This window comes from Silurus meridionalis, chromosome 18 (genome assembly GCF_014805685.1).
Source record: "Silurus meridionalis isolate SWU-2019-XX chromosome 18, ASM1480568v1, whole genome shotgun sequence".
Classification (NCBI taxonomy): Eukaryota; Metazoa; Chordata; class Actinopteri; order Siluriformes; family Siluridae; genus Silurus; species Silurus meridionalis.
The window spans coordinates 17535060-17674904 of NC_060901.1; the positions used below are offsets into that span (position 1 = coordinate 17535060).

Sequence of the window (139845 nt, forward strand, 5' to 3'; positions counted from 1 at the left end):
TGTGCTTTAATAATGTAGGGGACTCAGAAATGAAGAGTCTCGCTGCTGTACTGGAAAATGCTCAATGTAAACTGGAGAGACTGTGGTAAGATCATCTCACTGACAGTCACATGACCAGTTTCACTAGGCAATGCAGATGACTTTTAAAGATTGGAAGAAATAAATGCATTGATTGATTTACAGGCATAACTCAGACCACATGCAATAAAGTCTGTATTTCAGATATCAAAATTGAGGTTGACACATTTGCTAGGGCTCATTGTTCTTGTTTTCTTCAAATATCCTGAATTACAAACAGGTGATATGAAGTTAGAGTGATTAAGACGAAATAAAATTTAGTTTTTTAATGTCTGCTCACAAAATAAGTTTTCTTTATTAGTTCTTTATTAGTTGGGATTACTTTTTGCCTTATAATGCATGTATATTTTAGCGATGTAATGGTACGTAAAACTCACCTCGATTTACCCTGGTCAGTTTTGCTTGTCTTTTTTTATTAACGTCATTTATTACCGTATTTTTCGGACTATAAGCCGCTACTTTTTTCCCACTCTTTGAACCCCGCGGCTTAAACAATGAAGTGGTTAATTTATAGATTTTTCCTGGGTTTTTCCCGGTTTCACAAGCTTCAAGCCAAAAAACTAAGCCCCATAACTTTAGACCAATGAAACTGCCGAACGGGTTCAGGTGAACCAATTAAACTCTTTATATTAAATCAGGTGCGCTCCCACTGAATCGGGCCGCACCACATCATAAATATGGATGAGGTTCCTCTGACATTTGACCTGCCGCTCACTCGGACTGTCAACAGGAAATGCGAATCATTCGTCAAGCTGAAAACAACCAGGCATGAAAAAACGCACTTCACCTGTGTTTTGAGCTGTACGGCATCGGGAGAAAAGCTTCACCAATGGTGATTTTTAAAACCATGATGATGCCAAAAGAAAAACTCTCGAGATAAATTGTTCTGAAAGGAAGGAGGAAGACATGAACAATGACTTTCTTGGTAGGCTACTGTTTAGATACAAGCCGTGTAACAGGCACTGTCTTTCATTAAAGCCTGTGTAAAGTTCATTAGTTTTAATGTAGACACCTGCGGCTCATAGACAGGTGCGGCGTATTTATGTTAAAAAAAAAAAATCTTTGTAAAATATATTGGGTGCGGCTTATATTCGGGTGCGATTAATAGTCCGGAAATTAGGGTACAATTTGGTAATTGTTTGAATGTCTTGCTTATGCTGAAATCAGCACAGTGCATTTCAATTACCCATCAGTACCTGCACTTGTATCCACTGTCTCCTCAATTCTGACTGAACTAATTTTATATAAATAAATAAATATTTTGTGTTTGGAAGGTTCTTTGGTTTTTTTTATATTACAAGTTTGTTTAATTTCATTTGTTTATTCATATTCATTCAATTACTTGAAATTGCAGTTCTTCTCAGTTGCTATGGAGCGTTTCTTAAATTAGAAATAAAATTCTCAAAACTACTTGTTCAACCTCCACATCATGTAGTCACTTGTGCATATCCTAAAAGCCTTACTTGTTAAAAAATGTTAATCCTGTATGGTTGCTTGCAATCAAATGAATTAATTTATGCTGTTAAAATTTACAGATGTCATCCACAAGAAATTCAGCCTTGTGTATTTTCAATCATTGTAATCCAAACCATAGTTTATATCAGGAAATACTAAAACTGTATTGTCATACTGGTGTGACTAAACATTTTGTGTGTGAACAGTAAGATGGCAATAAGATGTTAATTAAAAAATACTTATTTTTGAAAGATGAATCAAAGATTTTGAGAAAAGTTGAGAAAAGTGTTTTGCCAAAAATCCAATGTTCTTTATAAGTGTAAGTTTGTCCCTGATTAGTGACTGTGAAAAGGAAAAACTCCCTGAGATAGCATAAGGAAGAAACCTTGAGAGGAACCAGACTTAAGAGGGAACCCATCTTCATCTGGGTTGCAGCGAATATCCATTGATTACAAATAAATACTATGTTGCAGGGTACAGTGATGTTGATCAGAAGCAAATTGTAGTCCTGAATCAGTGTGACAGACTGTCATTGTTGAGATCCACCCAATTCACGAGGCTAGCCACAAAATAGTTTGCAAGAAGTGTTTGTATTAGATATGACATTTTGTATTAGATAAAACAAGAAACGTTTGCTCATAAAATCTCTTGAATGTAGTTTTTTCAGTATAATTGATATAATCATCACATAACAGAGTCCAATGGCCCACCGTTCACCAAACAAGGCTTTATTCTTGGAGCTCGCAGACCATTGATAAAGATGAAGACGACAAACTGCTGACACAAGAGATTTGCAAACCTCCCAGCAAATTGTGCCTCCAACAAGAGTTCCAATTCTATCCTTTCCTGATTAATCCTGGGCTCCACACTAGGGCACGTTGCAAAGACGCTATCCCCAAAAACAACCTTCACCAGACAAAATAAGCTGCACAAGTGCATCAGAAAACATCCCCCATGCTCTGTTTTTCCTTGACCTTTATCCCTGAGGAGCAGTTTTCTAGAGAGCCCTATGGAATTTGGAGAAGGTACCAAATTGAAAACTCTAGTAACATCACTAGGGCTGTTGCAATACCATAAAGCACTTTCCTTCCACCTCACGTAATACCTGTTCTGTCAATCTTTGAAAGGATGCTGTGACATTTTGCAGGGTGAACGGTAAACAAAGAAATTCATATACAAACGTGGACAAAATTGTTGGTACCCTTCGGTCAATGAAAGAAAAACTCTAATCTGACAAATGTAATAATAAATAAAAATTATATGAATGTTAACCAATGAAAGTCAGACATTGCTTTTTAACCATGCTTCAATGAAATTATTTTAAAAAATGAACTCATGGAACAGGCCTAGACAAAAATGATGGTACCCCTAACTTAATATTTTGTTGCACAACCTTTTGAGGCAATCACTGAAATCAGACGATTCCTGTAACTGTCAATGAGACTTCTGCACCTCTCAGCGGGTATTTTGGCCCACTCCTCATGAGCAAACTGCTCCAGTTGTTTCTGGTTTGAAGGGTGTCTTTTCCAGACGGCATGTTTCAGCTCCTTCCAAAGATGCTCAATAGGATTAAGGTCAGGGCTCATAGAAGGCCACTTTAGAATAGTCCAATGTTTTCCTCTTAGCCATTCTTGGGTGTTTTTAGCTGTGTGATTTGGGTCATTGTCCTGTTGCAAGACCCATGACCTGCAACTGAGAAAAAGCTTTCTGACACTGGCCAGCACATTTCTCTCTAGAATCCCTTGATAGTCTTCAGATTTCATTGTACCCTGCACAGATTCAAGACACCCTGTGCCAGATGCAGCAAAGCAGCTCCAGAACATAACAAAGCCTCCTCCATGTTTCACAGTAGGGACAGTGCTCTTTTCTTGAGATGCTTCATTTTTCCGTCTGTGAACATAGAGCTGATGTGCCTTGGCAAAAAGTTCCATTTTGTCTCATCTGTCCATAGGACATTTTCCCAGAAGCTTTGTGGCTTGTCAACATGTAGTTTGGCATATTCAAGTTTAGCTTTTTTATGATTTGTTTTCAACAATGGTGTCCTCCTTGGTCGTCTCCCATGTAGTCCACTTTGGCTTAAACAACAACGGGTGTGATCTGACACTGATGTTACTTAAACATGGAGTTCACCTTGGATCTCTTTAGAAGTCTTTCTGGGCTTTTTTTTTTACCATTTGGATTATCCGTCTCTTTGATTTGTCATCAAGTTTCCTCTTGTGGCCACGTCTAGGGAGGTTGGCTACAGTCCCATGGATCTTAAATCTCTGAATAATATGTGCAACTGTAGTCACAGGAACATCTAGTTGCTTGGAGATGGTCTTATAGCCTTTACCTTTATCATGCTTGTCTATAATTTTCTTTCTAATCTCCTGAGACAACCCTTTCCTTCACTTTCTCTGGTCCATGTTGAGTGTGGTACACACCATATCACCAGACAACACAGTGACTACCTGGAGCCATTTATATATAGGCCCACTGACTGATTACAAGATTGTAGACACCTGTGATGCTAATTAGTGGACACACCTTGAATGAACATGTCCCTTTGGTCACATTATTTTTAGTCTTTTCTAGGGGTACCATCATTTTTCTCTAGACCTGTTCCATGAGTTTATTTTTTTTAATAATTCCGTTGAAGCATGGTTGAAAAGCAATGTCTGACTTTCATAGAATTTTTATTTATTATTACTTTTGTCAGATTAAAGTTTTTTCTGTGACCATTGAGTTTTTCTTTCATTGACAGAAGGGTACCAACAATTCTGTCAACGTGTGTAAATAAATTGTTGAAAGTTGTATCTGATATTTATTTTGTAAATTTGTATTGCGATAAAACTAGTTGATAATAAACAAGGTTGAACAACCAAAAAAGTATTAAAAAACAACCAAAACAATCAGCTACAGCTTTTTTTTTTTTTTCTTGGAACATCAAGTTGTTAGAAATTTAAGTTCAGAGAATATGGTAAAAATGGTAATGGTAAATATGGTAAATAAAAAAATAAACAAGAAAATCCTTTTACATGGTTGGAACTATTAACTAAGACATTATACACTGCATCTATAGAATTTATTACACTGTTAATTTTGTTTAAGTACAACAGATTTCAAATAAGTTCCTGAAAGGGAACTTATTTGAAATCTGTTGTACTTAAACAAAATCCCAGTTTAGGCTGTATAGGCCTCCCAGTTTAGGCTGTATAAATAAATTTATTGCAGTTAATTGCAATAACTTTATTTATACAGCCTAAACTGGGAGGAACCAAATGTATCTCAAATGTTGGTAAGGAAGGTTTTACTAGTGAACATTCCAGAGAGATTATTGACAGTGTGAAATATATTTTAATAATTTTATACATATAACATTAATGTTGTGCTTATTCTTTTATTTTTCCTAAACAAGTGTAATTTACAGACCAATGTCATATGTCTTCTGTGCAAGTTTTTTATCCATATGTGTCATGATTTATACTTCCAGTCATGCACAGCCACAGTTAATTATGAAATTAATGGTGTCTAATTAAAAGAGGCCTTAATACCTACTCTTTTGATAGAATATTGTTTGTATTGCTTTAAAATACACTTGTGTAGTACTGTTTAAGTGAAACTGCTCAAAATATGTATATCTTAATATGTTGATGACTTACTGTGATATGATATTTCAAATGTTCTCTCTGTGAAAAAAATGTGCAACGAAAATTAAATAAATTTTAATTCTCACAAATTAGTGCATATTTACCACAAAAAGTACTTTTAAAATATTAAATAAATGTAAGAATCATTTTTAATCATTTGATGTATGTGATAAAATTTTTGAGCCTTTTTGTTACATGTTTTATGGAGTACAAATCGACCTCAAGAGGTAGGAAAGGCTTTTCACATTGAAAGGACAAATTTAATTGAACTAAATGGGCCAATTATGGTCCTATTGCACTGAGGTCCAGGTTAGAAAACCTTAGAAAAATGTCAAATAATAATAAGATAATACTAATGAATTTTCAGCAAGGAGTTTCAATTTGTGAGTCATTTCTCTAAAAGATCCAGTTCAAAGAGTCAATTCATTCCAATTGATACATAACGTAATAAATCCAGCCTCCTAAAGTGAAAGTATTTATGGCTTGCCTTCCACATTTTGTCGGTCAGATGGAAAAGGAGAAACATTGACTTTTGACCAAAGGTGAGATGTTATAAGAAATTTTATATAAGCAGAATGTGAATATATTGTATATAAAATAAGTAAACTGTAACTGTAAAACTGTTTGATTTTATACAGGTTGTGCAACAACTTTTACACCTTCTGAATGTTTGTGGAATATTTTGTAATTAATGACAATCAAATGTAATGTTGAAAAATAAGATGCTAATAACAAAATTGTAGCCAATTTATATATCTATCAATGAAATGTCAGTGTAACTTACAATATACTGTAAGTATTCAAACTTTCCCTATAAAAGCATTAAAGGAGGTTGTATGTGAGAGGATGCAATGGAAACACGTTTACTTTTATTCTGTTTGGTGCAGTTTATCTATTGAAAAATATTGCAAAATGTAAAGTTCATCACATTAAATAGTGTAGGCATTTTATAGAAGTAATGCATAATATGAAAAATATATTTATATATTTTTTTGCTTGGTATAACTAGAGTAAAGTTATATCTAATTGTTTTGTTTGTGAAATAAAAAAAAATGTTTTTTAGGGCCCGAGCACCGAGGAGCAGGCCAGAATGGCCTGCACCAGAGGTGCGAAGCCCTATTGTTTTCCTTAGAATTTATTATTTATTTATTTTTTTTACACACATTGGCCACATGGGGTCCCTTAACATGCTCGAAAACTCTTGAAATTTGGCACAAACGTCAGAGTCCTTTGTCACTAGAGCCGGACAAAGGCTGGAATACGGGCGTGGCAGGGGGGCTCTGTAGCGCCCCCTGTAATTCAAAAACAAACATTCGTGCACAGATCGGGCAATTATGTACGCACATGTACGAGAGTTGGTATGCATATAGATCTCATCGAGCCGAACAACTTTCGCCCTCTAAACTATGAGCTACGCCCAACAGGAAGTCAGCCATTTTGGTTTGTTTTATAAGTGCATGCGGTGAACTTTTAAATACTCCTCCTAGGGAATTCATGCGATTGACATCAAACGTGGTGAACATAATGCCGAGACATTGGACTTGCTAAATTGCGAAGGGATTTTTGATATCTCGAATGGTGCTGCCATGGCGAGGCGACAAATTTATGGCGAATTCGGAGAACAGGAAGTGTTTAATATTTAAAGCAAAAAATGTCTTATTCAGATGACACGCGGTGTGTATGTTCGGCCAAGGATTCCGATCGCATCGATGTGCTTATTGTGAATCTCGGACATAGCGCCACCAACAGGCAACAGGAAGTGTGTCAGTCACAAACGGTGGATTTTTTGACCATTGCATGTGGTGAACTTTTAAATACTCCTCCTAGGATATTCATGCGATTGCCACCAAACGTAATTAACATGATGCCGAGACATTGTAGATGATAAATTGCAAAGTGATTTTTGATATCTCGAACGCTGTTCTCATGGCAACACGTCAAACTTACATTTTATTTCAGGCATATTTAAGGCTTTTGGCATGTTTAGATTAACTTGAAATTTGACACATACATCACATTTATCGGCTGTTAAGTGTGGACAAAAAGTTCAGACAAAGGTGTGTCTTTTTAGTGGCTCACTAGTGCCCCCGTTTGTCTAAAATGTGGGGTTTCTTTTACCTACAGTCCCCAAATGAGTTAGTAACAACATAAAATAGTCCACTGATATTTACCCACTTGATGCAATTGCCCACTGTGCATTGTTTTCTGGGGGGCACCGTATAGCGATACACAAATGTGCGAGGGCCCGCCATCGCTGCTTGTTTATTAGGGCCCGAGCACCGAGGAGCAGGCCAGAATGGCCTGCACCAGAGGTGCGAAGCCCTATTGTTTTCCTTCGAATTTATTTTTAGGGCCCGAGCACCGAGGAGCAGGCCAGAATGGCCTGCACCAGAGGTGCGAAGCCCTATTGTTTTCCTTAGAATTTATTATTAGGGCCCGAGCACCGAGGAGCAGGCCAGAATGGCCTGCACCAGAGGTGCGAAGCCCTATTGTTTTCCTTAGAATTTATTATTAATTTTCTTTTTTTTTTTTTACACACATTGGTCATTAGAGGTCCCTTAACATACTCGAAAACTCTTGAAATTTTGCACACGTCAGAGTCCTTTGTCACTAGGGCCGTACAAAGGCTGGTATACAGGCGTGGCAGGGGGGCTCTGTAGCGCCCCCTGTAATTAAAAAACAAACATTCGTGCACAGATCGGGCAATTATGTTCGCACATGTACGAGAGTTGGTACGCATATAGACCTCATCGACCGAACAACTTTCGCCTCTAAACTATGAGCTCGCCCAACAGGAAGTCAGCCATTTTGGTTTGTTTTATAAGTGTATGCGGTGAACTTTTAAATACTCCTCCTAGGGATTTTATGCGATTGACATCAAACGTGGCGAACATGATGCCGAGACATTGGACTTGCTAAATTGCGAAGGGATTTTTGATATCTCGAACGCTGCTGCCATGGCGAGGAGACAAATTTATGGCGAATTCGGAGAACAGGAAGTGTTTAATATCTAAAGCAAAAAATGTTTAATTCGGACGACACGCGGTGTGTATGTTCGGCCAAGGATTCCGATCGCATCGATTTGCCTATTGTGAATCTTGGACATAGCGCCACCAACAGGCGCCAGGAAGTGTGTCAGTCACAAAAGGTGGATTTTTTGACAGTTGCATGTGGTGAACTTTTAAATACTCCTTCCAGGATATTTATGCGATTGACACCAAACATGGTCAACATGATGCTGAGACATTGTAGATAATAAATTGTGAAGGGATTTTTGATATCTCGAACACCGTTCCCATGGCAACGCGTCAAACTTTACTTTCATTTCAGCCATATTTAAGCCTTTGGCATGCACTTTGTGTGCCTTAACATGCTCGAAAACACCGGAGATTTGGCACAGACGTCAAAATCGTTTGCCATTAGGACCGGTCAAAGGCTGGAACATAGGCGTGGCAATAGGGCTCTGTAGCGCCCCCTGTAATGTAAAAACAAATATTGGTGCACAGATCAGGCAAACATGTACGCACATGAACGAGAGTTGGTAGGCATATAGATCTCATCGACCCGAACAACTTTCACAATCAAACCTATTAGCTCCGCCCAACAGGAAATCGGCCATTTTGGATGGTTTCAAAAGTGCATGTGGTGAACTTTTAAATACTCCTCCTAGGGAATTCATGCGATTGACATCAGAAGTGGTGAACATGATGCCGAGACATTGCACTTGCTAAATTGTGAAGAGATTTTTGATATTTCGAACGGTGCTGCCATGGCGAGGCGACAAATTTATGGCGAATTCAGAGAAACAGGAAGTGTCTAATATCTAAAGCAAAAAATGTCTTATTCGGATGACACGCAGTGTATATGTTCGGCCAAGGATTCCGATCGCATCGATGTGCCTATTGTGAATCTTGGACATAGCGCCACCAACAGGCGCCAGGAAGTGTGTCAGTCACAAAAGGTGGATTTTTTGACAGTTGCATGTGGTGAACTTTTAAATACTCCTCCTAGGATATTCATGCGATTGCCACCAAACGTAATCAACATGATGGCAAAACATTGTAGATGATAATTTGCAAAGTGATTTTTGTTATCTCGAACGCTGTTCTCATGGCAACGCGTCAAACTTACATTTTATTTCAGGCATATTTAAGGCTTTTGGCGTGCTTAGATTAACTTGAAATTTAACACATACATCACATTTGTCGGCTGTTAAGTGTGTCCAAAAATTGTCGGACAAGGGTGTGTCTCTTAAGTGGCCCACTAGCGCCCCCGTTTGTCTAAAATGTGAGGTTTCTTTCACTTACAGTCCCCAAATGGGTCAGTAACAACATAAAATAGTCCACTGATATTTACCCACTTGATGCACTTGCACACCGTGCATTGTTTTCTGGGGGGCACCGTATAGCGATACACAAATGTGCGAGGGCCCGCCATCGCTGCTTGCAGCTATATTTATTTTTATTTTTATTTTTACACACATTGGTCATTAGAGGTCCCTTAACATACTCGAAAACTCTTGAAATTTGGCAGACACGTCAGAGTCCTTTGTCACTAGAGCCGGACAAAGGCTGGTATACAGGCGTGGCAGGGGGGCTCTGTAGCGCCCCCTGTAATTAAAAAACAAACATTCGTGCACAGATCGGGCAATTATATTCGCACATGTACGAGAGTCGGTACGCATATAGATCTCATCGACCCGAACAACTTTCGCCCTCTAAACTATGAGCTACGCCCAACAGGAAGTCAGCCATTTTGGTTTGTTTTATAAGTGCATGCGGTGAACTTTTAAATACTCCTCCTAGGAAATTCATGCGATTGACACCAAACATGGCGAACATGATGCCAAGACATTGGACTTGCTAAATTGCCAAGGGATTTTTGATATCTCGAACGGTGCTGCCATGGCGAGGCAACAAATTTATGGCGAATTCGGAGAACAGGAAGTGTTTAATATCTAAAGCAAAAAATGTGTTATTCGGACGACAAGCGGTGTGTATGTTCGGCCAAGGATTCCGATCGCATCGATGTGCCTATTGTGAATCTCGGACATAGCGCCACCAACAGGCGCCAGGAAGTGTGTCAGTCACAAAAGGTGGATTTTTTGACAGTTGCATGTGGTGAACTTTTAAATACTCCTTCCAGGATATTTATGCGATTGACACCAAACGTGGTCAACATGATGCCGAGACATTGTAAATGATAAATTGCGAAGAGATTTTTGATATCTCGAACACCGTTCCCATGGCAATGCGTCAAACTTTACTTTTATTTCAGGCATATTTAAGCATTTGGCATGCACTTTGTGTGCCTCAACATGCTCGAAAACACCGGAAATTTGGCACATACGTCAAAGTCGTCTGCCACTAGGACCGGTCGAAGGCTGGAACATAGGCGTGGCAAAAGGGCTCTGTAGCGCCCCCTGTAATGCAAAAACAAATATTGGTGCACAGATCGGGCAAACATGTACGCACATGTACGAGAGTTGGTAGGCATATAGATCTCATCGACCCAAACAACTTTCACAAACAAACTTATTAGCTCCGCCCAACAGGAAGTCGGCCATTTTGGATGGTTTCAAAAGTGCATGTGGTGAACTTTTAACTACTCCTCCTAGGGAATTCATGCGATTGACATCAGAACTGGTGAAAATGATGCCGAGACATTGCACTTGCTAAATTGTGAAGGGATTTTTGATCTCTCGAACGGTGCTGCCATTGCGAGGTGACAAATTTATGGCGAATTCAGAGAAACAGGAAGTGTCAAATATCTAAAGCAAAAAAAATTCTAATTGTATGACACGCGGTTTATATGTTCGGCCAAGGATTCCGATCGCATCGATGTGCCTATTGTGAATCTTGGACATAGCGCCACCAACAGGCGCCAGGAAGTGTGTCAGTCACAAAAGGTGGATTTTTTTAGAGTTGCATGTGGTGAACTTTTAAATACTCTTCCTAGGATATTTATGCGATTGACACCAAATGTAATCAACATGATGCCGAGACATTGTAGATGATAAATTGCAAAGTGATTTTTGATATCTCGAACGCTGTTCCCATGGCAACACATCAAACTTTTCTTTTATTTTAGGCATATTTAAGGCTTTTGGCGTGCTTAGATTAACTTGAAATTTGACACAAACATCACATTTGACAAGTCACATACATCACAAGTGTGGACAAAAAGGTCGGACAACGGTGTGTCTCTTAAGTGGCTCACTAGTGCCCCCGTTTGTCTAAAATGTGGGGTTTCTTTTACCTACAGTCCTCAAATGGGTCAGTAAAAACATAAAATAGTCCACTGATATTTACCCACTTGATGCACTTGCACACCGTGCATTGTTTTCTGGGAGGCACTGTATAGCGATTCACAAATGTGCGAGGGCCCGCCTGCAAAAAAGGTTTTTATTTGATGTGTAAATAAAGACCTTTTAGCTTCCTCTATTTAAATTCTCATGAATGAAAAGGGGCATGTTTTGGGAAACATTCTGTGTAAATATTCTCCACCTGCAATGCATTTCTTCAATAGCTAATTAATAATTCCATAATTTTATTTCTCAAGTTATTTAAGTGTGCAGAAGTGACAAAAGAACTACAACCCGAATTCCGGAAATAATGGGACGTCTTTTTAAATTTGAATAAAATGAAAACTAAAAGACTTTCATATTACATGAGCCATTTTTTTATTCACAATAGAACATAATTCAATTCAATTCAATTCAATTCATTTTTATTTGTATAGCACTTTTAACAATGAACATTGTCTCAAAGCAGCTTTACACAGATAATGTGGTGATTAAATGTAAATATGTTCTTTGTAAGTAAGTTTGTCCTTGATGAGCAACTGTGGCAAGGAAAAACTCCCCGAGATGGCATAAGGAAGAAACCTTGAGAGGAACCAGACTCAAGAGGGAACCCATCCTCATCTGGGTTGCACCAAATGTCCATTTGAAGCAGATATACAAAGTTGCGGGGTACAGTGATGACGATCAGAAGCAAACTGCACTCCCGAGTCAGTGCAGCAGACCGCCGACACCAACTACAGTCCAATCCATCCTCAAAAGCACCTGTTCTACTTCGGAATTACATGGAACCACCCAAGGTGTTGATGAGATACTGTCCCAAGCTGCACAGAAGTGTGAAGATCCACGGATGGGAGAGGGACAGGAACAGTGGTCACTGGAACCTCAGGAGCATGTTTAACTCGACCGAGAGAGAGAGAGAGAGAGAGAGAGAGAGAGAGAGAGAGAGAGAGAAGGATATGGATTATTAAGTGTCCCTATTGGTGTATGAAAGTTAATGTCACTGTGCAGTTTGGACTCCGGCAGGACTCGCTATGGCAGCATAACTAAAAGGGAGAACCAGAAGGTAACACAGACATGAGGGATCTCTGGGATAAGAGACGACCCACCACAACACCGTCAACAAACCAGAGTGAACGTGTGAATGTGAGGGGACGACAGCATACAAATATACCAGTTCACCAAACACTCTATATCCATGTTCCCTCCAGATCTGAGCCTTTACCTAAGAAAAATCTACTGATAAAAGGCTTGACTAAATAAATAAGTTTTCAACCTCGACTTGAACACTGAGACTGTGTCCGAGTCCCGAACACTGGTTGGAAGGCTGTTCCATAACTGTGGGGCTTTATAAGAGAAAGATCTGCCCCCTGCTGTTGTCTTCATTATTTGAGGAACCAACAGATAGCCAGCACCTTTTGATCTAAGTAGGCGTGGAGGGTCATACTGGTACAGAAGTTCACTCAGATACTGCAGTGCGAGGCCGTTAAGTGCTTTATACGTCAGTAGTAATATTTTATAATCAATGCGAGATTTGATTGGGAGCCATTGTAGACTGATTAAAACAGGGGTGATGTGGTCGTATTTCCTAGATCTAGTGAGGACCCTTGCTGCTGCATTCTGGACTAACTGAAGCTTATTTATGCACTTACTCGCACACCCAGACAGTAAAGCGTTACAGTAGTCTAATCTAGAAGAAACAAAAGCATGAACTAGTTTTTCTGCATCCTGTAACGATATCATATTTCTAATTTTAGCAATATTTCTAAGGTGAAAGAAGGCGATCCTGGTGATATTATTCACGTGAGAGTCAAAGGAAAGACTCGGGTCAATAATCACACCAAGGTCTTTGACAGCCGTACATGCTGAAACAGAAACACCATCTAGAGATGCTACGTAATCGGAAAGTTTACTTCTAGCTGTATGTGGTCCTAGTAAAAGTACTTCCGTCTTATCTGAGTTGAGCAGAAGAAAGTTATTAAGCATCCACTGTCTAATGTCCTTTACACACTTCTCAACACTGTTTAGCTGATCTTGCTCATCTGGCTTTGCTGAAATATACAGCTGTGTGTCATCAGCATAGCAATGGAAGCGAATCCCATGTTTATGAATAATTTCACCAAGAGGCAGCATATATAAAGAGAAAAGCAGTGGGCCTAAGACAGATCCTTGAGGAACACCAAACTTTACCTCATAGAGTGTGGAGAACTCAACATTTACATCCACAAACTGATAGCGATCAGTCAAATAAGACCTGAGCCAAGAGAGCTGTTCCCTTTATTCCTACAACGTTCTCAAGTCTAGCAAGCAGTATAGTGTGATCAATGGTGTCAAAAGCTGCACTAAGGTCGAGCAAAACAAGTAAGGAGACAAAACCCTGATCGGAGGCCAATAACAGGTCATTTACCACCTTAACTAGCGCCGTCTCTGTGCTATGATGAGGCCGAAATCCTGACTGATACATTTCAAAAATGTTATTCATAAGTAGGTGTGAGCATAACTGCTGTGCTACAACCTTTTCTAAAATTTTGGATATAAAGGGGAGATTTGATATCGGTCTGTAGTTGGACAACTGACATGGGTCAAGGTCAGGTTTCTTAATAAGGGGGTGGATAACTGCCAGTTTGAAGGATTTAGGTACATAACCAGTGCTAATGGAAGAGTTAATTATTTTTAAAACAGGTTTAATTACCTCTGGAGCTATCTGTTTAAAGAAACTTGTAGGCAAGGGATCGAGAATGCAGGTTGATGATTTTGGTGAGGAGATTAATGAAATTAAGTCAGTCATTCTCATGAATAGGAGTGGAGCTTTGTAGTTGATTGTCCGTTATACTTACACTGCTGTCTACAGGGTTACTTGTAAAATAATTTGGATTTATATTAACCGTCTGGATTTCTTGCCTGGTGTTTTCAATTTTACTATTAAAATAGTTTATGAAATCATTACTACCTAATGATGGTGTGCATGTTAGTGCAGTGCTTTTATTCCCTGTTAATTTTCCTACCGTGCTGAATAAAAATCTAGGATTATGCTTGTTATTTTCTATGAGGGTGGAGAAATATGCTGATCTAGCAGCACTAAGAGATTTTCTATAATTTAAGAGGCTCTCCTTCCATGCTATTTGAAATACTGTTAATTTTGTTTGACGCCATTTATGTTCTAATTTTAAGATCTAGTTTTAAGGTGCGCGTATGATCATTATACCACTGTGCTAATTTTTTCTCCCTGATCATTTTGGTCTTAAGGGGAGCTACATCATCTAGAGTGTAACATAACGTTGTTTCTAGATGCTCAGTGGCCCAGTCGAGCTCTGCGGGGTCTGACGGAGATCTATCTAATATTGTAATTTCGGGAAGATTATTAATAAAACGCGCTGCTGTAGCTGACGTGAAAGTACGCTTAACACTGTAGCGTGGTGAGATAGAAATGCAATGACTTAGGCAAATTTTAAACGAGATTAGATAATGGTCTGAAATAGCTTCAGGCTGTGGAGTTATGACTAAGTTTTTTATGTTTAATCTAAATGTTAACAACAAATCGAGAGTGTGTCCACCACTATGAGTGGGTCCTATAACATTCTGATTAATTCCAACTGAATCTAGAATGGACACAACTGCTGCTCTTAAGGAGTCTTCCTGATTATCAAAATGAATATTAAAGTCACCAACAATTAATCCTTTGTCTAAAGAAGTAGCTACATTTGTAATGAAATCTGCAAATTATATCAGAAAATCAGTGTAGGGCCCTGGGGTCTATAAATAATAATTAGTGGAATTAACTGACTTGACCTGCTTTCGGACACTGAATATTTTATGTTGGTGTAAAGAACTTCAAATGTTTTACATTTTTGTTTTGTCTTTTGTGTGACGTTTAGATTATTATTATAAATAGCTGCTACTCCACCTCCTCTGCCATTTAGACGGGGTTGGTGTATGTAACTATACCCAGGAGGACTCGCCTCATTTAATGCTACATATTCATTCGATTTAATCCATGTTTCTGTCAAACACATTATATTAAACTCCTGGTCGGTAATAATTTCGTTTATAGTCAGTGCTTTTGGCGTGAGAGATCTAATATTCAACAATCCTATCTTTAGATCAGAGGTACTGGCTGTGCGTTCAGTCCTATTTAATTTAATGTTAATCAGGTTACTTAAACAGACTTTCTGATAATTCCTATATTTATATCCTATAACATAGAGAACATAAATGTATAAACTGAGACATTTTACACTTTTATGCACAAAATAAGCTCATTTCAAATTTGATGCCTGCTACAGGTATCAAAAAGTGGGAACTGGGGCATTTTTAACATTGTGTAGCATCTCCTCTTCTTTTTAAAACAGTTTAAAGATGTCTGGGCATTTAGGTTATGAGTTGGTCCCATTCTTGCCTGATATCGGTTTCTGCTGCTGAAGACGTTATGCTATTCTTTGGCGTATTTTTCATTTAGTGATGTGCCCAATGCTCTCTGTAGGTGAAAGAGCTACACTGCAATCAGGCCAATTCAGCACCCGGAGTCTTCTACTATCAAGCCATGCTGTTGTAATAGCTGCAGTATGTGGTTTTGCATCGTCCTGCTGAAATACACAAGGCTTTCCCTGTTATAGGCATCATCTATACAGGAGCATATGTTGCTCTAAAAGCTTTATATACGTTTTAGTATTTATAGCGCCTTCCAAAACATGCAGGCTGCCTATACCATATGCACTTATGCACCCCCATACCATCAGAGATGCTGGCTTTGGAAGTGAATGCTGAGCGGTCCGAACGCTGGAAGATCCCCCTCTTCTTTAGCCTGGAGGACACACGTCCGTGATTTCCAACAAGAATGTAAAATTTTTACTTGTCTGACCACAGAACACTTTTCTAATTTCAAACTGTCCATTATAAATTAGCCTTTTTATGCCTCTGCCAATCTTCTGTCTCTCTAAGACATCCTTTTTATAGCTAATCATGTTATAGACGTAATGTCAATTAACTTGATTAGTTGCTAGACGTTCTTCCAGCTGAATATTTAAATAAATTCTAAAATTTAATCCCTTTGTTGCCCCTGAGGCAACTTTTTTGAGACCTGTAGCAGACATCAAATTTTTTCGTTCTTTTGGTTCCATGTGATTTTAATGTCTTTTAGTTTTTATTTTATTCGAATAAAAAAAAAAACTCCCAGCATTTCTGGAATTCGGGTTGTACTAATGAACAATGCATCACCAGACTTTGCCGTGTTGCTAAGTGAGATTGTTAAACTGCACATTTGCTCCTGTGATTTATAGTAATCTGACTCCTCTTTGTACATAGTTTACTAATATTCAAAGATGGCGACAACAGATCTGGACACAGATAATGGTTTCCCACCCACAAAAAAAAACGCTAATCAACAATGTATTGTTGGAACATTGTAAGTGGGGAGACCAGAGGACTCATAATGTGATGATGTGATGGCATCAACAATCCACCTGCTCAGAGTCTAATGCTGCTAATTAACATGGAGGCCTCTCTTGGGAGGGCCGTAGCAGACGAGCAGCTGATCGGTCTTCCTCCCAGGACTCATCCTAAAGATATAGGGGTCCAGTGCATGCACTGGACAGAGCTGGTTAATTTTTTCCTGGTCTGGGGCCTGGAACAGAGAAGGATAGAATGCCTGTAATCTTACTGGTCGTGCGACGACCGAGGGCACCTTGGGGATGTAACCCGTACGTGGGTACAGGACGACACTAGCCATACCTGGGGTAAATTCCAGGAAGGAGGGGGCTACAGAAAGGGCTTGCAAGTCCCCTATTCTCTTGATATAGTAGATGCCTTGGCTAGAGGCTTGAAGGGGGCCTCAGATAGAGCCCCCAAAACGATGGCTAGGTCCCACCCAGGAACTCTAGGTCGTACCGGGGGACTTAACCTCTAGGTGGCCCATTGAAAATGCATTACCATAGCGTCTCTGCTCAAAAATAGCCCAGCCAAGGGGGTGTGATAAGCTGAAATGACGGACGAGTAAACTTTTAGGGCGGATGGAAATCCAGCACTGAACCAACCTGGCAGTGGACTGGATCAAGCTGGTGGTGCTCAAACCATGAGCAGAACAGACGACACCTGGAGGCCTAGTGGTGGGAACTCTGTGGTGGAGAATTGTCTCTCCACAGATGTGGTAGTGGCCACAGCCTCCACAGCTCCGGACAGAGGTAAAAAGATTTGGCACCCCGAGCTGGGAAAGGAGATCCCTCTACCAGGTCCGGGAATCATGTTTTGCTCGGCCACCTTGAAGCTACCAGGAGGAGACAGACTCGGTCCCGGTCAACTCTCTCCAGATCTCCTGGAAGCAGCGTGACGGGGATAGGCATACAGACGCAGCCTCGGACATTCCTGAGCCATGGTGTCCAGTAAGGGAGAACCAGAGGGGACAGTGTGACATTTCTAAAAACGTGAACAGGTCCACCTGGGCTTTTCCGAATTTCTTCCAAACCTCTCGCTATTCCCTGGGTCACAACCCCTGCCTCAACAGGGTGTCTGCTGTCTCATTCACCCGGCCTGGATGAGCCGCATCCACACATTTTGTGAAGGTTTGGGGTGAGAGGGCAAGGCCAAACGGAAAAACACGTTATTGGTAAGCTTCGGCCCCAAAAGCAAACCTCAGGAACTTCCTGTGAGAAGGTAGGATGGATACATGAAAGTACGCATACTTTAAAACTTCCATGGTAAACCAGTCCTCAGATATGATTTGACGCACGACCTGCTTGAGGGTCAGAATCTTGAACCTGAGTCTCATGGGAGAGCGGTTCAGCTGAAGTAGATCTAAGATCGTACGCAACACTCTGTCCTATTTGTGAACTATGAAATAGGGGGAGACCCAAACTGAATCGAGTAGCCTCGCTCTACAGTGTGCAGGACCCACTGAGACACATCTGAAAGAGCTTTCCAACCTGCCAGAAAGTGCCTTAGGAGTATCAGTCTTTTGAGACTGACCTTTGGTGTGCCCAGAGCCGGGGCAGTGAACTTAAACGGCTCTAGGAGCCTCGAGGGAGGCGGCAAAATCTCCTGGACCACTATGATGCCAGGTGGAGACCAAGGAGAGAGCTCGCTGGAGCTGTCCATGCCCTGAACCACTGAGGGTGGCAGGGTTAATGGACCCATGTGAGCGGTGTAGGAGGTACCGGAATGTCGCTGCCTGTTTCTTATTCTCCTGAAACCTTTTGACCACCGAGCTTACAGAGTCGCTGAAGAGGCCAGAAGAGGTTAGCAGGGCATCCAGCAGTACTGCCCTGTACTGCCCTCTATCAGACATCTCAGACAGAGTGAGCCACAGGTGCCTTTCTGTGGACACCAGGGCAACCATAGACCGACCAATGGCCCTAGCGGTCTCTTTAGTGGTTCTGAGAGCCAGATCCACCGTATGGCGAAGCTCATCAAAAGGACTGCTCGGGGCACCTCCCACATCCAACTCATGCAGCAGTTTAGCCTGATGTGCCTGCAACACCGCCATGGTGTGCAGAGACGCAGCAGCTTGACCTGCCAAAGCATAGGCTTTACACATGTGCGCTGATGTATTGTGTAGGGGCTTTGTGGGTAGTGTTGGGGTTTTAAGAAAAGAGGCAATCCTGGGAGAGAGATAGGTGGCAAGCATCTCTTCAACCCATGGCATCGCCTCATAACCCTGTTCTTTCCGCCACGTAATGTGGGAATAGACAGTGGAACTGGGGGTAAAGGGGTGGGCCAAAAAAGGCTTAACCCATGACCTGGACACCTCGGTGTGCAGGTTGGGAAAGAAAGGAAGACTCCAATGTGGAGGTTGTGACGCGAGAGTCAGAAAGTGCTTATCTAATTTAATAGATGGCTTTCTGCTCATGAGCCGGCCAAGTTGAAACGAGCTTGGCAACAGCACGTGTCACAACCTCCGTCTGTGACTTCCATATCGCAGAGAGAAAACACAGGGCTAAAGACTAATAAGTGTTCTTGCCACATAAAGTGCATCATTTGCAACCTGGTGCAAACAGTGCAAGACCGACAGTGCAAAGACAACAAGACAATATAAGCAAAAATAGACAAAACACAAAATAGCGCGCCAGTAAAACTGCTGTATATTACACAGTGCGGTGTGTAAAAGAGAACCGAGTATGGGAGTGACCATTATCAACGTTCAGAGACAAGTTTCTCTCTCCAAACCAGGTTGTTAAGTCCAGTCAAGTCAAGTCAAGTTTATTTCTATAGCGCTTTTCACAACAGACATTGTCTCAAAGCAGCTTTACAGAAATCATCAGGGTGAATGGTGTGTATTTATCCCTAATGAGCAAGCCGTGGTGACTGTGGAAAGGAAAAACTCCCTTAGATGTAATGAGGAAGAAACCTTGAGAGGAACCAGACTCAAAAGAGGAACCCATCCTCATTAACCATTGCACCTCCTCTGTATGCTGATTTATCTTGAGGATGTGATTCGAGCTGTGCATTGCTACACAGTCGTAAGTCAGCAGAGTGAACAGCAGTGGACTGAGCACACAGAACTGAGGGGATCAGTGCTCAGTGTGGTGGTGCTGGAGATGCTGTTTCCGATCCAGACTGACTGAGCTCTCCCAGCCAGGAAGTCCAGGATCCAGTTACAGAGGGAGGTGTTCAGGCCCAGTAGGTTCAGCTTCTCAATCAGGTGTTGAGGGATGATTGTGTTTAATGCTGAGCTGAAGTCTATGAACAGCATTCACACATATGAGTCCTTGTTGTCCAGGTGGGTGAGGGCTAGATAAAGGGTCATGGAGATGGCATTATCCATGAAGCGGTTTGGACGAACTGCATGGGGTCCAGTGAAGGTGGAAGCTGGGTCTTGATGTCCCTCAAGACAAGACTTTCGAAGCAGTTCATCAAAAGTGGTGTGAGTGAACTGGGACAATAGTCATTGAGGCAGGAGACAGTAGACTTCTTCGGCACGGGAATGATGGTTGTAGTCTTGAGGCAAGTATGAACAACGGTGCTGCTCAGGGAGATGTTGAAGATGTCGGTGAAGACATCCACTAGTTGTTTTGCACATTCCCTGAGCACTCTTCCAGGAATGTTGTCTGGTCCAGCAGACTTTAATGGGTTTACTCTGCATAGAGTTTTCCTTAATTCAGCTGAGGTTAGACAGAGCAACTGTTCACATGGAAAAAGGGGTGGTCTTCCTCGCCGCCATGTTGTTCTGCATCTCGAACCGTCATTCAGCACATCTGGGAGGGAGGCATCATGGTCACAAGCAGGTGAAGTTCTCTTGTAGTTCGTGATCACCTGGATGCCCTGCCACATTCGCAAGGTGTCTTCACTGTCCTGCAAGTGTTTATGGATTCTCTTGGCGTGTGTGCGCTTCACCTCTCTGATGGCACAGGACATTTTGGCCCTCGCTGTCTTTAAGGCCGTCTTGTCCCCTGCTCTGAAGGCGGAGTCTTTTGATTTTAGCAGTGCACACACCTTAGCGGTCAGCTTCTGGTTGGAGCGTGTGGTGATGGTCTTGGAAATGGTCACGTCATCAATGCACTTGCCGATGTAGCTGGTCACTGTTGACGTGTACTCCTCCAAGTTGATGAAATCGCCGTTGGTTGCAGCTTCCCTAATCATGTCCCAGTCAGTGCATTCAAAGCAGTCCTTTGAAGCACTGTGCACAGAGCACAGTGATCACAGTCGGCTCCATTGAGAATCAACTTAGCATGTTTCACTACCAAGCAAGCGACACAAGCTGTGCGTATCCCCCGTAATATAGTGGGAGCCATCTTGACATATTATTATGTTCAATCCGGTTCCGGTTGCCACAGGATGGCTGCACTGGTGAGAGCTCCTGGCAAACTTTACAGCTTTTTGTGCCTTTTTTTTCCCTATAAGTCTTTTTGTAAATATCTCTTTATCCATCATTCAATACGTTCAACAAACACTTTTAGACATCACATTATCTTTAAAAACTGACTTTGTGAATTAATCACATGTAAACTGGTGCAGCAACAGCTATGCTGGCGAGGACATGCTTCTTTGTTTACGCTGGCGCCAGCTTCACTCTATGTGTTTTTTTGTAGCTTCCTGGTCGTGATGTCACTCCACCGGTGACGCCGTGCATCCAATTTGACTGATTATACAAATTATTTCAAAGCGTTGACAACATGGTCGCATTGCGATGTAGCTCGAGTTCCTGAAAGGGAAATGATTCAAACAAATAGAAATAACTTCAGTACTATTAATGAAAACAGTCATTACATAAACATGTTCAGTTCTGTTAATTGAAAGTAAATTGAGTCCTGATTAATTTAACAATATCTTTGTTAGATTTTTATCATGCCCAAACGAAACTTAATTCGTGGAGAGGTTTTCCATACGATCTGCGATACCCGTAGGCCTTTCTGATCAGGGAAGAATCACACCGCACACAGCAAATGCTTCCTCTTCAGTTTATTGCAGGCGGCAGAACGTTTATATACACATACAAAGAAAAGAAACCTGACCTAGTTGTTTCCTGTTTAGACAAGAGGATATACTAGCTGGCGATGTGTGAGTCCAGATAAGGACTCCCTGTTTACCTTACAGACTAACATCGTAAATATTCTATAGACACTGAGCAGACAAAGGAATGTGTGTGAAACAGTGTGAAAACCATCCTAACACTAACAATGGCCACTTTAAATCATTTATGATTTAGCATCACACACCAAAACATAGGATGGTCATCCTGGGAACAGAATCGGTGACACAAACTGCAAATGAAAAGATAAAGACAAACAAAAACATAGAGATTCCATTTCATTCTTTCCCTACATGCATATAATCCTTCATCATCACCACTCCAATCGAGGCCTTTATGGCCTGTCTTACCATCATCATCAAACATGGCAACATACAAAGTATAATTCCAACAATCAATAAAAGAATCATTCCTAAAACAAAATAGTGTTCAACACTGTAAACAAACTCTTAATCTTCTCAAAAAAACTTTGTTCAGCAGATGTTTCACGTTCTCCAAGACATCATGAGACATTTATTTCTCAGTGCTTGTTCAGTATGTCTATTAGCAGTATTATAAGGTATACAGGTACAATCTCTTCTCTGAATAATGTGTTCAAAGAGAATAAGGAAAATCTAGTTACAACTATGCACATATTGTTTAGAATTTAGACCTAGAGCAGGTATCAGGGTAAGCTAAACAAAACAGTTAAGTGAGTCAGATCTTCACCCCGGAGGTGGCCCCCTTTCTACTATAAAGAAAGGATCTTTCCGTGGGCTCTCAACTGTTTCAGCCCTGAATACTCACTTAGGCAGGCTTCTTAGGCCAACAGACCAATTAGTGCACAGATTAAGTGGGTGCTGTTTTGATCCTGCTTGCATGTATCCACTGTGGCTGATGATCAGTCAGAACTCCAGTTCTGGTTACAGCTAGAACATTCGCTGGACCCAGATACTTCGGCTCACCGACCTTGGTAGGCTTCAGACTTCGTATCAGGACCTGCTGATTAGGCACAAAAGGGTGTGTTGGCTTATCTGTGGGCAGAGGAAGAGTTAGTGAGACATCAGCACTGATAGAATTTAATTTCTCAACCAGGGCAGAAACGTAGTCGTCCACCATCACTTCCAGGTTACCTAAGGAAGAAATGCCAGTGCGTCCCCTGACCCATGGGGTCGGGAAAGGCCGGCCCATTAAAATTTCAAAAGGTGACAGTTTGGTAGTTGAAGATGGGGTCATTCTCATTTCTGTGAGCACTGCCGGGAGAACAACAGTCCAATTTTGGCCTGTTTCAATGCAGGCTTTAGTAATACGTTCCTTAATGGTTCTGTTTGTTCTCTCTACCACTCCAGCTGACTGTGGGTGATAGGGAATATTAAAATGCCAGTCAATTGCTAAGCTTTTAGCCAAAAGTTGTGTTACCTTCAAAGCAAAAGGTGTGCCGTTATCACTTTCAATCACACTAGGAATACCAAACCTAGAGATGATCTCTTTTGTTAATATTTTGACAACCGTTTTAGCATTCTCTGTCGCACATGCAAATGCTTCTGGCCACTTACTGAATCTGTCAACTATAACCAACAGATATCTCAAATTTCCTACAGCTGGCATATGTGTAAAATCTATCTGTAGGTGTTGGAAAGGGGCTTCAGGAAAAGTAAGCGCAGTATGTTGTACAGGTCGATGTCGTTAGTTTTGGCACAAGTCAAACATGAATCCAACACTAGCTTGGTTGTTTTAGCTACATCAGCAATACAGTATAATGCATTTATAGCCTGTATGACTTTAGCTATGCTAATGTGTGACATCCCATGGTAATGCTTCACCAACACTATTAAGGCTAGTTTGGGAAGAGCAATTTTGCCATCTACATCTCTAATGATACCAGCAGAATCTGATTTACATTGTTTAGAAGCCCAATACTCAATGTCCTCCTCAGTAGGCTGACTTTGAAGTATTTTTAGGTCAATGTCTGGTATATTGGAGATATGTGACATCATCGAGATCTCAGGATTTGTATGTACTGTGTCCAAATCTACTGGTTGTTTTGCTGCTTCCTTAGCTACTTTATCCGCTAACGTATTTCCCTGAATTTCCTCTGAATCACCTACGGCATGTCCTTTAACCTTCACTATGGCCACTTTGGCAGGGAGTTGAACAGCTTTTAAAAGGTCACCTATGAGATTAAAATGTGCTATGGGCTTTCCATCAGCTGTTTTAAAGTCTCTTTGCTTCCATGTTTCGGCAAAATCATGCACAACACCATAAGCATACTTAGAATCAGTGTATATAGTCACTACTTTACCTTCAGACAACTGACATGCTCTTGTGAGTGCGACCAACTCTGCAGCTTGTGCAGATGTGTATGGTAATGATTTAGCTTCAACTATTACATCAGGTAATCTTACAACCGCATATCCACATAAATACACACCATCAGAAGGTTTTGAACATGAACCATCTACATATAGACAATCCCCCTCTTCCAGGGCCGTATCTAAAAGATCGGGCCTACAAGAGGTCTCTTGTTCAATGTGTTTAAGGCAATCATGTGTGTCGTCAAAACCATCTAAGTCAATATCGTCTAGCAGATCACGCAGAGCTACTACAGCTGAATGCGGCTGGGAAGAAGGCTTAATAGTTAAGTTTTCCGTTGCCAAGAGCGTGGTCTCATAACCAGATCTACGTTGTGCTGTCATATGTTGTGTGTTGAGGTTGTGTAAAATAGCTGTTACCTGATGTGAGGTGTACAGTATCAAAGGATGTGACAGCACCGTTTTCTCAGCATCCCGGACCATCAGAGCCGCAGCAGCCACTGCACGCAAGCACGAGGGCAACCCTTGTGCTATGTTGTCTAAAGATTTGGAAAGATATGCAACAGGGCGATATCTGTCACCGTGTTCCTGGGCTAGGATCCCCGCAGCCGTACCACCACGTTCGTGCACATATAGATGAAAAGGCTTAGCATAATTCGGAAGACCTAGAGCTGGAGCAGACTGTATAGCCTTCTTGAGGGCAGCAAAACTGTCAGTCATTTCATGAGTCCACAGAATGAGATGTGATGGAGGAGCTTTGTGATCAATAGCACTACGCAAAACTTTATCATGCTGTGCGCAGTCAGGGATCCATGCTCGGCAGTAGTTCACCAGTCCCAAGAAGCTCTGCATCTGTTTCACAGTCTGAGGTCTTGAAAACCTAGTCACAAGCTGCACTCGGTCCTGCGATATCTTACGTTGGCCTTCTGAGATCACATGGCCCAGATATGAGACCTTTCTCTTCACCCACTGTAGTTTCTGGTGTGAAGCTTTAAATCCAGCCTGAGCGAGGACATTGCAGACAATCACTGATGCCTTGTGGCAGTCCTGCTCAGTCAGTCCTGTGACAAGGATGTCATCTGCGTATTGAAGAATGCAGGTTGTTTCTGGAAGGTGTATATCAGCCAAAGTTCTGTGCACTACAGCGGAGAATACGGCTGGCGAGTCAACAAAACCCTGAGGAAGACGGGTCCAGGTGAATTGACGTCCCCTATAGGTAAATGCGAAAAGTGGCTGCGTCTCTGAGGCCAAAGGGACACTGAAAAAAGCAGAACAAAGATCAATCACAGTAAAAAATCTGTGAGTCGCTGGTATAGAGTTAACAACGGTAGCTACATCGGGCACCAAAGGAGCTAACGGAATAACTAATTTATTAATCTCACGTAAATCCTGTGTTAGCCTCCAGCATTTTTTATCTGCCTTCAAGACGGGATTAATCGGTGTGTTATACGGTGAATGTGTCTCGATCAAAACACCTTGTGACAATAAATTGTCAATAACTGGAGCAATGCCAACATTCTTCTCTTTCGACAACGGATATTGTTTAACAAAAATCGGATGGTGTGTTTTCATGAGTGCATGATACGGTTTTACCTGGATCAAACCTGCCTCATCTTTGTGAGAGGCCCATAATTTAGGGTTAACTTCACCTAAATTCGGTTCATCAGGCAGGACCTCTGTACTACCTTGGAAAAAATCTTCTGGATGTGGCTGTGGCTCAGTTGAGAGCATAAGGACAGAAGGAAAAGACAGTGAGACATTGCTTTCAAAAAACAGAATCTCCATTCCCATTTTATGCATCATATCTCTTCCTAAAAGGTTTAAAGCTGAGTTTGGAATTATTGTAAAGCTATGATAAAAATTAGTACCAGTCGGTGTCACTACAGGCAAAAGGTGAGTTACAGGACATGAAATTGGAACCCCATCTATTCCCACGGAGCAGATACTTTTTCCTGAAATGGGACCAGAATATTCACCCCCAGCAATTGAAGAACAGGTAGCGCCAGTATCAACAAGAAAACAATAGTCTTTATTGTCTATGCGCAACGTGACATTAGGCAAGGTCGAAGGGTGATTACTGTAGGATAAAGTTATCATCGAAAAATCATGGGGTTCATCGCTCCGTAGGCTGCCCTATGCAGAAGTCCACTGGGTAGGATATTGCTGCTGTGTGGGCCTCTGCACGACTGCATGCTGGTCTGTATTCTCTACTCGCTGAGTGGGTACGCCCCTTCTCTCATCTTCCATTCTCTGTCTACAAGTTTTAACCCAATGACCAGACTTCCCACAATAATTGCACCTCCTCTTTTTCCTAAAACCTCCTCCTTGAGTTTTGTACTGTGGCTGGGATGCACCACTTCCTGTTGCAGCAAAGAACATAGTGGGTTCAGACTTAACTAAACCAGAAGCAGACTGAAAACCTCCAGCGGCATCTAAATCTCTAATTCGAGCACAGAACTGATCTACCGACTTCTCGAGCAATCTGTCTGTCGTGATGCGAATCAGTTGAGCCTGAGAAGCTTTCATGTTATTCAAACAAGTATTTATAAACAACACATTGTGTGTATCATCAGTTGGCAGTTTAGAATCATTCTCCCATGCTGCTTTAAAACGCACCACAAAGGCAGACGGCGTTTCCTTAAAACCTTGCTTAGTGTTAGCTGCATGTGAAATGTCACGCTTGGATGCTATTCTGTTATCCAGAAAATCCTTTAGCTCATTATACATTTGCATTACATTGGCATCGTTTTCCCAAAAAATCTGGTGACGGTTCGCGGCCGTGCCCTCGCCTGTAATGGCATCATTAACTCGCGCGAGGGTCGGACATGATCAACTCCTCTGTCTCCCAAAGTACGCAAAAGAATAGTTCTAAAATCAGGGCCCGTTAACTGTGCGTACCGAGTGTGGCTTTTCAAGATCTGTACATATTTTGTGGGGTTAGTTGGAATAGGAAGACTCCTACATATAGCATCAATATCACTAGCTTTCGCTGGTTTAACATGAATTTCATTTCGCTCTCGTACAAATGCAAAAGCGGGCTGTAAAGACGCAGCAACAGGCAGCGCAGGATAAAGACCAGGGCTAGTAGACGGTGTCGAATTGTATGGCGGAGGCGATTGTTTCTTATTCAAAGAGCATTTAGAAGCATTGACTCTTTCTGGACCTTTGTCCCAGTACTTCTTCATATTTACCCATTTATCATAGGACTCACGCATATAAGTGTAGTCCCAATTCGGATCGCCCCATCCACCGTTCACCATGGAATACGCGTTTTCCATATCGCGGGTCTTAAATGACCCATGTCTAGGAAAATCATCTACCTGCGACATACATTCACTCCATCCTGCCAAATTATCTAAATAAGGATTAGTCCAGTAACCGGCACTATTCCTATACATCCAATCTTTGGGATTTTCTTCCGGCAATGGGCGAGAAACGTTATGACCCATCTTCTTAACACAGAACAAAGAACAGACACACAACACTTAATACACAGACAATACACACAACACTAGGCACCAGGGGGATCGCAGTCTTCAAACAAAAAAAATAATCCAATCTCTCCAATTGAATCACAAATTTTGTTAGGTAGGAGAAAAAAATAGACTATAAAGCCAAAACAAGATTGAAGTCTTTTGAAAAATTTTAAAGTCTTTTCAAAATGTCCGTTTTTCTTTAGTTCCTTTTCTATTTTTCTCACTTTTTATTTATTTATTTATTTATTTTCTTCTTAAAAACAATTCATTTTCATTCATCTATTTTTTCCGGGCATATAAATTATCGTGGATTCTTTTGGATACTTCAGACAATATCGCCTATATTAGACAGACCGTAAAAAACGTCTTCTAATCTTGCATCTTACATCTAAGGTGAGGAAACCAATGTCGCGACGAAATCATCCCACCAAAGGAAATTATCATTAAACAATTAATGCATAACCAAGACACGAAAACATATGCAGCCCTATTGGCTGGCATACGGGACAATCCCCGCCAACAAGGAAGTACATTAAACTCACCTTGATGCGTGATTTCCCTTTTTGGATATTGCTGAAAGTATCTCGCTTCTGACACCAAAACTGTTAGATTTTTATCATGCCCAAACGAAACTTAATTCGTGGAGAGGTTTTCCATACGATCTGCGATACCCGTAGGCCTTTCTGATCAGGGAAGAATCACACCGCACACAGCAAATGCTTCCTCTTCAGTTTATTGCAGGCGGCAGAACGTTTATATACACATACAAAGAAAAGAAACCTGACCTAGTTGTTTCCTGTTTAGACAAGAGGATATACTAGCTGGTGATGTGTGAGTCCAGATAAGGACTCCCTGTTTATCTTACAGACTAACATCGTAAATATTCTATAGACACTGAGCAGACAAAGGAATGTGTGTGAAACAGTGTGAAAACCATCCTAACACTAACAATCTTTAAAAAAATAAAAGGTGTATATGAATTACTGAAAGACTGTCTATAATGTTGTGCAGTGAGCTCCAGGAAGAAAGTTTAGAATCGCCATCACCCAGCTGTATCTCCATGAAAAGTGAACAATCTATGAATATCCTCGACAGGTTTAAAAAATATTCCTCTCAACAAAGGTGTTAATGTCATTGCTAAAGTTAAGCAGAAAACTATAATGTATTATTTGTATTTATATTGCTTAATATGGCCTTGTTCCTTACGCACAGAGATTTATCCAGATTCTCAGTATCGGTCGGGCCCTTTCGGTTTTGTGGCACCCACTTCCAGGTTTGCAGTGTGCACTTCCTGTTCGGCAGCCATCTTGCTGTTTTTCCCTGTGTCACCCATTATTTAGAGGCAGAAATACTTCTGACTTCCCTGCATTGTCCTGTTTGCCTGTGTTCAGACCCTGGACTGTTTATTGGACTGTTTTTGCCTCTGCCCTATTGCTCTGTCGGCCGGCTCTGTCCCTGGAACAGTTTTTTTTAACTGTGTTTTCTCTGCTAGCTTCCTTTAAAGAACTTTATTGTATTCTGTCTGCATCCTGCATTTTGGTCGTTCCACTCACCGTCTTTGACAGAATCTTTTGATGATATTATATACTGTAGAGCAGTGGTCCCCAACCTTTTTTGCACCACGGACCGGATTAATGTCAGACAATATTTTCACGGGCGGGGGATTACCGGCCGGAGCAGCCCCTTCAAGAAGGTTGCGGATGTAGGTAAGACATGTGACTGAGGCAAGCATCATGACATGAATCAAGAGTGAGTCATAGACAGATGTGGTGGAGAGAATCCAGTAAATTTCCAAAATAAAACATCATTCAGAACCAGATAATAAATAAAACGGAAATAATGTAAGTTATGTATTCTTTCTGTGCGACCCGGTACCAATTGATCCACGGACCGGTGCCGGTCCGCGCACTGGGGGTTGGGGACCACTGCTATAGAGGATTAGATATTCAAAGACTACAAATCTATATTGAACATTATTCTGACACGATTGTTTTCTACTGATTGGTGAACCTTTGCCCTTCTTGTTTGTATACCAAATCATGTTATTGACCAGTTGCCTATTAACAGTGTTGTGCTAGTTACTAAAAAATAGTAACTAGTTACAGTTATTAGTTACTTAATTCAAAAAGTAACTTAGTTACTTTGTTGATTACTTACACCAAAAAGTAATGCGTTACTGTTGAAAGGAACTTTTTAGAACCTTCTTTAATGTTCCCAGTAATGACCTTTTATGTGTTATGGTCTATACAAACACAAAACTGACTTAAACACAAAGTAATTTTTAAACACTATTTTATTTAAGTCAGACCAGCACAAACTGAATATATCACAAGGATTTCTGAAATAAATAACAAAACAAGCTGAATAATATATTCAGAATCAAAAACTAAAGTGGCTTCTGCTGTTGTGTTGAGCTCTTAAAAATGTTCCTTTCACAGCTGAAGTATGAAAACTATCAACAATGTAGAACAGCACACCGGGTTAGCTTCCAGCTTCTTCGAGGCATGGAATTTCTGGAGGTGACAGATTGGAGTTGCTGTTTATTGCAGTAGATACGTCCAGTGTTGGGGGTAACGCATTACAAGTAACGTGCGTTACGTAATAATATTACTTTTCTGGAGTAACGAGTAAAGTAGCGCGTTACTTTATAAATTTACACATTTAATATCCGAGTTACTTTTTTTAAAAAAAAAATGCGAGTTACTTTTCAGTTAAATTATTTTGCATAAAAAAAATAAATGAACTGAATTAAAATGAACGTAGTCACGTAGAATCGCGCACTCATATGTGCGAACCGCGGGAACAGAAGCTGGTCAGAAGCGGAGATGGCAAACCAGAGAATTACATTACTGTGATGGAAATATTCTTATTATTTTGAAATAGTCGAGGAAAAGGAGAAAGGAATAATGGTTAAGTGTAGATTATGTGTTGGTGAAAAGCACTTGTCAACTGCAAAAATACCACTTCAAAAAAAAAAAAAAAAAACCATCTACATGCAAAGCACAGCACTACAAATAGAGAGATAGAGAGCAAATTCACAGCTCGTTTGCTCTTTGTGGGAAGATAAACTGCCACGGTCACTGATAATAGCGCGAACTTTGTAAAAGCGTTCAGAATGTTTCAAGCTGATGATGAAGCAGAGAATGATGTAGACGAGGACAAGGTCATATTTACGGAATTACACGATGTTTTACGAGATGACAGCGAAAGGTATGTTCTCCCTCCACATCACCGGTGTGCAGCCCACACCCTTATCCTCATAAACACGAACAATAGTTACATTACTGATGGCGAAATCAGATTGCAAAGCAGTGTACAGAAGTGCGACTGGAAAGTGTTCAGCCTTGTGGTCAAAATGTAGTCGATCATCTTATTGTTCTCTAAGAAGGTATAAAGCATTTTAAATGTTTAAGAAATGTCTTTTGCCCTAATATAACTTATTTCTTAATGGCAATTATCTATATTACACCTGTTACACCTGTAAGGCGTGAAAGAGATACAAGTAATATAACGCATTACTTTCCATTAAAAGTAACTAAGTAACGTAATTACTTAATTTTTGGGGGAGTAACTCAATATTGTAATGCATTACTTTTAAAAGTAATGTTGCCCAACACTGGATACGACCTTCGAATCAGAAAGACAGCTTACATTTGACTAAAAAGATTTTGTCTTATACTCAACTAAAGTGAAACAATGAGCATATTCCCACTTTGAGAAACCCATCTTGCTCTCGCCTCGACTCGCCATTACTGCCGCACAGACCTGAATAAACGGAGACGCCCACAGTGCGTCTTCTTCATGTATACAGTGGTTCATCTACCAATCCTGCAATGCGTCGCTTCTGTAAACAGGTTAGACTGTAGTCTACAATTCAGCCCAAATTCATTCATTTAAAAAAAGTAACGCACAAACGCACCATACGGTAACGGTAACGGAGTTACTTTATTTTTAAAAGTAACACGTTACAGTATTAGTTACAGTAATACTGTACTATTAATTAGTTGGAAAATGTTCTCCAGCTGTTTATTTTTAGAAAAATTTTTTTTTCACATTTACATTTTCTAAGTTCAAACATTTGATATGTATTCTATGTTCTATTTTAAACACAATATGGGGTTAATGGGATTTGCACATGATTGCATTCTGTTTTTAATAACATTTTATACAGTCTCCAATTTTTATTTTATTTTTAATTAGGATTAAATAATGTCATTTATTTGCTTAGACTATGTATATTTTTTTAACAATAACAAAAATCAGCAGTTTACATAACCCATGGCTGGAACCCATCCGGTTCCGCTTGCCACAGGATGGCTGCGCTGGTGAGAGCTCCGGGCAAACTTTACAGCTTTTTGTGCCATTTTATTTTTCTTATGGGTCGTTTTGTAAATATTTCTCTATCCATCATTTAACACGATCGACAAACACTTTTAGACATCAGATCATCTTTAAAAATGGACTTTGTGAATAACATGCAAACTCACGTGGCAACTGCTTTGCTGGCGAGGACATGCTTCTTGGTTTACACTTGCGCCAAAGAATGGAAATAAAGAGTAAGAAGCGCAAGAGAAGCAAACATGACGGAATTCTGTGCAGAACCCTTTTCTGAGTATTCTTTTAGCAAATGTACAGTCAATGGCCAACCAAATGGACGGACTGCATGCTTGAATATCATTTCAGTGAGACATCAGGAACTGCTGTGTTTTAGCCTTCACCAAGACATGGATGGAGTTTCACCTCCCAGCTTCACAATCTATCGCCAGGACAGAACATTTGCTTCAGGTAAGCGCAATGGCGGCGATGTTTGCATTTTGGTAAACTCTCAATGGGGAATGTTTCAGTCATTGAAGCCATCTTCACACTTTAGGACTGCTTTCACACCACAGATTGGCAGCTTTTCCATGATGCAGCAGACACAGACTTAGACGAATACACAAACACTGTCACTAATACATCAGTATGTGTACTGAAAACATTGTTCCAAAAATCTGCATCAAATCCAACTTCAAGTGACACAGAAGCATAGAGGAAGACCATTTATGACCTTCAGAGGGCCATCAGGTCTGTAAAGTCGAGCTACAGAGACAAGATACTGGCAAACTCTCAGGGATCTGACCTCAAGCGCATGTGGAATGGTCTGCACGTGATTACTGAGTACTGGATTTCTGCATCTCTACTGAATGAGCTGAACACCTTCTATGCTCGGTGTTTAACATCTTCCCTGCAGTGAAACTCCCAACAGACGTTAACAACGGTGTTCTATCCATCTTCCTGCATGATCATTCATTGTAGACAACCCAAGAAATGCACCAGATTCGAATGATGTTCATGGTCTTGTCCTTAAAGCATGTGCCAACCAGCTAGCAGATGTTTTTACAGACATCTTCAAAGAGTCAGCAACATCAAGTTTCATGGTGTTTACCATTTAGACGACTTGACCTGGTCCCTGCACACCATGTCAGTTGTTAAATCAGCTCATCAGTGAAGCTTATTTCTGCGCAGATTAAAGAAGTTTGGCCTCCCCCAAAGTACCTACCAACTTCCTCTGGGTTCTCTGGTTCCCTTTCAGGAACTCGAGATGCGTCGCCAACAAATTGGAAATGCGGCTGCGTTGTCCATGCTCTGAAATAATGTGTGCAATCAGTCAAAATTGGAGTCAGGCTGTCACCGGCAGGGTGACGTCACGACCAGGAACTTATAAAATGCACATGGAGTGAAGCAGGCGCCAGGGAACATTAACAGTGTGGCATAGAGATGCAGCTTCTCGTTCCCTTTGGGACCTACCTGTACTACCTGTAACCTAGAGACACTCCCTTTCAGGAACGCGAGCTGCAATGCAACGCTTTGGAAACGAGAGTCCAGACCAGTTCCTGACTAGTGTGCTGCCGTGTTCTCAAAGCATTGCGATGCAGTGTCTTGTTACATACGTAACCTAGAGACGTTTCCTTCCAACTTCAAAGATTTTTGCATTTCTTTGTTTATTGAATTTAGGCATAAACTTTTATACAATTTTATTCAGTTGGGTAAATTTATCTCATTTACCCAAAAGAACAGTTGCCACTGCTGAGGCCATGCTCAAATCTTGGCAGTGCTGCAATTGGCAGCTCAGTGGTTGAAATCTAAGTAATTAAATTAAGATACAGTTATGAGTCATTTGAAAACTGTTTAACATTAAACTGTTGGTTTTTTAAAAACTAGCCTTTATCTGAGAGATCTCAGGGATAATGTATGTGAATATTTTATCTGTTATCTAGTTGCAAATAGTACATCAGATTTATTGCGTGACTCGGCCAGAGAAAAGCTGTTGCTATCGAACATTGTTTACTTAATCAGTGTAATTGAGAAGGAATCAATAACCTTCATCTGGAAGGCCAAAAAATAGACCAGTTGAGGGAAGGTTGGCGAAGAAATTTCATGCTCCCTTGTAAAAGTATTTTCTAGTATCTTTAAGAAACAAACTAAATAATAATTTCGTGTGATACATGATGTGGCTGTTGTATTTTGTAGTTTATTTTGATGCATTTAAAGTGAAGGTATTTTGTATTTTATTTTAAAATACATTTTGATGTATCTTTGCCCAACCCTGACCATACCCACTCTCTTATGCCACAGATCTTATGGTTCTACAATATTCATTTTAGTCCATTGTAGTTATCTTTGTTTATTTTACATCGATCAATTTACAAATGTTGAAAATGATTGTTTTTAAAAGCTACAATGATGGTAACAGTGACCTACAGATAGCAGAGGAGAGCATTGAAAAGAACTGGTATCATAAACCTCTCTTATGTAACAGCAGAGTGATTAATTTATAGAAAACAAATATTATTGCATGTGATCTTAAAAATGGCTCACCACATCTTCCTGTTTCACATTTTCACAGGCACGACCAGGAATTTTCTATTGTAAATCATTTCCAACAAAAATTTAAATCAAATCTGATGAAGAAGTTTCAGTGTTTAAATGAAGTGATGATAAAACAGGAAAACCAAATACTCCTGAATGAGATTTACACAGAGCTCTACATCACAGAGGGAGACAGTGGAGGAGTCAATAAAGAACATGAGGTGAGACAGATTGAGGCAACAAACAGGAGAACAACAACAGAGGACACACCAATCAAATGCAATGACATCTTTAAGCCCTTATCTGAACAAGAAAAACCCATCAGAACCGCGCTGAAGAAGGGAATTGCTGGCATCGGAAAAACAGTCTCTGTGCAGAAGTTCATTCTGGACTCGGCTGAAGAAAAAGAAAATCAGGACATTCACCTCATAATTCCACTTCCTTTCAGAGAGCTAAATTTGATGAAAGACCAAAAACTGAGTCTGATGGAGCTCCTTCATGTTTTTTTAAGGAAACAAAAGAAAGTGAAGTGTACAGCTTTGAAAAGGTTCTGTTCATTTTTGATGGATTGGACGAGTGTCGTTTTCCTCTAGATTTCCAGAACACAGTGAGAGTGTGTGATGTATCTGAATCAGCATCAGTGCCTGAGCTGCTGATAAACCTGATTAAAGGGAATCTGCTTCCCTCTGCTCTCATCTGGATCACCTCCCAAACAGCAGCAGCTGATCAAATCCCCTCTGAATGTGTTCATCGAGTCACAGAGATACGAGGATTCAATGACCCACAGAAGGAGGAGTATTTCAGGAAGAGAATCACTGATCAGATCCTGGCCAATAACATCATCACACATCTGAAGGCATTAAGAAGCCTCTTCATCATGTGCCACATCACAGTCTTCTGCTGGATTTCAGCCACTGTTCTAGAGAGACTGTTGTGTGAAGCAGAGAGTGGAGAAATCCCCAAGACTCTGACTCAAATGTACACACACTTCCTCATCATTCAGACAGAGATTATAAAAGAAAAGTACTCAAGGAAGCAGGAGAGTGATGAAGAAATGCTTCTTAAACTGGGAAAACTGGCTTTTCAGCAGCCGATGGAAGGAAACCTGATCTTCTATGAGAAAGACCTGAGAGAATGTGGCATTGATGCTGCAGAGGCAGCAGTGTACTCAGGTGTGTGTACACAGATCTTCAAAGAGGAGTTTGGGTTTTTCCAGACTAAAATTTACTGCTTTGTTCATCTGAGGAACATCAGGAACATCTTGCAGCTCATGTGCACCTGACCTTCATGGTGAAAAAGTTAAATATTTTTAAAGAGATTCAATTACCTGAACAGAAGATGGAAATTAAAATCTCAGATTTACACAAGAGCGCTGTAGATCAGGTTTTAAAAAGTCAGACTGGACATCTGGATCTTTTCCTTCGCTTTTGTCTGGGTTTTTCAATGAACCTCAAGCAGAATCTCTTAAATGTCTTATTAACACAAACAAGAAGTAGCTCACAGAGCACAGAGGAAACGATACAATACATTAAGGAAAAGATCAGTCACGATCTTTCTACTGAAAAATCCATCAATCTGTTCCATTGCCTGAATGAACTGGGTGACAATTTTCTGGTGGAGGAAATCCAACACTACCTGAAACCTAACTTCAGCACAGGGGATGAAAGAAATCAACCTAAGTAAATATACCAGCACAGATAATATAACAGAAGCTGTTCTCCTGAAGGTGATGCCTGTGATTGCAGAATCCAAAAAAGCAATGTAAGTTAAACTGGACTTAATGCAACTCGATAAATACAATGAATCATTGCTATAAAGTGCAGTTAGGTGTATTTAGATTAGATGTTTGATTGTAAAATATTAGATTTTGTTATGTCCCTTAAATCAGACTGCCTAACTGCCTACCGTTTGAACATTTGGAATTTCTGTATGACAAGTGTGTCAGCTTTGATGACTTGCTTGATCATTTTAATAGTGTTTCTTATTTATGTATTATTTTATCTCCTTCAGTATCAGGTGTAATACAATTAAAGCGATAAGTGGGTCAGCTATGGTCTCTGCACTTAGCTCTCAAACGTCCAATCTAAAAAAACTATCTAATTGTGAAAAAACTGGATTTGACTGAGAATAAACTAGGACACACTGAAGTGAAGAGTCTCTCTGCTATAGTGGAGAATCCTCAATGTGGAGTGGAGATTCTGTGGTAAGATTATTGCTGTAAGAGTCACAATAACTCACTGAAAGCAGCAGTACACAGAAGTGTTTCATAACATAAATATAAGTAACATTATAACATGGTGTACAAATAGATTAATTCATCACGTAATTAATAAAGTCGTTAAATAATAATTTCTTTTCAGAATTACTCATGCATTTAAGGAATATTATTTAATAGCTTTTACTTAAAATCAGATGTGTGCCTTTAAAATAGAAAATCAACTAATCAGCTACTCAAGTTTCTAAACTATTTGCTCAGAAGTGTTTTAAAAGAACGTAACAGGCAAATTTTCACAATGAAGTAATCAAAATAAAAATCTGTTGATTTGATTAGATGAACAATGTGCCTTTGTTTTCCTCTGCAGTTTGCGTAATTGTGTGATATGAAGGCTGTGCTGCACTGATTTCTGCTCTGAGCTCAAACCCCTCACACTTGAGGGACCTCAGGTTGTGCTTTAATAATGTTGGGGACTCAGGAGTGAAGAGTCTCGCTGCTGTACTGGAAAATGCTCAATGTAAACTGGAGAGACTGTGGTAAGATCATCTCACTGACAGTCACATGACCAGTTTCACTAGGCAATGCAGATGACTTCTTAAGATAGGAAGAAATTAATGCATTAATTAACAGGTATAACTCAGAACACATGCAATAAAGTGTGTATTTCAGATATGAAAATGGAGGTTGACACATTTGCTAGGGCTCATTGTCCTTGTTTTCTTCAAATATCCTGAATCATGGGTGTAAATCCCGAGGGGGGCGGAGGGGACATGTCGCCTTTCTTCCTCCGAGGGGGGGGGGCGCGCACTGCGATACTGAAGCCAAGGAGCTCTCGGAGGTTGTAATGCATACCGTTGCCAAGCTCGATATAACTTGGCCGGCTCATGAGCAGGAAGTGCTTTCATCTAGTAAATTAGATGAGCGCTTTCTGACACCCGTGTCGCAACCGTGTCGCATAGGGGACTTCCATTTTTTCCCGATCTACACACCGAGGTGTCTAGGTCATGGGTTGAACCTTACTCGGCCCACCCCTTCACCCCCACTTCTACTGTGTATACTGTGTAAAGAATATGGTTATGAGGCTATGCCTCAGGTTGAAGAGACACTTGCCACCTATCTCTCTCCCGGAGTCGTCTCTTCCCTTAAGACCACGACATTACCCACAAAGCCCCTACGCAATACTTCTGCGCTCGTGGGTAAAGCCTATGCTTCAGCAGGTCAATCTGCTGCTTCCCTGCACACCATGGCGATGTTGCAGGCATATCAGGCTGACCTGCTGCGTGAATTGGATGTGGGGGTGCCTCCCAAGAGAGGCTTGCCTGCTAATAAGCAGACTCTGAGCAGGTAAATCGTTGACGCTATCACGTCATCTTATGTGTCCTCTGGTCTCTCCGCTCCCTTCGGGGTCAGAGCTCACTCCAACCAGAGTGTGACTGCCTCTAAGTCTTGGTCCTCTGGAGTTCCCCTCCAAGACATATGTGACGCTGCGGGTTGGTCCGCCCCACTGACCTTTGTGCGGTTCTTTAACCTGGACCGCAGTGCCACTCCTGGCCCCTCGGTCCTCCTCTAGCTGTGGTCACATACACACTGGGCAGGGACTGGTCAGTCTGGCGTGATTGGACACTCGTTCCCAAAGCGTTTTGACGCAGCTCGAGTTCCTGAAAGGGAACGTCTCTAGGTTAAGTATGTAACCCTAGTTCCCTGAGGGAACGAGACGCTGCGTCTCTGTGCCACACCTCCGGCGTCCCTGCAGCGCTTCCTTCTCCCTTACAGAAGCTGCCACTGGCTTCTCTTATATGCGTTTTATACTCCTGGTCGTGACGTCACCTCATCGGTGACGGCCAGCGTCCAATTTTTGACTGATTACACACGTTATTCAGAGCATAAACACTCAGGCGTGTTCCCAAAGCATTTCGACGCAGCGTCTCATTCCCTCAGGGAAGTAGGTTTACATACGTAACCTAGAGATGTTTTTTATTCACTTTAAAGTAGTTGGTGCAGACTCATTCATAAATTAGTAAAATGCTGATTAGCGATGTAATTTTCCATGAATCTGCTATATTAGCGATTAAAATTACTTATCTAGTTAACGTTAGCTTGTTTACAATAGCTTGTAGCATAGTGCACTGCAGCGAACAAACAAAAGCCACCAATGCAGTGTTTTATTTGGGACGACTTGGCATAATGATAACTTAACATTAACGGCCACAATTAGCATATTGTTTATCTGTGTGTCAGGGTGCGAGCGAACAGAAGGCGGAAGCCGGAGTACAGCTTGCTTGGGCTTTAATGCCCGTGTGAGGGAGAGAGAGAGATACGAGCATACACACACACAGACGCGCATACGCGCACACACACACAAGCACAAGCACACGGCAGTCCTACGGTTGAGAGAGATAGTCCGAGTAGCGCATTGGGAGAAGCGTAGCTGACCCGAGATGCACAGGAGGAAGCGCAGCCGATGCAGGATTCTGTAGTCCGGATGAAACGGATGAGAGAAGTCCTGCATGAAAACCGGAACGCCAAAACATGTAGTACGGAAAGTCAAACATCAACAATAACGAACGGGGAGTGAATGTGAGTGAGGGGTTTATGTAGGAGTGGAGTGATGAGCTTCAGGTGTGCCTCGTTAAACCTGGAGCTTCAGAGAGAGTGGAGGCGTGAGTGATGATGAGCTCCAGGTGTGCGTGGTTAAACCTGGAGCTCTATGGAGAGTGGAGGCATAGAGAGCCACCAAAGGGGGCGTGGCAGGTGGATCCCTGACACTGTGCATCTACTAAATGATCACTGTGCTACGTCCGAACTGACCCCACTGTATTTTTTATTTTTTTTGTATAATCAATTTCTTTTCTGTTCTTAAGTGTCTAAATTAATTTTAACTAAATTGTTAAACCTTTTTTTAATTCCTTGTTTTGCTTTGTCTTTGAACCTGAGAAAAACTTTGAAAATAACTAACCTGGAGTTTCTCATGGTTAAATGTAAACCGTTTTATCTACCGCGGGAGTTCACTTCCGCCATTATTACTGCTGCTTACATTCCCCCTGATGCTGATGCTAAGCTCGCTATGAAAGAACTTTATGTGGCCATCAGTAAACAACAGACTGTTCACCCGGAAGCTGCGTTTATTGTTGCGGGAAATTTTAATCACTCAAACTTAAAGGCAGTTCTTTCAAAATTTCATCAGCATGTTTCATGTCACACCAGAGGGAACAAAACTTTAGACCATGTATACACAAACATGGCTGGAGCTTACGTTGCGACCCCCCTCCCCCACCTGGGACAGTCAGATCACCTTTCTTTGTTTCTCACCCCCAAATATGCACCCCTCATCAACCGGGTAAATCCATCAGTGAGAACCATCAAGGTGTGGCCCGCAGACGCAGATTTCACACTTCAGGAAAGGTTTTTACACACAGACTGGAGTACATTTGCTTCTCAGGCCACCAGTGACTCTCACACAGACATTGACTGCTATACCTCCTCTGTTCTGGATTACATCAGTTCCACCACAGACAGTGTTACTACCCAGAAACAGATCATTACATACCCAAATCAGAAGCCATGGATGAACAAGGAGGTGCGCCTCCTGCAAGAAGTGCCAAAACACTCCAACCCAACGTGCCTGAACGACTACCGCCCTGTAGCACTGAAACCCATTGTCATGAAGTGCTTTGAGCGGCTGGTCCTGGCACACCTGAAGGACTCTCTGCCATCCACATTAGACTCCTACCAGTTTGCCTACCGAAGCAATAGAAGCACAGAAGATGCAGTTTCCATGGCACTGCACTCTGTGCTCACACATTTGGACAATAAGAACACCTATGCACGTATGCTGTTTGTTGACTTCAGCTCAGCATTCAATACCATCATTCCATCCAAGTTAATAGCCAAACTTCTAGATCTGGGCATTAACACCTCCACCTGCAACTGGGTCATGGACTTTCTGACCAAAAGACCCCAGCAGGTTCGATCTGGCTCCATCTGCTCCAACACCATCACACTCAACACTGGTGTACCACAGGGCTGTGTGCTGAGCCCCTTCCTCTACTCCCTCTTCACCTCCGACTGCAGGCCTGTAAATGGATCTAACTCCATCATTAAGTTTGCAGATGACACTACCATGATTGGTCTCATCACCAACAATGATGAGACTGCCTACAGGGAGGAGATCCAGCACCTAGCCACATGGTGCAACAACAACAACCTGCTCCTTAACACCTCCAAGACAAAGGAGCTTATTGTGGACTTCAGGAAGGAGGCAAGAGGCACACATGACACCACCCACATCAACGGGATGGCTGTGTGTCTCCAGTTTCAAGTTCCTGGGGATCCACATCTCGGCGGACCTGTCCTGGAACATCAACACCTCCAGCCTGGTCAAGAAGGCTCACCAGCGACTCTTTTTCCTGAGGACACTTAAAAAAAATCAGCTCTCCTCGGATAACCTGGTGAACTTCTACGGCTGTGCAATAGAAAGCATCCTGACCAGCTGTGTCACAGTCTGGTATGGGAGCTGCTCTGCTGCAGAGCGTAAAGCACTGCAGCGGGTGGTGAAAACTGCCCAGCGCATCACAGGGACTCCACTCCCAGCCATGGAGGACATCCAAAAGAAACGCTGTCTGCGTCGAGCTCGCAGCATTCTTAAGGACGCGTCTCATCCCGCTCATAGACTGTTTACTCTTCTGCCCTCTGGCAGGCGTTACAGGTGCCTCCGGACCAGGACCAGCAGACTAAAGAACAGCTTTTTTCCTAGAGCTGTCTCTTTTGACATTGGACCTCCTGGAGTGTTTAAAGGCTCTGGCATGGAGAAGCTGATGCTGGATCTGTGGTGATCACAAATGCTGAGCTCATAAAACTCGGAGCTACTAACCATATAGACTGTAAGACTGCAGAAAGAACATGACTTATAATCTTATAGTCCAGTAATCATGTTAGTTCTCACTGTCCAGTGTTCTGTATTGTTGAAAGATTTATGATCAAACTCTTGATGTCACCCAGATGAGGATGGGTTCCCCTTTTGAGTCTGGTTCCTTTCAAGGTTTCTTCCTCATAACATCTAAGGGAGTTTTTCCTTGCCACAGTCGCCACGGCTTGCTCATCAGGGACAAATTCACACCATTCACCATCACTGTTGATTTGTGTAAAGCTGCTTTGAGACAATGTCTGTTGTGAAAAGCGCTATACAAATAAACTTGACTTGACTTGACTTGACTCTTTAGTGAACTCTGACACTCACTGATACACTACCACATTTCCCCCACACCTCACACTTTGTCACTTTGCTAATGGACTCTCTGAACATAAACTTATGCTCACCAAGACACTGATCATTTCTCACCTCACACTTTGTTATTGCACTAACGGACTGTTTACACAAACCTTTGCTCATTTGCACACTGCTCTTTTTTGTATTGCTGCTCACCATAAACTTATTACCACTGTATATATACCCGTTCTCTGTTTATAGTTATAGCAATATTACTATGTTCACCGCATACATCCTTCTGTAAATCTCTGTGTATAGTAATAATCATCTGTATATCATGTTCACAATACATATATATATTCATCTGTATATTATTGTTCATAGTACATATATATTCATATTCATCTGTAATTATATTCATAGTATATATATATATATATATATATATATATATATATATATATATATATATATATATAATATATTCATCTGTATATTATGTTTTCAGTACATATATATTCATCTGTATACTACATTTATAGTACATATACATCTTTAAATGACTGTTTATAATCTATATTTAATTTTATTTAACTATGTAAATTCATGTAAAAACTGTATATCCTGCACTTGCTGTTATTGCACTCTGGTTAGACCCAAACTGCATTTCGTTGCCTTGTACTTGTACATGTGTAATGACAATAAAGTTGAATCGAATCTAATCTAATCTAATCTAATAATGTCTCCATGCTACAATAATAATGATAAAAGCAAAGTTTTTCACTGTGGGGACACTGTGTCTTTATAAGAACAATTTGACTGTATTATTTGTGTCCCCCTTCAAAAATTGCTCATTAGAAATTTTTGATTTATTGTCCCCCCCTACTGTTAAATTAAATTTACGCCCATGTCCTGAATTACAAACAGGTGGTATGAAGTTAGAGTGATTAAGACAAAATTAAATTAGCAGATTTGAGGAGGCAAAGATTTTGCTTTTCAATGTCTGCTCACAATACTAGTTTTCTTTATTAGTTCTTTATTAGTTGGGATTACGTTTGCATTATAATGCATGTATAATAATAATGTAATCTAAAATTCACCTCGATTTACCCTGGTCAGTCACGGTTTGGTTCAGTTTCGGTTTAGTTAGGGGGAAGAAATGCAAAAAAATGTAATTGCTTGTCGTTTTTTTATTAACATCATTTATTATTAATAACATTTGTGAACAACATTTTTTAAAACATTTTAGATAAAATTACTGCTTGGGTTAAATAAAAAATTAAATTTATAAAAATATATTTTATATATTTATATATTATATTGTTAAAATTGAGAAATTTATTAAATTGGCAGAAATTAAAAAATCTGAAAGTGGCTGTCCACTGATGCTCCCCATCCAATGTTCCCCATCTGTTTTATCCACAGATCTGTCAGAAAAATCAATGTTTTGTCTTGTTTTCAATATTTTGTGTAAATTATTATCTATTGCATGTGAAAACATATAAGATCAACAGTTCTTTGAAATACTCAAAGCAGCCATTCTGGTATTGTCAGATTAACTAGGGCGTTTGACCTGAATCAGATTTTACATTGCACTGCTATAATGTTTGCTGTTCTTAGGTCACCTTATATGAGACATTTTTTTGTTTTAATGCAGTATTGTTTATCATGATTTGTCTGTTTTGGTGGGGTTTTTAAGGTTCATGGTTTTATGGTTAATGGCACTGCAATAGTAGAAAACAAATATAGTTGTTATAAATGTACTGCAATGCATTAAAGAAGGTTGTCAGGGAACCACCAGCCACGCCTCCCTCCTGCACTCAGCACACTCGCACAGCCTCACCTTACTACTAATCACCTTCACCTGTCGCCAATCTACTCTCCTCTTTATAAGGCCCCTGTTCCCACTCGCTCACCATCTGATTGACAGTTCACACCAGCGATCATCCCTGGACTGCCCCTGCTACGGATTATACGGTTTTCCAGTTTGTGCATCTACCTGAGCTTCTGTCTCATGTACAAAGGCTAATAAAGTGTATTGACTGTATTCTGGTCTCTGACTCTTGATCCTAACATGACAAAGGTTTACCTCAGTCCCAATCTGATTAAAGTCCACGTTTAGTATTCTGTTCTGCTTTAATTTAATATATGTAAGAGAATGTGAGAGTTAAATATAACACTCAGTATAATAATTTTTATTTACATGAAATATAATAGAATTTAACAGGTTATAGTCAGTCATCATGTGATTCAGAATAAAAGAATGTTTACATAACCATCAGCCATCTTTTAATGCAAAATAAATGATCTGTTGTATTATATTGTCTTACTGCAGGTTGGAGGATTGTCAATTTACAGATGAAGGCTGTGCTGCTTTGACTTCAGCTCTAAAATCAAACCCCTCACACCTGAAAGAACTGGATCGGTCTAAAAATAAAATAGGAAACTTAGAAGTGAAGAATCTGTCTGCTGTACTGGAGAACCTTCACTGTACACTAATGAAACTTAGGTCAAATAATTTAAAATAAAATTTTACAAAAACTAATTTCACAAATATTTTATTTTATAAAGTAAGTCTTAAACCGAGGTAAAATATGACTATTTTTCCTTACAGTTTGTGGGAATGTGATTTATTAGATAACGGTTGCAATGCTCTGACTTCAGCCTTGAAGTCAAATCCCTCACACCTGAGAGAGTTGGATCTGTCCTGGAATAAATAGGAGATGTTGGAGTGATGTGTCTTTCTGCTATACTGGAAAATCCTCAGCATAAACTAAAGGCACAGAAGTGAGAGAATCTCTCTGAGAGTCAACTGCTCCCTAGTAAAAGGTTGAAAATATGAAATGGGGTCATCGGAAGGCATGTCCATTGTAAATTGAGGACCACCTTTAATTTGGCCATTCCACATAATTTAATGTGATGTCACTTCTATATTGAACCAGTATCAGAATAGACTATATTGTATTTATATATGTATGTTTTAAAAGTAACTTTAAAATCCAGCTGAAAATATGTTGTGTGTCATGTGTTTTACTACAGATTGAGTAAGTGTGGTGTTTCAGATGAAGGCTGTGCTGCTCTGACTAAAGCTTTGAGAGCAAACCCCTCACACCTGAAAGAACTGAATCTGTCTGACAATAAAAAAGGAGACTCAGGAGTAAGGATTCTCTTTGCTGTACTAGAGAATCCTCTTCATAACCTGGAGATACTGAGGTAAAATCATCTCTGTGATGGCCATATGACATGCTGCATTCTAAAACCACTTTCTCCATTAGTGAGAGCGGAATAAAAGCTTGTTTTATTATCAAGTTCAAGTTTATTTCAATAGCGCCTTTCACAATGGACATTGTCTTAAAGCAGCTTTACAGAACTTAAGAATTAAAGGAAATTATGTGTGTTTATCCCTGATGAGCAAGCCTGGGGCGAATGTGGCACAGCCATTTTCAGATCTCTCAAGAGATGTTCAATCAGGTTCAAGTCTGGGATCTGGCTGGGTCACTCAAGGACATTCACAGAGTCGTCCTGTGTAGCCACTCCTTTGTTATCCTTGTTGTGGGCTTAGGGTCATTGTCCTGTTGGAACATGATCTGTCGCTTTCATCAAGGATGTCACTGTTCATTGCTGTATTCATCTTTCCCTCGATCCTGATTAGTCTTCCCGTTCCTGTCATTGAAATACATCCCCACAGCATGATGCTGACAGCACCATACATCACTGTTGGGATGGTATTAGCCAGGTGATAAACGGTGCCTGGGTTCCTCCAGACATGACGTTTGGCATTCAGGCCAAGAGTTCAATCTTTGTTTCATCAGACCAGAGAATTTTGTTTCTTATGGTGTGAGAGTCCTTTGTAAGCTTTTCGGCAAACTCTAGGGAGGCTGTCATGTGCCTTTTTTTGAGGAGTGGCTTCTGTCTTGCCACTCTACCAAACAGGCCTGACTGGTGAAGTGCTGCAGAGAAGTTTTTCTTCTGGAAGGTTTTCCTTTTTCCACAGAGAAACACTGTAAATCTTTCAGAGTGACCATTGGGTTCTTGGTCACCTTTCTGACTAAGGCCCTTCTCCCCTGATCTCTCAGTTTGGCCGGGCAGCGCCGCTCTACAAAGAGTTCCAAAAGAGTGGTTCCAAACCTCTTCCATTTATGGATGATGGAGGCCACTGTGTTTATTAGGACCTACAATGCTGCAGAAATCTATCTGTACCCTTCCCCGAATCTGTACATAGATACAATCCTGTCTCGAAGGTGTACAGAGAATTCCTTAGACTTCATGGCTTGGTTTGTGTTTTAACATGCAGCATTTACTGTGGGACCTCATATAGACAGGTGTGTGGCCTTTGCAAATCATTTTCAACTTTTTCACTTTGTCCGCTTTGTCCACTTTCACTTTTCACAAAGAAGCTACTGTCTGTTCTTAAAGAAGAACATTACAAAGAACAGACACTGATGTAAGTAAAGACCCTTTCTAGAAAAATTTAAGAATGTACTTTAGCCATGTTATCATTATATCTCATTAGTTCCAATAAATAGTGTTTTAGAAAGTAAAGCTGCTTGAAAACATTGCTGGATAAAATTATAATCAGAATTTTGTGTATACTGTAGTGTGTAAACCTTTACCTGTATACGTGAACCTTTACTGTGATTGGCGAGTGTATATAAAAAGAGCAAAACACAGATTTACAATTGTTGAAAATGGATGAACAACTAGGAAACGAACATGGTCCAGAGCCAAGAATAAGTATGCATGCTGGAAGGGTCAGGAGGCAAAATAGAGGAAGAGGAAGAAGAGGTCAAAGTCATAGACACATTTTAGAAATTAGAGCCACTATTGTGGACCATGTTGTCAATCATGCCCTTCCAATGGCTGAGGCGGGTCGGAGGGTACAGCCGAATATTGGGAGATCATCTGTGTCTTCAATAATTCAAACATTTCGTAGAGAGAACAGGTATGTAATCCACCAGTGTGGACTGTGTTGTTATAGTGTGTATATACATTCTCTAACACAAATTAGAACACAAGTATACAAGGATAAATGTATTGCATTGGTGCATTTTTTCCACACAGGACTGCAGGATTACCTTATAATCCTGCAGAGGACCCCTTTTCATACAGTTCAGTAAAAAATGTAAATCCTGTTTGGTTTCTTTCAATCAAATGAATCAATTTATGCTGTTAAAATTTACAGATGTCATACACTAGAAATTCACCCTTGTGTATTTTCAATCACTGTAATCCAAACCATAGTTTATATCGGGTAATACTAAAACTGTACTGTCATACTGGTGTGACTAAACATTTTGTGTGTGAACAGTAAGATGGTAGATGTTCATTGACAAATACTTACTTTTGAAAGATGAATCAAAGATTTTGAGAAAAATTGAGAAAAGTGTTTTGCCAAAAATCCAATGTTCTTTATAAGTGTAAGTTTGTCCCTGATGAGCGACTGTGAAAAGGAAAAACTCCCTGAGATGGCATAAGGAAGAAACCTTGAGAGGAACCAGACTTAAGAGGGAACCCATCCTCATCTGGGTTGCACCGAATGTCCATTGATTACAGATAAATACTATGTTGTGGGGTACAGTGATGGTGATCAGAAGCAAATTGTAGTCCTGAATCTGTTTGACAGACTGTCGACTTCAGCTCATTGTTGAGATCCACCCAATCCACAAGGCTAGCCACAAAATAGTTTGCAGGAAGTTTTTGTATTAGATATGCCATTTTGTATTAGATAAAACAAGAAAGGTATGCTAATAAATTCTCTTGAATGTAGTTTTTTGGCTATCAGTATAATTGATATCACATAACAGAGTCCAATGGCCCACCGTTCACCAAACAATGCTTTATTCTTGGAGCTCGCAGACCATTGATAAAGATGAAGACGACAAACTGCCGAAACAAGAGATGTGCAAACCTCCCAGCAGATTCCCCTCCAACAAGATTTCCAATTATTCCTTTCTCAATACTTCTGGGCTCCACACTAGGGCACGTTGCAAAGACTCTATCCCCAAAACAACCTTTACCAGACAAAATAAGCTGCACAAGCGCCACAGGATGTCTCGGTAGAGATGGCAATAAAATGAACATTATCATAGAAGGGGAAGAGGAGGCGTCCTTTTCTATAGAGACATGCAGGCTTACATTAGCATCCAAAATATTAGCGCACCCAATAACCCAAATAAGAAATACACCACCAAATTCACAATAAATACAATGTTAACAACACAAAATGAACAACAAAAAAAAACTTACTTGGTTGAGCTCAAAACAATAGTTTTCCAACCTGGACTCAGCGCAAATCAGTGCAAGATGCAGCCATGATTCTAACAAAACATTATTGGTGCTCTGTTTTTCATTGACCTTTAGCTCTAAATTTTAGCTCTAAATTTAATTTTAGAGAGCCCTATGGAATTTGGAGGAGGTACTACATCGAAAAATAGTAACATCAGTATGGGGCTGTTGCAATACCATAAAGCAATTTCCTTCCTCCTCACATAATACCTGTTCTATCAATCTTTGGAAGGATGCTGTGGCATTTTGCAGGGTGAACAGTAAACAAAGAAATTCATATAGCCTTGTAGACAAATTCTATTTTTTTTTTATTATCTTCATCCATTTCCAACTGCCAGTAGGCAATTTTTTAATCCAGGGTGCTGAAAACAAAAAATATTCTGAATTTAGAGCATAGAATAAGCATCTAAATTAGTATTGGTTTTGAAGCCCCTCAATAATCTAGAAAGGATCTGGAACCTCTATCTTTATTTTGCCAAGGGGGATGCACAAGGAGAAGTAGATGGCTGAATGATTGCTTTGTCCAAGAGTTCTTGTCGGAACTCAGAACCCGTCTCAGTTGATTCCCAATGTAACACTCTTAATAATAATACAATAAAATAAAATAGGTCTCAAACACCTATGATCTTCAGTCTTGGATGAGTAAAAGCAAAACTTCTTTATTGCCACTTTCGATTGAGCTCATAGAAAGTGGTCACTCAATCACATCAAAATGATCAAGCACACGCACACTTTACACACACTCATATTTATACACTTGTATCACATGACACCTTTATTTTTTCTAATTTCTTCACCTAAGCAAATTCCCCTTTTGTTTTTGAATGTCTTTGTATGGACTCACACATCTCTGGTTACCATGTTTTCTTACCCAATCAGGAACAGTTTTAGGTCAGGATTTTTCAAGTGTGTATATACTTGTCTGTTATTTGCAATAAACTGAAGAACATTTGCACCATACTGTGTGCTGTGTGATTCTTCCCTGATCAGAAAGCCACCACGGGCATCGTAGACTGCATGGGAAACCTCTCCAAGAATGAAGTTTTGTTTGGGCATGATACAAATTTAACACGTACTTTCCGAGCTGACTATGTTACTGTTATGCGAGGTACGGAGGCGGAAGCCGGAGTAACGGCAAACATAAACTTTATTCAGCAAAGGCAGAGCCAACACAAAATACCCGTGCAGAATCGGGATAATCCGGCAAACGGCAGTTCAAAAGAATACATCCACGTTGCGTGAAGAAGGAAGCGCGGCACGGGGTGAAGCGACGGGGAAGCGTCTCTAGTCCGAGGTGCGCTGGGAAAGCCAAACGCGGCAGTGGAAAGGACGCGGAGTCCGGGAGGAGAGAGTATGCAGCGGAAGCAGCGGAAGCAGCGGAAGCGCGAACACACACAGCAGGAACCTGCACGACCACGCATGAACCTACAATAACGGACCCGGAATGTGGGTGAGTGAGTGGTTTATATGGTGGCAGGAAATGAGAGGATAACGTGCTTCAGCTGTGTGCGATTTGCGCTGCGTGCTTGGGAGCGCGCAGCGGCAAAGGCAGCCTCTGAAAGAGGCGTGGCAGGCAGATTCCTGACACCACCCCCCCCAAAGGGGCGGCACCGGACGCCCCCAAGCCGCCAACAGCCCGGTGGGCCCGGGCACTCGGAGGAGGGCCCCTCCAGTCCTCCAGGGTCGAAGGGGACCCGGACGGAACCGTCACGGAGCCAGGACGGAACACAGCCCCACGCGGAGGCCAGGAACGGGGCGAGGTCCTTGTTGCCGACTGGAGGCGGAGAGACGGCCATCACGGAGCCCTGGAGCGGAGCGACGGCCCCCACGGAGACCCGGAGTGGAGCGACGTCCTCGGCGGAGACAGGAGGCGGAGAGACGACTCCTGCGGAGACCCGAGCGGAGCGACGCCTCGGCGGAGACAGGAGGCGGGCGGCGACCGCTGCGAGACCCGGGCGGGCGGCGTCCTCGGCGGAGACAGGAGGCGGAGAGGCGACCCCTGCGGAGACCCGGGCGGGCAGCGTCCTGGGCGGAGACAGGAGGCGGAGAGACGACCCCTGCGGAGACCCGGAGCGGAGCGACGTCCTCGGCGGAGACAGGAGGCGGAGGGACGCCATCCGCGGAGCTCTGGAGCAGGCTGACACCATCGGCGGAGACTGAGGCGGAGTGCTGCCTCAGCGGAGCCCAGGAGCGGAGCCATGCCCTCAGCGAAACCCGGCTGCTGAACGACCTCCCCTGCGGTGGTCTGGAGCTGAGGCGGTAGCCCTGGAGACCTGACATGGCCAGACGCCCTGGCAGCAACCTGGAACGGACCGGCGTTACCCAGGAAGGACAGGAACGGGACCTCATCACCCACGGGGACCTGGAGTGGAGAGACAACCTCGGTGACTACTGGAAGCAGGGCATAGCTCTCGACGGGGCTTACCAGCTGGAAGGCCTTCTGGACGGAGCCGGAGATGGGCGGCGTCCTGACCGAGTACAGCGGTTGAGTCGTGACCTCGTCAGGATTCGTCGGTGCGACGTCAACCTCCCTGGAGCTCAGGAGTGACCTGTCTTCGTCCAGGGAGCTTGGAGACAGGATGTCACCGTGAGAGGGGTCCCGAGGCGAGCCGTCACCTTGTGAGAGGCTGTGGGGCGAGCCGCCGCCTTCGGATGAAGCCAGGAGCAGCGGTTCGACATCCCTTCGCAGTCCCGGAACTGAGGCGAGAGCTCTGGGAATCCCTTGGGAAGAGAGACGGTCTGTGACGTAGTTTCGCCTACTGAGTGCTCGTGGGGCGAGCCGTCACTTCTTGGGAGACTGTGGGGCGAGCTGTCGCCTTCGGATGTAGTCCGGGGCAGCGGCTCGACGTCCCTTTCGCAGTCTTGGAGTGGAGTTGAGAGCTCTGGGGAACGAGAGATGGCCTCGCCCTCAGGGAGACTGTGGGGCGAACCGTCGCCTTCGGTGGAGCCCGGGGGCAACGGGACGACTTCCCTTTCGCAGTCCAGGGACTGAGATGTGAGCTCTGGGGATCTCTTGGTGGAAGCGGAGCTCTGAGATATGGCATCGCTGTCTGGGAGACTGGGGGGCGAGCCGTAGCCTTCGGTGACGCCCGGGGGCGACGGGTCGACGTCCCTTTCGCAGCCTCTGAGACGAGTTGTGTGACCTGGAGCGGAACTGGGCTCTCTTCGGAGACCTGGAGCGGAGCTGGGCTCTCCTTGGATACCTGGAGCGGAGCTGGGCTCTCCCTGGAGACCTGGAGTGGAGCTGGGCCCTCCTCGGAGACCGGGAGCGGAGCTGGGCTCTCTTCGGAGACCTGGAGCGGAGCTGGGCTCTCCTTGGAGACCTGGGACGCAGCAAAGCCCTCCTGGAGGTCCAGGTACGGAGCCGAGCACTCACGGAGGTCTTGGGACGGAGCCGAGCATTCATGGAGGTCTTGGGAAGGAGCCGAGCAGTCACGGAGGTCCTGGGGCGGAACGGAGCTCTCCTCGGGACACAGGAACGGAGCTGGACCCACCGGAAGGTTCTGGAGCAGAACGGAGAGCTCCTGGAGGTCCTGGAATGAAACAGAGCCAGCCTGGATCTCCTGGAGCACGGCGGAGATCCCTTGAGGACCTTCGGAGCAGAGCTGACCTGGAGGGCCTGAAGCAGCGTGGTAACCTCCTGGAAGCTCTGATGAGGAACGGCGTTCTCAGCAGCGGGGGAGAGGAGATGAAGATCAGCTGTGGTTATCCCGAGTTCCCTGGTGAGAAGCTGGAGGAACTGGGTGCAGGAGCTGAACTCGCCCGCCATCGTGCTCCACAGCTCTCTGGCAAGGGAGAGAGATTCCTCGGGTAGAAGAGACATGTGGAGGGCGATTTTCGCCTCTTCGTGGGATAACCGCTGGGTTTAACTCACATATCGATCCACGCTCCTTAAAAAATCCCTCCATTCGGCTCTGTTGCCGGAGAAGCGAGCCGGGAGTCCTATGACGTCATGAAGGGGGCGTGGCGCTGCCGAGCGTGCCCGAGAAGCGGCTGCGAGCTTCCGGGTTTTCCTGGGGGCGGAGCTTGGCTGCCGCTTGACCGCGGCTGAACGAACCCGACCTCCGAGACACGGCTCGCACCAGGACCACGGCGTTAACCCGATCATGTCCTTTTCCTCTTTTTTTTTTTTTTTTTTTTTTTTTTTTTTGTCCTTTTTTTTTGTCCGATATTCCTATTTCAGGGTCCGTTATTCTGTTATGCGAGGTACGGAGGCGGAAGCCGGAGTAACGGCAAACATAAACTTTATTCAGCAAAGGCAGAGCCAACACAAAATACCCGTGCAGAATCGGGATAATCTGGCAAACGGCAGTTCAAAAGAATACATCCACGGTGCGTGAAGAAGGAAGTGCGGCACGGGGTGAAGCGACGGGGAAGCGTCTCTAGTCCGAGGTGCGCTGGGAAAGCCAAACGCGGCAGTGGAAAGGACGCGGAGTCCGGGAGGAGAGAGTATGCAGCGGAAGCAGCGGAAGCAGCGGAAGCGCGAACACACACAGCAGGAACCTGCACGACCACGCATGAACCTACAATAACGGACCCGGAATGTGGGTGAGTGAGTGGTTTATATGGTGGCAGGAAATGAGAGGATAACGTGCTTCAGCTGTGTGCGATTTGCACTGCGTGCTTGGGAGCGCGCAGCGGCAAAGGCAGCCTCTGAAAGAGGCGTGGCAGGCGGATTCCTGACAGTTACATAGTGTGTTGAGATCATAGAGATAACATTTATAAGCTTGTTACTTTTGTCGCTACGTGCATATTCATTTTTATGTTAAGTCATTGTGATTTTACCCTTTTACATCGTATCTCTGTTGGTTTCTTTTTTATTCAGCTTCATCTCGCAGACGTTCTGGGACAACTCTTAGGAGCATTCTCCGCAGACAGTATCGTCAGTTTCAACTCTTCTATTATTTTAATTATTCTTGGAGTAAATATGTTACATAAGTTTGATTAAGATATAGGCTAAATAGGTTTAATTCAGCCAATTTTATTGTATCTGATATATATCTGGTTCTACAATAATTATTAGGTCAATTTGTTAGATTAATATTAGCTTGATTAAAAACACATGCTAGATAAATTGGATTAGAATATTTTTTTCTCAACATTCTTGCCCTGGTGAGGCCATATATGCATGCTTCCTTTCTTTACTGAATAACTTTTTATGCACTTAATTTGACCAATCTGCTGAGTGCACACGGTAGGCAAAGCTAGCATAAGAATCCTCCAACTTCTTTTGTATGGAAGGATCTACATCTAACACTTGTGTTAACTGGTGTATATGCTGGCAAGTTTCCTCATGACAAGTGGGTAAAGAGTAAAAATAGTTAGGGGTAAACATCATGATGTAGTATAGAAAAACTATTCAGTTCTGGTGTTGTAGGCATACAGTACTGAGCCCTGTGGAATACCATTTTGGTTAACAGAACGTTTATTCCCAGAATGACTGGCACAGTTAAATCATTATCTTGCAGGATAAAGAAATGCTTACAGACTGTCCTTGGACATTACCTATCCAACTCACTGTGCCTAAGAAATTTAGTCTCTGTCCACTGGCCAACAGAAACAAGAGTTTTGGATTAGTGAAAACGTGCTTCCAGTGTCAACAATGTAGCTGTCTATGGAAATTATGGGAAGAGCAATGTTTTCACAATCATGATGGTCTTGACTCTGGTCAAGCAGCACAGCTCGGTTGCCAGCCTTAGGTTCAAAAATCCATCATTTCTGTTCTTCTCCATTCAACTCCAATACCTTTTGGAATTGTCAAAATCTCTTTCAATTTCTGCCCCAATCCTGACTAACTATCACACGTCTTTAACAGTTCCTCGTAGCAAACTGGCATGTCACAAGTTTCAATTCCTCGAAATTGCCTGAACCACTTCCTTCTCAGAAATATTTTTACATCACAGACACAATGCACAATACTGGAATGCATTTCTCTGAAACTTTCCTTAGCACATTTTTCCATTCCAGCATCTTCCTGGCTGCTACATCCTTATAGTCCTTGAGTGCAGGAATCTCTTTAAACTGCATTCAGTTGGCCACATTTTTCCTCTCTGCTAACCACGGATAGGCAAGGATTTTTACATTACTTAAGGCTTAAACAACAAAATATTCCTTGCACCACTCAATGTACACAACTGAGTCATCATCAATAGAATTGTTAGAACTAGGAAAATCATGTTTTACTGGAGGGTTATATTGGATTAAAGATTGGTTGCTCTGGTTGTGAGCATGGCTGGAGTATAGGCTGGGTCATATTGCTAGGTGGAGCATGGGTAGCTTTTAGCTAGAGACTTTTATTGGGACTATTGGGGTAAATGGTCTCAGCGCTTGAAATTTTTTCTCCACTTGCCGATCTCTTCTTTTCAGATTGTCTTATCTCTGACTAAAATGTACAACTGTCATTTTACACTCTCGCACTCCTGTTGAACCTTAACCTATCCCATCTTATCTTCTATCTTTTTACATTGTTTGAACAAATTGATCAAAAGAAACTTTCTAATGCAACCATTTGGTCATTCAGAGATGTAACTGATGAGCAAGAATGATGATATGCCTCTTCAGTAACATTATACATAGCTTTTTTATTTTTCTCATTGGAGTCAATATACAGGTAACTGAACCCTCTCAGGGTAAAGATATTGTTAGCCTGATGGTTTCTGTTCAATCGCCAATCTTTAATGGTCTCCCTAAAAACGTTTATATGAAAAGAAATAAAACAATTGCATAGAAAACCCCCAAAACATAACAATTGCTGCAAGACAAAGACTCAAAGTCAAACACTTTCTGTCACTGTTGCTTGGAAATAAGGGAAAGAAAGAAAGCTTTCATTTAAATCTGACCATTGTCCATAAAGGAATCTGAATGTCCTGTAGATTAGTGGCCATTGTGCTAGTTGCTAAAATGAAGAGAAATTGAAGCAATGTCTATAGAAAGACATAAAATTATTTAAAAAATTCCAAATGAAATCCAGTCACCTTGTGCTGAAGTTCAGGCTTAGCTACCACTGTCTTTTGTCTTATCCTGTTTGGTAGATTGAAGAGCCTTGTGTCTTTATAGCAAACAAGTTAAGAACTCAGCGGAATATAAAAAGTTTTTAAATTTGGACTCTAAGCAGTTGGGTAAATCCAAGAAGACAACACTTCCCTTCACCATGAAGTATGCTGGGGTTTGTTGGGTGGGAGAAGGGACAAAGGGTCCACTTCAGCACATAAAGTGTCTGCATCAGTGTCTGGATCAGAGCTGTTTCCATCAGGGATTTAGACTTCATGAAAATCTAGGTGAGAAAAGAGAAACTAGAAACAGGGAAACTGCTAGAATGGAACTATCTGTACTGGCTAGCTAACATTTGTCTAAAAAAGTCCATACTCACATTAGAGTCTGTAGTTTGAAATGTTCATCATCCTTAAGAGCAGAAAGCAGCTTCTTTCCAGAGCTTTTTATTGTATTATTAGACAAATCCAGCTTTCTCAGGTATGAGGGGTTCGATTTTAGAGCAAAAGCAAGAGCAGCACAGCCTTCATATGAGACACCACAGCCACACAACCTGTAGAAAAAAAAAACTAATCAAACACACCTTCTCTGTTTATGAACTTTATGTGGGACTTGAAATGACATTGTGTGTATTGAGAATGTATGACCTTTTTAGAGGTGCAAGATTTTATGATAAGTATAAGATATTGTTTTTTTTATTTTGACTTTTAAAAATCTGAAAGGTACAGTGTTTATTGCATGACATTGATTTTTTTCTCTTTAGAGCTCTTTAACAACTAACATTATTAAACAAAAACTTAATCATATTACAGTGGTACTGTCAGGAACCCCCCTGCCATGCCCCCTTTGGTGGCTGTCATACCTCGGTGCTTCAGGGAAAGCCCTGCTCCTTTGCTCATGCGTGCCCCGCCCACATTGAGCTCATCGCAATCGGGCTTCACTGAGAACACCTGAGACGCATTTCAACCACTCATCACACCGCCTATAAAAGCCCCACATTCACCTACACTCGGGGTCCATTATTGTATGTTCCTGTGTGTCTAGGCACGTTCATGGTGGTATGCGTCGCCCGCTACATACCTTCTCCTCCTGGACTCCTTGCTCTCTCCATGGCTGCGTTTACCTTCCCCAGCGCACCTCGGACTACCGACGCTTCTCCGTCGCTGCCTCCACGCCGCGCTTCCTCCATAACGCACCGTGGATATTATTTACGAATTGCCTTTTGCCGGATTATCCTGATCTCTGGGGTATTTTGTGTTGGCTCCGCCTCCATATCTGCCGCGTAACAGGTACCTTGACCTACGAGTATAATTCGTTCCGTAGACTAGCTTGTATCTCAATTTGCTCACACCAAATCAATTTTTTCCCATTGAAAATACTTAAATTACATTAATCCGTTCCAACCCTCAAAATGCCACCCTCTTTTTATGGTTCATGTTATTAAATTAAGAAAATACTTTTCTAAATAACAAATCTTGCATAAAAACATAATAGAAAGAGTATGTAAAGTTTTAATAAGGTTTTATTTAGTGTATTTACTTTGGAGATAAAACAACTTAAACTAATAAAAACGCTGAGGGGGGCGGAGGGGGGTAAGAGGCGATAAGCACAGGTGGAGGGAAAACTCGTTTTTTATTATCACTATTGTACTTTTACTACGTAACCCTGAACTTTAAAATTTTTTCTTCTTTGCTTATCTTAATTTTCATCACAAGCTTCATTTTCTGGCTTCGCTTTGCCATCTAGCAATGGCGTCTCAAGCTCGTACCTCAATTTTTGCTCCGGACCGAGTGACCACTCGTACCTCGGAAAACTCATACATTAATGCACCCGTAGGTCAATGTACCACTGTATGTATTATTAATTATTATAACAAGATTAGGCAAACATAGTTTGGGCTGTTAATGATAATAGATCATAGGACTACCCTACTGTTTGGACTGTTTATTTTTACTTTTTGATTGGTACCAGCCTAACATTAGCTGGAAAATTGGGTAAAAGCACCTTCAAATGTCAGGTGTTGTGACATTTTTCCCCAGGTGTTGTGGGATATACACACACAGGATTTTCATTCTTTTTTACTGCCTGTTTTTTCAGAAGAAATCCTGGAAATCATTTTGGCCCACAATTCTACCACCTGTGTAAAGGATCAAATCCTTTCCTCAATTCTCCAGTCAATCTTATACAACAATCTGATACTACTTTTACCAATGACTCCATAACATCTGGTCATATACTTTATTCAAGAGGGCAATGGTTATTGACATTCTCAGGAAACTCCCTGATCTACTTATCAGTTTCAATTCTATTGTTTCTTTCCAAATTCCTTTAATCATCTGTCTCGTCATCTCTCCAAGATTCTTCAAGCCAGTCTCCAACCTGGCATCAAAGTGGCACATTTCACAACAACTGCACTTTTGGTTGTCACTGAGAAGCTACACCAACCAGGCATAACTTTATGACTACCGATCAGGCATAACATTATGACTACCTGCATAATATTGTGTTGGTACCCATTTTTTTGTCAAAACAGTCCTGAACCGTTGAGCATTACCAGCATTAACCTCTTTAGCCTGTTGGCTTGCCACATGGGCTATCGCTCCCCACATGCATTATTAAGCCCTGGCCACTGTTGACCCTGTCACCGGTTCACCACTGTTCCTTCCTTGGGCCACTTCCTTCCCTGAGGGAACGAGATGCTGGGTCGAAACGCTTTGTGAATGCTCCAAAAGCGTTTCGACGCAGTTCGAGTTTTTGAAAGGGAACTGCAGTTTTGGAGATGCTCTGACCCAGTTGTCTAGCCATCACAATTTGGCCCATGTCAAACTTGCTTAAATCTTCACTTAAATCTTCAATGCAAATACTTTTTCTAGCACATTAACTTTTAGGACAAAATGTTTACTTGCTGCCTAATATATCACACACACTAACAGATGACATGATGAGAATCAGTGTTACTGATTACCTTCACAGCTTATAATGATATGATGTCATAATATTTTACCTGGTCGGTGTATGGTAAATATGGGGGAGGACTGCAAGAAGGTGGCCTGCACTGATGAATCATGTTTTCGTTTACATCATATAGAAGGCCAGGTGCAACTGTACCAGGTAAGCTGGCCAAGACAGTTTGGGTAATGTTCTGCTGGAAAATCTTGGAGTTGAGTATTCATATGGGTGTACCTTTAAGTGCACCCCTTAATGGCAACAGTATTCCTGAATAGAATAGAATAGAATAGAATAGAATAGAATAGAATAGGTTTGGCCTTTTTCAGCAAGATTAGGAGGCTGCAGTCACACTAGACTTTTAGCATGCAAAATTTCTTTAGAGTGGCAACTGCTTATGATCTGAGTATGCAGTGACTTGGCAAAACAGATATTTCACAACATTTTATTCAATGTTGATTTTATTTTCAGTTTAGCAAAGTCCACCAAACTTTAACTTTGAAATGCAGCAAAATGTGAACCTCCTTCACACTGAGCTTGCATTACCAGTTTCCACTATTCACATGCATTTACTGGAAGGCAATGAAATGAAAAGTACAATGTCAGCACATGTTAATTCACAGGATAATTTCTTTATTTAAGGAGCATGCACTGTGATCTCCTCTCATACGTAGACCTATTAATCCTGTTCCCAATTTCAAATCTTTGTTGCTATATGGATGTATACGAGTCGGAGGGTTTACTCATATACATTATTGTTTGTGATATAAAACTAAACCATTTTAGAGCTTAAATAAAAAACATGGTTTATAGGTTTTGCTTGTCCATAAAGCTACATTTGTAATACAAAAGCGAAGATTGTGACGAAAATTAAGATAAGCAAAGAAGAAAAAGTGAAAAATTTAAAGTTTAGGGATAAGTAGTGTATAGGAGTGATAGTAAAAAACTAATTCTTTAAATTAATTGATTAATTAATTATTTTACTTTTTTATTGTAATAGTTTGACCATTTAATTTTTTTGCAAATTCTGGAGATCATTTCCATTTCACTGCTGCTTTTAGGCTCTGCAGCTTCCACACAGTGCATTTAGTTTGTGTCCCAGGTGCGGTTTGTATAAATACAATGGAACCCGGTTATGTCGATGTCCTAGGGGGTTGCCAAAAAGCATCAAGATAACCGATGTTTAAATAAACGAAAATCAATATAGCGGCAATATATTAACGTGCTTGAAATTTCTTTATGTACATGATGTGCGTTAAAAAATGAGAATGTGCATGCACGTGTTTTTGGAGGGTTTTTTTACACAACAGCGTTGCCGCGATTTGTTTGATGAAGGCATGCTATAAAAATGTACATACAGTACATGTTTGTTAACTGTCAGGAATCCGCTTTCTCGGCTGCTTTCTCTGAAGCTCCCGGCTTCAATTGCGCACATATGGTGCTCGTTTAGCACTCATCAACAGCTCCTATTTAAACTTCCACAGTCTCACCGTCCGTTATTGTTGGTATATACTGGTTCACAGTGGTCGTTATCGCTCATGCGTATCCCGGTACATGCCTTCCCACTGGCACTCTCTCAACAGCTGCACTTTTCTTCCCCGGATTCCCCCCAATCCTGCCAGTGTTAATTCTATGCTTTTGCTGCTCATCCCACATTCTGCGCTGCACTTTGGTTTTCACCTCCCGTTCATCGCATAACATTTAACAACAAAAGTCATATGTGCACTAACTAACAGCAGAGATTCACCAGTATACATAACTGACGTTAAATGGCAAATTTTTCCCCCTTTGCTTAGACAAAGCGAGAATTTGCTGGTTCCACTTCAAAAACGTCGACTTCATAGGGTTGTCGAGTTAACCGAGGTTGAGATAAGTGGGTTCCACTGTTGTTAAATTTGTATAAATTTCACAGTAATTTCAGAAACACTCCAATCACATAAAGTCAAGTTTTCTACTGCAGTTTCTCACAAATGTGCCTCGGAACTAATTACAAATCATCACTGTAAAGTGAAAAAAAATATCTTATAACATATATAACATATAACTTTTGCTCCAGTCGAACTTTTAGAGAATGTGTGTTACTGAGCAGCAGGACATGTGACTCTCAGAGAGATGATCTTACCTCAGTGTCTCCAGTTTACAGTGAGTATTCTCCAGTGCAGTAGAGAGACGCTTCACTCCTGTGTCTCCTACTTTATTATAATACAGATCCAGTTCTTTCATGTGGGAGGGGTTTGATCTCAGCGCTGAAGCCAGAGCTGCACAGCCTTCATCTGAGACACCACACTTATACAACCTGTAGAAAGACAATGACTTTAACAGATTTTTTTTCTTAGTTTGACAAAAGATCTTCCTCAAAATGTGTATAAATATTGGATGTGTGTCTGTTTATATATTCATAATTGCTTTTTTTGTGAGTTAATGTGTCCTCCTCTCAAAAGCAGGTTAAATAATTAAATAAGTGCTGTGGGAGCATTTTGTCAGAGGGAGGCATTAAGATTCTTTTGGCATAACTAGAATGATCTTCTTGACTGTAGATTGCAGTTTGGACATTTTGTTAAATTGATATATTTATCATATCTGTACAATAAAAAATACAGTACGAAGCATGCACTGTGATCTCACAAATCAATTGCTTAATAAATTAATCAATCAATTAGTCAATCAATCAATCAACAGAGGTTCTGGCTTGTAATTTTTATAAGTGCCTTTACCTCTCTCTTTGAATTTTGTTTATTTAACTGTTGACCTTTTTATTCCTCTGCATTAACTTCTTAGTTTTCTTTCATAGGGTCACTTAACACTTAAGTCACTTAATACTTAAATAGCTGATGCTATGGGAAACACCTTGGGTTTGATGGTATGCCAACAATTATGCCACAACAGTGCCAATTCATCACTCTTGATGTCCCACTGGGAGCAGTCCACCAGCAGATCATCGTCTCCACAGATGCCTCTTTAACAGAATAGGATTCAGTCCTTGGGGCCAACCAGCTGTTGGTCTCTGGGACACTTTTTCTTCTTCTTCTTTCAGCTCCAATTAGGGGTCGCCACAGTGGATCATCCGTCTCCATACCACCCTGTCCTCGACATCTGCCTCTTTCAAACCAACTACCTGAATGTATTCCCTCACCACATGCCAAAACCTCCTCTTTGGTTTTCCATTCTTCTTCTGATATACCCCATGTCCCTCCTCTGCACATGTCCAAACCATCTCAATCGGGCCTCTCTCACCTTGTCTCCAAAACGTCCTACATGTGCGGTCCCTTAATAAACCTTTTTCTTATCCTGTCCATCCTCGTCACTCCCAATGAAAACCTCGACATCTTCAGCTCTGCTACCTCCAGCTCCACCTCCTGTCTTTTACTCAATGCCACTATCTCTAAACCATACAACATCACAGGTCTCACCACAGTCCTATAAAATTTCCCTTTCATTCTTGCAGATACCCTTCTATCACAAATCACTCCTGCCACTCTTTTCCACCCACTCCACCCTGCCTGCACTCTTTTTTTTCACATCTCTACTGTACTGTTGAATCCAGGTACCTAAACTCATCCACCTTCTCCACCTCTTCTCCTTGCAACCGCACCACTCCACTGCCCTCCCTCTCATTCACACACATGCACTGTCTTACACCTACTGACTTTCATTACCCTTCTCTCAAGGCTCTTTTCAACCTGCTCCCTACTCTCATCGCAAATCACAATAACATCCGCAAACATCATTAGCTGCATCTCCTTGTACTCCTGCCTACTTTTCTCATCTCACTGTCAATCCCAATTCTGTTTCACCAACCTCTTGCTCCTTATGCTTTCCTGCACTTCCTCAATCCTCTACCAAATCTTTTTGTCTTCCTTTGACAAATTACATAAACTGCCTCATAATGATGGTGGTGCCTCTGGCCCTAAAGCACTTGCTTCTGAACCTAAGGGGCTGACTCATAGTGATCTACATGCAAACATATTGGTAGCGTCTTTCATAAATCATCAGAACAGTTTGTCCTTGTGCCCCCTGAACAGGTTGTCAACACACACTTTGGTCCAGGTGCAAGGCAAGATGATTTAAATGAGAGCAGTTTGCATCTCTTGCATCCTCTTGAGGCAGGGGTTGAAGTTGAGGAGTAGAAATTGCACCCTAAGTCAATTCAGTTTGACATGGCAAAGAAGGACCTATTTGCATTTGCTGAAACAACACATAGTCCCCTATGGCCCTGCAAAGCTAGACAGTTGCTGGTGGCTCTATGTTAGTCATATCAAGCTTGCTTTTTGGGTCTTGAATACTCCTGGTTCTCGGATTCTCCTGGAAGACTCTCCCTGGGAGACCCCAATCAAGAACAATCTGCTGTATTACGCATGGGGCATGATGTGTCATCCCAAGGTGGAGAGGTGGCCCCCACGTCACTTAACGTTTATATGACATCCATTGCTGCCAAGAATGCACCATTGACAGCCAGTCGATAAGGAGATACCTGTTAGTTGTCCTTTTTTATGCGCAGGGAAAAAACTGTTAGGGCCTTTCTGTCTTGCAAGAATTTTTTCTAGGGACTTAGCCATAGTGTCAGAGGGGCTAACATGACCTATATTTAAAACCTTGTAGTCAACTGTGCTACTGACCCTCTTGGCTACTCTTACGGCCTTAATATCTCTCGGTATAGTGGGAGACTTTCAGTCCTTGTCAGTAGGGTCAGCCTGCCTGGACTTCAACCTAGCACACATTTATTGTGCATTGAAACCTCAACCCTGGGGAGTTCAGGTCCTCTTGTTGTGTGCCAATTCAACATTCCCTGGGGTGCAACTTGTTAGAGCTTAATCAACATTGCATTAGAAGTGTGGCTTGCCAGTGGAGTACTTCCAACCCTGGGTTCGATATCTTTTTTTTCACTTGTCCTTTTTTCACAATTCTGCAGGGCAAGCGCATGTAGCATGGTGCAGTTGGTATTGACTTCTTATAGCATCAGCTACAAGACATGACATTGCATAGTTTGCAATACTTCCATTTGCCTGTTGTTTTTCCATGAAAAATGTGGGACTCACATAACACAGTTGCCCTTATATGGTGCTGGTAACATAGCAGGCATAGGCCACATGCTTTCCATCAGCCAGGCAGTTGTTTAATTGTAATTAAACTTCAGGCACTCATCAAAACCAGGAGTTCTAAATAGCATAAGCTATTGATGCCTCCTAAAAGCATCTTCCTAAGAAAATTTGTGATGAATCAAACACTTCCATTTATTCTGGTCCCACTTTTAGAAAATATGTTACTGAATAGCAGGTCATGTAACTCTCATTAACAAGATCTCACCACAATTTCTCCAGTTTACAGTGTGGATTCTCCAGGACAGCCGAGAGACTTTTCACTCCTGAGTCTCTTATATCATTATAAGACAGATCCAGTGCTCTCAGATGTGAGGGATTTGATCTAAGAGCTGAAGTCAGAGCAGCACAATCCTCATCTGAGACCCCACAGTTACACAACCTGTCGAGACACAGACTGTAATGCAGTGAAATCCTTCTAACACATAGTAAATGGCAGAATGGAGTAAAAAAAAAAATAGGAATAGAAATTAATTTAAGAGTAGATTAAATTAATAAGTAAAATAAAAAAAAAAATTTAATTTACAATATAATGAAATATATTTGTTGTTCCCAAACTAGGTTATGATGTTTCCTGCCAGGCTGCTCCTATTGGTTAAGGTGTAAAAGTCCCTATGTATCTTGGAAGACAGTTTAAATCCGTTAATGTAGCACAGACACTGATGAGTATTTTTACACCAGGAAGTTGATGTGATAGGACATGTCAGGATTTTTAATTACTGTGAAGATTTTATGTTGTCTTTTGTCCACCAGATTCTCCAATGTTGTTCCTCCTCTGCTTACTAGTCATTTTTTTGCCACATATGTTTAACTTTCTCGTGGACATATAAATAATGACATAACAATGAACAAACACTGTCCACTCTTTTCACTATGGTTCTATTGATTTCCGGTAATTGCTACATGCTAATGTCGAGAACCAGCTCTTTTGTCTTGCTGACATTTGAGAATATTGTCCTAGCAGTAGTTATCCACAATTTTAAAATATATTTCTTGTTCATGCTGTTATCAAAGATTGTCTCTGCCACAACAGTGGCAAAACCATTACTGCTTGTTGTCTCTTTGTCAAAAAGTTGTAGATCCATTGACACAGACATGGGGAACCATAATATTGACATTTCCCCCCTTCCTGATTTGTAGATGGATCAGTAGATCATAGCTTTCAATGTTGTCTTTCAAAGCACATCACAACTAAAGTCAGGGGTACTGGGCAATGATCATTGTTTTTTTTTAGGATGGAACAAGAAAAATGTGGGGATTATTGAATGTTCCAGGTGAGGTTAAATATCTTTGTAAACACTGGTGTTACCCTAGTTAAAATAGAGTTTGTATATACTTGACAGAGGAACTCAAAAGTCAGCAGTCACTCAAAAAGAGTACAATAAACTAAAAGGCTATTATGCAAGAGGTTAGTTTATTTGCTTGTTGTTTATGCACTGCGTGCCATAACCCAGCCATTAGGGTTGCACAAGCCAATGCACTCTTAGTGCCGGTCCCAAGACCGGGTAAATTGGGAGGGTTGCGTTAGGAAGGGCATCCAGCGTAAAACATGCGGCAAATCAAATATGCGGATCACGAAAGAGAAATTCATACCGGATCGGTCGAGACCTGGGTTACCAACGACCGCCAAAGGTATCGTTAGCCAACAGGGACCGGTGGAAATTGGGATACTGTTGGCCGAAGGAGGAGAAGGAGAGGAGGAAGACATCTACAGAGACAGCAGGGAAAGAAGACGTGTAGGAGAGTGGAGGTTCGGGTGGGCACTTTATATGTTGGTACTATGACTGGTAAAGGGAGAGTGGTAGCTGATATGATGGAGAGGAGAAAGGTGGATATGTTATGTGTTCAGGAGACTTAGTGGAAAGGGAGTAAGGCCAGGAACAGGGGAGGTGGGTTTAAACTGTTCTATTATGGTGTAGATGGAAAGAGAAATGGTATAGGAGTGATCCTGAAGGAAGAGTACAGTAAGAGTGTAGTGGAGGTGAAGAGAGTTTCTGATAAGGCGATGATCGTGTACCTAGGAATGAAAGATTGGTGATTGGGGCGGATTTCAAGGGGCATGTAGGTGAAGGGAACAGAGGTGATGAGGAGGCGATGGGTAGGTATGGCTTTAAGGAGAGGAATGTGGGAGGGCAGATGGTGGTAGATTTGGCTGGAAAAAGATGGAAATGGCAGTGGTGAACACTTATTTTAAGAAGGAGATTGGAGACTGTAAGGTGTTGACAGGGGACAGTGTAGCTAGACAGCATTGGATGGTGGTCTGTAGGATGGGTTTGGAGGTGAAAAAGAAGAGGAGTAGAGCGAGGACTGAAAGAAGAATAAGATGGTGGAAACTGAAGGAGGAAGACTATGGTGTGAGATTCAGGGAAGAGGTCAGACAGATGCTCGGTGATGGTGAAGAGGTGCTGGATGATTGGGCAACTACTGCAGAAGTGATAAGGGAGACAGCTAGAAAGGTACTTGGTGTGACATCTTGAAATAAAAAGGAAGACAAAGAAACGTGGTGATAGAATGAGGAAGTGCAGGAAAGCATAAGGAGAAAGAGGTTGGCAAAACAGAATCGGGATTGACAGAGTGATGAGAAAAGTAGACAGTGGTACAAGAAGATGCGGCAGCAGGTGAAGAGGGATGTGGCAAAAGGCAAGGAAAAGGCATATAAGGAGCTGTATGAGAAGTTGGACACTAAGGAAGGAGAAAAGGATTTGTACCGATTGGCCAGGCTGAGAGACCGAGCTGAGAAGGATTAGCTGCAAGTTAGAGCAATAAAGGATGGAGATGGAAATGTGTTGACTAGTGAGGAGAGTGTGTTGAGAAGACGGAGGAAGTATTTTGAGCAGCTGGTTGGGTGGTGTGGAGATGGTGAAGCAGAAAGTGGATAGGATTAGTAAGGAGGAAGTAAGAGCAGCAATTAAGAGGATGAAGAGTGGAAAGTCGGTTGGACCAGATGACATACCGGTTGAAGCATGGAGATGTTTAGGTGAGATGGCAGTGGAGTTTTTAACAAGATTGTTTAACAGGATTTTGGAAGGTAAGAGGATGAATGAGGAATGGAGAAGGTGCTGGTACCAATCTTTAAGAACAAGGGAGATGTGCAGACCTGTAGTAACTACAGGGGAATTAAGTTGATCAGTCACACCATAAAGTTATGGGAAAGAGTAGTAGAAGCCAGGCTGAGAAAATAGGTGACCATCTGTGAGCAGTATGGTTTTATGCCGAGGAAGAGCACCACAGATGCATTATTTGCTTTGAGAATGTTGATGGAGAAGTATAGAGAAGGTCAGAAGGAGTTGCATTGTGTGTTTGTGGATTTAGAAAAAGCGTACACAGGGTGTCAAGAGAGGAGTTGTGGTATTGTATGAGGAAGTCAGGTGTGTCAGAGACGTATGTGAGGGTGGTGCAGGACATGTATGAGGACAGTGTGAAAGCAGTGAAGTGTGCAGTAGGAACAACAGACTGGTTCAAGGTGGAGGTTGGACTGCATCAAGGATTGGTTTTAGGTCCTTTCATGTTTGCAGTGGTGATGGACAGGTTGACGAACGAGGTCAGACAGGAGTCTCCCTGAAATATGATGTTTGCGGAAGATATTGTTATTTGTGATGAGAGTAGGGAGCAAGTTGAGAAGAGGCTGGAGGTACGCACTGGAGAGAAGGGAAATGAAAGTCAGTAAGAGTAAGTCATAGTACATGTGTGTGAATGAGAGGGAGGGCAGTGGAGTGGTGCGGTTGCAGGGAGAAGAGGTGGAGAAGGTGGAGGAGTTCAGGTACCTGGGGTCAACAGTAAAGTAATGGAGAGTGTGTTAGAGAAGTGAAAAAAGAGTGTAGGCATGGTGGAGTGGGTGGAGAAGAGTGGCAGGAGTGATTTGTGATAGAAGAGTATCTGCAAGAGTAAAAGGGAAAGTTTATAGGACTGTGGTGAGACCTGCGATGTTGTATGGTTTAGAGACAGTGGCATTGAGTAAAAGACAGGAAGTGGAGCGGGAGGTAGCAGAGCTGAAAATGTTGAGGTTTTCGTTGGGTGTGACAGGATTAGAAACGAGTTTATTAGAGGGACAGTGCATGTAGAACGTTTTGAAGACAAGGTGAGGGAGGTTAGAATGAGATGGTTTGGACATGTTCAGAGGAGGGACATGGGGTATATCGGTAGAAGAATGCTGAGGATGGAGCCGCCAGGAAAGAGGAAAAGAGGAAGACCAAGGAGGAGGTTTATGGATGTGGTGAGGAAAGACATGCAGGTAGTTGTGTTGAAAGAGGCAGATGTAGAGGACAGGGGGTATGGAGAGGGATTATCCGCTGAGGTGACCCCTAATGGGCGAAGCCAAAAGAAGAAGAAGAAGTTCATGCACTGCATGCACACACCCTAGTGTCTCCACTTTACTGTGAGGATTCTTCAGTACTGCAAAGAGATGATTCCCTCCAGATTCTCGTAGTTTACTCCCAGTCAGAGCCATTGTCTTCACAATTAGATGCAATTCTTTCAGATTTGAGGTTTCTGAGTTGAAGACAGAGACCAGAGCTAACCAGCTTTTAACTCCAAGTGAATCACACCTGATACTGTAAAAAAATAAATTATATTACACTTGTGCAAATTATCAAACAAATACTTTAAATGTCCACTGCATCTTCCAATTTGTACATACCCTAAAAGAAAATATGCTTAAAGGGATACTTCAGCTAAAATTTATAAAGGAACCATTGGTACATCCGTTCTGCATTTTCACTGATTTTGTTCAAGCAATAACTGATATGTTTTTTGTGAGTTGTTTTTTTTCATGCAACGTGTATCTTTTTTCTTAACATAGCATTGTTCTAGCCTTTTTTGTTCCATCTGAGTTTCTTCTGAGGTAATTTTTTTTTTATTGTTCACTACTGAAGCTAACCCAGCCATTAGGGAGGCACAAGCCAGTGCATTCTTAGTGCCGGTCCCAAGCCCGGGTAAATGGGGAGGGTTGCGTTAGGAAGGGCATCCAGCGTAAAACATGTGCCAAATCAAATATGCGGATCACAAATGAGAATTTCATACCGAATCGGTCGAGGCCCGGGTTAACAACGACCGCCACAGGTATCGTTAGCCGACAGGGTACCGGTGGAAATTGGGCTACTGTTGGCCGAAGGAGGAGAAGGAGAGGAGGAAGACGTCTACAGAGACGGCAGGGAAAGGAGCAGTGTAGGAGAGTGGAGGTTAGGGTTGGTACTTTAAATGTCGGTACTATGACGGGAAAGGGAGAGATAGCTGATATGATGGAGAGGAGAAAGGTAGATATGCTGTGTGTTCAGGAGACCAAGTGGAAAGGGAGTAAGGCCAGGAACATTGGAGGTGGATTTAAACTGTTTTATCATGGTGTGGATGGAAAAAGAAATGGTGTAGGGGTGATTCTGAAGGAAGAGTACAGTAAGAGTGTAGTGGAGGTGAAGAGAGTTTCTGATAGGGTGATGATCGTGAAGGTGGAAGTTGAAGGGATGATGATAAATGTCATCAGTGCCTATGCTCCACAAGTTGGCTGTGAGATGGAGGAGAAGGAAAGATTCTGGAGTGAATTAGATGAAGTGGTAGATGGTGTACCTAGGAAAGAACGGTTGGTGATTGGGGCAGATTTTAATGGGCATGTAGGTGAAGGGAACAGAGGTGATGAGGAGGTGATGGGTAGGTATGGTTTTAAGGAGAGGAATGTGGAAGGGCAGATGGTGGTAGATTTTGCTAAAAGGATGGAAATGGCAGTGGTGAACACTTATTTTAAGAAGAAGGAGGATCATAGGGTGACGTATAAAAGTGGAGGAAGGTGCACACAGGTGGACTATGTGCTATGCAGGAGATGCAACCTGAAGGAGATTGGAGACTGTAAGGTGTTGGCAGGGGACAGTGTAGCTAGACAGCATCGGATGGTGGTCTGTAGGATGGTTTTGGAGGTGAAGAAGAAGAGGAGGAGAGTGAGGACTGAAAGAAGAATAAGATGGTGGAAACTGAAGGAGGAAGAGTGTAGTGTGAGGTTCAGGGAAGAGGTCAGAGAGGCTCAGTGGTGTTAAGGAGGTGTTGGATGATTGGGCAACTACTGCAGGAGTGATGAGGGAGGCAGCTAGAAAAGTACTTGGTGTGACATCTGGAAATAGAAAGGAAGACAAGGAGACGTGGTGGTGGAATGAGGAAGTGCAGGAGAGCATAAGGAGAAAGAGGTTGGCAAAACAGAAGTGGGATAGACAGAGTGATGAGAAAAGTAGGCAGGAGTACAAGGAGATGCGGCAGCAGGTTAAGAGGATGTGGCGAAAGCCAAGGAAAAGGCATATGAGGAGCTGTATGAGAGGTTGGACACTAAGGAAGGAGAAAAGGATTTATACAGATTGGCCAGGCAGAGGGACCGAGCTGGAAAGGATGTACTGCAAGTTAGAGCAGTAAAGGATGGAGAGGAAATGTGTTGACTAGTGAGGAGAGTGTGTTGAGAAGGTGGAGGAGTATTTTGAGCAGCTGATGAATGAGGAAAATCAGAGAGAGAAGGTTGGATGATGTGGAGTTGGTGAAGCAGGATGTAGATAGGATTAGTAAGGAGGAAGTGAGAGCAGCGATTAAGAGGATGAAGAGTGGAAAGTCGGTTGGACCAGATGACATACCGGTAGAAGCGTGGAGATGTTTAGGAGAGATGGCAGTGGGTTTTGACCAGATTGTTTAACAGGATTTTGGAAGGTGAGAAGATGCCTGAGGAATGGAGAAGAGTGTGCTGGTACCGATCTTTAAGCATAAAGGAGATGTGCAGACCTGCAGTAACTACAGGGGAATTAAGTTGATCAGTCACACCATGAAGTTATGGGAAAGAGTAGTGGAAGCCAGGTTGAGAGAAGAGGTGACCATCTGTGAGCAACAGTATGGTTTCATGCCGAGGAAGAGCACCACAGATGCCTTATTTGCTTTGAGAATGTTGATGGAGAAGTATAGAGAAGGACAGAAGGAATTGCATTGTGTATTTGTGGATTTAGAGAAAGCCTACGACAGGGTGCCAAGAGAGGAGTTGTGGTATTGTATGAGGAAGTCAGGTGTGTCAGAGAAGTATGTGAGGGTGGTGCAGGACATGTATGAGGACAGTGTGACAGCAGTGAAGTGTGCAGTAGGTACGACAGACTGGTTTAGGGTGAAGGTTGGACTGCATCAAGGATCGGCCCTGAGCCCTTTCCTGTTTGCAGTGGTGATGGACAGGTTGACGGACGAGGTCAGACAGGAGTCTCCTGGACTATGATGTTTGGATGATATTGTGATTTGTTGTGAGAGTAGGGAGCAGGTTGAGAAGAGCCTGGAGAGGTGGAGATATGCGCTGGAGAGAAGGGGAATGAAACTCAGTAGGAGTAAGACAGAATACATGTGTGTGAATGAGAGGGAGGGCAGTGGAGTGGTGCGGTTGCAGGAGAAGAGCTTCAGAAGGTGGAGGAATTCAGGTACCTGGGGTCAACAGTGCAAAGTAATGGAGAGTGTGTTAGAGAAGTGAAGAAAAGAGTGCAGGCAGGGTGGAGTGGGTGGAGAAGAGTGACAGGAGTGATTTGTGATAGTAGGGTATCTGCAAAATGAAAGGGAAAGTTTATAGGACTGTGGTGAGACCTGCGATGTTGTATGGATTAGAGACAGTGGCATTGAGTAAAAGACAGGAGGTGGAGCTGGAGGTAGCAGAGCTGAAGATGTTGAGGTTTTCGTTGGGAGTGACGAGGATGGATAAGATTAGAAATGAGTTTATTAGAGGGACAGCGCATGTAGGATGTTTTGGTGACAAGGTGAGGGAGGCGAGATTGAGATGGTTTGGACATGTGCAGAGGAGGGACATGAATTATATTGGTAGAAGAATGCTGAGGATGGAGCCACCAGGTAGGAGAAAAAGAGGAAGGCCAAGAAGGAGGTTCATGGATGTGGTGAGGGAAGACATGCAGGTAGTTGGTGTAAAAGAGGCAGATGTAGAGAACAGGGTGGTATGGAGACGGATGATCCGCTGTGGCGACCCATAATGGGAGCAGCCGAAAGAAGAAGAAGAAGAAGAAGAAGAAGTTCACTACTGAAGCTGTTCTGCATTTGCATCTACCTGATCACTGATTATCTCTTTATCATTGCACCTGTTAGAAGGTGGGATATATTATGCAGCAAGTGAACATTTTGTCTCAAAGTTGATGTGTTAGAAGCAGGAAATGGGCAAGCTTAAGTATTTAAGCAAATTTCATATGGGCCAAATGGTGATGGCTAAACTACTGAGTCTGGGCATCTCTAAAACTGCAGCTCTTGTGGGGTTTTCCTGGTCTGCAGGGGTCAATGTCTACTAAAAATTGGTCCAAGGAAGACACAGTGGTGATGGGGCCATTAGTGGCCAAGGGTCATTGATGCAGGAGGAGAACAAAGGCTGGCCCATGTGGTCCAATTCAACAGACAAAGTTAATGCTAATCTCTGAGGGAGCTTGATAGGTTCTGCAAAGACGAATGGGAGAAACTGCCCAAAAATAAGTGTGCCACACTTGTGGCATCATACTTAAAAGAGACTTGTGGCTGTAATTGGTGCCATAGTTGCTTCAACAAAGTATTAACAAAGGCTGTGAATACATATATATGTGATTTTATTACAATTTTCAATACATTTGCAAAGATTTTAAAACGTCTTCCACGTTGTCATTATGGGGTATTTTTTTTAGAACTTTGAGGAATTTAATGAATATAATTCAGTTTGGAATAATGCTGTAACATAGCAAAATGTGGAAAAAGAAAAGCGCTGTGAACGCTTTCCGGATGCACTGTAATTTTCATCAAGGGCGTTCTCTCCCTTTTACACTCATCTCAACATATCTGATTTTGTGTGTTGTATATACCCAAAAAGTCAATTTAGGGGCTATAAATAAATAAAAAAAGAACAACAAGGTCAACAAAAAAAACCTGTCTATTTGAATGTTAATTTATATAAATCTTTTATAAATCTTGAATTCAAAACATCCTTACACATATGTCATATACCATATTAAGTGTTTTAAGTTTCTCTAAAACACACTAATAGTAGAACAGTTCTATTACGCTTTACTTACATTGCTTTACTGGATTCTGCAATCACAGGCATCACCTTCAAAAGAACAGCTTCTGTTATTTTGTCTGTACTGATATATTTACTCAGGTCAAATTCTTCCAGCTTGTCTACTGATGTCAGTAACACAAAGACCAAAGCAGACCACTGAGAAGAAGAGAGTTCATTTTGTTTTCCAGATTTCAGGTACCCTTGGATTTCCTCCACTAGTGAATGATCTCCCAGTTCATTCAGGCAGTGAAACAGATTGACAGATTTCGCAGTTGGAAGAGCTTTACTGATCTTCTTTTTAAGGTACTGAACTGTTTCCTCTTTGCTCGGAGACTTACAGTCTGTCTGTGTTACAAAGCCTTGAAGAAGATTCCAATTAGACTTTAGTGAAAGACCCAGAAGAAAGCGAAGGAAAAGATCCAGATGTCCAGTGTGACTTTCTAAAGCCTGATCTACAGCATTCTTGTGTAAACCTGCAATTAAAATTTATTTTATCTTCTGTTCAGGAAACCGATTCTTTTTAAGAACATTTTTCTTGTTTATCATGAACATCAGGTGCACATACAGAGCTGCGAGATGTTCCTGAACACTTAAATGAACAAAGCAGTACACTTTACTCTCATGAAGGCCAAACTCCTCTCTGAAGATCTGTGTACACACACCCGAGTACACTGCTGCTTCTGTCACATCAATGTCTCTCTCAGATCTTCTTCATAGAAGATTAGGTTTCCTTTCTTCAGCTGCTGAAAAGCCAGGTTTCCCAGTTTAAGAAGCATTTCTTTATCACTCTCCTGCTTCTTTGGGAATTTTTCTCTTATAATGTTGGTCTGAATGATGAGGAAGTGTGTGTACATTTGAGTCAGAGTCTTGGGGATTTCTCCACTCTCTGCTTCACCCAACATTCTCTCTAGAACAGTGGCTGAAATCCAGCAGAAGACTGGGATGTGGCACATGATGTAGAGGCTTCTTAATGCCTTCAGGTGTGTGATGATGTTATTGGCCAGGATCTGATCACTGATTCTCTTCCTGAAATACTCCTCCTTCTGTGGGTTATTGAATCCTCGTACCTCTGTGACTCGATGAACACATTCAGAGGGGATTTGATCTGCTGCTGCTGGTATGGAGGTGATCCAGATGAGAGCAGAGGGAAGCAGATTCCCTTTAATCAGGTTTATCAGCAGCTCAGGCACTGATGCTGATTCAGATACATCACACACTCTCACTGTGTTCTGGAAATCTAGAGGAAAACGACACTCGTCCAATCCATCAAAAATGAACAGAACCTTTTCCAAACTGGACATTTCTGTTTTATTTGTTTCCCTAAAAAAGACATGAAGGAGCTCCATCAGACTCAGATTTCGATCTGTCAACAAATTCAGCTCTCTGAAAGGAAGTGGAAATATGAGGTGAATTTCCTGATTTGCTTTCCCTGCAGCCCAGTCCAGAACAAACTTCTGCACGGAGACTGTTTTTCCGACGCCAGCGATTCCCTTCGTCAGAATGGTTCTGATGGGTTCGTCTTGTTCAGATACGGGTTTAAAGATGTCATTGCTTTTGATTGGTGTGTCCTCTGTTGTTCTCCTGGATGCTGATTCAATCTTTCTCACCTCATGTTCTTTATCGACTTCACCACTGTGTCCCTCTGTGATGTAGAGCTCTGTGTAGATCTCATTCAAAAGTGTTTGGTTTCCTTGGTTTATTATCAGTCCATTTAAATGCTGAAACTTCTTAATCAGATTTGTTTTTAACTTTTTCAGGAATGTATTTGTGGCAGCAGATTCTGATCCAAGCCTGTTAGATGGTGTAGTAAGAAGGTGTGATGAGTCCACAAATGATAAATCTTTATGGTGTTCTCACTGTATGTTTTCTATAATATATTCAGTCTAAATTAAATAACATCAAAGATGAATAATACCAGTGTATCAAAGTCACAGTCATCTATTTGTTGTACATGTAATTCTGTTTTCTGTAAAACACTGTAGCTGATCATTCCATTACTTAATCTTCATAATCCAAGCATTTGTTTTTTGCTATATATGAAATGTAGATGCAAAATACAGAAAATCACAGGTATAAATCTTTAACTATAGTCAGGGTAATAATATAGTCTGGATGTGACACCCTTCTACACATTGGAGCAATTTCTGGTATTTCATAAAAATATGCTGGCATGTGTTTTGAAGGTGAGAGAAAACTGCAGGGCCATGAAGAAGCCTACACAGAACTGATAACACACACAAATAGACACATTGTGGATGCTGAAAAGCATTTATTTAAAAATGGAATAAGTTTCTGTGTCTAAAAATACATAGTTTTGTCAGTCTGCAGATACTTTAAATATCTATACCTTCCACATTTTTTAGCCATGCTTCTGTTTTCCGTTTCAAATTGAGGATCATTCAAACTGAGGAAGATTTTTATTATTAATGATTAAAGTATTAAGTTATAACACCTGAGATTACCTGAGATAGTATTTTTCATAATGAAGCTTTTACAAAGCTTCTAGTATTTCATATAAAATTGATTTGCTTGCTTTTATCAGCCACATAAGAAAATTATTGGAAAACAACAATTTATAATTTTTCTTCAGTGTTACACAACTTTTGCTCAATGCAGTGGTGGGTTGTCAGGGCCATCAAATCCTTCTCTGCTGGCCTGAACACTATTAGAAGCACTGACCTACATTTACAACATAAATTCTAATATTTTTTCCATGAAATTGTATTAATTTATTTCCAACAGTTTATTCTTTTCATTTCATAGCATTTTTCTTGGCTATACCGCTTCCAGTACGTGTATGTGGATGTCAGATTTCTTTTATCAGATTTCAGCCTCTATGTGCTGCCATGTCAATCTAAACTGCCCAGGGCATTCAGAATCAGTAGTGCTGGCCAATGTTCATTAGTCAATATAAGCAATAGGTCTGTTTCTTCAAACCAATCAGATATCAAATTCACCTCACAGGGCCAGCTAGCTGGACCAGAATAGCATCAGCATTTTTCGTCCTCTGATTGGTTGGTCAGAGGGAAACTGTTACAGCTTTTGACTGGCAAAACACATGTGTAGCTCTGCACACACTAATACATCTGGGTTAGACTTTGTTACACTCACAATGGCATACTAAAAAATAAATCTTGAAGAAAAGCTAGACATCGTGAGGAGGTCAGCCAATCCCATCACTAGCTAGCTTATCTCAGCCAAAAAGGGTTTGTTCGCCACTTCCAGACCAGCGAATACGAGCGGTACCTCTGGCTTACAGAGAAGCGGTACAAAATATGAGTATACATCTCTGGTGAGAAGGTCGTATTTTATTAATATTTTGTATGTTTTTGTCATGTTATTAGACAAATATTGATTCTAAACTGCTCCAGATGTTGTGGGTGTCATAGTTGCGGTTGTAGTGTACAGTTTTGGAGCTTGCTTTAGTAAAATGGTATTCACCCTCCATATGTGAAATGCCTCTCTCTCTGTAAATTTTATTTAAACTAAATAATACGAAATACATTACTCTTCTTGGCTATGCCACAACCAAGCAATTTTATATCTTTTTTAGATCTTAAAAATGTTCTGAGATGTTCTTAAGCTTTAAATGTGTTGAATGAATAAATAAATTGTATAATCACTAAAAACAAACTGTAATATATTTGTAATATAAGTAGCATAACATGGAGCTCACATCATATTAATTTATTAATACAAAATAATTTCAAATGTTGTTCTCTGATGAACGTATCCAGGCTGAAAAACCACCATATAGAACACAAGCAGAGAAAGATGACGATGATCAGTTAATCACGAACGTCTCTGTTCCCCTTCGGGAACTCGAGCTACGTCACAACGCTTTGGGAATATAGAGATGTTCTCAGTCATGTTTAGATCACTGACTCCCTCTGTCTCATCCACGTTAACCTCAGACTTTTTGTTGCTTTCTGTCGCATTGTTTGCTTAATAAACTAGCCTATGCCTGTGGTGTGAGAGCCAGGAAATGATACACCAGCGGTAGATTGAAAAAGCTGCGCAATGACAAGAAATAGGTTGATGCGCTGAAAACGGTGCACAATTAAAGAGAAAAAATATTGATCATGTCACCAAATAGATGAAAACTAATGTATTGAGTCTGGTTTGAAAATGTAAGAATTTTTTTGTGTAAAAAATGTAATGAGTGAAAGTAAAAACTTAATAAATAGTGAAGTAAATTATTGATACCAGACAAATCTACTTAAGTAAAGTATTTGTACTTTATTACTTCCAATCTCTGGCTATATAGCATTCCAAAGCTCCAAGTCAAACCAAGTGGCATTTAATTTGTAAATAATACAAGAAGCACACTTTATAAAACAAAGCAATTTACAAGAAAATTTAAAATGTTTAAAAAAAAAATGCATTTCAAACCCAGTAGCAGTAAAAATTAAATGTGAGGAGATGTTACCTGTGTGGAAGTAAGTAGTCTCCATCTTTAAACGTTAAAATGGGAACCATAGACGCGTCACATTTCATGGAGATACAGCTGGGTGCGGGTGATTTCGATCTCTTCTCTTGCAGTTTGCTGCATAACATTATAGATAGCCCTTGTTAAATTTAACGAGGACTTAATTTTACTACTAATAAAAACAGGATATAACATTTTCTATGCTGTGGTGATGCTTTTTATTAGTAAACCTTCATTAGTAAAATCTTTGGTTTAAATATTTTTTTCATATTACTCAATAAATATACAATATTTATTTTCCAATTCAATTTATTTTTTCAATTCAGTTTTATTTGTATATTGCTTTTAATAATGGAAATTGTCCTAAAGAAGCTTTCCAGAGATAAAAATATAAAATAATGTAAAAGTTTGTTCCTTTCAGAAACTCAAGCTGCATCTAAACACTTTGGAAACACGCCTGAGTGTTCACGCTCTTAAATAATGTGTGTACTTTCTTTCGGCTTCTCCCGTTAGGGGTTGCCACAGCGGATTATCCTTATTCATGATCCACATGTTCGATTTAGCACACGCTGGATGCCCTTCCTAACGCAACCCTCCCCATTTATCCAGGCTTGGGACCGGCACTAAGAGTGCACTGGCTTGTGCCCTAATGGCTGGGGTTGGTTCCCTGACCGGGGATCAAACCCGGGCCACAGTGGTGAGAGCACCGCATCCTAACCACTAGACCACCAGGGAACCTTGCTCTTGAACAATGTGTGTAATCAGTCATAATGAACTATGCTCGCAGATGGGTCTTCTTCAAAAAACTTCCAATGATCTTATTCATACAACAAAGCAGTTAAGGACCTTGCTTGAGGGACCAGCAGTGGAAGAATTTTAACTCATGACCTTCTGATCATACGTTCAATATCTTAATCACTGAGTTACCCCTTTCCCATTGACTGGTGCGAGGAGAATTGCCTGATGGGTTTTTGCTTCTACTCAATCAAACAAACTTCACAGAGCACCATGTTAAGGCTCAGCTAGGTGTGCTTGTGTGCAGCCACATATTCCAGTTACCCGGTTAAAAGAAAATGTGGTTTGGGATGAATTTAAGACTATGTTCTTGGGGTAATTGATTATTCCTACACACTCCCAAGATCTTGGGGTTATCTTATGGAGATTACATAACTATTTATAATATTAATTAGCAGCAGCCAATAATGAGGGCTGTCCTGAGGTCACAGACCAGTGGAACTCACATCAAACCCAATAAGTGTGTGATTGGGTGGATGGAATTATTGTATCTGGGCTTCTACTTGGGCTATTGGTCATAAGCAGCAATTGCAGCCGGCCTGAGACCCAAGACCAAAATATTTTATTTACAGACTAATGTATCAAACAGAGGACTGGGGTTAGGAGTTCAAACTCGCCATAACACCTGCGGTCTTATTAAAGTAGTTGGGCTCATGACAATTTTATTAGATATCAATCAGTGTTTGACTCATTAAGATCATTCTTTTAATACATTGGTGTGCTACCTACTATAATAAATCATAGTACTTTAGATAATTAAGTACATCTGAAGAATACAGTACACATACCTTTGTACTTTTACTTAGGTGAAAGATTAGAGAGCTATTTCACTTTTACTGGAGTAAAACTATTGAACACTCAGTTGTCTTTTAGTTTGCCATCCTGTCTATTCAGTTACATTTTTCCTTAAACATTTTGACATTAAAAGAGAGGAGACATTACCTGTGTAGAAGTGAGGAGTCTTCATCTTTAAATTTAAGAGGAGTAACCATAGATGCATCACTCTTCATAGAGATACAGCTGGGAACCAGTAATTCTGATGTCTTTCCCTGGACTTTACTGCAAAACAGTGTAGACAGCCCTTTAGAGTTTTTTGCTAACCAATGTTACTTAAAAAAAAATCTACATTAAACTAAATAAAAAAATTTAAGTTAGGCTTTCGATAAAAGCTATGGTGGAATTATTCTTCTCATATGCACTCTAAATAATTTGGATACATTTAATTACAAGTACACAAGGAGATTTTTGGTTACTTGTTTTTAGAGTGTTTGTCCAGCTCAGGTATCTCCATCTTCCTTTAGTAACGTGTGCACAAACACAGCTGAGTCCTGGAGAGTATTTTTGCTTCAGGATATTATACCCCTAGAAATACAAAGACAAATGTGCAGTGCATGTTTTGCCTTCAACTGAAAAAGTATTTCTGTTTCCTCGTAACCTCATTAAACGTTATACTGTACATTCATCATTGCTGTGCAAGTAAAGCTAAAGGAGTTCGTACTTGTCCCTTGTACATTGAAATAATCTCTTCACATGCCCAAGAGATGTTTGGAAACTCAGGTTAGAGCACAGGGTATAGAGTTTGGCTATAATACAGCACCCCTGGGTTAAGACCCTTGCTAAAGGGCCCAAAAGTCCTCTACATCTGCCTTTTTCATCCCAACCACCTGCATGTCTTCACTCACCAAATCCATAAAGCTCCTCTTTGGTTTACCTCTTTTTCTCCCTCCTGGTGGCTCCATCCTCAGCATTCATCTCCCAATATATGCCATGTCCCTCCTCGGCACATGTCAAAACTATCTCAATCGCGCCTCCCTCACCTTGTCCCAAAAACGTCCTACATGCGCTGTCCCTCTAATAAACTACTTTCTAATCCTGTCCATCCTCGTCACTCCCAACAAAAACCCCAACATCTGCAGTTCTGCTACCTCCAGCTCCACCTCCTGTCTTTTAGTCAATACCACTGTCTCTAAACCATACAACATTGCAGGTCTCTCTACTTTCCCTTTTTTTCAGCCCCTGTCTGACCTCTTCCCTAAACCTCACACTACAGTCTTCCTCTTTCAGTTTCCACCATCTTATTCTTCTTTTAGTCCTCACTATCCTGCTCTTCTTCTTCCTTCCGATGCTGTCTAGCTACACTGTCCACTGCCAACGCCTTACAGTCTCCAATCTCCTTCAGGTTGCATCTCCTACATAGAACATAGTCCACCTATGTGCACCTTCCTCCACTCTTAAACGTCACCCTATGATCCTCCATCTTCTTAAAGTAAGTGTTCACCACTGCCATTTCTATCCTTTTAGCAAAATCTACCACCATCTGCCGTTCCACATTCCTCTCCTTAAAACCATACCTACCATAACCTCCTCATCACCTCTGTTCCCTTCACCTACATGCCCATTTACGTCTGCCCCAATCACCAATCTTACATTCCTAGGTTCACCTTCTACCACTTAATCTAACTCACTCCAGAATGTTTCCTTCTCCTCCATCTCACAACCCAGTTGTGGAGCATAAGCACTCATGACGTTTATCATCACCCCTTCTACTTCCAGCTTCACGTTCATCACCAGATCAGAAACTCTCTTCACCTCCACTACACTTCTACTGTACTCTTCTTTCAGAATCACACCTACACCATTTATCTTTCCATCCACACCATGAAAGAACAGTTTAAAGCCACCTCCAATGCTCCTGCTCTTACTCCATTTCCACTTGGTCTCCTGAACACACACCATATCTACCCTTCTCCTCTCCATCATATCAGCTATCTCGCTCCCTTAACCAGTCATAGTACAGTCGAACCCACTTATCTCAACCTCGGTTAACTCGCCAACCCTATTAAGTCGACGTTTTTGAAGTGGAGCCGCCAAATTTTCCCTTTGTTTAAGCATTTTTTTATCGGTTAAGTACATTTTTTTATGTCGCCGAACCGTAATCAAGTCAAGCTGATCACACACACCTGACTCTCATTCACTTACTCATCCCATCTCCTAGATCGTATGTGTTGGTTCATGGCTGTCTGTGTAATCGTGTATCACGCTATGTACCCTTCTTCTCGGACTCCGCATTCTCTCAACTGCACCCCGGATTACCCCGATCCTGCTGTTTTCCATGTTCACGCTGTCTGAACCACGTTTATTCGTTGCTGCCCAGTGCTGGGCTTTCCATAGCATGGATCCGTGGATTCTCTACACGAATTGTCTCTGTTTCACAGAACTTCGTGGACTGCGCTCCCACCACTGGATATTACTGCTTCGCTACAAGTATTGGTGGATTATCTCCTGAGTATTCTCAATAAACTTTGTTTGCGTTTACTTCGGCTTCTGCCTCCTTATACGCAGTACAGGTTATCTCGATCCGCATGACCAATCAATCAAATCGCGGCAACGCTGTTGTGTAAAAAAACCTCCAAAAACACGTGCATGCACATTCTCATTTAATAACGCACATCATGTACATAAAGAAATTTCAAGCACGTTAATATATTGCCGCCATATTGGTTTTCGTTTGTCTCGATCATCGGTTATCTCGGCGCTTTTTGGCGTCCCCTAGGCCGGCGACATAACCGGGTTCCACTGTACCAACATTTAAAGTACCAAATCTAACCTCCACTCTATGACACTTCTCCTTTCCCTGGTGTCTCTGTAGACGTCTTCCTACTCTCCTTCTCCTCCTTCGGCAAACAGTAGCCCAATTAGCACCGGTATCCTGTTGGCTAACAATACCTGTGGCGGTCGTTGACCGATCCGGTATGAATTTCTCTTTCGCAATCCACATACAGTGGTACCCTGCTTATCGACCTTAAACCGTTCCTTAAAACCGGTCGAAATGCGAAAAGGTCGAAGAGCGAATGTAATTATCCCATAAGTAATAATGGAAAACCAATTAATCCGTTCCCGACCTCCACCGATACCCATTTATTAAAAATTTTTGCCCTGTTTTTAGCAGTATTAATACTAAATAATACAGGTACATAAATAATACTGTATATAATCGTTATGCAGCGTAATGAGCGGAGGCAAAGCCGGAGCACAGTTCGCTTTGGTTTAACAAAAACACGGAGAGTTTAACACAAAAATACACACACGGCAGTCCATAGAATCCCGACAAACAAGAGGAAGAAACGCATAGGAATATGTGTGACAGGGAAAACACAGACAAACATGAACCAAACACCTTCACATACCAACAATAACCGACAAGGAGTGTGGATGAATGAGCTGTTTATATAGGAGCTGGGGATGAGTGAATAATAAGCCCTAGGTGTGCATGGTTGAAGCCGGGGGCTTCAGGGAAAGCAGAGGTTTTGACAGCCGCCGAAGGGGACGTGGCAGGTGGATTTCTGACAATAATACAGTAAAAAGTATAAATTAAAAACATTACAAAAGTAACAAAAAAAAAATGCTCCACGTGGGTCGATAAGCGGGCATCTGTTCGTTCAGTGGGTGCAAATTTCGGTCGAAAAACAGTTCGCTAAGCGAAAAGGTCGATGTCCGAGCCGGGCGATAAGCGGGGTACCACTGTATTTAATTTAGCACATGTTTTACGCTGGATGCCCTTCCTAACGCAACCCTTCCAATTTATTGGGACTTGGGACTGGCACTAATAGTGTACTGGCTTGTGCAACACCAATGGCTGGGTTACTCTTGAAATGCTTATACTGTAGCTAATCTGATAATGACCACTAAATGCTCTTGTTTTCTTGTGAACTAGACATAACAAAAACATAGCAAAGGTTCCATTTAGTGTCCTGATGATTTACATCATTTAAACCACCATTATTACTTTAAAACATTTACAAGAATTTTTTGTGTTCATGCTCTATGTTGCATCCATATTTCTTCATGTCCATGTTGCTTAAAGTATTAAAAACAGGAAGTATTATTATATGGTACATTTAGAACAGATAGAAATGTGCGATTTAGTTGCAATTAAATATTAAATTTGATTGATAACCTCTGTACAATAATACATACAATGTATATATATATATATATATATATATATATATATATATATATATATATATATATATATATTACATAGTATATCTTTTACTCCTCATTACATCTGCACTATTTTTATCTATATGTATCTTTATATCTTTATATCCTTACTGTACATTCTGCCCAACATTTCACATTCATGTATATACGTGTATATAGTGTGTGTGTGTGTGTGTGTGTGTGTATATATATATATATATATATATATATATATATATATATATATATATATATATATATATATATATATAGTAGACTTGTTTATTCAGTTTGCACATCTGCACATTTCCTCATCAATGCCACAGCCTTAAAACATCTATCTGTACTTCTTAATAATGTCCACACATCTCTGCGCTGTTATAGTCTTTATATTTATTCACATGCTGTACATATGCTACATATATTTCTTCACTATTTGGACGATTGCTACTTTTTGCAATTCTGGTAGATGCCAAACTGCATTTAATTGCTGTGTACCTGTACAATGCCATGATAATAAGTATTTATCTATCTATGTATCTATCTATCTATCTATCTATCTATCTATCTATCTATCTATCTATTGTTTGTTTGTTCGTTCGTTTGTTCGTTAATATCATGATATGTGACACTAAAACAGGTAGAAGTAATAATTACTTTTTACTTAAGTACATGTCAGAGCCAATACTTCTTTACTTTCACTTGAGTAAAAAAGTATAATCAGTACTTCAACTTTTATTCGAGTATTTTAAAACATGAGTATCTGTACTTCTACTTAAGTAAAGGATGTGTGTACTTTTGCCACCTCTGATAATAACCATAATTATTTGTGGCAGCTACCACAAATGGACATTCCAGCTGCCACAAATGGTTATCCATTATCCATCTATTTTTATTATCTAGAACATGCTCTTATGTCGAATAAACAAGAACATTAACTACTTATCGCAAGGAAACAACGTTTGTTATGTCAAAATCACGAGAAAATGAAGAAGTTATATTGAGAAAACAGCTTATGTCCAAATCACAAGAAAACAAGAAAAATTATTATATTGCATGGCCTCTTAGGACTGTTTTTCCTTTAGGTTCAGTTACAATATACTGAGCACACCTTTTTCTTATATAGATTTATATGTAACATATAGATCACTTACCTTGAGGCAGCATTCTTCGTTTGTGTGGCATTAATATCACGGTTTTTGCTTTAAAGTCTTCCTGTTTTCTCATTTGAACCACTGGTTAGAATGATGGTGGAGAAAGACACTTTTACTTTCATTATGTGTAATGTTTCTTTGGAAGGAAGTTAACTCTTTGTGCTCTTTTTCAATTCTTTTGAGAAGTAAATAGAAAATGAATATACATTTAAAATGTATAAACCGATGGATAGATAGATTAGCAGGTCTTCCCAAAGTCTTTACTTTTTAGGGATTTGCCATTTTTTAAAGGCAAATATTGGAAGGTTTTCTTGTTATGTTATGACATCAATGACATCATCATTGTTCTGAAGGGATGAAGGGCTTAGCCACACTTGAATAGAAAAAAATTGGCACCAGTTATAAAAATAATTTATGGTATTATAATATTTATATCTTAAAAAAAACATGAAAACATAATTCTGATAAATATTCTGCAAAAAAGATGTGCTTAGATTTGTAAATCAGTTCTCCAAAGAGTCTAACTCAGATCTATTAATGTGTGCAGCGGACCAATCAGAGGACAGAAAAATGCTGATGCTACTCTGGGCCAGCTAGCTGGCCCTGTGAAGCGAATATGAAATTTGATTGGTTAAAGAAACAGAGCTATTTATTAAGGAGTCTATGGTAAAAGGGCCAGCAGAACAGACTTTGAAGGCCCTGGTCAGATTAGATTGACATGGGAGCACATAGAGGCTGAAATCTGATTGGACAAAAAATCCAACATCCACATACACGTACTGGAAGCAGTGCAGCCAAAAGATATGCTACGAAATGAAGAGAATAAACTGTTGGGAATAAATGTATACAATTTTATGGAACAAATACTAGAATTTAGGTTGTAAATGTAGGTCAGTGCTTCTGATAGTGCTTAGGCCAGCAGAGAAGGCTTTGCTAGCCCTGACCACCCGCCACTGCTATATAGAATAGAATAGAATGTAATGAGCATATACATTTTAGAGGAGTGGTGCATAATAATCAGAAAATATGTGTTCTGTATTAGTAGGATAGGCCTTTAAATGCTTTATACAAAATATTAATAAAAAGCAATGTGTGTGCTGAACTTATATATATATATATATATATATATATATATATATATATATATATATATATATATATAGATATATAGCAAAAGAAGGATACAGTAAATTTTGAAAAAAGTTGTCTTTTATAAAGCATGGAATGGATTGGATTGCAAATTTGGATTTGTTAATAAAATAAAGGAAGAATAGAATAGAATAGAATAGAATAGAATAGAATAGAATAGAATAGAATAGAATGCATTGTTATTCTTGCAATGCTTATCTTCTGCTTCTTTCGGTTTCTGCCATTAGGGGTCGCAACAGCGGATCCATACCCACCTGTCCTCTACATCTGCCACTTTCAAACCAACCACCTGCATGTCTTCCCTCACCACATCCATAAACCTCCTCTTTGGTCTTCCTCTTTTCCTCCCTGCTGGTGGCTCCATCCTCAGCATTCTCCTACTGATATACCCCATGTCCCTCCTCTGCACATGTCCAAACCATCTCAATCACACCTCCCTCACCCTGTCTCCAGAACATCCTACATGCGCTGTCCCTCTAATAAACTTATTTCTAATCCTGTCCATCGTCGTCACTCCCAACAAAAACCTCAACATCTTCAGCTCTGCTACCTCCAGCTCCACCTCCTGTCTTTTACTCAATGACACTGTCTGTAAGCCATACAACATTGCAGGTCTCACCTAAGTCCTATAAACTTTCCCTTTCACTCTTCCAGATACACTTCTATCACAATTCACTCCTGCCACTTGTGTGAGCCACTGGTAAACATTGGAATGCTAGCGTTAACTTATGATTGGCAGCTTGCCAACATGAGAAATATCTTCTTTGTGTCAAAAGTCTAAAAATCATATTGAAACTTAACTACATATTTGTTTTTGTGTATTCTAGGATAAATAAATTCTAGTACGTTTAGATTTACATTTGCGGCATTTAGCAGACGCCCTTATCCAGAGCGATGTACAAAAGTGCTTCGAGTCTCTAGCAATGAATAAATCTACACTGGTACGCTAAATTACAAACTTAATATAAATATAACTATTGAATTTTACAAAGCAAACTTGGAAAGTGCTAATTTAAGTGTTTCAGGAAGAGGTAGGTCTTCAACAGTCTCTTAAAGATAGCCAGAACAGAAAAGAGCCTTGAAGTATACTTACCTCTTTCCCTGAGAGAAGGTGGTACCAGTCGAGCAGTGCTGGAGGATCTCAGACAGCGTGCTGTAAGTGGGACCGCCATGGTACTTTAGTTCTTGATAAAGTGCTCATAAAAATTTGCAAAACCCCAGATATCTTTGTAGTTCTTTTACATTTGATGACACGGCCCATTCCGTTACAGCTTTAAAATTACTCTGGTCCATCTTTACTCCCCGTCAGCTGATGATATATCCCAGGTAGGTGACTGACTCTATGTGGGTCACCTTTCTTTGTGTGACAGAATGAATGAGGTTCAGGTGGTGATTGACACTCCTGACCACCAATCAGTAGCGAGCAGGCACTATTTAGAGTGGGTTGGTTTGAGCCTGGCATGTGTCACGCCCGGATCCTCCCCTTTTGCGGTTGCTAAAGACATTTCAGGTATGTGCTGCTAGTATGTAGCGTTGGCTAATAAGTTTTTCTTTGCTCATTGCACTAATGGCTCATTTGTGTATCCTTAGCCTGTCTTTTCAGTGTGTGTCCCTGTTGGATGCTGCTTTGGATCTGTTTATTGCCCTCCCTGCAGGTATGAGGAAGTTGTTTAGCAATGTTTAGCTTTAACGCGTGTCAGGTGGCGTGAGTAATGTGCAGTCCTTGAATTTCAGTTTAACAGCAGGTTATTTGAAGGCTGCGTATCCTGAGCGGTGAATTGATTCTCAGGAACTTATCTATCCGCGTTTGGTAAGTTGCTTCGGTTTGTTAGGGGGAATTACAGCATGTAGTTGCGCAATTACTTGTGTCATTTATATCTTGTATCATTGTTTGTATTATAGGATCCTCCTTCTCTCCTATCCTCCTTCTCTCCTTCTCTTCTTTTCGTCCTGGGTGATTATTGCTGCGATTCGACTTTTCCTCGCTGCGTGCCGAGTGAACAACCTCGGCTTACAACTATTTAAAAGGGAATTCTGCTGCTGCCATTTGGCTTCTGTGATTTGTTTTAACCGGTATTGTCTGGTCTACTGTGGGGTCGAGCAACGTGCAAGTATCGGGGCTGTCTTGAAGACGACGTGGCCGCTCCTTTTGGGTTTTGCTTCCTCAACCTTTTAATCAAGTTCTTCATTGGTTTTGTTTAAGCGGTGTATATGGTGAATCATATTGTGCTTGGTGACTATCCATCATATTACGGTGGAATTGTGACCTTAATTCGCTGTTTCCTTCCTTTCTGTCTGAGATTTATTTTGCTTTTGGTTTCTTTCAGGAGCTGGGGTCCCACGGGTGAAAGGTCTTTGGTGGTGCTATTTCTACATTTGCTGTACGACACTTTTGACGTGTATGAGTGGGTGTTTTGAGTTCACGGTGAGTTGTGTGGAAGTGTGCTTTTTGATAATTAGTGCTGATCACTCCGGTGGGTAACTCCAGCCCTGTATGCAATGATTTTATGTTTTGTTCATTTGGAAGTTGTGTAAATTTATTGTTTAATATTTTGTGTCCGATTGTTTATTTTTTGTTATTTGTGTAATTGTCACTGGACCATATTCACCAGCGAGAACATTTTTTTTGTTTTATATTTTAAAGCTAAGTTTTCAATAAACTTTGTATTGTTTTATACGATGCCCACGTTTCCTGCCTACACTCAATAATAAGGGAATCGAACTTGTGTGACCTAATAAACTCTGGGGTTTACTTCTATTTCCTGGGTATAACCCTCCCAGGTGGCGTAGTCGACTTGGTTAGTATATAAAGTTGAGCTTGGTTGTAACGAGCCCTTCGGCTCTCCCTCCCTGCACCATCCGCACCATTCGCTTTGAACAGTAATAGCTCAGGGAGGCGACATATTAAGAAGCAGTTTCATTGCACAAATCCATGGCCAGTGAGTGGGTAGCGTCATGGAACTCTTCTTGTTAAAACCCTTCCTCGGGTCATTATATTCTGTAGGGATTTGAATCCGTGCTTTGGACTTGGGGCTCTCAACCGATGTAAAGTGAAAAGGTAGAAGAGCAGGACTGTCCATGAAGCTTTTTTTATTCAGCTTGAGGACCACTGATATAATTACTTCTGGTGCCATAATATCACTGGATTATAAACCTGGAGCAATAGAAATCCCAAGATGATAGGGTTGGTGGGGGAAGTGATTATAAATAATACATTTATTTATATGAAATAGGTTTATTCATAAGGTTACTTTAATGGTTTGGTAAGTAATGTATCCACCACCTATTGAGCAATTGTCTACAGCGGTGATTTTTAATGGCATGATAGTTGGTACAAGGGGAAACAAAGGTAAAGCTACTTAGACAATACCTGGGCTTTTCCAAGTTGCATTGATTCAGGGGTGCTTGGTGGTTAGGGGTTTGGCGTGGTTCAGGAAGGGGGTGAAATTGCTGTGTGGGATGTTGATTCCAGATCAGGTTATCGAGCCGGATGGCCAGTGCGATGTACTGTGATAATGGGATGTACTGGTCTTCACAGGCCTTCTCAGCCTGCAGTATGAGAGACAGTCCTTTCTGGAATATAAAAACACAGCACAGTGTTGTTCTAGCCACTATGGCCAACTATGATCCAAAAATGTGACCTCGTAGTTGGCCGCCGAGGCTGATCCCTGATGCAGTTGTAAAAATTGGCTTCTTATGTCCAGTCCCCCTTCCAGATATTTAAACACGTCCTGAATTGAGCTGAGTAAAATGTGAGCATGAGTTCCACACCTGATTGTCATTCTCCCATACTGTTGAGGCCCAGTTCAAAGCCTTTCCGTTAAGTAGCGTTATCAATAGTGTGCACTTAGTGGTTTTCGTGCAGTAAGACTCTGATTAGTGCATACAAATCTACACATTGCACAGTTGTAGGAAACCAATTCAATTCATTTTTATTTGTATGGCGCTTTTAACAATGAACATTGTCTCAAAGCAGCTTTACACAGATAATGTGGTGATAAAAAATGTATGTTCTTTATAAGTAAGTTTGTCCTTGATGAGCAAGCCGGACTGTGGCAAGGAAAAACTCCCCGTGATGGTGTAAGGAAGAAACCTTAAAAGGAAGCAGACTAAAGAGGGAACTTATCCTCATCTAGGATGCAACGAATGTTCATTTATTGCACATATATGATGATGTGAGGTACAGTGATGATGATCAGAAGCGAACTGTAGTCCTGAGTCAATGTAGCAGTCTGTTGACATTAACTACAGTCCAATCCATTCTCAAAGCTCCTGTTCTTACTCCGGAATTTCATGGAACCACCCAAGACGTTGATGAGAAACCGTCCCAAGCTGCACAGAGTGGCCTCCAATCAAAGAGAACACTATCCAGAGGCAGGCTTGGACGAAGTGGGAAGATCCACGGAGGGAAGAAGGGCAATGGACGGCAGAACCGTCTTATCTTTCTTGAAGATGCATGGCATGCATAGTATCTAGGGCTTGTAGGAGGTAAGCATTTAGCAGCTTGGTGAGATTTGAGCTGATCCACGTAGGCTGCCAGCATTTCTCCTTGGTATGCCGCAACCACCCGCAACTTTTAAAGATACACTGGATTCTCTTTCATTCTGCAACATAGTGGCAGACTCCGATTGATTAGAATCCTTACATGGGTTTATTTTGCAACAGGATAAATCCAGCATAAGGGAAGTTGTAGAACAGAAACACTTGGTCGGGTAAACAGAAATAAAGGTTGCTACACAAGAAAGACAGATGAAGCATAAACATGGAAAGGTTTGGTATGTAATGTCGAACAATACTTCACAGAATTGTTGGGGTGAGCTTAGCCAATATAGCTAAGACTCAGCAAGTGACCCATTACCCGGAAGTGCTCAGTATTTAGGATAATGCTTCCTCTCGTGGTGTGGAGTGGGAAGAGTGTTTGGGATTGTTACAGTTACCTACCCTACACACATTCTGTATACTGATAGTATTATACAGTAAGTATTTTTTGTTACTGACAATACACAGTTATTATTGCTGCCTAGAAATATAAAATATAATAATATACACTTAGAACATCATAAAAATCTGTGGTAGCCAGTCAGAAGCAATGTGATATTAAAGTTAGAACCCCCATTATATCATCTTCCTCCTTTACCATCTCACAGGCTGGACATACATGAATCGCTGGAAAAGTTTAAATTCAGTCTGATGAAGTTTCACTGTTTAATGAACTGATTATAAACCAGGTAAATCAAACACTTCTGAATGAGATCTTCACAAAGGTCTACATAACAGAGGGAGACAGTGGAGGAGTCAATAAAGAACATGAGGTGAGACAGATCCAGGCAGCATCCAGGAGAACAACAACAGAGGAAGCACCAATCCCTCTGCTCTCATCTGGATCACCGCCCAACCAGCAGCTGATCAAATCCCCTATGAATGTATTCATCGAGTACAAGTAGAAGGGTTCAGTGACCCACAGAAGGAGGAGTATTTCAAGAAGAGAATCACTGATCAGATTCTGGCCAATAACATCATACACCTGAAGTCATTAAGAAGCCTCTACATTATGTGCCACATCCCAGTCTGCTGGATTTCAGCCATTGTTCTAGAGACCTTCAGGCCAGTGATGAAGTGAGCCACACCTGATTACCTTGTGGATAGGTTGGTGTGTTCTCATCATGTCTAACTGCAAATTCCTTGGTTACTTAGGCAGTTTGTACTAGGTGCTGGCCTGTACCGATATCTTTTCTTTCCCCTGGAACCAAATTTCCACTGGGGATGATTCCATAGTAACAGCGGTGGCTGCAACCCTGGATGCACTAGAAGGGTGTGATCTAGTAACCATTATGACTATATTGTTTCATGCTGTGATTTTATCATTCCACTAAACCTCAAATGTGTTTTATATAATTCAGATCTAAAGATTTGGCTCATGATATATTCATGACACTAGTTAGAGATGACTTTTTTCTAATAGTCATTAGTAGCCATTAAACAGTGGTAAATGGTGCTCTTGAAGTGATGGACATGTTCAGTAACAATAATAAAATAGCCTGTGGCATTCAAATAATGATTGGTAATAACAGTGTGGCAAGAAAACATTCCACAAATCACTACACCAACTCCACTAACATTGATTGTTCAATTAAACCAAGTTTCCCAGTTCATGTTGTTGGCACCAAATTCTGACCCTACTATTAGTTTGCTTCTCTAGAAATTCATTCCTGAATGCACTTTTGTCATGTGAGTCCCATATATATATACACACACACACATGTATATATATATATATATATATATATATATATATATATATATATATATATATATATATATATATACATAAAAATCATTACGTTTCCAGCCCCATGTTTGACTGTGGTAGTGAGGCAGTCTGCAAACATCTTCTCTCCAGGTCTCCATCTTACTTAAGTTCTTCCAGGTATTCAATAGTGGTAAGTTTTTAAATTATGTACAATTGAATTAAGAGAAAGTTGGAGCCTGACTATAGTCAATATTCACACCAAGGGCTTTTACTGCTGCAAATGAGGAAACAGAAAGGTGATCGTGGTCCTAATGAAAGTCCTACTGTATTGTCAGAATTACGTAGAAGGAAGTTAATACACATCTGCTGTTTAATGTTCTTTACACGACCCTCAGATTTATTAAGCAAGTGTCTCTCATCTGGCTTTGCAGAAACAAGAAGAGCAATGGAAGGTATTACCATGTTTTTAGCTTTTTTTTTCCTTAGAGGCAGCATATATGAAGAAAAGAAGCGATGGGATTAAAATGAAAAAAAAAAAAAAACATAAATATTAACAAAAATAAATTTCTAGTAATAAAGCCCTACAGTTTTGTTTGTATTGTGCAGACTTGCCAGGCGCATTTGTGCTACCTGTGCACGAATATATAGGCTGTTATAAATTATATAGAATATATAGAATGTTAATTGTTTGATTTTTATTTGTATGATCTGCATCCTCTAAATCAGGGGTTACCAACATGTTGCCCGCAGGCACCAGGTAGCCTGCAAGGACCACATGAGTAGCCTGTGGGCCTTTTATAAAAATAACTGTTTCCTACTTTGTTAAATCATTGTTGATAATTATTATGAGAAATCATTAACATGATCAGTGTCTTCACATAGATGAATATCATGAATTATTAATAATAACATACAATAAAAGGTAAATTGGGCAAATTTGTTATTTCGGATCAAACTGAAAACTGTGTGTATCAAACTGGTAGCCCTTCACATTAATCGGTACCCAAGAAGTAGCTCTCAGTTTCAAAAAGGTTGGTGACCCCTGCTCTAAATCTTCACAAATGGTTTTCATGAAAAAAACAGAAGGTCTAATATTGTGACACCACCACTCACCGCCAGGTGGTACTGGTGGATAGCAGTAATTTTTGTAATCGGCCTTTAGAGAGAGATCAGAAAGAGAGGGAGGTTTTTTACTAGTCACACACACATTACAGAGAAATTCTTACTTTACATAAAGCCATCAAGGCACAGGGTCAGCCCTGATACAGCACCCCTTGAGCACACAGGGTTAAAGGCCTTGCCCAAATGAGGCAGCTTTGGAGATCAGTAACCCAAAGTCTTAACTACTGAGCTGCAACTTCCAACAATGTTCAAAACATCATGTTCTTTAAATTTGGAATACACCAACATACATCCATTATCCAGATCTGCAGTTCAACTGATGACTGAAATACACAAAATACACAATTCAATATAAAATAGTGTGTATTTGTGAATCAACACATGATATGCACATATAATTATCATATGTATACTGAATTATATATTGTGCGTTGATATTAATATTGTAGTATTGTGTAGTTGTGCGGTTTAATTGTGGTACCGCGCCTGCGTATAGTCATATTGTAGTATTGTGTAGGTTTTTTAGTTCTACTGTAGTGTGTAGTTATAGTGTTGAACATTGTAGGTTTGTATTTATATTGTAGTGTTAGGAATGTGTAGTTAAATTGTGGTACAGTGTAGGTTTTTTTTTTGTTATATTGCAGTATTGTATAGATGTGCAGTTAGATTGTAATGTGTAGTTATACTGTAGTATAGTGTAAGTTTGTATTTATATTGTAACATATTTTTCTTTGTAGTTCAATTGTAGTATTGTGTAGTTGTCCAGATATATTGTGGTACCGTGCCTGCGTGTAGTCATATTGTAGTATTGTGTAGGTTTTTAGTTTTACTGTAGTGTTGTGTAGTTATATAGTTGAACATTGTAGAACGTTGTATTTATATTGTAGTGTTAGGATGTGTAGTTAAATTGTGGTTTTAGTTATATTGCAGTATTGTATAGATGTGGTAACGTGTAGTTATACTGTAGTATAGTGTAGTTGTGAAGTCATACCATTGTATAGTGTAGGTTTGTATTTATATTGTAATATATTTTTGCTTTGTAGTTCAATTGTAGTATTGTGTAGTTGTGCAGTTATATTGTAGTGTACGTTTGTAGTTATATTGTAGTTGTGTAGTATATTGTGGAACAGGTTTGTAGTAATACAGTAACGTTTGTTTTTCAATTGTTGTATAGTGTCCAGTAGTTGTGCAGTTCATTTTTAATCGAGATTAGCATTTATTATTGGTTTGTAGTTATATTGTAGTATTGTGTAGTTATTGTGTTGTAGTATAGTTGTGTTATGGATGAATAGATTTGTCCATATTTTTCATGAGTGTGTGAGATCAGAGTAATTGTGATTTCCTGTTATAATAATGACTCTCTCAGTGAGGAACCCGACACAAGACATTTATTATAACGCTGAGAAGCGTCATTATTCTCCGAGTGGGCGTGGCCGCCTGGCAGCAGCGGTGACGCGGGGGCGTGGCCTGCTGCTGGTGGCTGTGCTATGGCGGTTCGGGTTTAGTTCACCGCGGAAGTGCAGAGCTGCGGTTTTCTCAACGGGGTGCACCTTTGTGTAGTCGGGCTGCTCTCTCAGAGCTACACCCTCATACAGGTCCAGCAGTATCCATTGTGTTTTTGGAAGCGCGAAAAAAACGGATCTTTTTTTTTTTTCCTTTGCAGCGGTCGGGATTTAGGTGGGCGCGCCCGAGAGAGAGAGAGAGAGAGAGAGAGAGACGCGCAGGAGGGATGCGGACACTGAGTACTTGTCGCTGTTCAGCGGCGTGGCCGCGCATTGTGTGACCGCGCAACAATGTGCATGGAGAACGGATTTGTAAAACCGAGGTGCTCAGGTGCATGGACTGATATGGACTCATAGGATTTCTAGCGTTTGCAGTGTCTGTGCACAATGCACACAACGTGTTGATTTAGGAAGCATCAGCACCTTAAAGTGACACTTGACCATGTGGGGTTGTTTTATAACAAACATTTTTCTCTTTGCAAGCCTTGTGGCTATGGCAGTTGGGGACGATGTGCACAGCAGGGCATCCGGTGCCATGCGGTCTCCGAGGAGACAAGCTACAGGTCCAGCCCAGTGGATCCCTTCACAAGATGCCAGGACGCCCTTATTAATAAACAAGCGGAATAGTACATTTTTCAGACAAGGATGCAAAACTGAACTGTCCCGATGTCACTTTTTGTCACACAGGATGGACAGGACCACCCACGGTGACCGGGCGGCTTATTGGCGTGACTACAAGATATGGAGAAAGTTTGCAGAACGGGAACGAAACCACAGACACAGACGAGGTGCGAAGGAACACCACAAAAACCCGTCATGGGATGTGCATAAAAAAACAAGCAGACATACTAAGATGTCCCCAGATTTGCCTTTAACCTGGTGGGAACCGTTGCCCAAACCTTTGGCGCTCGCCTCCACTGATTCTCCATTCGATGCAACCAAACATGAGGAGTTTTACACCCGGCGCATTGCCCCTGATAACCCTTGGGACGCAACCCCTATGACCCCGATATACCCCGAAGATGAGGAAAACGAGTATTACCCCAACCCCTTCTACCCGGTCACAGACGAGACGTACACGGCCTACGCCATCACGTGTTTCTCCGCGCTCATTTTCGTGATCGGGATCGTTGGCAACGTGGCCGTCATGTGCATCGTGTGCCATAACTATTACATGAGGAGCATCTCCAACGCCCTTTTAGCCAACCTGGCCGTTTGGGATCTGGCTGTCTTGTTGCTCTGCTTGCCCCTTGTGGTGTTCCACGAGCTGACTAAAACCTATCTACTGGGCCACTTCACCTGTAAAGTTATCCCCTACATTGAGGTAACCGAGCTGGTCAAACTGTCCTACTATTATATTTTACAATTTACAGGGTTTTTTCTTTTCTTGCTGACTCCTTCTCTACCTTATCAGTTTGTTGATAAGCCCCTTCATCAGGTTAACAGTGAAAGCGCTACATTGGGGGAAACGCTAATGTAGGGCACACTAGGTATATACAATGCTCTGGCACCGACGCTTCATTCTCACCCTTGTATAAAATGTTCTCTTTTAACCATATTGGTTTCGTTTTTTTAAGTTTATATTCTATTTATCCAAAGAACGGCATATACTGTATATATTCTGGAAATGCACGCAGACATTACAAAGTCTAGTTTGCATGGAGAAACAAATTTCAGAAAGTGAAAATCTTCCTCAGTCTCAAGCCTCTTGCAAACTGAACCAGGTTTCCTATTATGATTGCCCTATTTTTAGTTCCATGTCCTTAACTCTGATTTCTAACCGAGTCCTTAATGATAAAGAAGCATCCTCATAACACAACGCTACCCCCACCATGATTCCATGTATCCCGTTTGTGTTAGTTTGACCAAACGTAAAGCTTTTTTGTCGAGTTCTCTTCACAGAACCCTGCCCTACCTGTGACGTTTTCACCCTTTATTACCCGCTCGTCCAAAGAAAAAACGTATTTTTCCTCTTAACCATGTTCCCCATGTTTTTTTGGTTAGTTAGAAATTTCGATTAGGCAAACCGTTCCAGCAACAAGTGCGTTCATGCCGATTCCATGACACTTAATTACACACTCCATTCATCTAATTATGTTATTTCCAATGCCAGCCAGTTGCAACAGACCTAACTATTATTAGGACTATATTTTATTTACCACTCTATCATTAAAATGAATGATAGAAACAAACATTCTGTACTGTAAAATGGGGTTGTTGTTGGGTTTTTTTTTCCAGCGAAGGCTACAATAGGTTAATTATAGAATTCTTTTGAATCTCCAGACAGCTTTTTTTTTTCGAGCGCATGTCTGTGAAGGCCAAATTGTCATAAGCCCGCTCTGTCTGCTCACACATACTGTCAAAAATTTAATTACATTTTTATTTATAAAGATTATGTGCATACAATTGCAGCAACTCATCGCTTAGATAAACAAGATTTTTTTGTAATTGCTTATATGATTATTAATTAAAAAATGTCCCAAGCACGTTTTTTTAATCTGCACTTGATAGCGTTTAAGAGCGTTTGCTTGAGTATGTGAGCCTTTTTGTCTGTTTGGATTCCATCTTGAGTTTTGACCTCAAGGGGTCTTTGTGATTGTGAACATCTTCAAACACCATCTACCAAAGACTAGGAAGAAACAGCACATTACATGGTCAGTTATCCGCTTCCTCAGGAGCATGTTCGGAGATCTGATTTCTCGGCTTAAATGGTGAACAGAGCATTAAACTAAGAACTCACGAAGGGAATGGCAATGATAAAAATCCATACGGTTGTGGCTCAAAGGTTTACTGCTCTGGGACTACTGATTGGAAGGAGTTTCAAATAACAGTACCCCCTTGTTAGGCGCTTTAACCCCTCGTCCGCCCCCTGTCTCGTCCACCCGGCTAAATGGTTAGACGCTTTGGATTAAAGCGTCCGAAAAAAATTAGATTGTATATCATTAAATTTTGCAATACAGAAACCTCAATAGACTGCAGGCAAAAAAATAACTGTGAATGAAAGCAAAGAAATGGTGTGGCATTTAAATTCTTTTAGATAAAAAAAATTTTATATTGAAAGCAGTCACTGAAAATATCCTGGTATATATTGCGTACACGTATTTATGCATCAGACATCCTGAAAGTATTTAATGATTATCTCTCGTCCTGTTGTACTGCATAAATTAGCAAAATAGAGCAATGTATAGTAATGTACCATATTCGCCAGTAGAGGGCGAAGCTTATGTTGCTACGGTTGCCTGGCGTGCAAAACTTAAATTGTTTGTACAATTTTGTAGTATCGCTGTCGACAGAGATAAACATTTGAGATGTAGAAATATTTATACAAAATATATATTGATTTTTTTTAAACTCGTAATGAAAAAAAAAGAGTGCACTTGTCAATTATCCAAATGCACATCCTGTCCAAATTGGGCACATGTGAGAATGGGGTCGTTCAGCTAATGAGGCAAATCAGGCCAGATTTGTGTCATGAAGTACAAATGACTATCCGTTAAGCTTCGAGATAAATCTGTGAAGAGGATCTGTGAAGATTAAAACGTCGCACTTCCTAAGGAGCGCCGTGAAACACCGAAACAGTTACGGAGCTGAATTCGAAGAATTCGGTCAAACGTAAACAACTAACAATCCGGGCTTCAATGATGTGGTGGTGTTTACCAGAAGGAAGGCACTTCTGAGAAATGCCAGGTTAGACCAGGTAACACCAGGTAACACTGTTCCTGAAATCAAGCACGGGGGTTTGGTTTTAACCAGGAGGAACTGGAAAAGCCAAGAGAATATTCTAAAGGAAAACCCAGTCCAGGTTTTCAAACATCTGCATTTAGAGTGAAAATATATCGGAAAACTTAAAGCACAAAGGATTGGCTTGGGGGGTTTGGGGAAAAAAGGTTTTTGGAATGGCCAAGTCAAAGCACAGGTTTCAGTATGATGTTAAATCTCTGAAAATTGTGGGGGTGGGAAGGAATCTGAATGTGCACAGATAGAGACACCATTTCTTCTACACTAATCTGGATAAATTTGAATCAGTTAACAGATCAGTTTAAAAACACTACGCATCCACACTCTCTTTTTCAGTCGATTCCCAAAAGTATTGGGTCACCTGGTCATCGCATTCCACATTTAGTCCCAATTTGCTCTAATTCTTTCCACTCTTCTGGGAAGATGTTCCACTAGATTTTGGAGTGCGCTTATAGATATTTGTGTTCATCAGCCACAAGGGTGTTATGAAAGGCAGGTACTGATGTAGGTGAGGAGACCTGAGGTGCAGTCAGCGTTCACATTCATCCCAAAGGTGTTCAGTAGGGATGAGATCAGAGCTCTATAGCAGGCAAATCAAGATCTTCCTCTCCAAAGCATGGATCTTCAAAGAGGTTACTTTGTGTTTCCAAGTTCATGTGAACGCAAAAAAAAAAAAATCTAAACGCATCTAAAGACGTCCTGTACAATCGAGTGCCTCCAGTATTGTGGTAACACTTATAGCAGGAAAGGTCAGGTGACCCAATACTTTTGGCAATATAGTCTATCTGCGTAATTTTCTCCCCGGGATTTATTTACTTTCTGGCTCTTGGAAACGTCGTGCCAATGTTCAAGAAAAGGCACAGTCACATGACATGGCGTCATTATCAGCACTGCGGGGGTTTTTTATTTCAACCGATCCATTTTGGTGACTGTTTTCCAAAAGCTACGTTTTCATTGGCTTAAAACACCATCTCAGTGCGGACAGGAGGCGAAAAACGGAGAGATAAATACGTGTTTTTAAACGAAAAAGTACAACATTAGTGTGGACATGACAAGTTTGGCAAGAAAGGGCCATTTATTTTTTTATTTTTTTATAATCCAAAAATCAATGAGTGAATATTTTCCATAGCAGTTTCGAATTATTCCCCAAAAAATTGCTGCCAATATTTCTGAAACATGTGCTGTGATAAATCCAATTTATCAAAACATCATGATATTACCCAGTTTTATGCTTACTATAAAATAAATCTTGGGACAAAAACGCTTTAGTCGTGGTAAGCTATTTTTATTTATTTATTTATTTATTTTTGTGCATTGGTTGTTGCAAATATGTCACCAAAGTGTATAATTTTTCTATATAATTTCTCACATTTTGTGCACAAATAATATCATATTTAATCCAAATACTTTATTGACCTCTATAGGGAAATTATTGGGTTGCAGTTGCTTGTAGTAAAATAATATTAAACTAAAAAAAAAAGAAAATAAATCTTTATATCAAGTTATATGTTAATTAAAAAGAAAGTGTGTAGCAGCAGGTAAAACGGACGGCGGAAAAATCAGACTGCAATGATAGTTATAAGTTATTGTACATGTAACAATTATTGTTGTGGCACCGAAATTATTGCCCAAGATATTAACATTATTTAGGTGTGGCATGAAAATCTATAACCATAACTATATCTGTGTATTTCAGCAATTTTCTTTGCTTTAATTGCCCTTAAGATCAGTACCCACTATAAGAAATGCTCATAGCATAGCATCAGATAGCTATTCTATCGGTGTGAATGAACAAATCTATACGCTTCATAATAATTTTACGCTTTCATATGACTCAGGAGAGGACAAAAATGCCAGGATTCAAGTTTGACACTCTGGTTCCAGAGGCTGCATAGAGCAAGACTGAGCACGTCTGCATTCCAGGCGACAATGGATGAGAGCAGCGATGTTCTCTTCTACCTTTTGTGTCAGAGATTTCCTCAGTAAAGAAATGTTGATTTACGTAATCATGGTATTTTTTTTTTTAGGACAGCTCGCAAAGTGTTCATTATGCACGTGTTGGGATTTTTTTAAATATATGAAGTCATTTTGTGTTTTTTTTTTTTTCTACTTCAAGCCACTGATCCTCCCGTTTCTTTATCCCTTCATAAGATTAATTGTAGGAGTGTAATGGTACACAGAATTCACAAATCATTTACAAATGATTCATGAATCGTGTACCGGTATGGATCAAGTAGCCACAGGCGGAGACCAAACAAACTCGCTGGACCTCCGATTTGTTCGATTGCATTCTGTACAGAAACCTTTTACGGACCCTAACAGTTCTGTACGAATACATGCACTGTTACGCCACTACTTGATTGCAACCCTAATGTCTGGAACCCATCATGTGATTATAGAGTCTGATTAGCCAATAACCAATATATAAATATGTTCAGAGTCACGTCTTTGAGACGTTCTTTGCTGTCTATACTACAGAATGATGGTATCTAAAGATTTATTGCCATTGGTCTATGCATCATACTCGGTGTGTGCATCCACGTTGGCGCCCAATTTCCTGGAGAATTTATGCATTCGACTGCTTCACATAAAACACCATAACCATTATGGCTTTGTCTGTAGCCCACGCCCCATGCCTGCCTGCACTCCCTCACTGTAAACCCATTCATCAGCAGGGAAGAGTTATTGCCCCACACTGCTAAAAGGACCCCCTCCACCAACACCCACCCAAAGAACCCTGTATGAAAGAGGCACTAAAGGCAGATTAATAACTACAGCTGTCACTGGGCTAAGAGCTCTTAATCAGGAGTTTAATGGACCATAATTGAAGCCAGTAACACTGAGTGGCATGTCAGCCGGCGCTAGGAAACGTGCACGGCCCAGTGTATCACGCACGCAAGTCACAGGTTGTGGTTGAGAGAAAAAGCAAGACTAACTTGCTTTTACACGTGAATAAGCCTGAATACGAGGAATGCTTTTGGCTTCGTCTTACCATTTATTTGAAATGCACCAGGAAATCACAGAAATTTCCCAATCACATTTTAAAACTATTTGGCATTAACATGCATTCTGGATGAACCAGTCATTAATCTTTATTCGTTCATTCAACCGCATCCACTGCGTCCTGAGTCAGTTACAATCGCACTCTTCTCAAGAGGTGGTCTGGGATGGAGGAGTTGGAGTGAAGTCGTCAGAATTATTCGAGAGTTATTCTTTTTTTTTTTTGCCAAACTTCAGCCATGTCCACCCAAATAAGTTTTCGTTCGAATATTTTTCTCTCTGTTTTTTGAAAACGCTCTTCAACATGATTCTTTTGTAAAAACGCAATGCAGCTGGAAATTGGAGTTCTGGAACCAGGTTCACCTGAGCAACTGATGAATTAGCTTGAAATCTCCATTTTCACAGGGTGGATGCGAAAAAAGGGTATTTTAAGCTAATTCATCAGTTGCACAGGAGAACCTGGTTCCAGAACTTCAACTGATTGAATAAGAAAGGACATTAATCCTAATTACATACTCGGGTGCTCATGATATGATGACATTACATGATTCTCACTGCCTTATGTTTGTAATGTAAACAAATCATACTTCTATTGTCACCCAAATAACGATGGGTTTCCCTTTTATACCTGGTTTCTCTCGGGGTTTCTTCCTCACGCCGTCTAATGCGCATTTTTTATAGTTCTTTTGATTGTTGCTCGCCAGACCGTACGAATATATTTCACACGTCATGCTGTAGAATCTCAGTCGCCATAGACTGCAAGAAAAAGTCTCATCTGAAAATTTACGTCATCAAGCAGTGACACGTCCAGACCTGCGTTCTCTTGCTAGAAGCAAACCGAATCAATCTGTAGCGTTCATTTTGTTAATTGATAATAAAAACATCGTACCCCATTACACACTCCTTTTCTCTCCATAACTCGCTTAGTTTCTCTTCTCACAGTACCGTCCATTCCGACATTTTTCCTGAGGTGGTTCGAAGTCGTCGTGCTAATCGCATCTCCAGTTTTGTCACACTGCCAAAATTTCTTTTGGTGAACATGTCAAACCAGTGATTAAAGACTACAGATTATAGTCTAGGAATCTAATAGGATTTACAAAATCTCAGATGACCAAATCTGGGCCAAAATCGCAGTGTGCACCTGACTTCAGGTAGTTTTTCCCTCCCACAGTCTTGCTTATTGAGGATGAATACGCCTGAAATTAAATCTAAGTGAATTTTTACTTTAATTCGTACATTCTGTAAAGCTGCTTTGAGACAAAGTTTTGTGAAAAGCGCAATAGAAATCAACTTGAGTTTAATTATGTATTGAATTTTTAGTTTGAAACCTTGTGCTAGCAATACGTAAGCAACGCAAGACTGGTAATCTTTTCTCCACCATTAAACCGATTGATAAAGGCAATTCTGGAGGAGCAGAAACGAACCTTTCTCTCAGGATGATTTTTAAGTTTGGTTAGCCCAACGTTTGCACATCGTTGGGGCAACTCAAGGTTGACACATTGCAAATATATGAATTCTGATCCCAAGTTTGAACCGATTCAAAATGCTTTACATTCTAACAGCTGTGTATTTTTCCTGTCCGCTTGTAATCGAATCACTCGAGACAGATGTTAATACCAGGTGTGAACAGGCCCGCAGAGAAAAACTCTCGCTGTCCCTTGGCTTCGTAGTTCTCATATACAGAAAAATGTTGCCCGCAGCCCATAATACAAAGCATGCGCGGTTGACTTGGTGCAGTTAAATGAACCACACGGGAAACCAAATTGGTGCCTAGGGACAAGGCCTATTAACTACAGGTATAGAAGATGGTAATTTGTGTAGCTGTAAATGCTGCAAGCATTCTCAATGGCACTCTATTTGACAGTGTTTAACAATGCATATAGCCAACTTGCTAGGGAGCATGCAGAAAAGTCAGTCCTGGGCCTTTATTTATTTATTTTTTATCTCGAGAGCAATAGTGAGGAATTTATTTCTCAATAAATAAATCTGGATCTGTGTTTACACCCATATGGACTGAAAGCAGATAATAGGAAAGACTCTCAGACTTATTGTTCGGTCTAAAAGCAGCTTTTTTTTTTGTTTTGTTTTGTTTTGTTTTTTTATAAAGTTCCACTTATCGAAGATCGCAGTCAGGAAACCGCACGTCAAAATAAACTAATAAATTAAAGCCGTGCCATTAACATAACGGATGTTATGATTTATAACGGCTTGTGCTTTTGGTCAGCTATTCAGTTTGACATGGACATCTAAGGCAAGCTTTTTTCAAAAATTGTTACCTTGCTAATGAGTTGTTTTTTTTAAATTCGCCCCATCAAAGATTCATTAAATATTCAATCCAATTCAATTCATTTTATTTTTGTAGCACTTTAAGCACCAGACATTGTCCCAAAGCAGCTTTACAGATATAAAGAGTTTATAAAGTTGGAAAGTATAAGTGTATTCCATATACGTTTATCCCTAATGAGGAAGCCAGTGGCAACTGCAGCAAGGAAAAGACTACGAGATGGCATGAGCAAGAAACCTTGAGAGAAACCGGACTTAAAAGGGAACCCATCCTCATCTTCAAAACTGAATATTCTTCTTCTTCTTTCGACTGCTCCCATTAGGGGTCGCCACAGCGGATCATTTGTCTCCATACCACCCTGTCCTCTACATCTGCCTCTTTCACACCAACTACCTGAATATCCATTCATTAAAATTTCATTAGGGATCGTAATATTCACTGATTCGTATAAAAGTTAACCATGTGATGCAATGATTAAAAAAAGTGTTTAACAGACACAAGTTAGCATTTACACCCGTAAAAAGCGATTTATTAATATATAATTATTAGTAGCTGCAATATACTTTTATTATTTACAAAGTGACCAATATTCGATATGTAGATCGGTAAACTGTTTCTCGAGCGTGTTCTCTCAGCACCTCTGCTGCTACGTGAATATGACGTATCACAACAATACGGAGACCGAGGCGTGTCCTGAGCGTTACATCGAATATCAGATTAACATGGCAGAGGTAGAGCTGCATCTTCCTGGAGACCGAACAGGAAAAGAACATGTAGTTTTATTTAATTGTTTTATTTTTAATTTTTTTTTTGTGAAAGTGCCATGCTGAATTGTATTACATCATATTTTTTTCTATTGCATTGAATTTTTTAGCAGTTTGTTGATATCAAGTACAGTCCAAATTCATCCACATAGTACTGGAGTTGCCCAGAGTGGTCTCCAAATGAAGAGAGTAGAATATGCTGAAATTAAGTCTTCTTGAGACTTTTGCTAAAACATTGCATTATGACATGTGCTGCATTTTGAAAGCTAGAAACGTCACTTGCGTTGTCTAGCTTCCGAAATGCAGCACGTCATAATTAACATTTGTGTATAGCATCGCCTCACAATCAGGCCAGCACCCCCGGAAAAGAGTTTTTAAAAGTGTTTTGCAAACCTGTCAACAAATGAACGCTGCACGAGAAAAGTTCCCAGGGACTGAACAAGTTCGCTTGTCTGTCAAACATAATTTAGCCTCCGGACAAGGCTGGCACCGTCTTTTTTCATTTCTTTTTTTTATTATTATTTTTTTTTTTTTTAACACTTACAGTGCTGTATAAGGCCTTGTAATCTTCATTTTGAAAATGCCAACACGCTCATTTCATATACTGAGTCCTGGCCTTTGTTGCAGCGTTGCATTTCGTCGATTTTGTTTTTTTCCGTGACCGTGAGTGGACTGCATTTCAGAAAATCAGAACCTTAAATGTACACTCCCATTTCACTTGGAAAAATCAGAACATAAAGTACTTTATTGTTAAAAGAACTAGTCTTAAAATTTTTTGATACAAAGCAGCAACACGGGCGTAATCACGGCACGCAGGAACAGCAAAAGCTGCCCAAGCGTGTGAAGGACACTCACAACTTCCAAGTGCCCTATATAGGCTGAAACCATGTTTGCGACGTTGTCAGGCACCGCGCAGGCAGCGTAGACAACAGTCAGTGCCACCACCACACAGTTCATGCGGCTCTCCAGACGCATCTGCTTCTTGTTGCCCCGTGGGCACCCGCGCTCAGCCTGGCGCGCCGTGGCTAATGAACTGCCTATCGTAAACAGAGCGGGCAGGCAGAAATAGCACCCAAAGCACCACCAGAGCCTGGCACTCTCATAGGCCAGGCCTAGCGTATAAAGAGTCTCAGGCATCGTAGTGGAGATGCGTTCCAGGCACCGCTCAGCATCCTCCGTGTCCGAATCCTTCACGGATGTCTAACATTTAACTGCGTATGGATCACTATGGCGCGATATGTAAAATGGCCTTGTTGTACCCATACAAAGCATTTTAAAAGGTTCTATAAAATAGAAAGGATTTGGTGATTGTAAAAATGACAGCAAGATTTTCATGAAAGAAAGAAAGAAAAAGTTTTTGGCTATGAGTTAACCAACATTTTGGTCCTGTCATTTTCTTCCAGTCCTCCTTGCAGAAATGCTCCAGATCTTTAAGATTGTGATTGGATCTCTCCTGAGCACATTCCTCATGCTGGAATGTGACATTTTTCTTCAACTTCAGTTGTCTGCCTGCAGGTCTGTTCCAAAATAGATTGGTAATTGGAGCTACCCATGAGTCCCTCTGTCAGGAGCACCGGACACAGTTTAAGAGCAACACCATGCTTAGCTGTGGAGATGGTGTGTTTTTTTTGGGGTGATAAGCTGTAGTTTTGCACCAAACATCTTATTGGGGGCCTTGAGCATTTTTGGAGAAAAGAAAGAGTGATTGATGTTACATGCAGGAAAAGAGCTATTTTCATGTTGCGGAGGTCTCTCAGCAGCCTTGGTTATATGCGTTCTTCTTGTCCTTTTGTCAATTCCAGTGGGAGTTCCGGTTCTTTGTCACTGTGCTTCCCTTTTTTTCTCCACTTGTTGATAAGGCCTTCATGGGGTTCCATGGTGTATCAAAGGTTTGGGCTATTCTTGTGTACCCCTCCCTGGATCAAGATTGATATCCTGTGCATACTATGCAAGTTTCAGCAATAGGGTGAAATCTTTCAGAAACATTTTTATTTTCCATCTGAAACATTTCACTCGTCTAAGATAATATTATGGGTTCATTCTGAGCACAGTCACATACCGTATCATACATATTGTTTTTTTTTTTTGCATTTTATTGACCGCTGTATTTCAGTGAAATTTGGACAATGATCACAAAAAGCTTATAACTGCTTCAAATGCTCACGTTGAAAGTTAATCTGGACTGAATCAGTGGGTAATGTAGACTAAAAATGTGGTGTTTTCTGTGTGTTTTAGGTAGCCTCTCTGGGCGTGACCACCTTCACCATTTGCGCCCTGTGCATCGATCGATTCCGGGCCGCCACCAATGTGCAAATGTACTACGAGACCATCGAGACGTGTGCGTCCGCTGCTGCTAAGCTCGCCGTGATCTGGGTCGGCGCGTTACTCTTAGCGTTGCCCGAACTCCTCATCCGGCAGCTGGTGAAGGATTCGGACACAGAGGATGCTGAGCGGTGCCTGGAACGCATCTCCACCATGATGCCTGAGACTCTTTATACGCTAGGCCTGGCCTATGAGAGTGCCAGGCTCTGGTGGTGCTTTGGGTGCTATTTCTGCCTGCCCGCTCTGTTTACGATAGGCAGTTCATTAGCCACGGCGCGCCGCATGCGCCAGGCTGAGCGCGGGTGCCCACGGGGCAACAAGAAGCAGATGCGTCTAGAGAGCCGCATGAACTGTGTGGTGGTGGCACTGGCTGTTGTCTACGCTGCCTGCGCGGTGCCTGACAATGTCGCAAACATGGTTTCAGCCTATATAGGGCACTTGGAAGTTGTGAGTGTCCTTCGCACGCTCGGGCAGCTTTTGCTGTTCCTGCGTGCCGCGATAACGCCCGTGTTGCTGCTTTGTCTTTGCCCACCGTTTGGCCACGCGTTCCTTGAGTGCTGTTGCTGTTGCGCGAGAATGTTTGGCGTGGCGGCCTCCTCCGCCGTGGGCAGTGACGATAATGAGCACGAATGCACCACAGAGCTGGAACTGTCGCCCTTCAGCACCATCCGTAGGGAGATGTCCAACTACACGGCGACGGGGTCCCACTCCTGAGCGATGCCACTGCCGGCGTATAAAGTGGTATCAAAAAGTTTTAAGACTAGTTCTTTTAACAATAAAGTACTTCATTTATCTACAATTACACACTATTACCTTCAAAGTAGTCCCCTTGCACACCTCCCAGCATTCCTGCCACTTCTGGAATGTGTCCTGAAAGTGTTCTATTAGAAGCGTGTCAAGCAGCTTCACAAAGATTCTCACGGGAGCTCCGCAACAGTGTCAGAACTGCGACGTTTGAGCTGGATCTTCGTTTTCAGGAAGTCTGCAGGAGCCAAATCTTGCGAGTAGAGTGGGTGCAGAAGTGAGATCATGTTGTTTCCGGCGTAAACTCACGTGTGAGGAGAGCTCAGTGACTGGGTGCACACGTGGCCAAAATAGCACCAGTTGCTCAGCTCACGTACACAGGACGATGACTTATTAGGCACACTGTCTTATTAGGGTTGGTGCTCCCTGTGACTGTGCGTTCAGCCATGTGCTGCCATCTGGCGTGTTACAAAACTAGTCTTGAAACTTGTTGATACCATGTGGTCAGTGTCAGTGCCAACAATACGACCCAGTGTGCTGCACAAGGACACGCTTTCTGACTTCTGTAAATACTCTGACCCCTGTCTGATAAAGTAACATGCAAAACGTAATTTTTTTTTCCCGAAATATTCTTTGTATTTTTCCGTGTTTTTTCAAATCTAGTGACTCTTTACACCATTTTTTGCACTGCCAGCTGCTTTAGCTTTATTTATATGTCTCTGCATCTTACTGCTAGTAACATTCCTACTTTATGATATCTGTATATGACAGTATGTTCCCTTGCCTAGACCTTAACTTTTAATGAAGGTGATTGTGTAAATCTGTCTTGAATTGCTTGAAGCAGTACACCGGAACACCTGAAGAAAAAAAAACTGTGTGGTTGTGTGTGTGATAGCAGAAAAGAATAGTAGATCTCAACACTACGCTCTGTGTGCTTAATGGTTTGTAAGTCCATTTTTCTATAACCGGAAGAAATTCTCTTTAATAAACTCAAGTGTTTGCCGGGGAAATGGAATATCGTTGGGAATTCTTTGAGAAAATTGTCATCAAAATATATATACAGTATATTCAGTGGGGGAAATCATTATTTGGTCCCCTGCTGATATGGAATGAACATAATTTTTATGGTAGGTTTATTTTAATGTAGAGACAGAATAAAAAAAAAAATCAAAGAAAAACATCAAAGAAAGGTTATAAAATAATTTCTATTTGGTCGAGTGAGATAATATTTGATCCTGTAACAAATTAGCAAGGCTTCTGACTCCCACAGATCCAAATTATTCCCGTCCCTTTAGGAAAGAACTCCTAATATCAACTCGTTATGTGTATAAAAGACACCAGTCACTGAATTAACCTCCATTCAAACCTTTCCAACACCATGGGAAAGACCAAAGAACTGTCAAAGGATGTCAGGGACGAGATTGTAGACCTGCACAAGGCTGGAATGGGCTACAAGACCATCAGATTGTTGCCCTGGTGCTGGAAGACTCACCCATGACCCATCTTCAATGTCCTGGCTGAGGCCAGAAGGTTCTCATCCAAGATTCTACAGTGAATGTCCCCGTTCATGTGGTGAGGTCTTCCTGTACCCTTAGCAGAGAAACAGCCCCAAAGCAGAATGTGTACTCCTCCATGTTTGACAGTGGGGATGGTGTTTTTCAGGTCATATTCAGCATTTCAAATCGATGTCAAAGAGCTACATTTTGGTCTCATCTGACCACATCACATTCTTCCAAGTCTACTCTGAATAATTTAGGTGTTCTTTTGCAAACTTCAGACGGACCGGTTCATGTGCATTCCAGAGCAATAGGACCTTGGTGTGTCACAAGGAGCTTGTATGTAATTCTGGGCTGATCCCTCACCTTTCCAAGAATCATCCTCACCCCATGAGATGAGATTTAGCATGGACCTTCAGAGCGATTGAATTATCTTGTATTTCTTCCATTTTCGAATTATCGCACCAACAGTGGTCTCTTTCTCACCAAGCTTCTTGCTGATGGTCTTGTAGCACATTCCAGCCTTGTGCAGGTCTACAATCTAGTCGCTGACATTATTTGACAGCTCTTTGGTCTTGCCCATGGTGGTGAAGAGGTTTAAGTGGAAGAGGTTGATTCTGTGAAAGGTGTCTTTTATACGCATAATGATTGGTATTAGTAGTTCTTTCTTAAAGGAACACGACAAATTTTGGTTTGTGGGAGTCGGAATTCTTGCTGGCTGGTACGGGATTAAATACTTATTTCACTAAATCAAATACAAAATGATTTATATATAACATTATAATATAATATAATATATATATATAATATATTTTTTTCATTCCATACATACCTTGTCAGCAATTTTTTTTATTACAAGAGGTTTTTATTACAACCCTCTACACACACATATACAACATGCTAATGAGGAAACGATAGCATGCTTTGTTGTTTTTTGTTGCCTTTTATGATACAAAATGCAGATACCACAGATCTGCTACAGCTGTACATGAGCTTATCTGTGTAACCGTATTAGCTGTCAGACTGAATGAACAGATCCAGGCAGGGTCTGTTTTTTCTCATAGTGAGGGAGAAGGGGGAAGCCTACTTCCTCCACTAATAAAAGCTGCTTTTTTATTTTTTTTGTCATATTAAGACATTTTATCTGTTGGTTAACCAGTGTTTACAGGAATCTGAGGTTTGAGGTCGTTGCTTCATCTACAGTTAGAAATAGCAATTTGGAACTTTCTGGAGTCCTGATTGGAATCTAAAGTACCTATTGTCGCTTTCAAGCCTATGTTTAGTCTTTATTCTCTTGCCCTCGTCTGGGCTATTTTTCTCTGTCTTTGTTGTTGTCTCTGTCTCGGCATTTAGCAGACGCCCTTACCCGGAGCGAAGTACAAAAGTGTCTCTTTTAGTGTTGGTCGTTCATGAACGATTTGTTAATTTTGAACGAGATTTAAATGTGACTCGAAAGAACGAGTCGTCTCAAAGAGTGATTCATTCGTTTCCTACCAGACTCGCACGAGCAGAGTATCACAAAATCTCCATAGGTTATGTACAGGAAACAGAATTTAGTAGTTTACTGTTCAGCTCTTCCAGTTTGAGTCGTTCATTCTTTCCATATACACTATGCAGTGCATTACACAGGAAATAGAATCGAGTAGTTCGTCTAATGAGTCCCCAGGTTTGAGTTGTTTGTTGTGTTTTTTCATGTTAAACCCATAGATGCTATGAAGGGGATTGAATTAACTAAATGGCTCCTTAATTTTGAATAACAAGATTAAAAAAGAAAAAAAAGTGTGCTATATATATGATGCTATTTATTAGTTGATTAGTTTTAGTGACTTGGTACTTTGGTACTATTTTAAGTGTTCATAGAGAGGTAGGTGGTGTTACCCAGTGTCTCATCTGTTCAGACATCTAGGGGAAGTTCATTCCACCACCTATGGCAAAAGTGCCAGAACAGAAGAATCTTGATGTATACCTTTATCTTACCCTGAGAGATGGTGGGACCAGTCAAGCAGTGCTAGAAGCTCTAAGGGAGCATGGTGCAGTCCGAGTAATGAAAGTTTTAAGGTAAGAGGGTGCTTTTGGCTTCATCTGCAAGCATCAGTGTTTTGAATCTGATGTGTCAGTGTAGCTACCAGAAGCACAGCAGTTGGGTGATGTGGGAGAACTTCGGCAGGTCAAATACAGCTGCATTTTGGATCATATGCAGATGACAAATTGCGTTCCAAGGTAGACCAGTTTTGAAATGATTAAAAATGGCTGAATCCTTCTGATGTTGTAGAGTAGAAACCGACAAACGGGTGTCATTAGCAACACGTGAGGAAAAGGACACTTGATTGACCACATTTACACCAAGGTTGCGAGCTGTGGGCTTTTCACCCCCATTGGCTGGTCGGTGTGCTTGTTCCTGGTTAGTAATTCCTACTCTGGTGTTCATGCATCAGCTAATAATGTCTTACCTACAGCTAGCATTAATGCGAATACTTGAAATAGAGCGCTAACATAGTGTGGTTACCTAAGTGAGTCCTTAAGACAATTAGCTTTATGGCACAGGGTGGTTAAAGGCATTGTATCATGGCCTGTTTCCCCTTTCCTGCAATGCCACAGCATTTACATACACTGACCAAGCATAACATTATGACCGACGAGTAAATAACAATGATTATGCCTTTATCATGGCACCTGTTAGAGAGTGCAATATATTCGGCAGCAAGTTAACATTTTGTTCTCAAAGTTGTTGTGTTGGAAGCAGAAAAAATGGGCAAATGTAAAGATTTGAGTGAGTTTGACGAGGGCCGAATTGTAGCGGCTAGACGACAGGGTCAGAGCATCTCCAAAACTGCAGCTCTTGTGGGCTGTTCCTGGTCTGCAGTGCTCAATATCTGTCAAAAGTGGTCCAAGGAAGGAACAGTGGTGAACCGGTGACGGTGTCATGGGCAGCCGAGACTCAGCCGTGCATCAGTGAGTCTCGGATGCCCATGACACCATCACCGGTGGGGAGTGAAGGCTGTCCCATGTGGTCCGATCCAAAAGATGAGTTCCTGTAGCTCAAATTAATGTTGTTGAATGCCCGACTGGTCTAGACTGTTTTGACATGGTTAAAGAGGTCAGTGTTCTCAAAGTGGGTTGACCCTTTTTGCAATAGTATTTTTCACCAGAAAAATTATCCCGAAACATGTTGAAAAGACCAGTGTGTTGACTGGGCCTCGAAGTTCCCCAGAATTCAATCCGATCAAGAATCTGCAGGATGTCCGGACAAACAATCCGATCCATGGAGGTCCCACCTCACTCCTAATAGGATTTAAAGGATTCTGATGATAACGTCTTGGTGCCAGATACCACATCGTCCTTGATGGTTTAGGGGCACAAGGAGAAACTATACAACTTTAGGCAGGTGCTTTAAATTTATGGCATGTGTCTGTGTGTGTGAGTGTAAGCACATTACCGGAGCCTTTCTCCTCTTTCCTTTCATAATGAAAAAGCTCAGCCGATGCTTGTCTAAGTTCATTTTAAACTCATTTTGTGGCTGAGGGTTGAAAGTGCTCTTCAGTCTGATCTTGTTAGTACATGCAGTTAGCATTACTTGCTGTGTCCCACCACTTGAAAATTTCCCTTAGCTGTGATATAACCTTTTTGATCTGGCAATGATGTTACTTAATGCCTCAAAGCTGCTCTTTGCATGAATGATAATGCACTTGATGAAAGTGTACTGTATTGAGTTTTATTTAGGAAGACTTGTCAAATCAGGATAAGTCGAAATCAGAAATCTAGGGTTAGGTTTAGGTCCATTAGCTCACTGTTAACTCACATTGCTGTTATTAGCCTGAGAGGAATAATTACTTTTGAATAGGGTTGCAAAGGGGAGAAGAATTTTGGAAATATTCCAAGTTGGAAACATAACCTAGAATTTATAGAAATTTGTGGGAACTGATAGTTTTTAGAAATCGCTAAATTTCTTATCATATACAAACATTTGGTCAAAAGCTGACGTGCATGCAAATTAATACAGATTTAAAAAGTGACATTTTTTACTTAAATATAATTTTGTTTAACAATAGCTTACATGCAGCACAAGAAAGTTTTAAACATAAATGTATGTAATATTTATGTCATTTACGTGAATACTCGCTAAGATGGAATTTTTTTTGCAGAATACAAGAAATGATTCGTGCTATAAAGCACTGGTCCCCAGTGGTCCGTGGGTCAATTAGTACCGGCCGCACATAAAGAATACATACCATATTATTTTTATTTTATTTATTATCTGATTCTGAACTATTTTTTATTTTGGAAAATTACCGGATTCTGTCTATGACTCACTCTTGATGCAGGTCATGATGCCTCTGTCACATGTCTTACCTCCATCCGCTACCTTCTTAAAGGGGCTGCTCCGGCCGCTAACACATAATACATTAGCACTAAATTGAAACCCCCAAGCGAGTAAAATGAACAAAATACAACACAGTGGATTCACGTGTATTATTATATTTCAAAATTTTTTTATGGTTGTATAATTTTTTGTTATATTTATCCGCCAAACCTTAAAGGCCCGTCCGTTAAAATATTGTCTGACATTAAACCGGTCTGCGCCACCAAAAGGTTCGGAGACCGCTGCTATAAAGGAATGCACAGTACATGTAGGGGGCGTGGCCTCAGTAACTCAGTGTGCCATAAATTCCTATGGAAAGTTTCCAGTCTTAAAAATTCCTAGAATTTTGCAACCCTACTTTTAAAGCATGAGGGATTTATATGGCATGGACGACGCCCCGGTCAAGCACGTTTGGCTCTCCAGCCCACCGTCTTTGCCTGCCGTCACTGCACAGCTCTGCCACATTCATTCAACCCTTTTCTTCTCATTTCTGCTCCAATAACCAATATCGAAGTCACTCTACCGCAGCGTATTTCGACCAAAACATCAGGAACGCTTGGATGCACATGGGCGAGATGGATAAGTGTGAGGCAAAGAAACATTGGAGTAGAGAGGGGAAAAAACCCACCCCAAATCCTCAAGTGCCCCAAGTGAATTGTACTTCACATATACAGTATGGTTACAGTATGGCTTGTATTTATGTAGCCGTCTGAGCAGCATTACACGACTAGCCAAGTAATTTATGCACAGTTCTGCTCTGATGCCTTTAAATACAAATTTGACATCACAGATCCTCGTAAAGATTTTTTTACATTGCCATCTATTTAAGTGCTGCTGCACATTTATATGTTGTTGATTCTGACTATTACATTCCAATGTTAGTCTGTATAGAACCCTATACCATGGGGCCTCCCGGTATTGTTCTGAAAAGGTGCAGAATGGTGCAGTGGGCCTCAGGAATCCATTTGCCATGCATTCAAGTCACAACACATGAAAGGCACTTGGGGTTGTTCATTGGAAATGCCTTGTTTGCTCATATCGGAAACCACCCCCCCTTCACTATGGTCCACTCTGTTCACAGCTTCACAATGCTCACCCACACAGCACCATACACGCTGCCTGCCATCTGCCTGGTACAGCTGAAATCAGGATTTAAATCTGTACAGACGATTGTTCACAAGTGTGCGAGTGAAGGTTTTGCCCACTCGTGTCCTTTGCGACGTCAAACCAGGTTAAGATCAGGGCCCTGATTCAGATGTCAAATGACTTTCCCTAAGACAATTCCTGGGCAAGAATTTGTTCTGTGGTGTTTTATCAGCTGTCTCAGACAAATCCTGCAGGTCATGTAGCTTTATATGGCAGTCCTGGGCTGCACTTATGAGACTGGTGCTGCCAAAATCTCTGGCATAGCATTGAAGATGGCCATTTAATAACATTTTATATGTCACACACAAACATTTTTTGTGGTTTTGGGACTAAAAAAAACTCTCCATCAGTGAACAGTTCAAACAAAATAGACTTCATGATGAGACTATAATGAATTGTCTGGATCAGCCATGTTACAGCTGTTGAAAGATTTATGATCAAACTCTTGATGTCACCCAAATGAGGATGGGTTCCACTTTTGAGTCTGGTTCCTCTCAAGGTTTCTTCCTCATAACATCTAAGGGAGTTTTTCCTTGCCACAGTCGCCATTGCTTGCTTATCAGGGATAAATGCACACCATTCACCTTGACTGTTGATTTCTGTAAAGCTGCTTTGAGACAATGTCTGTTGTTAAAAGCGCAATATAAATAAACTTGACTTGACTTGACAGCGCCCCTGGAGCACAGAGGGTTAAGAGACTTACTCAAGGGCCCCAAAAGTGGTAGTTTGGTGATAACGAGGCTTGAATTCCTGCCATTTCAATCAGTAACCCAGAGCCTTAACCACTGAGTTACCACTTCCCCAATTGATTTCGACTTTGAGAGTCTGATTTCTTTCAAGGTTTCTTCCTCATGTAGCCTGAGGTAGTTTTTTTCCATCACCTCCCTTAACACCTCAGGCTTACTCAATAGAGATAAACTTATAGCAGTGCTCGGCCATCAGGGCCAACAAAGCCTTTTCTGCTGGTCTAAGCTCGATCAAAATCACGAACTTGCATTTTAATCTATTTTTGTCCGTGAATATGTTTGAAATGATTTCCAATAGACTTTTATCCTCATTCCATAGTTTTTCTTTCAAGTGCGCTGCTATAATGAGCAGGCCCTCCTGGGCCACCCCCAGGCCCTCTATAAAGCGCCGTCTGTATTTCCACATCCTTCGATTGGATGGTCAGAGAGCACACTAGTCAAAGCTTGTAAACCGCATATGTAGCTGTATTTGATAGCTGTTTTTTTATTTCACAATAGCTGACAGATGAAAAATAATAGATTCACTTGTTTGCAGATGCACCAACAGTACAAGGACATTTACAAGACGGACTTTTCAAGATCAGCTGGACAATGTGAGGAAAACTCAAGTTTTTCCTGAACCATTTGCACTTTCTTTCCTGTAGAATTTGCACAAGAAATATACACAATAAAACTGTAATGCATGTAAAACCAAAATGCACAAAAATGCATGAAAACCACAGAGGTTTTATGAGGTTAATAGTGAAGCTTCCAGTATGTGGGAGATGCAGCTGTGGCTACAGTGAAAGGAGACTTGTTGAATTGTGTTCAATAGGTTTCTTGCTTTAGCAGTGGCATTCATTTCTTAAATTCAAATTTCTTAAATCGAATATGAGGCATCTGGGGCACTGTATTGCGTAACAAAATGTATTTTCGAGTGGATTATTGTTGTCCCCATAGTAAGAAACAGCTGTCTACATGAGTCGTGCTGATCATACTGTCCATACTGAATTTGTTTTTTTAACAAATGGGAAAATTGGTTCTGAAGGGGTTCTATTTATATTTTTGTCCAGTGTAGATGTATAATGTGTGTATCCTGGGTCCTAGATTTCTGGCTTGAGTTATCGTCCAGGTCCAGCCCACCTGACTGCTCTAATATCTATAAATAACCAAAATAGCTACAACAGAGCTCCAGGTTCATTTATGTTCACTACAAATGTGACAAGTTTGCCATATTTTTTTTTTTTCCATGTCAGATTTTGTGTATTTATTACAGAGCTGCACAGCATTTCAATTAAAGGTTGGGCTGCCATATCGTATCTACTGTAAGTTTAGATAAAAAAGATCATTTTCAAGGTTACAGCTATGCCTGATTTTCAGCTCGGACATTTTTGATGCAGTCATCGTCTCCATTTCACTCTTACTGCTTGCGCATTCTCTCCTCGGATGCAGGCAAGGAGGAAAAAGACATGCAGAGGAAACACCTGCTACCCTTTTGCTGTAATTAAATATGGCTAATGAGCAGCAGGGTTGGTTATGGTGACTGGGTGGGATTGGAGCCAATCATTCTGACTGCTGCTCCACAAATTAAGTTCACAAGATGAGGCCTTGATATGTTTGCATTTTCTTTTCTTTTTTTTTTTTTTGCCTGTTTGGACATCAATTATAGTGAATATCTTTTATATGTACAGTAACAGGGTCTAATTAGTGGAAACTCAAGCAGCTGTGGGATCACACTCAAATGATAGATACCCAAATAATATGTCTTCTTCAGTTGGTTAGTAAGTTATTTTTTTATTTCTTATTCTGGTTGGTTTATTATAGAATTTATACCCTCTATGTACACCTGTAAGTCTAAGCATAAGCATAAGTCTAATATGTGCTTTTTGATTCAGATTTTAGATTAGATTTATGGCATTTGGCAAAATCCAGAGAGACTTACATTTGTCAAATTAGTGAAATACCTAATTTAGCACTTTCCAAGTTTGTAGAATTCGAGTTATATTTATATTAAGTTTGTTATCTTGCGTACCAGTGTAGATTTATTCATTACTAGAGATTTACAGCACTTTTGTACGTCGCTCTGGATAAGGGCGTCTGCTAAATGCTGTAAATGTAAATGTAAATTCATACAACTGAGCAGTTACAGTGTTAAGGGGCCCAGGAGTGCCAGCTTGGTGTGGCCGAGATTTTAAATCACAACCATCCTATCCAAAGCCCAATCGTTTGGCTATTGGAATGGAGCTGTCAAGACACAATTGGAATTTATTGGCTTTTTTTTTCTCTAGCCTAAAAGTTTGCCATCTTGCCACCCCCCCTTTTTGGAACCTCCCATTTATCCCATGGGGATTTACTCCCCATTCGCTCTATAACAACCTTCACTCTTCTGGGAAGATGTTCCACCAGATTTTGGAGTATGCTTGTTGTGATTTGGGTTCATTCAGCCAAAAGGCATTAATAAAGGGTCAGGTGAGAAGGCCTGGGATGCCATCTGCGTTCCAATTCATCCAAAATATGTTGTTCAGTAGGGTTTAGAGCTCTATAGCAGGCGATTCAAGATCTTTCCCTCCAACCCATGTATCTTTAAGGGGCTCGATTTGTGCACATCAGTATTTTGGGTCTCCTAGTTCAAGTAAAAGGAAAATTTCCTGCTACCGCATTCAAAGACGTCTTAGACAACAATCGTGTGCCCCCAACTAGATGGTATCAGTTTGGGAGGAAACACATATGACTAGAAAAGGCAGGTGTCCTGATTCTTATGTTCATGTAGTGTGCAAAAGTGCAGTTATAAATTTCACTGAGAATGTTACGACAGACACTAGTAATTGAATCTAATCTGAGCCAATAAAGTAAAAATAAAGTTAGAAGGCAATAAAATTATGTAATATGTGATGATAGTTTGAAGGGAGACATTTCTTTAGCATTTAATAAAGGAGCTTCAGCACATTATAACAGCTACAATCAGGTTTTCCACATGAGACCACTTCCTGTTATCAATTATGTTACAGCAGCAATATACAGTCTTTTGGCCTCGTTTTTCCCTTCTCTTCTCTTCTCTCTCTTCTCTTCTCTTCTCTTCTCTTCTCTTCTCTTCTTCTCTTCTCTCTTCTCTTCTTTTCTCATGCTGATGAGACAAAAACCAGCTTGCCATTTACGAAGCTCCACTCCAAGTTTCCAAAGTCTGGATACTCAAGTATGTGTCATAAATTTCATCATTAAAAACCAAGACATGACATTTGTTTAAACCTGGAATGCAATCATGGTATAATTGGAAATTAATCTCTTTCAGAAAAATTAAATGCTGAATTTTATATACAATATGTATTAGATGTGTATTTTATATTTGTATTTCTAAATATACAAATGTAATTATTTGTACACTTTCAGGAAGTCGGAGGTTTATGGCATTCCTGCTTCCTGTGCCCTTGTCCTGCCTCCTTATTTATAGCCCTTTTAAATATGGCTTGTGAAACAAATTCTATTCATAAGGGAAATATTAGTGTAATGCATGTGTGCCAATTATCAAGCTGACCTCTCCACCAGCACAAGCAGCACCTCCCTTTCTATTTGGCGCATCCAATTGCATTAGACCATCTGAAGCACTCATTCTTAGTAATTACTCATCAGTAGCTGTGCCTCTCTCCAATGCCCACCGCCCCCACCCCCAACACCCTACTGCCGTAACAACTCCAAACACTGTTGCCTTGGTAATGGCATAGCACTATTCAGAGTCTGACTACCCAGAGTTGCACCAGCAAGAGTTTTTGTTCCAAAAAAATTCTAACATTGTGTGTGCAGAGATTATCGAGAGCGTTTTGGCCCAATGTTCTACTCATTATTGATCTCCAGTCACTCAATAGTATGTAGCGTCGCTCCCAGGGATCGCTTGGCACGTTAACACTCTCTACACGACACCGACTTATCGATGTGGTCTGAAAGGCTTTTTTTTTTGCGTGCAAGAATATTGGATGGGTCTGACATTTCCTTTTTATTATTTTGGCAGAGTAGCTCTGGGTCTATTAGTGAATCTGCTAGGATGGAAAATACATGCAGGTGTTGTGACTGACAGGAAATGCTCCTGGAGCTTGATATGGAGACAGGGGAAGTGCAAGGATTATTGCTTTTTCGTGACATCACCCTGCTCTCCAGAGAGTGAGAAACAGCAAAAAGAGGCAAACAGTGGAAGGGTTTTTTTTGGGGTTTTTTTTTGACAGTGTTGATTTTTGACCCACTAGTAAAATATGAGAAACAGTGGCAGCTTCTTTTCTGTAAGCTAACAGCAAAGGTGAACCGTGATATTGCTTCATTTCAGTGTGTTGCCCAGCTTGAGGTTTATTTATAACCTCTTAGTTGTTTCCCTATACAGTAGGCGGACTCAGCCAAGCATGTCTACTTTGTTCTCTTGCCAAAATATCAACACCAGATTTTGGAGTATGCTTGTTGTGATTTGGGTTCATTCAGCCAAAAGGCATTAATAAAGGGTCAGGTGAGAAGGCCTGGGATGCCATCTGCGTTCCAATTCATCCAAAATATGTTGTTCAGTAGGGTTTAGAGCTCTATAGCAGGCGATTCAAGATCTTTCCTCCAACCCATGTATCTTTAAGGGGCTCGATTTGTGCACATCAGTATTTTGGGTCTCCTAGTTCAAGTAAAAGGAAAATTTCCTGCTACCGCATTCAAAGACGTCTTAGACAACAATCGTGTGCCCCCAACTAGATGGTATCAGTTTGGGAGGAAACACATATGACTAGAAAAGGCAGGTGTCCTGATTCTTATGTTCATGTAGTGTGCAAAAGTGCAGTTATAAATTTCACTGAGAATGTTACGACAGACACTAGTAATTGAATCTAATCTGAGCCAATAAAGTAAAAATAAAGTTAGAAGGCAATAAAATTATGTAATATGTGATGATAGTTTGAAGGGAGACATTTCTTTAGCATTTAATAAAGGAGCTTCAGCACATTATAACAGCTACAATCAGGTTTTCCACATGAGACCACTTCCTGTTATCAATTATGTTACAGCAGCAATATACAGTCTTTTGGCCTCGTTTTTTCCCTTCTCTTCTCTTCTCTTCTCTTCTCTTCTCTTCTCTTCTCTTCTCTTCTCTTCTTCTCTTCTCTTCTTTTCTCATGCTGATGAGACAAAAAACCAGCTTGCCATTTACGAAGCTCCACTCCAAGTTTCCAAAGTCTGGATACTCAAGTATGTGTCATAAATTTCATCATTAAAAACCAAGACATGACATTTGTTTAAACCTGGAATGCAATCATGGTATAATTGGAAATTAATCTCTTTCAGAAAAATTAAATGCTGAATTTTATATACAATATGTATTAGATGTGTATTTTATATTTGTATTTCTAAATATACAAATGTAATTATTTGTACACTTTCAGGAAGTCGGAGGTTTATGGCATTCCTGCTTCCTGTGCCCTTGTCCTGCCTCCTTATTTATAGCCCTTTTAAATATGGCTTGTGAAACAAATTCTATTCATAAGGGAAATATTAGTGTAATGCATGTGTGCCAATTATCAAGCTGACCTCTCCACCAGCACAAGCAGCACCTCCCTTTCTATTTGGCGCATCCAATTGCATTAGACCATCTGAAGCACTCATTCTTAGTAATTACTCATCAGTAGCTGTGCCTCTCTCCAATGCCCACCGCCCCCACCCCCAACACCCTACTGCCGTAACAACTCCAAACACTGTTGCCTTGGTAATGGCATAGCACTATTCAGAGTCTGACTACCCAGAGTTGCACCAGCAAGAGTTTTTGTTCCAAAAAAATTCTAACATTGTGTGTGCAGAGATTATCGAGAGCGTTTTGGCCCAATGTTCTACTCATTATTGATCTCCAGTCACTCAATAGTATGTAGCGTCGCTCCCAGGGATCGCTTGGCACGTTAACACTCTCTCTACACGACACCGACTTATCGATGTGGTCTGAAAGGCTTTTTTTTTTGCGTGCAAGAATATTGGATGGGTCTGACATTTCCTTTTTATTATTTTGGCAGAGTAGCTCTGGGTCTATTAGTGAATCTGCTAGGATGGAAAATACATGCAGGTGTTGTGACTGACAGGAAATGCTCCTGGAGCTTGATATGGAGACAGGGGAAGTGCAAGGATTATTGCTTTTTCGTGACATCACCCTGCTCTCCAGAGAGTGAGAAACAGCAAAAAGAGGCAAACAGTGGAAGGGTTTTTTTTGGGGTTTTTTTTTGACAGTGTTGATTTTTGACCCACTAGTAAAATATGAGAAACAGTGGCAGCTTCTTTTCTGTAAGCTAACAGCAAAGGTGAACCGTGATATTGCTTCATTTCAGTGTGTTGCCCAGCTTGAGGTTTATTTATAACCTCTTAGTTGTTTCCCTATACAGTAGGCGGACTCAGCCAAGCATGTCTACTTTGTTCTCTTGCCAAAATATCAACACGAGCTTTGAGTATGCTTCCAAACTGTTCCGCAGATCATCAGGAACGTGCAGAAAAAAATAGCTTCTATCTATGACAGAGACAGAATGACATGGTCAGCTCATCTTTTAGATGGAATAACGGATGCATACAAACAATATCCAACAATCGAGTATGTGGTCATGTGGCGAACAAAGACTATCAACAATGCGTAGATTCAAAATAGAGCAAATGTTATGCATAGCAAGTTTTCATTTATCATATGAACAGATGTCAGTGGCAGTTTGTACAATGAAATTCTACAATTCCTACAATATTAAGCAGTACAGCAAAAAAGGAGCAACATGTAATAACGAGGCATAAGCGGTGTTGGGCAGTAACTAATACTGTAACCCATGTTACTTTTTAAATAAATTAACTCTGTTACCGTTACCGTATGGTGCGTTACCCGTTCTTTTTTAAATGAATTAATTTCGGCTGAAGTGTAGCCCACAGTCTAACCTGTTTACAGCAGTGACGCATTGTAGGATTGGTGGATAAACCACTGTAAACACGAAGAAGATGCACTGTGGGCGTATCTCCGTTTCTTCAAGTCTGTGCGGCAGTAATGGCGAGTCGAGGCGAGAGCAAGACGAGTTTCTCAAAGTGGAAATATGCTCATTATTTCACTTTAGTTGAGCATAAATACAAAAACCTTTTAGTCAAATGTAAGCTGTGTCTTTCTGGTTCGACGGTTGTATCTACTGCGATAGCAGCAACTCCAATCTGTCGAAGCACCTCCAGAAACTACATGCCTTGACGAAGCTAGAAGCTAACCCAGTTTTATATTGTACATTGTTGATAGTTTTCATACCTGTGCCATAAGCTGTGAAAGGAACATTTTTAATGTTCCCATTAATGCCCTTTAATGCCCCTATACAAACACAAAACTGACTTAAACACGAAGTAATTTTTTAAACACTATTTTATTTAAGTCAGACCAGCACAAACTGAATATATCACAAGGATTTCTAAATTAATAACAAAACAAGCTGAATAATATAAAAGCTGTTGTGTTGAGCCCTTAAAGAACGTTCTTTCAAAAAAGTAACTAAAAAGTAACTTTTAACAGTAACGCATTACTTTTTGGTGTAAGTAATCAACAAAGTAACTGAGTTACTTTTTGAATGAAGTAACTAGTAACTGTAAATAGTTACTATTTCTTAGTAACTAGCACAACACTGGGCATAGGAAAGTAATAATTATATATATAGATGACATATATGATACATATGGAACATGAAGGTGTTCAATTAGACCGTATATCTTACAGCAGGTGTGTTAAAATACGCAAAGATGCATAGTCTGCAAGTTATCTGCAATAGTACTTAGTGCAATAGTTGTAAAGTAAGCTTGAGAAAGTATTGTTGCTGCTTTCTCATGACAGAACTATTTTCCCTCGAAATGCCATTGACAGTCTCATATCCCGTCAAATACCAATCTATTGAATTGCTCTGGCTCTAAGATTAAGGTGGCGTCAGCGTGACATTTCCTTTTGCTAGCCAACTCATTCCGAAGCGTAGACAAACTGCAGCAATAAGCCTCAAGTTCCTCGGTCTTTCCTCCTATAAGGAAGATACATTTTTGTTTTTTATTTTTATTTTTTTAACGAACTGCAGTTTCCAAGACAACGCTGAACATCAATGCTGTTTTATGAGACATTGGACTGGTTCTAAATTTAGAACCTCGTCGAATGAATGTATTCATATAAATTCGCACTCCTTCAGGCTTTATTGCTTTTAGTTTAATTTGGGATCTTATGCAGTCTAGGTAATGAAATAGTCCTGCAAGCAGAAGTGTATGGGTTTTGTGGTGTGATCTTAAAGCAAATCTGTACATCCTTAACCTTCTCATTCACCTTCACAACCTTCTTGTTTATATGCTTGTGCTTATGTTGTTAAAGGAAATGCAGAATGAATTCACCTACTCATGTACTTGACATTGGGAGTATCTTTGTGCTTGGAGATTGGCACATGGTAGATCCATACTCATGCCAGATAATAAAATGGCCACTTTTTTTATAAAAAAAAATTTTAGGATTCTACATACAAATGCTTTCACCTAGCTTGAACTGGTGACTTTTAAAAGAACTTTATTAGCATAACCCTTTCAAAATATTAGCATAATTACCCATTAGTACGGCTTAGCTGTTTTTATAACGCTCCCGTTTAAAGGTTAAATCGATGCCTCTTCATTAAAAGCGCATAAAACCCCACTGTGTCGTAATACCATGCTGGCTACAGCCCTTAAAATAAAAGAAAAATCCTGAATTTTATCCTGCACATTATGGCAGCAAGTTTATCCTTCTGAGAAATTCACCTCAAGCACCTTAAGGCAAAAATAGTGTTTTTTTTTTTTTTTTGATCATGAAGCCCATCTTCACACCCCTCATGCCCAATGCATCCATTTATAAGCTTCTTCTGAACTGACAGCTTACAGAGTGGCAATGCTATTGATATCTCAACAATAAACCCCAAGCTTTCTGAACTGGCTGAGAAAAACAGGCTCAGTACAAATAGCACAACTCGCCATGTAGTCCAGGCCATGTGTAAAGCAGTCTCAGAAAACCTGTCCAATCCCCTGTGGTTGAATTCTGCAAAAACAGCTAAAAAAAACCCTGTTTTTTCAGCCAATAATACATTTTGGCAATTTACAATTGTATGGTTAATGCTATATTTCCCCCAAAACAATGCACTTACAATGCAATCACCCCATTTTTCAAAAAATCATAAATGAATAAAGCCTGCTTAGCAAACGCAAGGGATCTGCCTAAAGATTAAAGTCTAAAACCTTGCTATCTAAGTAAGCAGAACAAATTGGGAATTAGCTTGTACTTTTTTTACTGTAGTCTTGGACTTTAAGGAAGTAAATGTAATTCGTAACTGTACTTAAGTAGCTTTTTCAGGCATCAGTACTTTAGGGAAGTATTTCCATTTGGGAAGTCTTTTACTTTAACTTTATTACATTTCAAAGTCAAATATCTTTTTAACTCAACTAAAATCAGTCATTCCTATCTTTAGGAGCATATACAAAATTAACTGGTCAAATCCACAAATCGGGGTGAAGCGCACCCTCCGTTTTCAACTCGTTTTGATTGGCGCTTGGTGTATCTACTCAGCACCGACATACAGTTCAGCATCAGTTCAACGGGAACTTTTAAAGAGGAATAGATGATGGAAGAAACTCAAACTCACCACAAGTAGTTAAAAAGAACTTTTTGGGCTCGTGATAATTTTAAAAGATCTGATTTTTATTGATCTTGATTTTTATTTTTAATATCGTTATATTATTTAGGAGTCTTTTCACTTAAACTGGGTTGATTAAGCAACAGTCTTTTGACGATAATGTTAGAAACATAATAGCCGTAATAAACAAGAGTACTTTGTATTATACTTTCGTATTTTTACTCAAGTGAAAATTTGAAGGAAGCACAATAACTTATAATGGAGTAATGCTTAAATTAGTGTATCTGTACTTTAACTCAAGTAAATGCTATATGTACTTCATAACACTACTAATATCAATGAAAATACCCTTTTACACTATGCACTGAGACTCCCAGATAATCAGATATTTGACATAACAAGGCATTTCACCACAAAAATTGTCTAAATCAATCAATTCTCCAGCAGTGTTGGCTTAGATGATGGTGATGCTCATAGTTTGGAAGCATAGCTCAGTGGTTATGATATTGGACTTCTGATTAAAAGGTTCTTTTCACAGACTATCAGACATTTTAATGTCAATTTCAACTAACCCAAACGTCTTTTATGCAAAGGCCTTCTCCAACCTTATCCTTGGGTTCATTCTTCATTTGCACAAAGCTTATACTTAAATTTATACTTTTATACTTAAAAACTTTTCAACTTAAATAGCCATTGTCACTGTTACAGTTTTTGGTTTGTTATACCTCATTACATTTCATTTTGTACTTTCCTTTTGCCCATATAAATCTATCTTCACTATTATTTTGAATACCACTTTATATTATATTTTCTCATATTTTATATTTATAGTTCCTTGTGTCATTCGGATTCTATGTATAAATGTGTCAGTTATGATAAACAATGTATAGTTATGAATATTTATACAGTTCAGGCTGAGTATAGCCTGCAGGAAAAACTGATTTTGTGCCTGGCTGTTCTGGTGGAAGGCGATCTGTAGCGTTGATTAGAAGGCATAAAAGTATGATATAGTATGGTCTAGTGGTTAGGATGCGGCGCTCTCACCGCTGTGACGCAGGTCAGGGAACCAACCCCAGCCACTCTTAGTGCCGGTCCCAAGCCTGGATAAATGGGGAGCGTTGTGTTAGGAAGGGCATCCAGTGTAAAAACATGTGCCAAATCAAACATGCGGATGATCTGCTGTGGCGACCCCTGATGGGAGCAGCTGAAAGAAAGTTTTTTTTATCCAATGAGCGGCCGATCGCATTTACTTTTCAATAGAAGTTGCATTCTATATATAATATAGATATAATATTGCAACAAACAATAGACATTTTGAATCTTGAAACCACCTCTGGGCCCTTGAACATGGCCCTTAACCCTCAAATACTCAGTTGTATGAATGAGCTATTTGAAAGTCACTTTGGATAAGGACGTCTGCTAAATGCAGCAAAAATATTACGAATGACTTTTACATTGATTTCTGCTGGCGCATTGTGAAAACCAGTTTCTTTCACAATTGGTGGTCATTTAATTTTCCTGTAATTCGATTAGCAGACGTCTCTCAGTAGAATGGTTTCAAATGTGATTTTCTCCATTTTTACTTATACGATACATTTCAAATAGCACTTTGGGAAATGGAAGATCTGGTTGAGAAACGCATCTAATATCCGGAGTTGTTCCTTCGAAACATTCCTACGGCTCATGTTTGTTTCCTTGTACACACAAACTCCAACAAATATTAATGAAAGTTCCCTTCCCATGACAATCTCCTGCAGCAAATAAAGATGTATTCATACAGTATTCATCCATACATTCATACATTTTCTTTCTGACTAATAAGAAACATCTTAACATGTAGGCAATGCAACACTGAACCTGTAATGCGCCCACTCGCTGTCTCTGCAGTGCACAACAAAGGCTTTATTGCTGGATTCTATACAGTCGCTGTTCGAATAGAAGGTTTTCTCTTATAGTCTACATTCTTAGAAGGCAGCAGCTCCCAGCCTTCTCTCTGACAACCTTGATGGAGCATTCGACAGATACCACATAAATAAAACAGGCACGTATATCCTAGGAATGTGCATCTCCATAACTAAAAAAAAATGTGAGGCAATGGTAAAATACATGAAAAGAAGCAGCTACTGATAAGATACGATGCGAATTCGATTCGACATATGATGTTATGCAATTTGAAATGGTACTTATAGTTTTTTTTTTTTTGCTTCAGACAGACAGCAAATCATAATTTTTACTTAAGTGTCTTCTGACTTCTGACGTATGGCTCTTTCACAAACCGATGAAATAAAACCAGACGTTCTTTTCCCGTTCTGTCTAGAGGGAGAAGCAGCTCTACCTCTGCCATGTTATTGTAATCTACGTGACTCTCGGAACGCGCCTCGGTCTCCATAGTGATGCGATGCCTCATATTCATGTAGCTGCAGCGGTGTTAAGAGAACACGGTCGAGAAACAGTTTAGCGAGGAGAAATCTCATAAAAAGTACAGCTCATCTACTAATAATTATATATAAATAAACATTTTTACATATATGTTAAAAATGATGTATTGTGATACAAATGCCAACTTGCACATTGTGGACCACAGGACCACATAATGTATACGATTCACTGCAAATAAAGTGGTTCTGATCCATATATTGTTTCTATATAGCATTGAAAAAGTTTCTGCCGAAAAGTATTTATGTAATTTAGCCGCTATTCAAGGAATGCCAAAGTTTCTGAACCTCAAGGTCAACATCTGGTCGAGTCACCATCGGTTTTCTGTAGCACTTGCAAAAGCAATAGAGATTGCTGGAACATGTCCATGGCGAATCTTTTTCATTTTGAAATCCTAAAAATAGCCAATGAGGTGGTAGGAAGAACCTAATCGAGTTATTCAAAGCGAATCCGTAGAAGAACCATTGAAGATTAAGGACGGCTCCAAAAGAAAACGCTCCATGAAGGTACTGAGCAGCTCAAGAATATTAAAGATCGATTTTTTTTTATAAATGAATATAAACAGTCTTCTATAATGGCTCAGGACCACAGGCTGCATGAACGGTTTTGTACGAATCACTGAACATTACATTTCAATAATGATGGAACTGTAAAGAATAGCCATTCGTTAAGGACGAGGACAAGTTTCCTTTTGAGACTGGTTCCTCTCAAGGTTTCTTCCTAATTACCATCTCAGGGAGATTTTCCTTGCCATACTCGCCACTGGCTTGCTCATTAATTATTACAAGAAACAAACATATAGGCACCAAACTTCTTGTTTACTCCATAAGAACTCTGTAATTTATTTATCAAGCTGCACTGAGACAATATCCATTGTTAAATGCGCTTTACGAATTCAAATGAATTAAATTTCCTAACTGTTATTTGTTACAGAAGTGAAGAAAAGAGTGCAGGCAGGGTGGAGTGGGTGGAGAAGAGTGATCACAAGAGTGATTTGTGATAGAAGAGTATCTGTGAGAGTGAAAGGGAAAGTTTATAGGACTGTGGTGAGACCTGAGATGTATAGATTAGAGACAGTGGCATTGAGTAAAAGACAGGAGGTGGAGCTGGAGATAGCAGAGCTGAAGATGATAAATGTTTTAGTTGGGAGTGACGAGGATGGACAAGATTAGAAATGAGTTTATTAGAGGGACAGCGCATGTAGGACGTTTTGGAGACAGGGTGAGGGAGGTGAGATTGAGATGGTTTGGACATGTGCAGAGGAGGGACATGGGGTATATCAGTAGGAAAATGCTGAGGATGGAGCCACCAGAATGGGGGAAAAGAGGAATACCAAGGAGGAGGTTTATGGATGTGGTGAGGGAAGACATGCAGGTAGTTGGTGTGAAAGAGGCAGATGAAGAGGACAGGGGGGTATGGAGACAGAGGATCCAGAGCGACAGCTTGGAGGTGCTGGGATTTAAACACAATCTTATTAACGTGAAATTATTAATTGATTTAATTGTAATACAGTCAGTTCTGTATCTGGATATTCAGTTCAGTTTAGTGAACTGCTTTATATACAGTAATATTATACTCTTTATGGATGAAAGTATTGAAACTCCTGACTTTTCCAGCCATATGCGGTTCTACCACAAAGCTGGAGGTATAAGATGTCTTTGGATGCGTATGCGCAAATCATAAGACGCTTCAACCCGCGTCATTATAGCCTGCCGTCTATTTATTTTCTGGCTCTTTAAAGACTAAAAATGTGTTGTTGTTTTTTTTTTTATGGATCCATTTTTGAGAGCTAAAACTTTTTTCGAACCAAAAACACATATTAGTGTGGACATGGCCTTAAGAACCTTTTTCAACAAAGTGTCTATTGGTTTCTTGGGTATTAAAGTTTCTTCCCAGAAGCATACTTCTTAAAAAAGAACAATTTAAGAACCATTATTTTAAGAGTGTATAGTCCTCCATTTCAGTTTTCCAGTGAAAGGAAAAAAAAGAAATTTTGTGTAATTTTAAATGCAATTTTTTTCCCGTCATTATTAATTGGCACAGAAATATAAAAAATCCTGGCAAAACAATAAAGGACCATTGATCTTCTTCTAGCTTAAACGTACAATTTCCGATGAACACAATCCCCTTTGTTCAAAAAACACATATAGAAAAATAAGTCTTTCGACCAAAGCGCATATTTCTTTTTATTGATTAAACCTGTTGATTTCCTGTCACCTCTGCTGCCTTGTTGAGGACGTCTGAGAGATGGATTTATATTGAGTGACGAAAGAAACATTCTGTGTTCCGAGTTCCCTTTTTAGACGTTCTTTCATTGTTTCCGGCTCAAACTGCATGTCGTAATCGTGCTTTATTGTGGTACAGAACAAAACGTTCTCCATGTTTTTTCATTCCTCTTTTACTTTCTTTCATCTCACCTCATCCCTCACTCTCTCTCTCTCTCTCTCTCTCTCTCTCTCTCTCTGACTCTCACTGTCACTCTCACACACCCTCACCTTCTTTCAAAAAGCTCTCTGTCCAGCTGACTGTCCAATCTTGCAGAATAGAGATGGAACAAGGAAGCTCTTGATTTTACACTTCCTATGCTATAACATTATACAGTTATAGCAACTATACAGTATGTATACTTTTATCAGACATTTCCATATTTGAAATCTAGAGGACTTTTTTTTCACATCAATGTATATATGTAGAGTTCTCTGAAAGGTCAAACTAAGGCGTCTCATTTGCATCACTGTCATGGTCACATGCCCAGCCAGGAACAATAAGCCCCTGTGTGATGTGCGGCCTGGGTGGAAGGTGTTAGCGCACATCGCTTCTTAGGATCTCATACACAGCTCGGACGGAAAGGATATCAGCAGTGTGGCCACAATGCCAGCCTGTCCAGAGGACACAGGACCGGATTGACAGCTTGGTTTTCTCACCAGAACGCTCCAGAAAGTCAACAGAATCATAATCAGAAGTATTATGAGATGCATGAACAAGGAATTTGTCATGGTGTTCTGTTGCTATAAACATATGAATAACTAAAGATAAATAAAAATAATCGAATATATCATTGCGGGGTTTTAAAGTGAGGCAGTAAAAATGATTTCCAAATAAGTTTATTTGAAAGCGAAGTTTTTCACGTGAAAACGGAGGCTTTCGAAAACAACGCATTTTTAGTCAAATGACGGTGACTTACAACGGGTCAGGTAAGGGTTAAGGGCCTTGCTCAAGGGCCCCACTGTGGCCAGGACCTTCCCATTTGAAGTCCAATCCCTTTACAAATGAGCTACCACCTTCCCCAGTTAAAGTAAATAAACCCTAATCCGAATCAATTTCGGATTTTTCGCCTTTCATTTTCAGTCGTTTCCAAAAAGTTGCTCATCCACACTAAAACGTCGAAAAAACTTTAGGTACGTCTCTGTGCTGTACGTGAGCTTAACGTTTCGGCCTGCGTCGTTTGTGCCCCGTGTTTATTCGCTTTCTGGCTCTTTGAAAAGTCATGGCAACATTGAGGAAATTACTAAATATGACTGAAAAAGGAGATTTGAGGCAAAAAAGCTTCAGTTTTCAAGTGAAATCTGCGTCTTCAAATTGTATCCATTTTTATCCGTTTTTAAAAGGCTACATTTTTTGTTGACAAAAAACGCCTCTTCTGTGTGCGGAAGGCAAAAGCTGTGAGAAAAATATGCGTTTTTCAAATGAAAACATATTAGTGTGGACATTGCTCAAGGGTTCCCGTATATTAGACTGTGATTGTTGGTGGGTCTTTGTCGATGAGGTCCGTTGTGGATGGCAGGAAGCTGTTTCTGTGGGAGTGGAGTGACTCAAAAGGTTTTTCTCCAGGGTGAGAAGGAGCGTCCACAATCTTAGCTGCCTGCTTCAGGGTCCCGGAAGTGTACAGGTCCTGTAGGGGTGGAGGATCACAGCCCATCAGCTTCTCAGCTTCTCAGCAGAGTGGATGGAGGAGGTAAGTATGGAAGGCTGGCAGTCATTAGACATCAGTGGCTTTCTATGAGTTGTGATTTAACCCATTCTTAATTTTGACTCATCTCCTTATCCCAAGCGAAATCTCCAAAGGTTATTCCCACAGACTAATGTGTCCACTATCGACAGACACTAACCGCAAGATAATTCCAAAGGAAAGTTGCCGAAGAAGAAGAGCTTTGCGGTCACGCCGTTTGCCTTTCATCATCCTGCTCAGTTTTCAAATCAGACCTAGAATCTATTCGATTCATATCTCCCGAATTGAACATTTCTCCCTGTAGAAAACAGTGATTTTATGTCGCTAATAAAGTCACTGAGGTATCTCTCTTCTCACTTTCCCCACCTGGGACAAACACATGTCTGACATATCTGTAAACCTGGGCATCAGCGGGGAGGGACAGTTCAAGGTTCCGTGATGCAGGAGTCATTTTATTCTTTCATAGACTAAAGGTAGTGAGTCACGCTCACCAGGGGAATGGGCTGTTGCTGGGTAAACAAGGGAGAATGTGCAGTTGTCATAGCAGTGCTTAGTGAATTGGACAAAGGCAGATGAAGCAAGTCAAAGAAAGCTAAAAAAAAAATCATACCAGGAAGCATGCTCAGACAATACGAGGGAAAAAATTATATAAAATAAGGAACATGATGCATTTGACATTGCACAGATGTGAGATGGTCCAACGCTGCAGTTTTTTAGCTGCCATTTCAGGTTCAGTTGAGAAAGTGAAGAAAAAAAAAATCCAAATGAACTTTGCACCTGATATATTTCAGATACAGAAAATACAGACACTATCAATGCATTGGAGGTGGTAGCCGCTTCGTGGTTAAAGCATTGAACTTTGGTTCAGAAGGCTGTTAGCACAAATCCCAGCACCACCAACGGGGTCTGCCAAATGCTACATTTCCCACCAACTTCCTATGCGTTTGTCTGTACATCTTTGTGGAAAATATAAATGCATTAACCAAGTCATTACACCGCCATTACACCATAGCAAAACGTGTTCCACTCTGCAAGATGCAATGGGATGATTCAGAAAATAGTGTATTTGGGAAAGAAATAGGTCACTGGTATTGAAAATGGTCAATGTCCAGCACATGCTATTAGCATCTGATTAAAAAAACATTCCGAAACTCACTTTTTCTCTCTGTCTTTTACTCCAGTTGATGCAATACCCGAGAAACGACCTTAGAAAGTAAAAGGTCTGTGTTTTGGGTTTATGTTGAGAGAATTGGTCATTGAATAACCCATTGTAATTTAGATCTGAAGTTCAAATCCCAACACCACCAACCCTGCTGGGCCCTTGAGCAAGGCCTATAACCTTCAACTGCTCAGTTGTAAGTCTCTCTTGTTAAGGGCATCTGCCAAATGGCATAAATGTAAATGTTTCAGGGGTGTGACGCTACACGTTTTCGTACGCCGAACAGTTAAACCGAACATATCGTTAGAAAACGAATTTAATGTCAAAATCACGCACGCATTTATATACGCATCTGGATTAGCCAAATCGGGTCTAACAAATGTAAAGGATAAAATTTTTCCATTTGTTGAATTGTATTTTAATCAATTCGATTTGTGCTTAGTCAATCGATTACAAATTTTTAATCGCTACAATATAAAACAATAAAAAGTGTTGCGTGTAAATTTGATTTAATTCTATTTTATTTGTAAGAATTGAATTGGAAATTCAAACCAAGCAGGCGTTTCATTCAAAACTGTAAAAAAAAATGCAGATGAGCTCAAAAAGGTTAATAATTAACGACGTTAATAAAAAGACGTCGAGCCATTTGACGATTTAGCATTTATTTCACGGTACCAAACCGTGATTTTGTTAACCGTTACACCCCTAAAACGTCACACCTTGCACTGCATTTCCTCTAATTTGTCCTCTGTAGTTGCCCTTATCCAGAGCAACTTATACTGTAATTATGTCATTTATAGTAGTTGAGGGTCAAGGGCCTTGTTCGAGGGCCCAGCAGTGACATTTCAGCATTAGTAGGATTTGAGTTTACGACCTACTGTTTAGAAGCAACTTACAACTATTTCATTTCAATCTCATTTCATTTAATTGCAGGTTAACTTTGCTCAAGGCATGGGATTTGAACCTACCGCTTACATTTTATCAAAGATTCTGAACTTCTCCATGACACCTTGCAGGATCAAGAGCTGAGCTCTGAACCTCAACCCACATATACTAAAATACAACGCTGCTCTACTACATGTACTAAATTAATTCATCTCCTTTCACAATTATCCTCATTTCTACAAATAGATATAGAGATATTGCTTTGCCATTCGTGCTGTAACACTCACGCCAATAAAGCTCATTGAAATCGAATTAAAATGGAGATAAAAGTGCATGGCAAAAACAATAGCTGGATATAGTTTGAACTTGTGCTGTACTTGAGGCTAGACGTCTCTGAATTATGTGATAAGACTCAGGGCTCATCAGCTAATTATCTCTGTAAAGCTGCTTTAGGACCATGTTTATTGTTGCAAATGCAATACAGAGAATTGAATTGAATGACAGTTCACCTCAACTAATCAGCGTTCGGATGAAGATCGATGAAGGCTGATGCATAGAATCTAAATATACTCTACACGTGGCATGCTGCATGGCACTCTTTTACAGAGAAATATAACAATTCTCTATACAAGCATTGAAGAAAAGTCATTCCACTAGAAATAGATTCAACTGACCAGGAAGCCTAATGATAGCTTGCAGGATCATATGATTACAGGAACAGTACTTTATGATGTCAATCACGCTGTACCTCCTGTTACAGTATATTGGATGTGGTTGAATTTTTGTCTTCTAGGCAAAACATCTTCATTTCCTGTCATGAATTGAGCACGGAATTTCGAAATCCTTTATAAACAAAGTTACGAGATTGCCGTGCGAGCACCTCTTGAGTCTTGAGTTGCTTTGGCTGCATGTTTTTTTTCACACTTGTTCACCTTAGATTCAGTTGCTTGGCTGATTCAATGAAATTTCGCTAATCGTCCTGGTTTACTGTGCCATTCGTAGGTTTGATCCACCTGCAGAAAAGCATTTTTATTATCAGTTACATTTATGGCATTTGCCAGATGCTTTTATTGCAAAGCAGCATATCATTATTTCAGTTGAGGATTAAGGACCACGGCAATTGAGGATTAAGGACCACACTCAAGGGCCAAAAAAGGACAGCAGCTTGATGGTGGTGGGATTTGAACCCATGACCTTTTGTTTAGCAGATCACTACCCTGACCATGAGGCTTTCTTTAATATATGCACAACTGTTTTTTCTTTAAACATGACAAGCAGAATTACTGACAAAAATAGATCTATTTTAATAGATTTTTTCCTCTGGTAAAGAGAATGTTTGCTTGAGGTTTAGGAATGTAGAGCAGTTTAAGTGTTGATTTTTTTCCTTTTTGAGTGACAGCTGGTTCCTCTCTTATCCTCTTATTTTACTCATAATTAGTCTCAGAGGAGGTTGTGAAAAGACTGCAGCAGTCTTGTTCATGGATAATTCTGGGATTTTATATATATATATATATATATATATATATATATATATATATATATATATATATATATACATTTTTCCACTTTGCCTTAGTTAATTTCAAATGAGCTTTGGCCCAGAGAAGTCGGCAAAGTACAAAGACAAAAGCTATTATCCATCGCGATTCTGAATGACTCTCTATTCAACATTCTTATTTTTTTTATATAGTCCTAGTTTATCTTTACGAAAAAAAAACGAGTTACTGTTGCTTGCTGTGATTTAATGTTGTGTCCAGACGCCATCAATTCTTCGCATAAATCCGGATTTCTTTGCCAAATGGTCTGTGTGGAATCACTCCAGCTCAGTGACCTCTTCACAAGGACAAGTCACCGAGACATTAACCAGCACACTCTTACTGAGAACACCGGATCTGTGTTTGTGAGACGCATGGCAATGTGGTTATTAGAGCAAAGCAGCTTAGTGCTGCCTGCTGCTTGGAAGGCTTATAAATACAGCATCCAAACAATTACAGATAATTGTATTATTTTAACAAGGATTTTGCGTTGTATATGCAGGGCTCATTGTCTTCTGGGGAATTCAGATCCCTCAAAACGTATTAGGTTTATTTGAAGCATATTGATTTACAGAACGCTACCGTTTTCCTATACAATAGATATATTGTATATAAGTCAGATGACGACACCGGGTACTAATAAAAAAAATTCCTCATAACATTTTAAAGCCATGATGTACATAACATTACACTAAGATATAGAAGAAAATATATTAAAACATATTAGATGTCAAGTCAAGTTTATTTCTATAGCGCTTCTCACAACAGACATTGTCTCAAAGCAGCTTTACAGAAATTAACAGTTGAGGTGAATGATGTGCATTTTTCCCTGATGAGCAGCCATGGCGACTGTGGCAAGGAAAAACTCCCTTAGATGTTATGAGGAAGAAACCTTGAGAGAGATGTGAACAATAAACGTTAAAAAAATTCATAAATTACTACAGGAAGGTCACACTGCAGTCAGGATTTGCATTTCACATGTCGGCAAATCAAACCGAATCGCCTCAATTGCCTGTGCGAATAAATATATATATATATATTATTATATTATTATTAATATTATATAATTTAAATATAAAATAAATAAAAAATATATATTTTATATTTAAATTTATTTCTTTTATATTTAAATTTTTCTTCGCTTTTTCTTTTCTAGTGTGTGTATAATATATATATATATATATATATATATATATATATATATATATATATATATATATATATATATATATATAATGTGAACGTGAACTTAAAATTATGAAAACAAGGTTAAGAATTGTATATATATATATATATATATATATATATATATATATATATATATATATATATATATATATATATATAAAATTCTTAACCTTGTTTTCATATTTTAAGTTATAATATACTTATACTTTATTAATTTTTTTATACAAAATTTTTTTTACATTTATTTTCATCTGAATATTCTATTTCCATTTTTCAAAAAAAAAAACATACTGTACCAACATACTGTACCTCTCAAGCTAATCTCGACTAAAGGTTCATTAGCATAACAGGTTGGTCAGGCAAAAATGTAACGCATTACGAATTCGACTCTAAGCAACAAGCCAACACTCAGGACAACGAGCAGATGCTTATTCTGAAGCCTGGCACACGAGGTGCTACTGGAGTCCTTGTCTCCATGGTGATAACCTTGACCTGATTCACTGGCCCTTTGCAGAAACAACCTCTGAAAGATGAATTATAGATTAGCGGATGGAACGTATTCAGCATCACCCTAAAAGACTGCAGGGTACCCAGGTATCATTCACCATCTGACAATGATTTACTGCCGCTGTCAGATGGGTTGATTGGAGGGATCAACAATACAAAGCAAAAAAATATAAAAAAAACGACTTTTCTTTCAAATCTTCTGCAGCGTGTGAATGCAGATGTCTACTGTAACCCAGTTTTGCCTTTGCCCTTCCTTACGAGCACCCCTGGTCATGCTATTAAAGATGACATGTCATAGGAACCCATTACAGCACCAATGATGGGAAAGATTCATTTATAAACTGCACCATATTGGCAAAAGTATTGGGACACCAGGTCATAAGTACGGTATGTGATTTTTGAGCATCGCATTCTACATTTAGTCCCAATCTGAATCCCTTCACTCTTCTGAGAAGATGTTCCACTACAATTTGGAGTGTGTTTATGGATATTTGTGTTCATCCACCACAAGGGTGTTATGAAAGGCAGGTACTGATGTAGGTGAGGAGACCTGGGGTGCAGTCAGCGTTCACATTCATCCCAAAGGTGTTCAGTAAGAATGAGATCAGAGCCACTCAACATCTTCCTCTCCAAAGCATGCAAAGCATGAAGGAGCTCACTTTGTGCACAGGGGCATCGCCATGCTGGAACAGGTTTTGGTTTCCAAGTTTTAAAGACGTCCTGTACAATTGAGTGCCTCCAGCTTTGTGGTAACAGCTTGGAAAAGAACCACATAGAGCAGGAAAGATCAGGTGACCCAATACTTTTGGCGATATAGTGTATCACAAGCACAAAAATCATTTGTTACCCAAATTATTTGCTCGATATCATAAAAGGTTGTTGAAAAATGTTGATAAGTGAACATAGAAAGAAAGCAACGTTCACAAGAATATGTGGTTCATAAACATGGTTCGCTTTCTGTACTATGTCTGGAGGACGCATGGCACCATTTCTAAATGATCTCAAACCTTGTTTTCTGCTTTGAGCTGCAAACCAGAACCCCACATTCAGGAATCGAAATACATTACATCGTGCAACCTTTTCTGCAGAATGAAAATGGATCATTTCTCATGAACAGGATGAATGTGTCATTTATCACACTGAATGTGGACGGATTTCTTTCTAATCACGGCAGAATCATTTGCGTATGTATGAATGCTGAATGGCATAAAAATCTTGGTAGTCTGGGAAAAAATGAATGAAGAATGAATGTAGATGTTCACCCATAGTGTTACTAAATGATCCTGAAACTTCAGTTCTACAGTACATGAGAGTTATGGAGAAGCAAGCATTTTCAGCAAACAATTTCAATTCAATTTGACATGCATTGCCCTTTCTGTTGATTTCAGCATATTCTTGAGGTACCATTGACCAGTGATCCCTTTATTGTATCCGGATTCATCGCCTGATTCACACCTGACACCCTTCATCTGGATGGAGTTCTCTTTAATTGGAGACCACTTGATGCAGCTGGGGATGGTTCCACATGAACAAACCGAAGAACCTGAAAGTAAATTAAGCAACTCAAGAACTATGAGGATGGAAATGGACTGTTGACAGTTTACTACAATGTTAACAGAGAACAAAACAGTTTACAGTTAAATAGTCAGTGAAATGAAAATCATTTGATTTAACCTGCACCCACACCGACCCCTTTGTGGAAAAGATTGGACACCCCTTGGCTTAGGACAACAAGTGGCATTAGTTCTGCATTTAAGCTCCTGTTACTAAACTGTACATCTCAACAATGATAAATGGAAATTTGGTGCCACCCAGATGAGGATGGGTTTAATTTTTTTGTCTGGTGCTTCACAAGTTTTCCTCCTCATACCATCTCAGGGAGATTTTCTTGCCATTAATAAAAGTGCTCTACATGTAAAATTGAAATGCAGAAATAAATCGACTTTGAATATAGTTTTGAAAATTTGTGGCAGGAAAACACTTCCTGAGATGGTGTAAGGAAGAAAACTTGAGAGGCACCAGACCAGACCCCCTTCTCATCTGGGTGACAGAATATCTATTCATTCATAGATTTATCATTTCTAAGGTTATCAACTGCTCACATGGACATTAGAATGTGAAAATGGCATTTTAACCAAAACTGTGGAGTTGAACCCTTGAAATGCTGCACTTGTTCCTTCACCTTTATAAATATGTAAAATTCCTATTACTGAGACAAAAAATGGGACATAAAATCTATCTAGCCTTATCAAGAAAACAAGCATTTCAGTAAAAATTCTCAACCCGCAGTCTGTTTGGGTTCAGGATCCAGATGTAAAACCTGTGCGTCACCACTGAACATCTGTTGGCTTTCATATTTGCTTGTGTTTGTACCTCCATCTAGTGGTAGGAAAATTTACTACAACATGATTACGCAATTCTGTTCTTTCTTTGCCCTCAGCCCTATAAAAAAAAATAAGTTTCTCTATCTAATGCTATTTCCAACATACATACATATATATATATATATATATATATATATATATATATATATATATATATATATATATATATATATATATAAAACTCATTGATTTACAGTAAACAAGTAAATTAATTCAATTTATTCCAATGTTATTCCAATCAAAAATCTCCCTGAAGAAAAACCTTTTTAAAAATCCAGACTCTAATAAGACACCTAGCATTAAATGGTGGTGTTGTCGTGTAACCTGAAAAAAAAAAATTATATACATTTTTTATGCAAATGCTCATCACCTACAATTACCATATTTATTATAAACATTTATGTCCCCATTTTGCACAAAATGACGTGTGGTGCAGTATACTGCCACCTATTGAGCATCTGAGGAAATATTATCCTACGTGTCTATTCAAATACAGTTTTCACAGTGCTTCCGTTTTTCCACATATTATGTTACAGTCTTATTCCAAAGCAGATTAAATTCATTATTTTCCTCAAGATTCTTCAAACAATATCCCATTGAGACAAAGTGAAAGACGTTTGTTTGAAACTTTGCAAATTTATAAAAAAAAAATCACGTACATAAATATTCACAGCCATGACACTCAAAATTGAGCTCAGGTGCTTCCTGTTTCCACTGCTCATCCTTGAGATGTTTCTACAACTTAAATGGAGTTCACCTGTGGTAAATTCAGGTGACTGGACAGCACACACCTGTCTATATGAGTTAACAGTGCATGTTAGAGCACAAACCAAGCCATAAAGTCCAAGGAATTGTCTGTAGATCTCAGATCTCAGGCACAGATCTGGGGAAGGGTACAGAAAAAAATGTATGCAGCATTGAAGGTCCCAATGAGCACAGTGGCCGCCATCATCGGTAAATGGAAGAAGTTTGGAACCATCAGGACTTCCTAGAGCGGAGCCGCCAGGCCAAAATGAGAGAAGGGCCTTAGTCACGGAGGTGACCAATAACCCGATGGTCAGTCTGAAAGAGCTCCAGCGTTTCTCTGTGGAGAGAGGAGAACCTTTCAGAAGAACAACCATCTCTGCAGCACTTCACCAATCAGGCCTTGGTGAAGTGGCCAGACGGAAGCCACTCCTCAGTAAAAGGTACATGACAGCCTACCTGGAGTTTGCCAAAAGGTACCCAAAGAACTCTCAGACCATTAGAAACAAAAATTAAACTCTTTGGCCTGAATGCCAAGCATCATGTCTGGAGAAAACCAGGCACTCATTACCTGGCCAATCCCTATAGTGAAGCATGGTGGTGGCAGCATCATGCTTTGGGGATGTTTTTCAGCAGCAGGAACTGTAAAACTAGTCAGGATCTATAGAAAGATGCAATGTACAAAGACAATGTACAGAGTTCTTGATGTAAACCTGCCCCAGAGCACTGTGGACCTCAGACTGGCTAACAGTTCATCTTCCAACAGGACAACGTCCCTCAGCAAACAGCCAAGATAACAAAGGAGTGGCTACGATACGACTCTGTAAGCTCAGACTTTAAACTGATTAAACATCTCTGGCGAAATCTGAAAATGGCTGTGCCCCGACGCTCTCCATACAACCTGGTGGAACTTGAGAGGTTCTGCAAAGAAGAATGAGAGAAACTGCCCAAAAATAGATTTAATCCTGGAGCATCAAACTCAAAAAGAATTGAGGCTGTAATTAGTGCCAAAGCTGCTTAAACAAAGTATTGAGCAAAGGCTGTAAGTACAATACATTAAGGATATAAGCATTTTTCAGATGTTTCAGTGTGGATGAGCAACTGTGGGGAAACAATTGAAAACAATAGTATGGACACAGAGCGTGTTTCGACGAAAATGGTGTAGCCT

At 40.5% G+C, this 139845-nt stretch overlaps 1 protein-coding gene, 1 long non-coding RNA gene and 1 pseudogene across 3 annotated transcripts; 2 read left to right on the plus strand and 1 right to left on the minus strand.

Annotated features, from left to right (window-relative positions):
• Window positions 1-54797: 54797 nt before the first annotated feature.
• LOC124401645 lies at window positions 54798-86032 on the minus strand (annotated as a pseudogene).
• Window positions 86033-86173: 141 nt separating this feature from the next.
• On the plus strand, window positions 86174-87482 carry LOC124401655. Of its 2 annotated transcripts, none has more exons than XR_006928598.1 (4): window positions 86174-86312; window positions 86393-86457; window positions 86537-86612; window positions 87130-87482. It is a non-coding gene; the product is annotated as an uncharacterized LOC124401655 (long non-coding RNA). The 2 variants fall into 2 exon arrangements; XR_006928597.1 differs by lacking the exon at window positions 87130-87482 and adding an exon at window positions 86705-86821.
• Window positions 87483-93631: 6149 nt separating this feature from the next.
• On the plus strand, window positions 93632-107538 carry gpr37b (G protein-coupled receptor 37b). Its single transcript, XM_046874083.1, has 2 exons — window positions 93632-95000; window positions 105698-107538. Exons 1-2 carry the CDS (start codon window positions 94119-94121, stop codon window positions 106496-106498), a joined length of 1683 nt encoding a protein of 560 aa, XP_046730039.1. The 5' UTR covers window positions 93632-94118; the 3' UTR covers window positions 106499-107538.
• The last annotated feature ends 32307 nt before the right edge of the window (window positions 107539-139845 follow it).

Bases quoted from the DNA above. Each gene is read 5' to 3' on its own strand.
- gpr37b (XM_046874083.1), top strand. From the start codon at position 94,119: ATGTGGGGTTGTTTTATAACAAACATTTTTCTCTTTGCAAGCCTTGTG. The intron at 95,001-105,697 runs GTAACCGAGCTG...TGTGTGTTTTAG, and splicing joins AAGTTATCCCCTACATTGAG to GTAGCCTCTCTGGGCGTGAC.